Source organism: Pinus tabuliformis, chromosome 1_2 (assembly GCF_031772625.1).
Source record: "Pinus tabuliformis cultivar Carrire ecotype Pingquan chromosome 1_2, CPIR1, whole genome shotgun sequence".
NCBI classification, from domain to species: domain Eukaryota; kingdom Viridiplantae; phylum Streptophyta; class Pinopsida; order Pinales; family Pinaceae; genus Pinus; species Pinus tabuliformis.
In genome coordinates, this window is record NC_142298.1 from 651,468,605 (window position 1) to 651,612,783 (window position 144,179).

At 39.9% G+C, this 144,179-nt stretch overlaps 2 protein-coding genes across 2 annotated transcripts; both read left to right on the top strand.

The window, feature by feature from the left end:
* Nucleotides 1-764: 764 nt before the first annotated feature.
* LOC149207367 (uncharacterized) lies at nt 765-1,558 on the top strand. The gene is made up of 2 exons (XM_089393893.1): nt 765-1,018; nt 1,118-1,558. The coding sequence occupies exons 1-2, from the start codon at nt 970-972 to the stop codon at nt 1,324-1,326; spliced, it is 258 nt and encodes an 85-aa protein (XP_089250019.1). The 5' UTR covers nt 765-969; the 3' UTR covers nt 1,327-1,558.
* A 26,242-nt stretch (nt 1,559-27,800) lies between these two features.
* Nucleotides 27,801-107,497, top strand: LOC149207368 (heat shock protein 90-5, chloroplastic-like). Its single transcript, XM_089395700.1, has 18 exons — nt 27,801-28,312; nt 28,454-28,527; nt 76,859-76,984; nt 77,075-77,168; nt 77,280-77,360; nt 77,563-77,706; nt 77,793-77,909; nt 78,070-78,177; nt 78,590-78,694; nt 78,814-78,954; nt 79,080-79,172; nt 79,609-79,686; nt 80,088-80,342; nt 80,440-80,542; nt 105,832-106,006; nt 106,083-106,188; nt 106,736-106,825; nt 106,937-107,497. The coding sequence occupies exons 1-18, from the start codon at nt 28,022-28,024 to the stop codon at nt 107,162-107,164; spliced, it is 2,409 nt and encodes an 802-aa protein (XP_089251826.1). The 5' UTR covers nt 27,801-28,021; the 3' UTR covers nt 107,165-107,497.
* Nucleotides 107,498-144,179: the final 36,682 nt, after the last annotated feature.

Here is a 144,179-nt window from a genome sequence, read left to right on the forward strand (position 1 = left end):
AGGTGTTGTACCTCTAGATTCCCTGTGAGATATGGACTACATGAAGTAGTTGGTGGGTGGAGGTGGATGGTCCTCTAGAGTCCCTATTTCAGTTGGCAAAAATGGTTTAATCCCTTAAGAACTCATCCTCAAGCTCCGGAATTTGGCCCATGGGTGACTGCTACAAGAAATACTTGATTGTAGTGTGTTTAAGGTTGGGTGGAGAGTTGAAGTCCCAATCTCAGTTGCCTAGTCTAATTTATTGGAGATAAGTGTTTGCTTATGAATCTCATGTTCTGAACACTTTATGTTTTTTTAATGTATTGCCTTTTCATGGCTTGTAATGTTGAGAAATGAGGCATTCTTGTTTAAATGAACATAGTTGTGTGGTTTGGGTATTATCCTATTCTAAATGACTCATATCCAATGAATGTGTGAACCTTTTAAGTGCCCGACTATTAAAGAGATGGGTGGCTCTCTGCAATAATTAGGCCGATAAGCCTTCCTTTGGATGAGCTTTTTCGTCTACCTTTTGTTTCTGTGATTGACATCTGGCTTGCACCCGTAACTGGCATATGATTGACATATGTTGTGAACTCCAACTGGCATCTGGTTAGGTGGATACCGCTTTCTGCTCTTCTTGTTCTCTTCCACAACCTACTGCACAACCTGCTGCAATGTTTCCGGGCTGTTCCACGACGGAAATACGAGGTGACAAGCGTGTTACTGATTTTCTTGATGGTAACTAACCTCGCCGCTGCTCTGGCCGCGGCTCCGGCTGCAGCTCCATCTCTTGGTGGATCCTGTTCGAGTACTCTTATGAATTTATCGCCATGTCTCAATTTCATCATGGGAACCGACAAGCAACCGGCCAAAGATTGCTGCACCGCCCTCAAATCCGTCGTTACTAATGACGTTGTGTGTCTCTGTGAGCTTTTTACCAGTAACAATCCGTTAGGTCAACCGATCGACTAGAAGCGAGCCCTGGCCATGTCAAGCTCATGCAAAGTCACCACTCCGCCTCTCAGTGAATGCAACGGTAAGAGATTTCTACTAACTCTGTTTCTGCGGGTGTTTTTTCTGATATTCCGGATGGTAAGTTGCTTATTTCTGGTTTAATTTTTTGGTTTTCCGGCAGCTATTGGTATTCCCGTTGCTGCTCCTGTAACAGCACCAGGCTCTGCGTCTCCTCCGCCAAAGGGCGTTCCTCCAACAAACTCCAGTGGTACAAATAGTACGGCCACACCGGGAACGAGTTCCTCTCCCAACGAAGGATCTGTGGGCGCTATTTATAATTACGTTGGGTTCATTTTGGCGGCGATTTTAGCCGGACTTCTGTCCTCTTAATGCTTTTGTAGTGATATCTGGTTAGGTAGTTAGATGCAGAACTGCTTTGTTTCAGCCCTGCAGTCTATTCATTTGAATTCTTTCATCTTGTGGAGAGTGGATAATATGTTTGAAAATTAGCGACCGTGTCGATGTTGTTAGATGTGATTAGGGTTTTATTTCTTGATACAGATGCAACTGTTTCTCCAGTTATTCTTTTATTTCTTCAATATATGTTGTCAAATTATACTTAGTCATGATCTCCTTTTATCGTTCAAGTCATTATATTTTTATTATAATTTTTTTCCAGAATTTAAAATATAGATTAATTTATTGTTTATTATGTGCATGGCCTTGTTCCAAATTGCATGAAACATTTATACCTTCCAAATGTCCATGACTTTACAATCTTTGACTTCAAACATAATTTTATGTTGTTGTACATTTATATTGGGTTATTTTTATCATTTTTATCTGCAAATAGCTTGAACAAATTGGAAAAAAAAATTGAACGCTTTATAGGTCAGCTGTTATAAAGTAAACATTGCAATTTTTTGAATTTGGATAATGAATAAAGATCACAATTATAATAAAAAGCACTGAAACCACTGAAAATTTTAACTTCTAAATTTAATATTCACAGGTCCAAGAGGAAGATAGAAAAAGAGGCTTCTCGCATTGAGAGGTTAAATTTACAACTTTTTCAACGGAATCAGTCCATTGTGGAAGAAAATGCAAGGTTGAGGAAACAGGCTTTACTACAAACCGAGGAGAATCAACTTCTACAGCAAAAGCTGCAAGAGCAACTTAGGTGTCCAGACAAAGTCTTGGGAACTTAATCAATAGTTTATCATTGTTTCTTGGAATCTTGGGTTTCTGTACACTGTATATCATGAGAGCAACGTGGATAAATGATGATGTACAGTTGTGAAATCAATTTTTTTAGATTATGATGTTAGATGGGTAAATCTTGAAATCTTTTCTGGGATATTCATAATTATAAGCAATTAAATTTCCCTCATTAAGTGGTATTCTAATTTTTTTTGAATTGTGTCATAACTTATAAAATCAGATATATTCTCAAGTTTCTGTTTTTCTTGTGATTGCATGGTGCATTTACTGGGTTCTGTTTAGCCTATATCATTTATTGGTTTTTCTTTGTATGTGTATTAAAGTAATAATAAAATAAATATATTTTTCTTTTGTATTTGTTGAATACAATGTATTTTTATTCAAAAGAGCAAAGTATCTTTAATATAATAAGTTTTTAGTTCTTCAGTTTTTATCATTTAGAACTTAATTTTAACATATTTTCTATAATTATTTATAGATTAAATTAATTCCCATGCTTTTTTATGAATGACTAAATATTTCTTAGAATTTTGTGACTAACTAAATTTAACTTAAAGTTAATACACTAAAAAACTTAAATTGTGTATTAAAAACTTAAATTTAATATATTGATTAAAAAAAACCATACTTTCAATTTAACAATCCTAACAGCTCTCTTCACACACGTTATAGGCTCTCTTTACACATGACTTTTAAGATTACTTACTCACAACATGTATGTAGTTTATAAAGTTTACATTTAATTTAATTATGTACAATGGCAGTTGTTTATCAATGTTGGAGAAGAGTTACAATTATGGAAGCATATGTTTGTATAAAAGTTAACCAATACCCAAATTGACAATACAATTGAGATTTTAAATATGTGGTTTCCAATATTCATTATTTTCTATTTTTAATTTTTTTTTAGAAAAATACCTGTATTTTTTAATCTTTTATAGATATTCAACAATTCCAACTTCATAAGTCTATCGGCCTCTCTTTGTACCTTTTGGGACAATTTCTAGTAATACTCTGTTAAGATAATGGTCAGTGGGTTTAGTTTCTAACTTGTAGGTCCAAGGAGGCTGAAGGTTTCACACAGAGTAATGTGTTGGTTAAATGCTCATGTCACTAAAAGGGGATGTTAAATTCCTAAGTGAATAAATATTGCTAATTGTCGCGCAGATGACAATGGATGGTTGATCCCTAGAGACTGATATATTAACCCTGTTAATGTCCTATATATATATATATATATATATATATATATATATATATATATATATATATATATATATATATATATATATATATATATATATATATATATAAGCTTGATGAGTAATTGTAGGCTTGATAGCCATGCTATCTTAGTGCACGCACTCGTTTAGTTAACAAAGATTTCTCAATCTCCTTTCAACACATCCATTTAGACTAAATTGAAGACTCAAGAAGAATACAGGAGTAACTCACTCCTAATAATTATATAGCCAATAATTTCATGAGTTAATACTTAGGAGTGGGTTACTCCTGTATTCTTCTTGAGTCTTCAATTTAGTCTAGTTGGATGTGTCGAAAGGAGATTGAGAAATATTTGTTAACTGAACGAGTGTGTGCACTAAGATAGCATGGCTATCAAGCCTACAATTACTCATCAAGCTTAGGAGGGATAGCTTGTTACACACACACACACACACAAATCCCTCTAGAGGGATAAGAGGGATAAGGATGGATGACCCTATAGAAAGCTTAGGATAGATGGAAATAAAGCCCAGTAAGCACACAGTTAATCAAAATCTTAGGAGGGATAGTCTTGAAAGGGCTTCATATACTCCTACACATATTTATAGAATGTGCAACAAAGGTTGGGAAAAGGCACTCTGTATGAGCATTCACAGTTAAGCATTGAGGGTTGAAAAAACACACTATATTCATTGACGTTTATGTTGTGGGGACCAAAAGTTATGGCATGGAGAAGTGTGGAGACACTCTCATTGTAAGTGCCATATGGCCAAGTCCTAAGTCCATGCGCCAAGGTGAAGAGATCCAAGTTGTAGAGAAGAGTAAGCATGAGCACTGTCCACGTGCCTCTTAACTTCATCCCTGGAGAATTCAAAGGGAGATGGGGCAAATCCCGCAAGGTTAGAAGAATTAGGACGACGTGGCAGTAGGGATGGTGGTCATGCATTAATGCATCGTTAGGGTGGAGAACCCAAAAATATTATAACATGGAGATGTGGATGCACCATGCATTGGAGGACCAAGTGGGGACCTAGGGAAGTACATGTCACCCCGACATTATTTCCCTGGTGGTATTCTGCGGAGCTTGGTACCATAGTCCTAGGATTTTATCTTCGAGCGAACATGGCGTAATGGGCCATCATTATGCCATGTTGGAGTAGGTGGAAGGTGCCATGTTGTATTTCCATGCCACCCCGGAGTTTAAATAGAGGTCAGGTCATCCCGGTAGCATTGCATGTGCTGAAGACAATTGGTTGGGGTGAGGTGGAGTTGAGTGTGGGTCAAAGATATAGGTATTGGGCCACATTAGTAGTGGGGTCTACGGGGCCCGACGCAATCCCGAAAATTTGTAACCTAAAAGAACTATCGAGAGGTTGCCTAAGTGATTCTTGAGAATAGATCTCTAGGATGAGGTGGTAGGGAGAGGGGCCTACACCCTGTGTTATGCCCATAATACATGTGTATTATGTAAGAAGGCTTGCTAGAGAGGCTTAAATAGTATGAGTGGGTTGACAACTATGGTAATACTACCATGTGGCAGAGAGCCCGACTGGGATTGCCACGTGGGGACCACACATGCACCATGTGGCAGGTTGGTGAGGTGGCACTAAATAAATGGCTAATCTTTAGGTGGCAATATCTTTTGATTTGAGAGTCTAATCAGGAGAAAATTTATATAGTTGGAAAGGTCTCGATGAGATGATCGCAACGATGTCGTCCGTTCTAGGTTTTTAGGAAGTTGATAACAAAAGTGGAAAATTTAGACCCCATGTCTATAATAGGACATTAGAGGTCGAGTCATTTTAGTAATGGCCTCCTTTTGACCTTAGTTAGGACTGGTGTCTGTAGGGGGTATGTTACATTAGGGCATGGCCCTCTAATTTCAGTAGCGCAAATGAAATCTTATGTTCCTCCTCCATATAATGAACACTGAAATATTATTACTTATAGTTGTTGCAACAAACAATTTAACTTCAGAGCGTTGATCTCGCCTTGGTACGACTTGTTATCAACCTTCACGTCCATTTTGAACATGGGCGATGAATGATTCACGAAACTCAAACTGGGTTGATCTTTTTCGGGTACCTTCTTTGGTGGGTTCTTTATTTCTTCCCGATCTCTTGATCTACCCTCTGAATTGTTTTTGTATTAGAACCCCCATCTTCTCCAAATATCCCAAGCTTATAGCTCAGGCCTGACATGAGGAGATCCATAGTGCCGCTTATATCTATAGCTTGTGCTTCCAATATGAAAACCTCTCATCTGCAGGATCACGAGGGTCATTTATAGATTTGTCACCCATGATTAGAATTTTGTGACTTTTGGCCTGACTAATCTAGATCCCCTTGCAAATCTCCACAATAAACCCCAAGAAACATGCTCTGATAATAATATGATCTATAAATTGATGTGGATACGTTATGCTCATAACCTGCAAAAAGATACCCAAATACAGAATATGCGAAGAAAGATACCCAGAACATAGAATAGTGAGAGACAACAACAAATATTTTATTATTCAGAAAGCAATGTTCACTAGCCTCTTCGAGGGGGCAACCTCCAATAGAGCAGAGCTTGATTTAAAAAGAAGACACGATGCTCCTCGCAGGGAGTCTCTATCCTTTATATATGACTCATACATGCAATACCATGGGTTTTATTAATACCATCTATCTAATACCATGGCCCATTTGCAACTAATTGTGGTCCCATCATTAATTGTGGGTTAACCACTTACAATTATTAATATGGGATTTATTGGCTCTTTACTATGACTCGATCCCACTACATAAATAAGGGGGTTAGGGTGGGACCCTAACATGCCCTACCCCTTAAGAATAGCCTTGTCCTCAAGGTTGAAGCTGCGGAAACTGTTGAAGAATAGTGGTTGGTTCCCAAGTTGCATCTTCCGGAGAGGTGTCTTTCCACTTGACAAGAACTTCCCTAATCATGCGGCCACGCAGATGCCTTTCTCGTGTGTCTAGGACCTGTTCACGTTGGAGCCAGATTGACCCTTCCTCGTCCAATTGAGGTAGACTGGTTTGAATTATGCAATTGTTCCCTATCACTTTCTTGAGGCATAAGACATGGAAAACTGGATGGATTTTTGCAGTAGGCGGCAAAGCCAGCTTGTAGGCTACTTCTCCAATGCGTTGAAGTACTTGATATGGTCCGTAGAATTTTGGAGATAGTTTCTGACAACCCTTGTCTTTGCGTGATGTTTGCTTATATGGTTGCAGCCTCAAAAAGACCTGATCCCCTTCTTGAAATAGGCGCTCTGAGCGATGCTGATATACCTGTTGCTTCATGCGGTTTTGAGCTTGATGAAGATTTTCTCTAAGATGGGAGAGCATGGTTGCGCGGTTTTGTAGGAGTTGATCCACTGCTTGTACCTTTGAGCCCCCCTTGATATAAGAAGTAGGAGAAGGAGGGAGTTGACCATATACTTCTTTATAGGGAGTCATTTTGGTGGTGGCATGATAGTTGGTGTTATACCACCATTCAGCCAGAGGTAACCACTGTACCCAAAGATGTTGCTTTTCTTAAGTGAAACACCTAAGATAGGTTTCCAGACATTTGTTGACGGCTTTCGTTTGACCATCCGTTTGTGGATGATAAGAAGTACTGAGTTTTAGTTGGGTGCCTTGTAGCCTGAAGAGTTCCTGCCAAAAATTACTGGTGAAGATCGGGTCGCAATCGGACACAATAGAAGTGGGCATGCCATGCAATTTGAAGATCTGATCCATGAAAGATTGAGCGACCAAAGTCGGTGTAAACGGGTGGGGTAGGGCGCATAAATGAGCATACTTCGAAAGCCTGTCCACAACCACCATGATGACTGACTTGTTTCCTGACTTTGGAAGACCTGTAATGAAATCCATAGAAACCTCCGTCCATATTGCTGCCGGGATGGGCAACGGTTGTAATGTGCCTGGTGCTTTGACGGTCTCCCCTTTGTGGCGTTGACAGACATCGCATTTTGCTACAAAAGTGGGGATGTCCTTTTTCATGCCTGTCCAAAAAAATGATCTTCTGGTACGAGCATACGTCTTCTAAAAGCCTAAATGTCCTATAATGGGGTATGAGTGCAATTATGCCAAAATGCGACTTTTGAGGGTGGATGTTGGTGATATTACGACTTTGTCCCTGTAGCGAAGAATCTCATTCTGCCACGAGTAGCCCTTGGTGGAATTTGGATCTGCCTGCAATTGAGAAATGAGTTGGGAGAGCCCGGGATGTGAAAACCATTCCCCGCGAGCCTCTTCAATCCATTCTGGAATGGGAAGGGAAATTGCTAGCAAGGTACTTCCCTCCTCAAATTAGCGAGATAATGCATCTGCTACACTATTTTCTTGCCCTTCCTTGTAAATGATCTCATAATCATATCCCAGCATTTTGGCGAGCCATTTATTTTGTTGTGGGGAGGATAGGCGTTGCTCCAAAAAATATTTAAGACTGTGATGGTCTGTGCGGATTTGGAAACGTCGCCCCAATAAGTAAGGTTGCCAGGTCTCTACTGCATGTAAAATGGCCATCATTTCCTTCTCATAGGTAGATTGGCCCAGATTCTTCCCACTTAGTTGTTGGCTTGCGAAGGCCAAAGGTCGCCCTTCCTGCATTAAGACCGCCCCAATACCCGTACCCAAAGCATCACATTCAATGACAAAAGATTTGGTGAAGTCAGGTAGTGCTAAGACTGGAGTGGAACACATGCCATTTTTTAGAGCTGCAAATGCCTGTTGTGCGTCCTCATTCTAGAAGAATGAATTTTTCTTCAGGGGTTGAGTGAGGGGCTTGATTATGTGACCATAATTGCAGACAAATTTGCGATAATAGCCTGTGAGACCCAAAAATCCTCTCAGGCTCTTCAAGGTCTTAGGTTGAGGCCAATCCTGCATTGCCTGGATCTTTTTGGGGTCCACCTTGACACCTTCACGCCCCACAATGTGGCCCAAATACTCAACTTCTTCCATGCCAAACGAACACTTGGACATCTTGACAAATAATTTATGCTTGTAGAGCAGTTGCAAGAGTAGATATACATGCTGAAGATGTGCGACCCAAGTGCAACTATAGATGAGGATGTCATCGAAGAAGACAAGGACAAATTTCCTGAGATATGGTTTGAGAAGGTGGTTCATAAGGCTCTGAAAAGTAGATGGGGCATTACAAAGACCGAATGGCATGACCAGGAACTCATAATGGCCTTCATGAGTTCGGAAAGCAGTCTTTGGAATGTTGACTTCCTTCATGCGAATTTGGTGGTAGCCTGAGCGAAGATCTAGCTTAGTGAAGAATTGAGCCCCATTGAGTTCATCCAGCAAATCATCAACCACCGGGATGGGAAATTTATCTTTAACTGTCAACTTATTGAGGGCCCTAAAGTCTGGACACATTCCGCCACTCCCCATCTTTCTTGAGCACCATGACCACCGGTGATGAATAAGGACTAATGCTGGGACGAATGACACCTGCTTCCAAAAGTTCCTTGATTATTTTTTCTATTTCATTCTTTTGGGTGAACAGATATCTGTATGGGCGCACATTTGGGGGTTGGGCCCCTGGAACCAAAGTGATGCTATGATCATGTTCCCCTCTCAAGGGTGGAAGCTCATGAGGCTTGTCAAAGACCGGCAGATAGCTATTTAAAATCTGTTGCATCTCAGGATGAATCGGCAGAGACTTGGTTTCGACTGCCTCGATGGCATTAAATTGAGCTAGAACTCCATGATGGGCCTTTTTTAGCAATTTTTCCATCCTATGCGAGCTGATGATAGAGGGAGCTCCCGCCTGGAGTCCACGGAGGGTATGTGTGGAGTTGTTCTGCTTAAAACTCATATATAACTCCTGGAAATCCATTGTGATTGGCCCAAGAGTGCCAAGCCATTCAGCACCGAGGACAATGTCGCACCCTCCCATTTGTATGGCAAGCATGTGGGTCTTCAACTGATAATCCCCCATTTGAAGTTTGACGTTTTCACAGCGGCCTTCACATTTCATTGTGCCCCCATCCGCAATTTGGACTTGGAAGTTAGAAACTGCTTGTACAAAACAATTCACTGCTTCCACGACTTTTTGATGGATGAAATTATGTGTACTTCCACTATCAATCAAGACTACTACTGGGCGATGTTTAATAAAACCTCTGATTTTGAGAGTTTGAGGTGAAGAAATCCCTACCAAAGCATGCAGCGAAATAATTGGTTCGTCAGGGACATTGTCCTTTTGTTTGTCCTCTTCTACCACCTCATGTTCCTCCAGTGGTGGATCTTCCTCCGATGAGCTGTAATCAGTGGCAACAATTTGAAAAAATTTGGGCTCCTTGCATTTATGACCTAGGGAGTATTTTTCATCACAGTAGTAACATAATCCTTGCTTTCTTCTTTTGGCCATTTCTGCAGGTGACACCTTTTGAACCTTAAGTGTTTGAGTCGTGCTGTGAGCCTATGGGGGGCGACCCTTAGCGGTGAAATTTGGGTGACTGTACTGGGCTGATAATGCACGTTCCATGTTACGAGCTACCTTGCAAGCTTCCGTCCATGTGGGAGGGTGGTGCAGTAGGACATGGGCTTTTATGGCTTCTTTAAGACCACTGATAAAACATTCCGTGTAGAACACATCTGAGAGACCCCTAGTGTGGAAGGCTAAGACTTCAAAGGCTGTAACATATTCATCCACTGTGCCAGTCTGTTGGAGCTTAGTAAGACAACCCAAAAAAGAAGATTCCTGGTCAAAGCGTTTTGTAAGAGCTTTTTTGAAGGTGGTCCAAGTCACAAAAGTTCCATTGCAACGTTGATGCCATTCCCACCATTGCCACCTTTCATTGTCCAAGTACATGCTCACCACCATAAGCTGAGTCTCATTATCTAAGATGTTATTCAGATTGAAATACTCCTCCATTTGTGCTATCCATGCTGCCGGGTGAGAACCATCAAATTTATGCATATCCAACTTGGGAGGTCGCGGACGAGATTGTTGGTGGGGGCCCCAGAGGTGAAGAGAGTGGCTAGACTCACCCTCACTGTGTCTATTGCCAATATACGCCTCCTCATGGGCTTCCTCCTTACCCTTCGGGATTATGCTAGTTAGTTTGTCAAGCTGAACTTGGAGGGATTGCAAGGATTGTTCAAGTTTGTCCATCCTCTCATTGGCCATAGCTTGAGCTCTAGTTTCTACCATGCACTGACCTGATGTTCTTAAAATTTGGGACCGCCCAAATTTTTTTTTCTCCATTTTACTCCTTCCTTAGGAATACTGCAGTAGCCGAATCCTCAAAATGTCAATGCTGCCAAAAGTCCTGCGAAAATCATGCCTCGGTATAGGAACCCCACACAACTACTCAGATCAGGTGGATCTGAGAGATTTGAATGGCGGATCGGATAGCTCTAAGCGGCGGAACAAATTTCTGCTGCAGATCTGATGGATCTAATAGATCGGAATGGCTGGTCTGCTAACTCGGAACTGCGGGACTAATGTCTGCTGCTGTTGCACCCCTTTGCGTGAGCGGATCTGGCAGAGATGATGCGTGATTCCAAGATAGAAAAGGGAACTATGGTCTCAAGGAGTGTCAGGTGCTACAAATCGCAATATACATAAGGGTCTGATAGTAGTACTCGGCCCAATGTTTCAGGGCTCTAACTAAGGAGGATCAACCGTACCCTTAGCCGTACAACCCGACTACCCTATCGTACGGGCGAGTAATCTCTCCGAGTGTTGTTCTCGGTGTACTGTAGCAGTAAAACAACCAACGATTTATCTATGGCTAGGTTGCAGAGGAGCTAAGGGGCTTCCAATATACCCAGAAGGTACTTGGAAGACAGTCCGTACGCGGTTCTGTCTAATGCGCTACTACTCGAAGGGGTACCCACAGGGGTTACAAGGGAGTCCAACAAGCGTGACCACCTCTTGTATTTCCTGCGTGCATGCCTCCCCAAATCCGTAGGTTTATGCGCTCAACGACAGATCCCGTGGTTTAAAGACGCCGGAACACGTCTCTAGCCAAAAAAAAATTTGCTAAGAAATGGAGATCCCACCGGCCCTGGAAAGTGCTCTGATACCACTTGTTATGCTCATAACCTACAAAAAGATACCCAAATACAGAATATGCAAAGAAAGATACCCAGAACATAGAATAGTGAGAGACAACAACAAATATTTTATTATTCAGAAAGCAATGTTCACTGGCCTCTTCGAGGGGGCAACCTCCAATAGAGCAGAGCTCGATTCAAAAATAAGACACGGTGCTCCTCGCAGGGAGTCTCTATCCTTTATATATGCAATACCATGGATCAATACCATGGGTTTTATTAATACCATCTATCTAATACCATGGCCCAGTTGCAACTAACTGTGGTCCCGTCATTAATTGCGGGTTAACCACTTACTTTTATTAATATGGGCTTTATTGACTCTTTACTATGACTCGATCCCACTACATAAATAAGGGGGTTAGGGTGGGACCCTAACAAGATATTCCACTACGTAGTTCCTTATTAGGGTTTTATTTATCTTTAGATTTATGGATCTATAAAGTAGTGTTAATTGTGTATGCATGCAAAATAAAATGATGTAGATGTTAGAGAAAAATGAAATAAGAACTCATAAACCATGATTTGACACAAGATATGACCTAGGAAACCTTTTCGGGAGAAAACCCAACTAGAAGGTGAGGTCGCTATGCTCTCTTTCTCTAAATAGAAAATGGCTATGAGTACAAAGAAGTATGTTTTGTGGCCCATGAGCTACTGCAATGAAAGAATAGTCTTTATGTGCTCTATCTCCTCTCCCTCTTGACTATTTTTGCTCATCTATGAAATAAATGCATTCAAAAGAATGGAACCTCTTTTTCTCCTAGTGTCCCGATTATAACACAGCTCGATAGCCTATTAGTGGTTAGTTTTGACTACATCAACTCTTAGCCAGAGTTACAATATGGACTCTTCTAGATTCTTCTTCATAATAATCACATGGCTAGCCCCTTTTCCATGAATAATAGGGGTTGATGTGACATCCTCTTGAATTATGGTGGTGAAAATAGGAAGGTCAAATTTTGAGTGGTGTAACTTTTGCATACATGTTTCTATTGAGGTGATTATTGCGTCATTGGAAAGTTTTATGTGTGTGGAATATGAAAAAATGGTGCTACGCTGAAGCGACAAAGTTTTACCCCCCAAATTGTCATTTGATACCTCAAATTCCTCCCATAAGGTTTTAGACCCCGATTTGCTAAACTGGGTCTCGCCAATAAAAATGGTCGCGTGAGTTAATTCCTCCCCTTTTTCCACTATAAAATTGTCGATATGGATGATGAACAATATAATGATCTATGTCAGATCACTCAAAGAGGTAGGTCGGGAGGGGACACCAATTAGGATTGACAAGAGCTAGGGCTTACATTTCACGCATGAGATTATTGCAACCAACAACACAAAATACAAATCGAACCATGAGGGGAGGTAAATAATCCACATTAGAACTGGATTGAAAGTCGTATGAGTGGAGACCCTACGAATAGCCTAGTTGAGCAACATGCATTCAAAGTTGGAGTAGGAAATGAGCATGAGATTGAGTGTGTTGATAACAGCTTGCATGTGGCGAGACCTCAAGAACCATAACATCATAACCATTCTTTATGGGGCATGTTGTCATGTCCTTTAGTTGCTTGGCTAGGTGGATCGGTGACAACCCCCCTCTTTGCTCTGTAAACACCCCACCTGGGAAAATTTCAACCAAAATATTATTTTAAAAAGCACGCAAAAAATTAATAAAAGACACTAGAAAAAAAGTGATTTAATCAATGTTTCTATGCCATGTGATAATTTTTAGTCAATGTTACATGATTTATAATAACTAACATACCCTAAGTGAGGAAACTAATTGAAAAAAAATACTAAGAGGATATGTAAAAGATGGATTCTATTTATGTATATGTACATTTTTTTAAAACTATAACGGTTATATTAATTATTTAAAACCAGTTGGGCCAAAACCAAAACAACCATCATTGCAATATTTAGAATTCCTTTTAGTTGCAGCTCTCCTTTTCCTTACATAGGTGTAGATTTACTATAGATTACGGGATCGAGTTCCATGTAGGTTCTTCATCATTCTTACTTAAGGCTCCTTGTGGCAGGAGGCATGCCAGGTTTGCTTTTGCACCTGCTTCCTTATGTGAGCCACGTAGAATATGGAAAAGGAGATAGGAAGAGAAGTCTTGGAGCACGTATCTCAGCCTTTGAAGTGTCTTATTGAGCGCCGGATTGTTGAAGTGGTCCTCCGAATTTAATATCTTTATCAAACTTTCTGAGTGCCCGAAGACTTGTATTTCCTTAATGCCTTTTTCACATGCTATTTGACAGGCTTTTAACAACCCAAGGATTTATGCCTAGTTGTTGGTTCTCTGTCCAAGTCCCCAGCTGAAGCTATCTTCACGAATACCCTCCGGGGAGTAGATCATTATGCCTGCTCCTACTGAACCCGGATTGCCTTTAGAGGCACCATGAAAAAAGATTGTTGTTTTACCCTATTTCCTCCACCAAGCTTGAAAATCTGCGTCCACTTCTCGTAGTCTCCATACAAGAGATTTACTGGGGAAAGTGGTGTTCTTTATCCTGTCTCAAAATATATAAGTTCCCATCCATTTTTTTCTCTCGGGAGAAGCATGTTATCATTTTTTATGATTGGCCACAGTCTCGAGGAGTAATGATTTTTCTTTTGCTGCCACCTTCAAAGGGGAGTTTAGTATGTTGTTGAAGATCTGGTCGTTTCTGACAAGCCATATTTTGATCCAGGTGGATATTGGTGGCCACCTGCCAAGTCCACCTGGAACCCCACCATTGTTTCTCTCAGCATTTTCAGTTTCCTTAATTGTAGCACAACTTACTATTTTTAGCAGTTTTTCGGGTCCCGAACTTCTGGAGCCGTTTTGAGGCCCTAAACGACGTTTTTTGGGAAATCTGGGGGCAACATGGGTCCATGGACTAATGTTTCCCTTCCCAAAGTGGTAGTGCTCGGATAGATCTTTCTAACGAGCTATTGTACGCGTCAAACGGAGATCGTATGCCAAAGTTACGACCCCAGGAAGTTGATGTACCAATTTACCCAAACGGGGCCCACAGTTTGGTGTTTCATCTCCTAGGGTTAGGTTTTGGAATGATAAGGGTTTTCCATTGTTTCTCAACAATAAATAGGCCTTTGAGCCTCATTGTAACACAGTTCAGAGGCATGTAGCCACCACATCTCTTCTCAGAGATAAGCTACCATCGCCCTAGCTGGTTTATTTCCATTTCTGGTTGTAAGCATATTTCAGTATTTTCCATTAATGAAATGAAGTATTATTTCCGCTGCATCTTTGTGTATATGGTTATCTCTGTAATTTATTGCGTTCCTATTTAAATCCGGATCAGTGGTATCAGAGCGGTCTGCTTTTTCTCTGTTTTTCTTTGCATGTCCCCAACAAGGTCGGGATATAAGGAGTTAGGGCTTGAACTGGTTGAACCTTTGCAAGACCAGCCTCGCAAATCCCGACGGCCTCCCATGGCGGATGAGAAGAAAGACGAGGGGGCAGGAGATCCCATCAAAATCTTGCTCGAAGAAGCCCTCGAGCGACAACAGAACGCGATGATGGACAGCTTTGCCCAGATCCTTCAGCGGCTACCCAAAAGTGACGCATCGGCTTCCAGTAGCTACTCTGGAAACGCCACACCCTTTAAGGTACAAGTTAATTTTGAAATCCCCATATTCGAGGGTCAGATAGACGCAGATGCCGTAGATAAATGGTTAAATCTGCTAGAGGGTTATTTTTCTGTTCATGAATTTTCGAGTCGGGAAAAGATTGTTTTCGCTCTTCTCAAAGCAACCCCCCACGTCAAGGATTGGTGGGAAACCTACTGCGAGCAGAAGGATGAAAGTACTGGCTCACTATTTTCAGCCGCACCCACCTGGAATTCATTCCGGGATGCCATCAAGGAGCAGTACTACCCTGTCGGAAGCTATGAGGATGAATACATAAAGTGGACCACACTGCGGCAGGGAAGGGACCAAGACGTGCCGGAGTTCACCAATCTTTTCCATACCCTTCGCATAAAGTTGGGTATCAAGGATTCGGAGCAACATTTGATACTCAAATACCGTGGCTGCCTGCACAAGTACATCCAGGAAAAAATACAATTCCTAAACATCTCCTCGCTCGGCGCAACATACCGATATGCCGTCAAGGTCGAGCAGAAGTTTAAACAAAAGAAGCGAGACTTTGGATCTGCGAATCCAAAGCAGGGGAAAGGTGCCCCTAAACCACAGAACAAAGGACAAAGCCAAGGCGGGACAGCCCAAGACAACCCGCCGAAGCTGCAAGCAAAGAACAGTGCCGCGAAGCCGAAAAAGGACACTGGAAAATGGTGTGAGTTCCATAAGAGCTCCACTCACAACACAAGTGAGTGTCGGGCCAAGCAGTCACTGGTGGCTGAGCTAAAGGTTTCAGAATCAGATGCATGTTCCGACTCTGAGTCAGAACCCGATAAGGGGAATGAAAAAGGGAAGCAGATCATTGATGCGGATCCCAACGCCACTGTTGCTACCGCCAAGATCCAGAAAAATGAACCCGAAGATCCAGAGGAGGAGGAGCATCTCTTCCACTCCCAGATGTGGGTAAAGGGCTCCCCGATACAGTTCATTGTTGATAGCGGGAGTCAAAAGAACCTCATTTCGGCAGAGGTCGTGAAGCGGTTGGGCTTACCGACCACATCACATCCACAACCATACACCATTGGGTGGCTTCACCAAGGATGAGATCTTCGCGTGAGCCAGCAGTGTCGCCTTCCATACAACATCAAGCCCTTCACGGATGAGGTATTGTGTGAAATTGCTCCCCTTGAAGTTTGTGATGTATTATTAGGACAACCATACTTGTGGAAGCGACATGCTGTGTATGAATCAAGGCCCCGTGCTGTTATTATTACATTGGGAAATAAGTTGTACAGGATACCAGAGGTAGCACCACCTACCGCCATCTCTTTGATTACTGCAAAACAATGCAGTAAGATCATTTCCAAAACCAGGAAATTTGTTTTCCTGATGATACGCCCTCAAGGAAAGAAGAAGACGGTGGTCGCGGCCTCCAAACGGGGTCCCTCTGCACGACAACTACAGATGGACAAGGTTGTGGAGGAGTACGAGGACATCTTCACCTCCCCTGCAGGGGTTCCTCTGCACTGTCAGGTCAAGCACTCCATCGATCTAACCCCAGGTGCGCCGCTACCCAATGGACCAATTTATCGGCGCTCCGTTCTGGAGAACAATGAAATCAAGAGGCAGATTCAGGAGCTCCCGCAGAAAGGTCACATCCGTCCGAGTTCATCGCCTTGTGGGAGCCCGATCGTGTTGGTACAGAAGAAGGATGGGACGTGGAGACTCTGTATTGACTATCGGGCGCTGAACAAGATCACTGTTCGTAATAGGTACCCGATCCCGCGGATTGATGACCTCCTGGACCAACTAAAGGGGGCGAAATATTTCAGCAAGATCGATCTGAAGTCAGGATATCACCAGGTACCAATCGAACCCTCTGATGTGTGGAAGACTGCCTTCAAATCCAAGGAGGGCCTTTTCGAATGGTTGGTTATGCCTTTCGGATTGACGAATGCTCCTGCAACCTTCATGAGGCTAATGGATGACATCTTGCGGCCATTCACCAACTCCTTTGTAGTAGTATACTTGGATGACATTCTGATCTTCAGCCAGAGTTGGGAAGAGCACCTCCACCACATCCGACAGGTTCTCCAAACACTGCGGCAACACAAGCTATGTGCCAATTTGGAGAAATGCACTTTTGGCATGACCCAGGTTCAGTATCTGGGATACATCATTGATGAACAGGGGGTGCATGTCGATCCAGCCAAAATCCAAGTCATTCGGGATTGGCCATCTCCAACCACTCTAACAGAGCTCCGCAGCTTTCTAGGTCTTGCCAACTTCTACCGCAGGTTCGTGTTGGGGTTTTCTCATATTACTTGGCCCTTGAGTCAAGTCACCAAGGGAGGGGCGAAAGCAAAATTCTTTTGGTCTGAATCTCAACAGAAGGCATTCATGGAGTTGAAGGATCGCCTCTGCACGGCACCAGTGCTAGCATTACCAGATTTACAACAACCATTTGAGGTCGAGACAGATGCCTCTGACTATGCTATTGGGGCAGTCCTTACTCAACATGGACATCCAGTGGCATATCACAGTGAAACACTTTCAGACACAGTCCGGAAGTACCCCACTTATGATAAAGAGATGTATTCCATTGTACAGGCCTGCCGACAATGGAAGCATTACATTTTGGGGAAGGAAACGGTCATCCACACAGACCACCGACCCCTGCAGTTCATACAGACCCAAGGAAAATTGCAGAATGATCGCCATCAGAAGTGGTCTACATACCTGCAATAGTTCCACTTGAATATCAAGTATAAGAAGGGCAGCACCAATAATGTTGCAAATGCCTCAGTCGACCACCGATCATGGCGTTAACCACCGTGCTCAACTCTTGTGGGCACGAGACTTCTGATTGGCCACTTCTCTACAAAAGTGACCCAGAATTCGGCCACATATACCAGACACTCTTGGAGGGTCGGCATGTTCCAGATTTTCACCTCCAGGATGCCCTGTTATGTCACCTGGGTCACCTTTGTGTTCCTTCAAGCGAGCGTGCCAAGATGATTTGGGAAGCACACTACAGTCGGGCTGTTGGGCATTTCGGGGTCGAGAAAACAGTGGCAGTACTGCAAAATTATTTCTATTGGCCGAATCTTCGACAGGATGTTGGGAAGTACATCAGATCATGTACTGCCTGTGCCATTGCCAAACCGACCATTAAGAAGCACGACCTCTATACCCGTTGCCTACCCCTAGTCGACCTTGGGAATCCATCTCCATGGATTACATGTCAGGCCTTCCTTCCACTAAGCATGGAAATGACTGTGTTTTTGTGGTCGTCGACAGGTTCTCGAAGATGGCCATCATGGCGGCCTGCAAGAAGAATATCACAGCAGAAGCCACTGCTAAACTCTTCTTTGAACGAGTGTGGGTGCACTTTGGGATCCCACAGTCTATCATCTCAGATCGAGATAGTCGGTTTCTCAGCACATTTTAGTCCAGTCTCTGGTCAATGCTGGACACCAAACTTACGAAGTCCACAGCCTTCCATCCTCAAACTGATGGCCAGACAGAGGTTGTCAATAGGATGATTGTGCACATTCTGCGCATGTATAACTCAAAGCATCCACGCACATGGGACGAGAGCCTCCCCTATGTTCAGCACAGCTACAACCGAGCTCTTCACAGCTCCACTGGCCATAGCCCTTTTCAGGTGGGTTTGGGATTCCAGCCACTATGCCCCATTGATCTGGCCATGCCACTTACAGCTACTCACATAAATTCAGCTCTTGTCCAGTCCGAAATAGATAAGGCCACTAGCTTCATTGAGCGCATCCAACATATTCGCCAGCAGGTCCATGACATTCTTGAGAAATCAAATGCCAAGTACAAGCAGCGACATGATCAACATCGGGTGCCACACAAGTTTCAGGTGGGCGACAAAGTCTGGTTGCATTTGCAAAAGGAACGCCTTACTGGAGCCTATCAGAAATTGAGACCACTCCGATATGGTCCTTACACCATTACTAAGGCTATGGGAGACAATGCATTTGAGCTCAACATTCCCCCATTCCTTGGCCTGCACCCAGTGTTCAATGTGGACCGCCTTCGGCCATACTTTCCACCATTGCTAGACACATCTGACATTGCAGAACAGCTCAAACCCACAGAATTAAATCCAGATTGCATGGAACAAGCTGCAACTGATCGGATCATGGACACACAGATCAAGAACACTTGCCAACAGAATATCCAACTGTATCGAGTTGTCAAAGCAGGCCAACTCCTTCAGCAGGCCAAGTGGCTCACCAGGGAACAAGTTCAGCAAAAGTTTCCTCATCTCATGGAGGAACTCAACACAATGGGGACCATTGCTTCCTAAGGGGGGAGGAATGATCTAGGTGGATATTGGTGGCCACCTGCCAAGTCCACCTAGACCCCCACCATTGTTTCTCTCAGCATTTTCAGTTTCCTTAATTGTAGCACAGCTTACTATTTTTAGCAGTTTTTCGGGTCCCGAACTTCTGGAGCCGTTTTGAGGCCCTAAACGACGTTTTTTGGGAAATCTGGGGGCAACATGGGTCCATGGACTGATGTTGCCCTTCCCAAAGTGGTAGTGCTTGGATAGATCTTTCTAACGAGATATTGTACGCGTCAAACGAAGATCGTATGCCAAAGTTACGACCCCGGGAAGTTGATGTACCAATTTACCCAAACGGGGCCCACAGTTTGGCGTTTCATCTCCTAGGGTTAGGTTTTGGAATGCTAAGGGTTTTCCATTGTTTCTCAAAAATAAATAGGCCTTCGAACCTCATTGTAACACAGTTCAGAGGCATGTAGCCACCACATCTCTTCTCAGAGATAAGCTACCATCGCCCTAGCTGGTTTATTTCCATTTCTGGTTGTAAGCATATTTCAGTATTTTCCATTAATGAAATGAAGTATTATTTCCGCTGCATCTTTGTGTATATGGTTATCTCTGTAATTTGTTGCATTCCTGTTTAAATCCGGATCATATTTTCCAGCAGACATATTTAGGTATTGCTTTCCAGATTTTGTTCCATGCTGTCTTTCTTTGGGTCATGTGGGGATAACACATTCTCTAGGGGCTAAAAAGGTTAGCTACTTTGACTTGCGATGGGGCAGAGACATTGAGGCCTTAAAGGATGTAGTCCCAGACTTCTTAAGCAAAAGAGAAATCCACAAACACATGCTCCATGGTTTCCTGGGCTTTGCAGCAGAGAAAACATTGATGTGGCCCGTGAATACCTCTTTTAGTTCTCCAGGTGCTAAAAAGGTTAGATACTTTGACTTGTGATGGGGCAGAGACATTAAGGCCTTGAAGGATGCAGTCCCAGACTTCTTAAGCAAAATAGCAATCCACAAACACATGCTCCATGGTTTCCTAGGCTTTGCAACAGAGAGAACACCAATGTGGCCTGTGAATACCTCTTTTAGTCAGATTGTCGCCAGTTAGCACTTTCCCATGCATTAATACCCAAGTGAAGAAATTTATTTTGGGGAGATCGAGAGGGTCCCAGACTTGTTTCCACACAAATGCAGTATGGCTTGAAGCTTGCTGTGGTTGAAGAGAGGCAAATCCATGCCTTGCATTGTAGATTGCAGTCTTTCCCCATCCCCATTTGTCCATCAATCGCATGTGAACCGATGACAGTCCCGTTAACGCTTCTTTTAGGAGGGTATTTTGACTGCGCATTTGATCTGGAACTCGAGGGATTTCCCAAGTTCGCCATTTTCCGGAGTCGTCCCATGTCGAGATATCTGCCAGGGTGAGGACTCCTTGCTGAATGAGCAAGTTCCTGATTTCTTTGATTGCTTCATTTTTGCTCAGAGGCGACTGTCTCATTATACTGTCTTGTTAGATCATCGTGTTTTTTCCATTGTCAGGAATGCGATACAAGTGCTTTTGGAAGAGCTCTATCCCATGGCGACAGAGATTCCATATCGACGTCCCTTTGATGCTGGTATCTATTTGTATATTCCTTAGCGATGAGCCTTTTAGATATTTTTTCTTTATGACCTGACTGACAGGGTGTTTGCTATTTGAGAAGAGGGTCCAAAGTTTTTTACCTCCAAGAGCCAGATTGGCAAGGCCTGGGTCTCTTATTTGCAAGCCTCCTTCAGAGATGGGGTGTTTAACTGTATCCCAATTCACTAGATGGAATTTTCTTTGGTTTCCTCTTCCTCCTCTCCACAGAAAATCCCTGATAAGTCTGTAGATTTGTTTCGTGATCTTCTTTGGAGCCAGAAGAAAGGAAGCCTGATAAATAGATAGGGAGGACAATACAAATTTTATAAGGATGAGTTTGCCAACATTGGTGAGCCATTGACCTCCCCAAGCTGTAATCTTGGACTTAATTTTGCTTATTACCTCTTTCCACAACGATAATTTGTTAGGGCCCAGGGTTATTGGTAACCTGAGATATTTGATTTTATCCCAAGAAGCGAATCCCAAAAAGCCTAAGGAGAGGGCTATTCTTTGAATTTCTTGTTGATCCACATTCCACCCGTATATTTCACTTTTCCTTTTATTTATAAGAGCTCTTGATATGTTGCAGAATTTTTGAAGAATTCCACTGTAAACTTTGGCTATCTTGATGGAGGCTTCGCCCAAAAGAAGAGTATCATCTACAAATAGTGCATGATTGAGAGGCTCTCGCCCTTTCGTCAACTTGACTCCTGGAGCTGTCCCTGCTTTCTTTTCAACTGTCAGTTTTCTACTTAACGAGTCTGCCATCAGAATGAACAAGAAAGGGGAGAGGGAGCAACCTTGCCTTATTCCCCTCGAGGCTTAGGAATAGTTTACTGGCCTGCCATTAACTAAAGGAGCTATCCATGGCTTTTTAGTACAAGCTTTAATCAAATTGACAAAGTTAGAGTTGAAACCAAAGGAAAGGAGGACTTTGTACAGGAAAGAAAGATTTACTTGGTCGAATGCGTTTGCCATGTCTAACTTTATGAGCATACCTTGTTCCTGCCGAAGATAACTGGAATGTATGACTTCTTGAACCCGTATTACATTGTCCAATATATGTATCCCTTTGACAAAGCCGCCTTGGGTGGGAGAATCCCAAGCAGTGGCTTGATTCTATTTGCGAGCAGTTTTGTTAGGATTTTGTATGATGCATTGCAGAGCGAGATTAGCCTAAACCTGTCAAAAGTGCCTGGATTCACTTCTTTTGGTATTAATGCAAGGAAGGTAGAGTTAGTACTGCCTCCCACTTTGGCTTTGTGATGAAAAGATTTGATCATCCTCAGAAGATCAATTTTTATTATTTCCCAGTAGATTCTATAAAAATGAATTGAGAAGCCGTCAGGTCCTGGTGCCTTGTCTGGTTCCATGGACCATATTACTTTACAGATTTCTTCCTCGGAGAAAGGTTTCGTAAGACTAGTGTTGTCCTCCTTGCTTACCAAAGATGGAATGTGGGAGAGAAATTCAGAGGTGACTTCTTTACTCCCATTGCCTTCCTCTTTATATAGATTCCGGAAATGATCTTCTGCTGCCTTTTTTAGCTGTTCTTGACCTTTAAGCACAGTCCCATCTGAGCAAGTGATTTCAGAGATATGATTTCGAGATAGCCGGGCTCTATATTACCTATGGAAGAAAGAGGTATTTTGATCTCCAGCTTTAAGCCATAGGGTATGAGACTTAAGTCTCCAAGTCTCTTCTTCATGTCAGAAAGTGTGAAATGATTTGATTTGGGCAGCTTGTTCTTTTCCTAAATCTGAAGCAAAGATCTCCTTACTTTCCAAATCCATTTGCAGATCTGATAAAAACTGAACTGTCTCCTTTCTGTTGCTGGTGGGAGAATTTGAGGGTTCTTTAATCCATTTTTCAGAGCTCTCTTGGTTATTTTTAGTTTCTGCTCCCACACAAAGTTGAGAGATCCTGTCACAGGTATGGACCATGCTACCAGAACAGTTTCCATGAACCCTTCTTTGCCTGACCAAAGCGGGTTGAATCTAAAGAGGATAGGGCCCAAATTTTCTTCCTCTTCTAGCTGTAAGAGAATAGGTTTGTGATTTGAGGCCAACTTTGGGATAATTTTCAAGGAGATCAGTGTTTTTCCTAGCAACAAAGAGCTCTGTGCTAGGAAGCGATCTAGGCGAGTAGAGATGTGTTCTACCCTAGCTCTATTGTTAGTCCAGGTGTAAAGACCTTTCTTCGGTTTGAAGTCAAGAAGATCCCAATGAAGTATCAGCTCCTCTACTAATGGAAGCATTTGTTCCCTACCACTATTGCCACCTCTCTTTTCTTTTGGATCAATGACGAGGTTGAGATCTCCAGCCACTATTATATTCTGAGGGGAGTAAATTTCTAAGAAATCTGACAAGGTCTGCCAGCATTATTTCTTCTCTGCAAGGTGGACTAGAACATAAAGGTTGAAGAGAGAGATGGAGAGATTACTAGAGAGGTGCCGAAGTTTGGTGAATATCCAATGTTGGGTCTCAAAGGAGCTTTCTAGTTGATACTTGTCCTCCAACCACAATGTTGCTAGGCCACCAGAGGTACCTCTTGCACTAATGACCTTTCTTGCATTTTTTCACCATTTTAATTTGTTGATCTCAAGAAGGGTTTCCCCTTCAGTCTTAGTCTCTTGGAGCATGAGGACCTCAGGAGTTTCTTTTCAGAAGATCTTTGACTGCTTCAGCTTTCGAAGGGTTCCCCAAGCCTCTGCAATTCCAAGAGACTAGTCTCATTATTTAACGGAATTGGAGTGAGTTGATACCCCTTTAGAGGGCCTTGTTCCAGTGTTTCTCCTGATAGACATTTCAATGGTGGATTGGCTGCCTTGCATTTTTTGCCTCTCCGCCTCTTCTTCCCTGGCTTCCTTATGAGATTTCCTTCAAACTCTTTTAGAGGGTCTCTCGAATGTCTCATCTTTCGATGACCCAGAGGTTTCCGAGGTTTTTTTACTTGTCATTTCTACATATGTGGGTGAGGAGGAGCTTCCTGCTGGGGAGTCAAGTTGAGTTACTTTTATGTTCTTCTTTTTTGCTTCAAGTGAGGGAACTTATTGTTCAATCTCCTCTATCTTTGTTTCTGGAATTTCGATTGAAGTGACGAGGGTTTCGAATGGGTTTATTGAGGCCACTGTCTTTGTTGTTCTCCTCTTCCTTCCATTTGAACCATTCTTGTTAAGGGAGTTCCAGACTCCATCGATACCTCTTTCCCTTTATTCCTGATACTCACCTTGGCCTGGACTGCTTTCTGCACCTAGATCCATTTTTCTCCTTTCAAATTCTCTAGATCTTCCTCCTCCTTTTTTTTGCAGTATCTTGTGAAATGCCCATATTCATGGCAATTCCTGCATTTGAATGGTAGCTGCTCGTAGTCTAACTCTTGGACATAGGACCAGTTTGCTATTGTTAACTTTATGGCATCAGGTAACCCTATTTCTAAGTTCGACACATATTCTTGCACATGAATACTGATCCCTTCTCTCTGCTCTGTTTATGTATTTTCCCAGGGTGTTACCAATCGTTTCTAGTGACTTTGGGTTCCAGCAGTGCAGTGGAAGATGAGGGAGGCGCACCCACACTAGAACTGCTGACGACACATCTTGTGTCGGATCGAAATCTAGTGACCATGAGTTTAGATACAGACCCTGAGGTCCCATGAAATATGGTCCATTCCTAAAGATGAGATTTCTGTCTTCTACTGAATAAAAAACAAAGACAAAAAAGCCCTTACCAACCAGGAAGCTTCCAATGCCTTCCTTTACTAGTGGTCGCCAGTTCCTCTGTACCCATGCCTCGACAGCCTTGGGGGAAGGCCATAGCCCTGTAAATTGATCGATGAGCCCTCTTTCAGCTAAGTTCAAAGCAGATCTGCAAGAATCTTCAATGGGCAGGGCGACTGTGGGGATGTTGTTAAGTTTCTTTACAAACTTGCGCTAAGTTTCCCTTGTTGGGCATTTACTACTGTCGCCAATTAGCTTCCTGAACGCAAGGATCTCTGGTGGAGGAGGCGAAGGAGGAGGGGCCTCAGGGCCCCCTCCCGGGGCCATGGCGATGGAGGGAGTACTGCACCAGGGGTTGTTGTTGCGTGCGCGAATCGTCTCCCAAGTCACAAGCACTTATGATGTATTGGATACTTTGACACTATGTATATGTACATTTAAACACACACACATTTTAAAGATTAAATACTATATCAAAATTTTATAATGTGGAAATTTCGTAAATATTTAAATAAAATTATATATATGAAATAATCATGCTTATTTCCACTATAAGAAAAACTATGTATATGATTTAGGATATGTACATTATTATTGTTAGGTTTTAAAAAAGAGCTATTTTATTATATTGATTTTCTCAAAAGTTGATGTTTTATTGTCCAAGAAAACTTGTCATTTTTAATTTAAAGATTAAATAGAAATTACACTTCTCATTTGCATACTAAAATGATAGATTTGATATTACACAATAGGTACATTTCGTTTCCATCTCATTGAAAAGTAGTTCTCTATCTTACATTTTTTTCTTTGACATTACAATTAAATTTTTGATCAAATGGCACTTAATTTACTAATGTTTAGATTTGTTTTTCCACGAGTAAACCTAAAGCTTAAAGATGAGTTTTATTTTATTTTAATTTATTTTATTTCGGATTTTGAGCAAATTATTTTTATCCAATAAATTTACTCCATGCTAAGTTGAATAAAAACATCTTAACATGGGTAAAAGTGTCCAACCTATTAATGAATATTCTTTAAGTGCGACTTTTTTGAAAGTTTCCCAGTTTATTTTCCGATCTAATTTGTCTAAAATCTGGCAGGGATTCATCGAAATCACAAGTCTGAGGGGTGAACTCTTCACAATCGTAGTGCCTCAGGGGTTTTTGAGGGTGTTGGATCCATACATGCAATCAAAAAACTAGTTTAAACAACACAAATCAAGATTTGACCACAATTTTTTTCACCAGATTTCGACCAAAAATATGTCGAAAACACCAAAAAGTCGCACTTAAAGACTACATTATTTAGTAAACAAAATCAAAATATTCTACTGCTAAGAATATTCTATGGAGGTTAAATCCTTGCCATCCACTTGATAATTATATTAAAATTCTAAAAGCCCTATTCCAAAATAGACATGGCTATCATCATAATTATTGTTAAATAAATTAAAATTTTAGAAGCTTTATTCCCAAATAGACACGCCATAACGAAAATTTGTACAAAATTTTCCATTTGTGCCAATACATGTGGAGGCAACTTATAATATACATTTGGTAAACCATTATAAATGTTTGAGACTATTGGGGGATGAAACGATTATAAATGTCTGGGACTATTGGGGGACGAAATGATTATAAATGTCTGGGACTATTGAAGGATGAGTTGAAAGGCCCCATCTTGGAATTAGATAGGGTTAAGATTGTTATTTGGTGATCTCCCCTATGATGTCTCAATTTCAAATGACACTTGTATCCTTTGGTCATTTGTTACATATCACTTACCCCTAAGTTAACATTTTCAACAAAAGAAATCAAAACAACATTGTATTTGTCCTAAGTCGTATTTTCCTCTACAAAACTCAATATAAATTAAAATCATTCAAAATAAAAAGAAATTTAGACAAATATAACCAATTGAAAAAATAATGAGACTTGTGATGTTTCTCTATAATGTTTTAACAATTTAAGATTAAGATTATTGTTTGCTTTGTGGACATATTACAAGAAAATGTTGGAAATCCGTTTTGAAATCTACCGGACTATGGTTCTTTGAGGTCTATTGTTGTATATATACTATTCTCCTTTAGAGCTGACTTTGGTGGTGTGGCATTATTTTACATAAGCATTATGAAATTGCCATTGATAGTGCGATATTATGTTACATAAGCATATGAAATCTACACAAATGTTATTCTCTTTTACAATTGGCATTTTTGACATGATAATATGTTACTTGCGATGTGCTAGAATCGACCATTTTCATTTCACTAATTAAAACTCAATGCATCTTTCCTCCCCAAGTAATATTATAAATTGGCAATGTAATCCAGAGTGAAGAAAGTGGATGATCATAATCCCTATTATGACCACTTGAAACTCCACTAGCATGCATGCATGCATCCATATGTTTCTTCTCAAAACCCTTTGTTTTGAATAAAATTGGTTTTCATGCACTATTCTATCTTCATCTCCATATGACCATCTAAATAATTTTGACAAAATTTGCTCCACCCAAATATATAACCTTTTTGCTATTAAATAATGTGATCCATTGATATAATTAAAGTAAACGAAAAATAATAAATATTAGTGGATTAAATTTGGAAAAGATCCTTATTAGTTTCACTATTTTAACAACATACTAAAATTATATTTAAACCATATTTCTTATAATTTATATCACGTTATTAATTTCATATAAATATCCTTCTTATTATCCTTAACAAATTTTACCATTTCTTATTATTAAAAAAAAAAAAAAAAAACCAACGAACCGGGCTCTACTTTCCTTTTACAATCTAAATGTGTACACATAACATGCCAGTTTTATAATATGCATGCCAGTTTAATAAGTAACTGTTACTTCATTATGGCTCCACAATTCTCATTTCTTTAATCCCTAGATAAGCTCATTTTTTACCTCATAGTGGTAAACTTCCAGCCCCCTTATATCGGGACATCCAGAGGCTTCGATTTTTTAAAATACAAACGTGGCTCCAGAGAGGCCACACAAATGTGGACCGCTCTAATCAACCATTAGCGCTATAAAGATCACAAACCCTCAAAATCAAGAGATTCTAGAATCCTCTGTGGCTGCATATAAGTCAAAACCCCCTAGGCCCTAGTAAGGGTTTTAGATCAAAGCTGCCCCTCCTTATCCACTTCGCGAAGCAAATTTTCTTTTGTTTCTCATCTTCTTCGTCTCCGCGTTTCTACAGCTCATTGAGCTGATTTCTCTGAGCATTCTCCGGCTAATTTGCGGCGATTTTGGATAGGCAGGGTGCAATTTTAGCCATGTTGACTGCTGGTGTTGCCGCGTCCACTGCTATTCATTTTCCATCATCTCCACGCTATTCTGTCCATGGAGATGCCAAAACGTCCCACAGGAGGTTTTTTGCTTCTCCTGTGGTCTCTAAAAATGCGCTAAAGTGGAGCGCTTTAGTGGGCGGCCATGGGTTTAGCTTGGCCACTAGGAAAGGTTCGAAGTTAAGTAGCCGCAGAGTTGGTGGTGTTAGGTGCGAGGCCACTGTAGCAGAAAAGGAAACAGTAGAATCGCCAGCTGAGAAATTTGAATATCAGGCAGAGGTAAGCTCGAGATTTAGTGTCTACTTAAATGGGTTTCTTGATTTATTTGGATCTTTGTGTTTGTACAAAAGATAATCTTTCATTCGTTAACACTAATAAAATCGAAGTGATTTAAATGCCTGGCTTGGATATTGGGCGCAGGTCAGTAGGCTGCTGGATTTGATAGTTCACAGCTTATACAGCCACAAGGAAGTCTTCCTTCGGGAGCTTGTTAGGTTAGTATTGATACTGATAACCCCGGTCATCCCCCTTCCAAAAACACACACACATACCAAATACACACACACATACACATATGCTCAACTATGGAAAATGAAAATTAAAAATGGAAAGCTTTCGAAAATTTTGGAGATATAACTATAATCTATTGGAGGTTACAAGGATTGTTAGAGTTATAAACAGAAAACTTATTGTACACTAAGCCATTTAACCTTTTAAGTGTAACATACACACTAGGGAGAAAGCTTAGTGTGCCATGGTAAATGCAAGGCATATCGAATCGACACACACATAGAAGTTTAACTATGGAAAATGAAAAGTTAAAAATTAAAGTTTTGGAAAATATTGGAGATATAACTATAATCTATTCGAGGTAATGAGGATTGTTAAAGTTGCAAACAGAAAACTTATTGCACACTAAACCATGTAACCATACAAGTGTAACATACACACAAGTGAGTATGCTCAGTACGCCATGCTGAATGCAAAGCACATCGAATAAGTCATATCCAAATAATGCAGAGGAATGCATTTTCTTGACATTCGCTCAAGACGTGAAGGGTTACAATTTTACAGATTTATTCTAGCTTTAACTGCGATCTTTAAGTGTGCCAAAAAATATCGTCTTTGCCCAATATATACATACAAGTGCAACTTCTTTTTTCTCATATTTTCTTATCCCTACTGTTGAAGGGGCAAACTTTCCCTGAAGTTGGAGTCCTATGAATGTAACACACACTAGCGAAAAGACCAAATCTGTACGCTTTTTAATTAAGAAAAATGGTTAATTGGAATTATATTAAAACATTGTGGCCATACTTGTAGGGCAACACTTCAACAAAAATGGTGAGAGTGATTTTTAGAAAAAGAACATAACAAATTTGCAACATGATCAAAACATTGTGACATTTTATTTGTCTATTATGTCTTCAAACATGAAAGTTACACAAAATTTTAAACAAATGATCACATATAAACATACACATAATGTACAAATGTTCAAAAATAGGGATTGATTACATTATCTTGAGAAGCATGAGTAGATGATGGAGACATTGTCTTTGTTCTCATTCTTGTTGGGTTTAATGTTAGAAAGATGCACATATCAAGGTCTTGGGGTTAATTATTGGTCGGACAATCCTTGTAGAAATTGGATGATATTGTGTAGCTTGCTTTGTATTTTTGGTAGGGTGTTCTAATTTCTTTATCCTTTCTTGGAGAGTGTTCACATGTGTTGCCACTTCAGCATTCGAAGTATGTATAGGGAATTGGTGTGGTCCATTGCTTTTGCGAGGAGCATTCTTATGGACAAATGATCAATGTAGGTGCTTTCTTCCTTGTATTTTCCATGTATTATTTCAAAGTGACATTCTCTCTACAATTTTAGTCTCCAATCTAACTATCCTCCTAGGTGTTGCACATCAACCATGCAAAATTTTAAAAATTGGTTTGAGTTGACTCGAAGAGTGTTCGCATGTGTTGCCACTTCAACATTTGAACATTCTATGTATAGGGAATTGGTGTGGTCCATTGCTCTTGCGTGGAGCATTCTTGTGGACAGATGATCAAAGTAGGTGCTTTCTTCCTTGCATTTTCCATGTGTTGTTTCAAAGAGACATTCACTCTACAATTATAGACTCGAATTTAAATATCCTCTTAGGTATTGCACATCAACCATGCAAAATTTAAAAATTGGTTTGAGTTGACTTGGACTTAGTCAAGTCGATTTAGTTGATAATTGAGCAGACTAACTTGGTCAATAGATTGGTTTAAAGGGTTGATTTGGTACTAAACTAGCCAATTAAGGCTATTTCACTACCATTATAATCTCCAATGCAAGTAATTTTCTATATGTCATGCATCATCCACACAATTCAAAAAATTGGTTCTAATTGACTCATCAATCAACTCGATTAAGTGTATTGACTCAACTAGTAGCTTGCTTAGAAGTGTTGGTCTGGTACTAAGCTAACCCAACTCAGTAGAGTCCATTCCTGCTTGGTTGAGTTGGTCTTGGCCCCTTTTGTTGTAGGTTGTGTGTGTGTTTTTTTTAATTACGTAAAACCTAATTTTGTGCAACCTAGACCCTATGGAAAAAAGGGATAATTCCCTCTTCACCATTTGCATCACATCATCTATCATTGAGCACTTGTGAGTACTTGGAGTTTTGAAGTAGAGTAATGTCCTCTTCTAATTAAATTGCCCAAGGGAGGACGAAATAATTTGTCAAATCCCACAGGCTATAGTCATTTGCAAAAGGGGAAACCCATCATTTGATGTTATTGGGGTAACATTAAATAATTTGGGGTAAATAGAGGGAAACTTGTAATAAAAGCCAAATTTGGGCCAAAATGGAGGGAAACTTGTTAGCCCCTCAAACTAAAATTAGGAGGGAAGACCCCAAAGAGAATCTATATAAAAGGAGAGAGGAGAATCATTTTAATTATAATGGATTATGGATCTTTTTGATTTTTGATCCAAGGCTCTTGGAGGGTTTTAAACCCGTTTTCTTTGATTGGTTTCATTTGTGAAAGATTCCACCCTAGCCAATCCACTTTCTCTTCTCTCTTTAGCATAATTTCTAAGGCAATATTCATCCATTTGTGGAAACAGGGATTTTTGAAGTAGCAACTTTGTGGCATTAAGGGAACTAAGGAAGCAAATCATCATTGAGACAACATATGAGGCAATGACTAATCTTAAGGTATCCCTTGTGGCAGCATGTGACTTAAAGGGTAGGAGCATGTGACTTAAAGGGTGGGAGTCTCTAACATTGTGAACCTTGAGACATTGTTTCTAGGCAGTGATGGTTTCTTGACAGTGCATTAATGTCTAGGTATTCCTGAGGTTTCGTTTAAGTCAGTGAATCTGTTTGAGGAGGGAAATTGTCGCAGTGAATGCTTTTGAAGTCTAATTTGGCAGCGAAGGATTGTTGGCGCTGCATATGGGTTGGTTCAAGGTTTTGCTAAAGCAACATCACCTTTGTCACCTTCTCAAAGAAAGCCTATCGCAACACATTAAAATTAAGGTTTATTTTGGGCAGAATATCATCCTTGTGACATCATCCAAGGTGGGTTTGTGGCAGCAATTGGACTGTGGCACTAAAGAGGCAACAAAATTTGGCTGATTTTTGAGGTTGGTTGTAAGGTTAGATGAAGAATATTAGGAACTGGGATTGGTCGATGCAATAGCATTTATTGTGAATGTAAACTCTAGTTTGAAATTTGGAAGGGCAGTGGGTTTATAAACCATTATTTATTGTTGGATTGACATCTTTTGTATTTGTTGTTGATGGAATTAAATACTGGTTATGTTGTTAATTGTATTCAATATTCTTTCTGTTTACAAAAATTGAAGAAATACTGCGATACTAGCTAGAATACAAATTGTGTCATGTGCTCTTTCATCCCTAATGGCAATTTTCCCTCAAGGGATATTATAGTGGCATCAGAGATGGCTCCCATGCTGGCCTGGAGGATTTATTTGAAAAATGTTACAACAAGAATTAGTTTCCTCGTTGGGAAAGGAGTACGTAGAGTTTTGGCAAAAAATTGAAGATCGTAACAAGAACCTAATAAGAAGGATAGAACAAAGTGTTAGGATATTCCGACACATAGGATATAGTTAAGTTCAACTTGGTCTAGTGTAGAGTTAGGTATAGAGTTAGGTAAAGTGTGTTTCATTACCGTTGTACATTTTGTAACTTACAATCCGACGGTCACGATATGTAGTGATCCGACGGTTCATTCTCTCCTCGGTATTACCGACACTTGATCCGTGGCTTGACACCCGATTGGTCCATGAGTTCTATTTAAAGCGCATGGAGGGTCATTGTTCGGGTAATCTGTGCATGAGAGAAGCTTATGTAAATTTTCATTCTTTGATTAATAAATTGCCTGTAGTAGCCACGTTGGCGCAGGCCGTGGACTGTTTCCCTCTTTGAGGGTTTTAACCACGTCAAAAATACTGGTGTATTGATTTGTGATCTGGTTGTGAGCGGTGTCCTTTTGGTGTTCTTTCTGAGGAACTTACCCTGTAAATTCCTACATGGTATCAGAGCTATTTGAGGGCCGCGTCCGTTGGTGATCCAAATCTGAAGCCGGTAGAACTGCATGCGGCTGTCGTTTCCTAGATCTGCTGTTTCTGACTGCTTTCGGGCCGAGAGGACTGCTCTGTTGCGTTCGGAGCATCTGTTCCAGTGGAAACCCCTTTCGTTTCACGCGAAAAGGTTTCCGGTAGCCCTAGCTGCGTCATTTTTCAGATCGGGAGGTATACAGTGTTTTTGCAGTTTACTGTTATTTTCTCTCTGCTTATTTCGGTTTCGGTTTATTTACCCTTTTTTTTAACCGGATCTATACCTTTCATTTCTGCGTATGCTCTTTGCCCTGCGACTCTGTGCGATCTGGGCAAATCAGAAACAGAAAGGAAGGATTTTTCTCATGCGTATGCTCTTTTCCCTGCACCTTAGTGTGATCTCGGAAAATCAGAAACATTGAGAAAAATATTTAGTTTTTCGGCTAAAGCTAACTTTGAGATTTTTTTTAAAAAATATCTAGTTTTTTGGCTAAAGCTAACTTCGAGCCGCAAGGTTCGTTTTTCTTTGCATATTCGTGTTGGGTTTTGTGTTTTGTGTTTTGTAGGGAAAAAGAGCTTTCTCAAGGCAAGCACGCAAACCGAGGCCCCCCCCCCTCTCTCTCTCTCTCAAATTTTTTGTATAGATCAATTGGTTCAAAGCTATTTTAAGAGAGTAGAGGTCTTGGGTTCAAGTCTCCATTTTGTGGGGGCGTTTTTTTCATTCCCGCACATTCGCGCACTTTGCCGGCAACTTCAACAATTTTTTTTCAAAAAGCCATAACTTCTTCATCCGGAAGCCTTTTTCAGAGCCGTTTTTTTTAAAACAGCCTAATTTTTCGAGATCTATCCATTGGAACACTTACTTTCAGCATCTTCAGCTTCAGTTTTTAAAAAAAATGGAAAGTCCATGCCAAGTCATTCTTGACAGCACTAACTACTTCCAATGGATAGCCTACATGGAAGATTTACTTAGAAGTAAAGGTCTCTACAGAATAGCCACAGACCAAGAGAAGAAACCAAAAGATGAAGACAAGGCTGCAAAATGGGAAAATAGACAAGATCAAGCACGTGGTTTGATAGGGATGTCTATTTCTCCTGATCTTAGATTCCATATTGCAGAACTTGAGACTCCTCATGAAGCATTGGAAAAAATCGCTAAAGTTTTTGGGATTAAAAATGAAATTAGAGCCCATCAACTTGAAAATGAGTTGCTTACTTTGGATCCTAATAATTTTTCTTGCATTGAAGATTTCTTGTCCAAATTCAAGACCCTTAGATATCTCTTGGAAGGTGTTAAGGTTAAGAAAGAAGATGGTAACCTTATTTATTCCATCCTTACTAAGTTGGGACCAGCCTACTCTGTATTTGTTTCCACTTTCCATTCTACAAGGGAAGCTTTCATTTGTCAAGGAAAAGACTACAAGGCCCCTTCCTTTGACTCCTTTTGTGATTCCTTAATAAGAGAACAAGAAAAACTCTTACACCTTGGTCTTCTTAATCTTGGAAACTCTTCCACGAAAGCGTTAGCCGCCCAGCAGCAACCAAATTCAAAGAATCCTAAGAAGTCATATCCTCAAAAGAATGGTCCTAAACCAACTCAGCCTCAAAATGAAAGATCATTTCAGCAAAATGATAAGACCAATAAAAACAAATGGAAGAAGACTGATAGACATTGTAACTTTTGTAATCGAGATGGCCACTTAGAATCTAAATGCTTTAAGAAGATGGAAGCCTTGGAAGCCGCAATGAAGAAACATAACATCCATGTGGAGCCTACTTCAACTTCAACTTCCGGAATGGCACTTTCTGCATGTCGTTGTCAATCATCTCAGTCTGGTTATGCATTAAATGTATTTTCTTCTTCTCATTCTCATGAGTGGCTCATTGATTCTGGAGCCTCTTATCACATGGCCAAAAACCAAGCCATGTTTTCTTCTTTAAATGATTGTAACACCAAAAATATATATGTTGGTGATGATAGATCTCTTAATGTTGTAGGGACTGGAACTGTTCATCTAGACAATGGTCAGTTTAATGATGTATTATGTGTTCCAACCTTATCCTGCAACCTTCTATCTGTATATCAGATAACTCATTCAGGTGAAGGTAAAATTGTTGAATTTTCACCTCATGATGTTGTAATCAAGGATCTAAGAGATCCTAAACAGATTCTAGCTACTGGTCTTGCTGATGATTCCACAAGGTTGTATAAGTTTCACAACTTTGGGTCATCAAATCTTCCCTCAGTATTTGTTGCTCATAATGATGAAGTGAGCAAACTTTGGCATGAGCGATTTGGTCACTTAAACTATCGCTCCCTTCAGCATCTATGTAAAGAAAATATGGTGACAGGTCTTCCTATGGTATCTTGCAGAGATGGTGTTTGTTCCGGATGTGTACTCGGAAAACATCATCGGGACAGTTTTGACAAACGTGCCTCTTGGCACGCCTCAGCCCCTTTACAGCTTGTGCACAGTGATTTATGTGGTCCTCTTCCTGTTGCTTCATTCTCTGGCTGCAAGTATTTCTTAACTTTCATTGATGATTTCTCCAGACGCACTTGGGTATACTTCTTAAAACTCAAGAGCGAAGTATTTAACACATTTTTGGCCTTCAAAGCCTTTGTTGAAAAACAATCTGGACATCAAATTCTTAAGCTAAGAACTGATAATGGTGGAGAATATGTTAAAAACACATTCATCAACTTTTGCACCGAAAATGGAATTCAAATGCAACATACTGTTCCATACACTCCACAACAAAATGGTGTAGCTGAAAGGAAAAATCGCACCTTAAAGGAAATGGCTAATTGTATGCTGCAATCTAAAGGACTCAGTCTTAGTTTTTGGGCCGAAGCAATTAATTGTGCAAATTATATAATCAATCGCACTCCTACTAAGGTTCTAGAGAATATCACTCCAGAAGAAGCTTGGAGTTCCATTAAACCAGATGTAAGTCACTTTCGTGTTTTTGGAAGTGAAGCATGGGCCCATATTCCAGATGAAAAGCATAAAGCTTTAGAACCTAAGAGTGAGAAATGTACTTTTGTTGGATATTCTGAAGATGTAAAAGGTTATAGACTTATTCCATTTAAGTCCAAAAATGTTATCATTAGAAGAGATGTAAAATTTGATGAAAATAAATCGGCCTGCGAGCCTAGTCCGGCGGATGTGCCACCTCTTCCTATCTCTTCTACTTTTGAAAACATTTCTTCTTCAGATGATGAAAGTGAGGATGATAATCCTCCCCCACCTTCTCAGGATCCTCAACTTCCAAGATGGGTCCGTGCTACTCGGGATGCAGCAGGTGATCTTGCCGGTGATCCTACAGATCAGCGACGTACACGTTCTCAGTTTGAAAGAGCCTCTTCTTTACTGGCTCAAGCTCCAGTAAATCATGATCCTGACACTTTTGCAGAAGCTTCAGGCCATCCACATTGGGAAGCAGCTATGAATGAAGAATATCATTCATTGTTGGCAAATGATACATGGGATCTTGTTCCTCTACCAAAGGGACGCAAACTTGTTAGATGTAAATGGGTTTACAGAAACAAGTATGGACCAGATGGGAAAGTTGATAAACATAAAGCTCGTCTTGTTGCTAAGGGCTTTTCACAGGTTGAAGGCATTGACTACACTGAAACCTTCTCCCCTGTTGCCAAAATGAACTCTATCCGCCTTGTTCTTTCCCTTGCTGCCTCTTTAAAATGGGAAGTCCATCAGATGGATGTTAAATCTGCCTTCTTGCATGGGGACTTGCAGGAAGAAATCTATATGGAACAACCCATTGGCTTCATACAAACAGACTCCAGCCTTGTTTGTCGACTTAAGAAATCCCTTTATGGTCTCAAGCAAGCTCCTCGGGCTTGGTATGCCCATAGTTTTAAAAACCGTTCCGGTCTGACCGGTTACCGGCCTTCAAAGCCTTTGTTGAAAAACAATCTGGACATCAAATTCTTAAGCTAAGAACTGATAATGGTGGAGAATATGTTAAAAACACATTTATCAACTTTTGCACCGAAAATGGAATTCAAATGCAACATACTGTTCCATACACTCCACAACAAAATGGTGTAGTTGAAAGAAAAAAATCGCACCTTAAAGGAAATGGCTAATTGTATGCTGCAATCTAAAGGACTCAGTCTTAGTTTTTGGGCCGAAGCAATTAATTGTGCAAATTATATAATCAATCGCACTCCTACTAAGGTTCTAGAGAATATCACTCCAGAAGAAGCTTGGAGTTCCATTAAACCAGATGTAAGTCACTTTCGTGTTTTTGGAAGTGAAGCATGGGCCCATATTCCAGATGAAAAGCATAAAGCTTTAGAACCTAAGAGTGAGAAATGTACTTTTGTTGGATATTCTGAAGATGTAAAAGGTTATAGACTTATTCCATTTAAGTCCAAAAATGTTATCATTAGAAGAGATGTAAAATTTGATGAAAATAAATCGGCCTGCGAGCCTAGTCCGGCGGATGTGCCACCTCTTCCTATCTCTTCTACTTTTGAAAACATTTCTTCTTCAGATGATGAAAGTGAGGATGATAATCCTCCCCCACCTTCTCAGGATCCTCAACTTCCAAGATGGGTCCGTGCTACTCGGGATGCAGCAGGTGATCTTGCCAGTGATCCTACAGATCAGCGACGTACACGTTCTCAGTTTGAAAGAGCCTCTTCTTTACTGGCTCAAGCTCCAGTAAATCATGATCCTGACACTTTTGCAGAAGCTTCAGGCCATCCACATTGGGAAGCAGCTATGAATGAAGAATATCATTCATTGTTGGCAAATGATACATGGGATCTTGTTCCTCTACCAAAGGGACGCAAACTTGTTAGATGTAAATGGGTTTACAGAAACAAGTATGGACCAGATGGGAAAGTTGATAAACATAAAGCTCGTCTTGTTGCTAAGGGCTTTTCACAGGTTGAAGGCATTGACTACACTGAAACCTTCTCCCCTGTTGCCAAAATGAACTCTATCCGCCTTGTTCTTTCCCTTGCTGCCTCTTTAAAATGGGAAGTCCATCAGATGGATGTTAAATCTGCCTTCTTGCATGGGGACTTGCAGGAAGAAATCTATATGGAACAATCCATTGGCTTCATACAAACAGACTCCAGCCTTGTTTGTCGACTTAAGAAATCCCTTTATGGTCTCAAGCAAGCTCCTCGGGCTTGGTATGCCCATAGTTTTAAAAACCGTTCCGGTCTGACCGGTTACCGGCCTAACCGGCCGGTTGGGAGGCTCACCGGTCAGAACCGGTGAAAAAACCCGGTTAGAAGCCTCACTTGCCCAGAAATTAGACCTAACCGGTAAAAACCGGCCGGTTTAGGTCAAAACCGGCCGGTTTATTGCTAACCGGCCGGTTCCGTCCTAAACCGGCCGGTTTAGGGACAGGCCGCCGGTCAAGGTAAAAAGCGCACGGTTTTTTGCAGCTGAGGGCGGTTTAGGGTTTTTGGGGGTGAGGGAAAGGGATTTTCCCTCCAAAAACACCCTCACACTTGCTATAAGACACCCCTCTCACTCTCATTTGTCTCACACAACTGATTTGGAGTGTTTGTGAGTGTTTGTGAGTTTGTTTGTGAGCTTGGAGAGTGTGGAGTTTTTGCTGAAGTAGTCATCTTGGAGTTGGAGTTGGAGCTATTTTGGAGATAGTGTGTAGCTGTCAGTGGAGTTGCCATCATCAAGAGGAGGCTAAGGGAGCTACTTTGCATTTCCAGGTAAGGATTTGCACTTGATAATTCCTCATTTGGGTCTGCTGTCCATGAATTAATTTTTTTGTGCTATAAACTTCTCATTTCAATGATCTATCATCTATGCTAAGCCTATGAACTCTCTAGCTCTATGCTATCAAATTTTGTAGCTTGCATGTGCATTTTTTTTCCTACATTTATCATTGGTTTTCCATGTTCCTTAGCTGCAATTTTTTTTTTAAATGGCAGATTTATTTGCAAATTGTTATTATTTCAAGCAAACATGGCTCCAAAAGGAAAGGACAGTGCATGGGCTCATTGTGATGTAGTTGAGGGAAAAATGATATGCAAATTATGCCATAAATCTATTGGAGGTGGGGGTATTCTTAGGTTGAAACAACACTTGGCTGGGGTAAGAGGCCAAGTAAAGCCATGTGATGCACCAAATGCACTGTTAGGTCCTATTAGGGCAGAATACATTGCCAAGCTTGAAAAATTTTATGAGGATAAGGCTAGGGAGAAGGCCATCCAAGATGAAATTGCAAGGAAGAGGGAATTATTAGAAGCCATGAAAGAGAGTGGGTATGATGATTATGAGATTCAAGACTCCACTTCTATCCCTTCCACCAATGACCCCTTTCACTATGTTCATCCTTCTGTTGGAGTTGGCCAACCATCAAAAGGACCAAAGAGACAAAACATCCAAAGTTATTTCTCATCTTCTGCCACCATTGCTTCTTCTAAATCTAATCCCACTTCCTCCCAGCCAAGTTCTCAACCCACTTTGGATCAGCATTGGAAAAAACAATGCAAAGAAACTTCTCACCAATACATTGCTAGATGGTGGTATGATTCAGATATCCCATTTAATGCTGCTCGCTCACCTTATTACCAAGCTATGTGGGACTCTGTTATAGCTGCAGGAAAGGGCTTCAAAGGCCCTAGTATGCATGACTTGAGGGGAGCTCTTTTGCAAAAAGAGATATCTTCCATTGATGAGTATTTGACTGAGTTTAGAGAGTCATGGGTCAAAACAGGTTGTTCCATTATGTCAGATGGATGGACCGATGGAAAGAACCGCACTATCATTAATTTCCTTGTTTCTTGCCCTCAAGGAACCATGTTTTTGAAATCAGTTGATGCATCTGATAGGGTAAAGGATGCAAGCCTTCTATTTGAGCTTTTGGATAACATTATTCAGGAAGTTGGGGAGCAGCATGTTGTGCAGGTCATCACTGATAATGCCTCAAACTATGTTCTTGCTGGAAAGATGCTTGAGGCCAAATATAAGACCATATTTTGGACTCCATGTGCTGCACATTGCATAGACCTCATGCTTGAGGATATAGGCAAGGTGGAGTGGGTAAAAAACACTGTAGAGCATGCCAAGTGCATTACAAAATACATTTACAACCACTCATGGGTATTGAGCCTAATGAGGAAACACACTGGAGGCAAAGAGCTTGTTAGGCCTGCAATTACGAGATTTGCAACTCACTTCCTCACGTTGCAATGTCTCAATGGTCAACATAGAAACTTGCAGAAAATGTTTTCCTCTGATGAATGGTCTGAATCTCGGTGGGCTCGTAGACCAGATGGAAAAGACACCAAAAAGAAAGTGTTAGACACTTATTTTTGGAAAAGGTCTGTAGAGCTTGTGAAAATTACCGAGCCCCTTGTTAAGGTGCTAAGGTTGGTGGATGGGGAAAGATTGGCCCTGGGCTACATTTATGAAGCTATGGATCAGGCAAAGGAGCAGATACGGGCAGCTTACAATGACAGGTTAGCTAAATATGGCCGTATATGGGAGATCATTGATAACAGATGGAACAATCAACTCCATCGTCCTATACATGCAGCCGGGTATTTTTTGAACCCAAGGTATCACTATAAAAATCGGCTAGGAGATCAGCATGATGGGGAGGTCAGAGCTGGATTGATTGATTGCTTGGAGCGCATGGTCCCTAACCATGTAGACCAGTTGGATATACATAGACAGCTTACTATTTTCAATCAAGCAAGTGGTACTTTTGGCAAAAACTTGGCAAAGATGGCAAGAGATGTGGACCAACAAGGTAAGCAATTCCAATTTCCATTTTGTTTTTCATTTCAAGTTAAAATTGTTTACGTTCTTTACAATTCAAATTATAAACTAAGTTACTAATTATTGTCTTTTTCTTTGCAGCACATTGGTGGGAGTCATTTGGTGGCCAGTGTCCTCAATTGCAAAGGTTTGCAATTAGAGTCCTCAGTCAAACTTGCAGTGCTTCAGGTTGTGAGCGCAATTGGTCTGTTTTTGAGCGCATACACACGAAGAAGAGAAACCGTTTGGAACAAAAACGGTTAAATGATCTTGTTTTTGTGCAATACAACCTTCGACTGAGGAGGAACCAAATGATGAGCAAATCACCTGATCTAGATCCCATTGTGTTGGACGATATTGATCCAACATCAGAATGGGTGGAGGAGACTGAAGATCCTGTGTTTGAGGCTGATTTTGATATCGACATGGCTTTAGCGGAGGATGAGGCAGATTATGTGGCGGCATCAGAACCAGGATCAGTAGCAGCATCAAGGAAAGGCAAGGAACCAATGGAAGGCACTAGTCGTGCAGGTCGACGAACTCGTGCTTCCACTAGGTCCACTTCTATTGTCATTGGTGGCATTGATACTGATGTTGCAGATGAGGCAGAGGCATCCTCAGACTCTGAACCAGATGATGTCTATGTAGCTCCTGATGATGATCCTGTGTCTAGTAGTGGTGATGATCTTGATGATTGATCATGTGTACACTGTAGACTTGTAGTAGGCCAATGGCCTCATAGCTTGCAGCATTGTTTTTGGACTTTATAGGCCATTTAGAGCCTCATTTCTTATGTATTTTGCTATTTTGTCGATGATATGTATTGCACTCGGTGCCATTTTGATATATTCACCTTTGCATGGTATATAAATGAGCAAACTTTGCATATTTTGTCTCTATTGGCTTGGAATCATGGTTTTACATCTTAAAAATAGTTTTTTTTCATTAAAAATTAATTATTTAATGTATTTTTTAAAAACCGGTTCGTTTAGACCAAACCAGTCCCGGTTAGACCGGTTCCGGTCGGTAAACCGGTTAGCTAGGTGGACCGGTTCGGTCACCGGTTCCGGTTTTAAAAACACTGGGTATGCCAAAATGGATAGCTTTCTTTTAGAATCTGGCTTTTCTAGGTGTTATTCTGACAATACTGTCTACACCAAGAAAGTGGGCAACTCTCTTATCATCCTTGTTCTTTATGTTGATGATCTTATTCTTACTGGTAGTGATCCCAACCTTATAAACCATGTGAAGTCCAGCCTTAAAAAGAAATTTGAAATGACAGACTTAGGACACTCACACTATTTTCTCGGTCTTCAAGTCTTGCAATCCAAGGAGGGTATTTTCCTTTCCCAGTCCAAGTATGCTTGTGATATTCTTCGTCATTTTCACATGGAAGACTGTAAGCCAGCCCCTTCTCCCTTTCAGTCTGGAGTCAAACTTTCAGTCTCTTGTACTTCTCTTGAAGTTGATGCTACCTTATACCATCAACTTGTAGGAAAACTCTTGTATTTAACCCATACTCGTCCTGACCTTTCCTTTGCTGTTGGCCTTGTTGCTCGTTTTATGCAAAACCCCCGTGAAAGTCATTGGAAAGCAGCGAAAAGAATACTTCGTTATGTTCGAGGTACAGTACAGTCTGGGATTACAGTGCCAAAGCAGCTCCTCTATTAGTCGGTTTCACTGATTCTGATTGGGCTGGTGACCCTGATGATCGAAAGTCTACTGCCGGTTATGTCTTCACTCTTGGTTCAGGACCTATTACATGGGCTTGTAAGAAACAGGCTGCCATTTCTCTTTCGTCAGCAGAAGCAGAGTATCGTGGTGCCGTGGAAGCTAGTAAGGAAGCCTTGTGGCTTCGTCAGATCCTATCAGAGTTTGGCTTTGAGCAGCAGCATCCAACCACACTTTGGTGTGATAATCAAAGTGCCATTCAGCTATGCAAAGATCCAGTCCAGCATCAGCGCAGCAAACACATTGAACTACACATGCACTTCATCAGAAAGCTCATTCATGACCATGTTCTTGAAGTGCAATATTGTTCAACAGATGATCAGGTTGTAGACATCTTCACAAAGGCTCTCACAGAGGCGAAGTTCACTAAACTTCGATATATGCTTGGAGTTCAGGAAGTTGTCACTAAGGGGGGATAGGCTCTAGTACCTCCTTCCTTCTCCTATTGTGTCATATTTGTAAATCCTTCAATCCTATCCCAAGTTGTTCTTAAGGGGGGATGTTAGGATATTCCGACACATAGGATATAGTTAAGTTCAACTTGGTCTAGTGTAGAGTTAGGTATAGAGTTAGGTAAAGTGTGTTTCTTTACCGTTGTACATTTTGTAACTTACAATCCGACGGTCACAATATGTAGTGATCCGACGGTTCATTCTCTCCTCGGTATTACCGACACTTGATCCGTGGCTTGACACTCGATTGGTCCATGAGTTCTATTTAAAGCGCATGGAGGGTCATTGTTCGAGTAATCCGTGCATGAGAGAAGCTTATGTAAATTTTCATTCTTTGATTAATAAATTGCCTGTAGTAGCCACGTTGGCGCAGGCTGTGGACTGTTTCCCTCTTTGAGGGTTTTAACCACGTCAAAAATACTGGTGTATTGATCTGTGATCTGGTTGTGAGCGGTGTCCTTTTGGTGTTCTTTCTGAGGAACTTACCATGTAAATTCCTACACAAAGCTACAACATGGCCTTGTTATTTTACATTGCTAGACCCTTCCAACAAGGGTTGTACGCATGCCCACATAAATCAAGCAAGGGAGGCCAAAATTGAACAAAAAGGTGTGAAAACCTTTGAGCAACCAACAATCACATGCTTGTCTTCTAGCATGATCCCAATAGATACTAGTAGTAAGGAGTTGATGCTTATCATTGGCAATCAAATTGGTGTAGAAGATTGTAGCTCGATCCAATCTTAGCCAAAAAAGTTGCAAAACATTTTAGAGGGTGCTTTGGTAGAATGCTCAATTTGTTTTGATAATGGGCTATATCAAATGTTTGAAAGATCTTGCTTTCAAGACATGAGTGCTATTCAAACATTGCCAAATGATTTTCAACAAAGATTTGAGGAGTTTCATGTAGAAGATGTGAGCCTTGAAGACATCGCCAAAGGTTAATTCAGGAGCTGGAGATGAAAGCCAATGCCAAATTCAAGGAGAAGGAAAGGATTGCAAATGGGAAAAGGTTAACGCTGTCTAAAGAACAGACACAATGCCTATTGGAGGATATCATTGGTGGCTCTATAATGTTTGAGCAACAACCTCAACCTACAACATCGCCCAACAAGAAATCAATGATGGAAGATGAAATCAGAATCAAAGCCAATTTAAGCTCGAGGACAACTGATAATATAAATGATATTAGAGGTCTTGCTCCTTAAACTGAACATGAAGTATTTGATAGAAAGGGATATGGAAGGGGTTGAGAACACAATACTTCCTTCTTTTATACCTTCTCAAGAAAGCAACATAAATGAAGTAGATGTTGGGTTGCCATTAGTTCCTAATGTTTCTTCATCATGAGAAGGAAATAGTTTGGAAGTATCAGAAAGAAGCGCTATATTGCTATCAAATGCAAGAAAAGGGTTTGAAAATGTGTCTTTAGAGGATGTAATGATTAACAGATCTCAGAATATGAATATTGATCCTAGCTCTATCCTAATTCATCTGATGGAGTTGAAACTATCAACCATGATATTATAGATATGGGTGCCACTAGACAACTTAAAATTGAAGAGATGGTTACCGAGGTCCAAAATTCTCAAATGGACAGTGCTAAGCCATTCACATCCTTGAATGAAACAAAGAGTCGCAAAGTAGATAATGTTGAGCTGGTTATTGCTCAACTCATTGTTTCTCAAACAAAGTAATTGTGTAGTGTGAAAAAGAAGAAAATGGTCCTCTTTTACCATGATCATGTAGAAGAGATTGTGATCACAAACAGGGTTGAAATAAACACTGTAACACTGTTTGAACTTTGAATCAAGTCAAAGATGAAATTGCCATGTTTGGAGGAATAGTTGATTGGAAAGCACATAATTTTGAACATGGAGAAACATCAGTTTGTTGAGGTTGAGCTTCATAGGTTGCAAAAAGAGCGCCCTGAGTTAAAGAAACAACTTAGTGCAACAGAAGATGTGAAGGTGCAAGTTATGAAGGCGCTGGACAACACAAAGAATCTCATAAATGATTTAATCCTGAAGGCGCTGGACAACACAAAGAATCTCATAAATGATTTGATCCTGAAGGTGTTGGACAACACAAAGAATCTCATAAATGATTTAATCCTGAAGGCGCTGGACAACACAAGATTCTGAACTAGCAAGGTTGAGCGGTGAGGAGATGGAGAAAGGTGTGACTGATGAAGAAAGTGTTGCTTGGAAGTCACAACTAGAAGTTGCAAAAGGGAGGCACACAATAGTTGTTGCATAATTGCAAGCTCTGAAGAATGAATTAGAAAACATGAAAGAAGAATACTTGCATTTGATGAAGGCTAGGGACATTGTGATCAAGAAAGCAGAGGATGCCTTATATGAATCTGAAGAAATAGAGAAAATGGTTGATGAGCTCACCCTAGAGTTGATTGCAACAAAGCACTGCTTGGATATGGCTCATGCTACACGCCAAGAGGCAAAGGAACATTGATTGGATGCTTTAATGGCCAATGAGCGAGAGGTTGGGGAGAGAGTTAAGGAAATGAAGATTGCATAGGAGGAACTTGAGAGGCTGCAACAACACCTTGATTTTGCCAAAAGCTTGAAATCAAAGCTTTAAACTGTAGAGTCTTTGTTGTAGAGCTTAAAGGTGGAATTTGCTTCTCATGAGAAAGGAAAATCAAAATTAGCAACAGAATCGATTGAAGCCGAAGAAAGCCTCCCAAAAGCAATGAATGACTTAGAACAAGCCAAAACAGTAGAGAGAAAAGCAGATGTAGCTTTGGATCCAGTTGAGGCAAAACTGGAGGAGGTGAAGGCAAGTCTTAAAAAAGCCACAAAAGATGTATCTCAATTGACAATTTTCGTTGTATCTCTAAGAGAGGCAATGTAAGGAGAGAAGGCATCATTGGCAACAATGCAATAAAGGGAAGTGATGACACTTGTAACTGTTGTAGCTTTGGTAGTTGAATTAAAGAAAGCAAATGAAGAATTGGAATTAATAGAAGTTGGAGAAAGGTAGACCAAGAAACCATGGTAGAGCTTCCAAAGGCTTTACAACGTGTTGTTGCTAAGGCAGTGGAAGCCAAGATTGCAACTGAAGCAGCTAGAGAGAATATGCGCAAATGTAGGGAGGAAATAGAAGAAGCTTAAGGCTGTTGTGAGCATTGTTGACAATAGGTTGCCAACAACTATAAAGGAGACAAAAACTGCTCGGGATTTAGAAACAATAGTTCTTAAAGCAATCAAAGCTTTAAATGAAAGTGAGTCAGTAGGAGGATCTTCTAAGTTAAAAGAATCCATTCAGAGTGACACTTATTTAGAAGAGTGTTATGCCTTAAGCAAAAAGGCACGTGAAGTTGAGGAACCTGCTAATAGCCTAGTGACAGTTGCTATAACTCAAGTAGATGTTGCAAAGGAAAATTAAGTGAAGGTTATTAAGAACTTCGAGGAGGCAAATAAAGAGATAAATGTAAGGAAGGATGTATTGTTGGATGCCTTTAAAAAGGCAAGTAAAGCCAAGGTAGGAAAACTTGTTGTTAAGGATGAATTTGGAAAATGGAGAGTAGAACATGGGCAACGCAGGGAAATTGGTGTAGCAGTAACTTGTGAAGATTTCTTTGTCGCTATGTGTGTTGCCAATAATATAGATCCTTCAAATTTCTTATTAAGGTATTCACAAGTGGGAACACCTGTTCTAAAAGTGGAATCATCCTACAATCTCACTTTTACACTTAAGTTTAAGCAAGATATTTGTCCAACTCTCGGTTAATCAGTGAAAGAACCAATGTTTATACCTGTGTCTCTTGGGTTGCTGGATTCTACCGGAAGGAATTTGCCTCTTTCACTAGACTATAATGGACAATCTCTGCAATCCTTTATTAGTGAAGGTCATTTTGTTTCAACGGTAATCCTTCGTTTTGAAAAGGAGGAAGAAACTGTTGGAGGTAGAAGTGGAAGCATAATTGGTAGAAACAAAGAACATAATGAGAAGAGAACATTCAGTTGCAGGAACCTCGTAGTTGATAAGAGGTTTTGATCTTCTAGTGCTAGAGCATTCATTTTCCAGACTTGGAGTTAGATGACGATGATGTGTTTGACTTGGATGTAGATGATGGTGATTGTTGTTGTTGATTCTAATTGGAAAAAGGCAAGTGGTGGAAGCGTATTTGGAAGATATGGTAGAAATTATAACAGTGTTAGAGGAAAAGGGGCGAAACAAAATTTTTGACGAAAATGGGCGGTTTGGAAGTGATTAGAGGAAGGAATATGGGTCATTTGAGAAGGTTTTAAGACCTCTTTTCTCTGATTGGTTTTGGTGGTGAAAGATTCTACCCTATCCAATCCCCTCTCTCTACTCTTTAGCATAATTATGAAGAGAACAACCATCCATTTGTGGCAACTAGGATTTCTGAAGCAACAACTTTGTGGCAATAGGGGTTTTGAGGAAGCAAATCATCATTTAAACAACATTTGAGACGACGACCAATCTTAAGCAGCGTGTGAGTTAAGAGACGAGAATCTCTAACAATGTGGACCCTGAGAGATTGTTTCTAGGTAGGGAGGGTTTCTTGAGGCCACCTACACTTGGAAATCTCTTATCTCGAGTGAGTGAGGGTTTGACTTGCCCATCTTGTGGCTGTGGGCCACTCCTGAGTTTTTTCTTGTGGCAATATCTCACTTTAAAAGATATATTTAAGGTAGCGAGCTCACTTAGGAAGCTTATTTGTGACAAAGTATTAATTTTTGGGCATTCATGAGGTTTTGTTGAAGTCAATGAATTTTTATGAGGAGGTTAATTGTGGCATCAAAAGCTCTTGAAGTTTGATTTTGTAGCGAAGGATTGTTGCGGCTATGTATTAGTTGGTTCTGTTGAAGAATCTAGGGCAAAGTAGTGTTGTGATGATTCTTCGTTACTTGATAACAATTTGTGGAGTCTTTTTACTTTTCTTGTTAGCTTATGCTTCTTCTTCTTCTTATTAGTGCATATGTGTGTACTTCATCAAACTGCTACCAAAACAAAATAACAAGAACACAAAGTTTGGCTCTCTGCCAGGGACAAAACCTCTCCACTCTTGAGAGGAAAACCCTTTGTAAGTTTTCTCTTATTGAAGCTTCTTATTTGAACAACTGCCAAACCCTAGACCCTTGATTATAGGATCCTCCAAGCACAAGTCAAATCCTTCCTCTTTCTGCACTATAAATTTTGGCACATGGACCTTTGTCTTCCGACACTTTGCTCCTCAACACTTTGTCCTTCTTTTGCTGCTTAGGCTCATTTTCTTCTTAGGAGAACCCTAGAACATTAGAGCTTCTTGTCTTCATTATAGGGAGAGCCTCCTTCGCTTTCCTTGGATACCTTGTAGGCCTAGGTGTATATCGGAATGAGGACCTTTAAGTGCACTGTCTTCATTTGCTGTTAAATCTGCATAAGTTGACTTTTGGAATCTTTGCACGTGTGGATAGAAACCCTTGAAACAATCCTCTTTACCTCGCTGTCTTTTCTTTGCTTGAGAGAGAGGATCCTTCTTTTGCTGCTTAGGCTCATTTTCTTCTTAGGAGAACCCTAGAACATTAGAGCTTCTTGTCTTCATTATAGGGAGAGCCTCCTTCGCTTTCCTTGGATACCTTGTAGGCCTAGGTGTATATCGGAATGAGGACCTTTAAGTGCACTGTCTTCATTTGCTGTTAAATCTGCATAAGTTGACTTTTGGAATCTTTGCACGTGTGGATAGAAACCCTTGAAACAATCCTCTTTACCTCGCTTTCTTTTCTTTGCTTGAGAGAGAGGATTGTGTTCATGCATACCCCCTGTTGAATATCAATATATGAAAGAAGTGGTCTCAATTTGAGGAGGAAATAAGTCTTTAGGAGGGCAGAAAATACATAATTTTTTTTTGTTATTTAAAAAAAAAACAGTCTCCGTTTTTTTATTTTTCTCAAAAACTCTCTGTCTCCACCTCCATATTTGGTTTTTTTAAAAAAAAGCACAGGCAGTATGACAGGAGGGTTTATGAGAAGGGAGCCCACTAACTCCACTAAGCTCCATGCACATCCCCAAGTAGTGGAGATATTCACAAGGGCAAACTGGATGAATTTTTTTGAGAAATTTTGAGGGTTTGATGAGGAGATTGCCCAAGAATGTGCTCTCTCTCTGGTCCCTCACAGAGAACACATGCCACTGTAACCATTAGAGGCCTCTCCATTGAAATAACCCCATAATTCATAAGTAGGGTCACTACCCTTCCTCTTGGCTGCCTTGGAGTAAAGATGAAAAACCCATTGGCCAGGTTGCCAAGAAGAAATTCTTCCAAAATAATGAAACCCATGTGGAAGATAAAAATGGAATTAGAAGGGCTAGTATACCATATCTCTGGGATGAGGTTAGCTACCAAATAATCAAATACATTTCTTGTGAGGGGAGGCACAACATTGTCTATGGTTATCATTTAAGAATCCTCCATGACTTGAGGTGTGGCATGGATACCTCAGAAGCTCAGTATCCCTTATTTTCTCCTTCAGCCCCTCATTGACTCCAGCACCAAGGTACAAGCAGGAAATCCAGGGCAGTTAGCTCACCATGGCTTAATCAAAATCCTGGTAGAGGAAGCCCTCCATACCTTTACACTCCCTATAGCATGGGAAGTTTTCAAAAATATGACAGCTGAGGATGACATAAAGGCATTGACTCATGGTGTCAGTCCTACTGGAAGTGAAGAAGAAGAAGAACAAGGAGGAGAAGGTGAAGACAATGGTAACATAGCAGAGCAAGAAAGGAAGGAGGAAGGAAAAGAAATAGAGGAGGGAAAAGTTGAAGAGGCAAAAAAAGAGACAGAAGAAGGAGAAAAGGAGGCAGAGAAGACAGAGCAAGGGGAAGAGTTCCCTGAGACTTTGGAAAGAGAGGCAACAACTGCTCTCATTGCCCTCAGTACACCAGTCAAGCCAAAGCAAAAGAGGAAAAGACAGACCTCCATGTATTTTAGGGCAAGGAAGAGCACAAGAATTAAAACAGGCAAACCTCAACCCTCTTCAAAAGTTCCCATTACCATTGAAGATTCACCATTTGCCACGGTGAAAGAATCTCCTTCCAAGACACCTATCACATATGAAAGGGGGACTCTAAGATCTTCTACATGGAAGGGAAAGGCAGTACTATAGGACCCAAAGCCAGACCTATAGGAGGCTGAGACAATCCTACAGGAGACATTGTTTAAACTACATGAGACCTAAAAGCTTGAGGAAAGGATAGAAGGACAGCCAGAGGTGAAGGAGGAAGCAAAAGAGCTACAAGAACCTGACCCCCAACCTAGTCTTGCCTCCTATTACAATCTACTTGAGGGAGGCAGATTAATCCCACAGAAATTTGCAATTCCACTATTTTTCGAATTGGAGAAAGAAAGAGTGAGAACACACAGGTCGGATGCAGATAGCCAAATCTAAAGGGGTTGAGGATGTTGGCCACATGGAAAACAAACTTAGGGAAATGGGCAGAGAATTGAGTGCTCTTAGAGACCGAGAAGCCATCACAAGAAGTCACCTAGAAAATGAGAATGAAATCCTAAGGAGGCAGTAGCAAGAGAAAGAGACTTAGCTGGCATAAATGGCCAGCTTATCCATGGAGGCATTACAATGCAGAACGCTAGCCAAATCTTATGGCCTCTATCTGAAGGACTAATGGCTTCAATTCCAAATAAAGACTTTGGCACAAAAAGGCACAATGCCTTTCCAAGACTACAGGCAGTTCATGGACCTGTGTGACCAAAGCACCTCAGAGGATAAGGCAAAGATGGTAGAGTTCTACTTATACAACATGGCCCTCACAGACATGAATGTGTGGGACCCCAATGCCAAGCAAGGGGGCTTGCAATTAATGGCCATGGCTTCATGGATGAACCATGAAGAATTAAGCGCAACAGAAATGAAAAGATTGATGATAAAAGAGCAGAATGAATCATTAATGATAAGAGCTGAACCATCAAATCCTATGGCACTCATCAACACACACAACTTGTTTGCCAATGATCTAGCCAATCGGGCACACACAATTGCACAATTTGAAGATATGCAAAGGCTACTTGGGGATGATTGTGTGCATGCATGCATGAGAAGATGGAACACCTTACCTTATAGTTTGCAGATCAGGGAATACCATTCCCCCATGAGGTCGAGGGAGGCATTGAAGAGAGTGCCCATGTACAAACACTCCATGCAAAGGCTGAAGGTCAATTGGATTGGCCTCAAACTGAGTCCTCCACTCTTATTAGGCATGCTAGAAGGCAAAAGAGAAGAAGAAGAGAAGGATCAGTGGAAGGACATAGAAAGAAAGGCAGGGTTTTATGACCAACTTGAGCAGACCACATCAGAAGCCTGGGATGCTAGGGAAGCCACCAGGGCCATAAAGTATGAGGAGATTGACTAAGTTGCTCAGAGGATGAGCCTCATAAATGGGTAATTATATGGGCTCATTTTACCTCCTAACTTAGTCAAATCAACAATTCTCTTAGCTTATTGTATGATTTTCTGGTTATATTTTTGCTTATAGAGTGAGTTGCGTTAGTTATGATGCCTTGTGATCTAACATGTATTTAATGCAGATTATTGATGGATTTCGAAGTCAAAGTCAGGATCCAGTGGTCACATGGCAGCAATAACTCGAAGTAGACAGAGGAGAGGACTTATAGGAGGGAATCCCCCCCATTTATTACTCCTCACTTCGAATTCCCCGTCATTCAGTCGGAGTACAAGCAGCCGAATCATGCACTAGAAGGTACCCAAGCAAGTGGAGGATGACTGATAGTTATCTCGAGTTTTGGGAGCCAAGCCTCCCTAATTTTAAGGAAGCTGTTGGTAGCTTTAGATGTACAAGTAAGAGAGGCTTAGGGCCTCACTAGGGTCGGATTTTTGCTTATATAAACTCTGCTCAGATTTCGAGCTTATTTTTGTGTAACAATTTCATGTAATCTTGTTATTTTTTGATAATAAAGATGGAATCCTTTTTGAGCTAGCACTGAGTTACCTCAGAGGGCTGAAGCTCTTGGGTTAGGGCCCAATCCAAGCAACGAAGTTTCTCTTCAATTGTATTTGTATGCTTTACTTCAGTTGTAGATTAGTTTGCTGTTAGATATCTTTCTTTTATGGTTAAGAATAGGTTGCTTTCGATGATTTAGTAGTTTGCTTCCATTTGTGCTTTTTGTAGCAGGTTAAGCAACGATTAGAAAAATTCAAAAGGCTAGCAATAGTGCCTTGGCCTCTCTTCCTCCTTCCGGGACCATGATCTGAGGCAAAGACTCTCTTGCTGCCCCAAAAACACAGATTTTCCTCATTCATAGGACTTCTAGTGTTTGCAGCTTTTTAGTAGGTTAATAGTCCAATTTTTCTTTGCTTCAAATCTCCTTCGTCATGTTCATTTCTTGATTTGCAATAGTCCTCTTTCATGCTTTCCTTTTCTACAACATTTCTGAGCATTTCCTGCCATAGATCATAGTTTAGATCATTTTAATGCAAAACTTTGTTTTTCTAGATGCGCTTATTTCATTGCTTGCTTGATCTTCTTGGCTGACTGTTAGTTTCTATGCAGAAGATCTCTTCCAGCGGTAGGCTAGCTTGTCAGCTATCACACCCTCCCTCTGATCCATGTCACAACATCCCTTTGATCCATGCCCTATAGGTCTCCCAAACCTCTCCTCAATTCTGCCTTAGTTTCCTGCATTTTTCATAGAACTTCTTCCTCTCTCCTTGAGCAAACCTAATCATCTTTCTCTCTCCCGGTGGTTCATGGTAGACCATAGGCGCCCAACACCTCATTCAAACTTTCATCCACCTTTTCCACCCACTCTCACACCCTCAAAATAACGAAAATTGCTCTCGGCCTCCTCCTATAAAGCTCCTGTAATTTCCTTGTTTTCCTCCTGTAGTTTCCCTGTGTCTTCTTGTAGGCTTTCTTTTGAAGGCCAAGTGTGGGAAAAGCCTCCAGAAGGCCACCTAAGATCTCCTAGGACCCATCCACACCATCTTCCATCCTCCCAAGCTCCAAAACCACCCTTTAAAGCCATTTGCTCACTACCACACTCACACACAATAAATTAGATGCATGTCAAATTCACATAAAAACACATAAAAATCCCAAAATATGTTTTTTTTCTTATTTACTTTTAGAAATAGCATGGTTAGATGTTGTTTGCTTTCTTGAGTAGGTAATGGCATTGTTTTCATGGTTTTCATAGTGTTTTTGGCAAAAGTAGAATTAGCTTGTTAATTAGGGTTTACTAGGTCTTGCTTTACATTCCGGTGTTTTTCCTTTTTGCAATTAGAATAGCTTTTATAGAGTAATCTTTCTTTCTTTCATCACACATAGAGCTTCTTTTGAGATCTATAGAAGTTGGCTTGAGCTCCTAGTGATCTTGCGCCGGCTGATCAAGTAACAACTTGCAGTAAGAACTAGTACTTGTGCATACAGCATCAACGCTTCCAATTTTGTTACGAACTACTGGGTTGATAAAAGTAAAGTTGGCAGCCTAGGAGTTGCAACATTCTTGCTGCAATACTGACGCTCACCACTCACGTGTATAGGCCTGTCATTTCCTTTGTTCAATATGTAGTTTTTTTTGTGAAATTTTTTTTAGTATGATGTCATTAGTATAATCAACATTGCCTAACAATCATGTTTAGGTGAAGCTAGGATGAGGACACCATTCTTTCCATTGAGTGAGCACCAAAGTGTTGAAGAGGCAATAGGAGCATTGAATCATATTTTTGTCTTGTCCCTTTCGTTGTTGCATCAAGTAATTTTCTTAGGTCAATGAACTCCTCATCCAACCTTTAGGGTTATCGTGCCATTTTGTTGTACTTCTGTCAAGGGAAAGGTTTTCTTAGACCAGTTCTTATTGGCTCCTCACGATCCAAGGAATGGTTTAGAAGCTTGAGCACCTTGATGGTTGATATCCTGATTGATGGTTGTCTCACATTTAATAACATTGATTATGCATGAGAAAGGAAAAATATTTTATTGAACTAGGAGTTTAATTTGGAAATTTTATTGAAGGAAAAGCTCATTCAACTTGAGTTAGCTTAATAGCATGAATTATTTATAGACAATAACGAGAGTGTATGGATGAAATATTTTTATAGAAGGTTGCTATCTCTTGGATAACTATTAATATGGCCGTTGGATGGTTATTACCAACAAATTTCTTAATGCAAACAATCACCTTATAATAGTGAGGTTTTAGCATGGGTAGGTCGCCTATTTTGGACAATTTGGAGAGTAATATAAGTAAGGTGAGTGGCTTTATATAAAGAGAGTTTTCTTAGTGAGCATATAACAATCCTCTTCTTTTCCATCTGTCTCTCTCTTTTCTACCTACTCTTCTCATAGAGCATATCGTTGCAACCTAGCTTGTATTGTATCTCTATAATGTAGATGATATTTTGACAAATGCATTGATAGAGTTTAATTATGCAATTTCCATAGCTCCTTGAATTTGTTGGTTCAATAATTTGGTTGTGTGCAATGGTGTGGGTGGTTTGGTGTCTTTTAATTGATCACTCAAAGTGTACATTCTTTCTTTATTTCTTTCACATACAGTGGTTGCAAATTGAAATTCTCTCACATCATTTAAGCATCCTTATTATTATGTGAACACTAGGGATGCACCCTTGTGATTAGAAAACACCAATTCAGACGGAGGGATAAGCAAGAGTGGCATAGGGGCAATTACTCATAGTCATTGCTTATGTTTCCTTGGTGCACATTTGAGTGATAACATAGAGGAAGGGATTCATAGAGCTTTTCTTGTCGGTCTTATAGAGAACATAAACTTATGACTCTTGAATCTCCATCTTCTTGAGGTTTTCTATATTTAGAATTTAGTTATGGGCCAATAACCATTAAAAGAATTTTATCTTGGAGGCAATACCTATCTAATTTAGAGGCTCATAACATGGACTGGGTTGGTAGGGCCGCTTCTTTGTGGCTAAAGATATCAAATCCTTGTTTTATTATGTAGCTATAGGTCAGTGGAGCTAGGCCCCATATTCCTTGAGGGAATTACTACTTATTAAGTGTTAGATGAAGAGGTTGAAAGCCTTCCAAGAGTTTGAAGGGGGGCTTTCAAGAAATTGAATCCTTCGAGTACAATAAAGAGAGATCAGACAAGGACAAGGATTCCCTCCTAGTGAGCCATTGCTTGAAAGGGTAACATTTTGGCACATTTTTGGGAGGCTTATTCTTCGATATATTGTTCCCTTGATGTTTGTAACATATTTTGGGTATTTTGTGGGGCTTTATTTGTGAGGTCCCTTGAGTGCTTGATATTTTGTCAGATATGGGAGCTAGGTTTCCTTGCTTTGGCCTTATTTAAACATCTTTTCCTATCTTTGCCTTTTAGATATTTGTTATGGAGGCTTCTTTTGACGTGCATGCTTCCTTCATGTTAATCTACATGTAATCTTGTCTTTTAGGGCCTTATTCATTTTGTTTATATTCTTGACATGTAGCCCTCATTGATTCATGGGGGCCAAACTTCTTGCTAATGCAGTAGGCTGAATTTTTTTCTTGCCATCATTTTGGGTTCCTTGTATGAATGATTTGATAAACTTCCCAACTCATTTAAGATTCACATTGGGGACAAAATGTTAGGAACATAGATAGATAGGTAGAGAAGACAATAGTGATTTGATCAGAACTAGTATAAATCGTTGTGTTTGATTGTTTTGTTATTTTGATATATTCCATAATGTTGAGATTTCACAAGTTTCATATTTAGTAACCATGGAAAATTTATGTATTTATGTGGATTGTAAAAGTGGATTGTAGTAGTGGCGATTTGAGACACCATTACATTTTGCAAGTTAAGATATGTTATGACAAAATATCTAGAGGCATAGTTTCATTTTTTTATGAACCACTCAGTACTTCATTTGTTTGTAGGGGTGAAGCAAGGGTGTCTCCACTCGCCCATGTTATTTGGCATCTATGTAGATGTGTTAGAGGCTTTCTTGCATGAGTACATCTAGCAAGATGATGATTGTCTCCTTCACCATGTATGGATCTCCATACTTTTCATGGATGATGTGGTCTTGATGGGTTGTGCACCCAAAGGTATATGAAGATAGTAGGATGCTCACATGTGTTTTTGTGACTTTGGGGAGTTGATGGCCAACATGGGGAAAACTGAGTGATGATCTTCAATTGTTGGAAGAAATTCCTTTTATATTTCCAATTATTCTCTATGGGAGGAGTTGGAGACAACTCTGACATATTCAGAGTTCAGTTGCAAGAAGTCCCTTTTAGATAATCACTTAGGAGGTGGAGGCAACGATGTCATATTTGGGAGTTCAGTGAGATTTCCTTGAACCCAATGCCTGGTATTTAATTCCTAGCAAAAATATATTGAATAAACATACAACGAGGTTCTTAACAAAAAAAATTCAGCGGAAGCAAATAACGATTTGAATCACAGTAATGCACACAAAACAAATTTGTACCCAACAAATCAGTTCATCATTAATAAAAACTCAAAACCTACTTGGGCTCCTATCTCGAGATAATGGCCCAACTAAGAAAACACATACAAAAATCCTTTTAGATAATCACTTAGGAGGTGGAGGCAACGATGTCATATTTGGGAGTTCAGTGAGATTTCCTTGAACCCAACGCTTGGTATTTAATTCCTAGCAAAAATTTATTGAATAAACATACAACGAGGTTCTTAACAAAAAAAATTCAGCGGAAGCAAATAACGATTTGAATCACAGTGATGCACACAAAACAAATTTGTGCCCAACAAATCAGTTCATCATTAATAAAAACTCAAAACCTACTTGGGCTCCTATCTCGAGATAATGGCCCAACTAAGAAAACACATACAAAAACCTTGGATTTGATCCTTCATATCTAAATCTCCAACCCTTTAGTAGTCCCTTGGACCCAACACTTCGCTCACTGAGATGGAAATTTCAATCTTGTATCGCTGTTGTATGTCTATCTTGCTTTTATAACTTCATGTAGAGCCAAAACCCTAATCTTAACCCAAATCTCAAAGTGATTGAAGATCGAAATTAGATCTTGTCTCACTTGAGATCAATGGCTAAGATTAAAGCTTACTAAAGTTACTTACTTTTCCTATGTTTTATGAGCTCAATAAGCCAACATATTAATATGTGCTCTTAAGACTTGCTAAGTTACATCAACAACTTGCTCAACCTAGAGCAAGTGTTTTAAGGAGATGTGGGTGACTTATGCATGCCTAGACACAAATCCCGTGCAAAAGTACTTACCCGAGCTATAAGCTTCAACAAGTTCAGTGTTTAGGGCCTAGGGTTAAATCAAGGTGGGTTCTCCAACCTCGAGTGAATATGGGGTATAAGTACCTCACTCTTATAAAGAGGCAATGTTTCTAGCACCATTGTTAGTGTATCTTGTCCAAACTAGATCTAGGAAAAGTTTGTGGCACACCCCTTTGGAATCAACATTGTCATCAGGGTGTTTAAACTATTGCATTGCCTTCGAGGTTTTATTAACTGAATGGTAAGTAAAGCATGGTATCCATATTTGGCCTAGAAATCTTTGAGGGTCATTGCATATTTTATTCTCCTCTTCTTCTTGGGAGAGTGGTGTTGGTATTTAGAAGCTTCCTGCTTCCTTCAAATAATTGGTATATTGATGGATCACCAACCCCTATTAAGGTTACTTGTTGGATGCTTGTGGCCATCTCTTGCCTAAAAAGCAAGAGATGAATGGGATTATTAGGATGGATATTTAAAGATAATATATCCATGTCACTTTGTTCATCCCTCAAGGGTTTGAGACCTAAGATGGCCTTTTATGCAACACTTAATGGAGGTCAAAGATGACCTCATTATGAGGCCTCTTGGCATTGGATGCATGGGCTTAGGATCCCCCGCACCCTAAGTTGGTTTAGAGTGGACTTACATCATCTTCATGTGGAAGTTGAGCTCTAGGTACCATGGGAGGAGAGATTATTTTGGATCTACCATAGGTAAGAGATAGATATGGAGCACTTTATATTCAGATGCCATTGTTACTTTGAGACACGAAGCCAATTCCATTGTTTGTTTAGAGAGTCTCATACACACATTTACACCTCTTTATGATGTTTAGAGTCTAGACTTGTGGTGTCTAGTGTTATACTAGAGAGGGTCACTTAGGCTTAGAGCTCAAATTCTTCTCGCCCCACCCAATTGGACACTATCACCCCATTCGATTAGACACTCTTCAATGGGTCACATCTTTTTTCTTGGTGTTCCTAGTGGATAGGAGCACCAAGAGGTAGGTAGAGTGTGGCACCATTATAACACCCAAATGTGTGAGGCTCTAGGAGGTAGCACAACCCTTGATGGTGAGAAACATGTGGCATTGTCTTATGAGGCTATAGAATAGTTCACACCTCCATTGGATCTTGACAAAAGGTCACCTCTTCTAAACAAGGAGACATTCCTTATGTTGAATCAAGCTCCTCCAACAAGGTTTCTATCTATAGATTCTTTCATATGGCCTCAGATGTTAAGAGAGCTTCACATTTGACTTTAGAGGAGAAGCCCCTCTCCCCTTTGCTTGAGGATAGGCATTTGGAGTATTAATGATCTAGAACACTAGGCTCCATAGCATTTTATTTTTCTTTTTGTATTAATGACAAGAAGCCCTGGTAGCCCCTAGATGCTCCACACTACTTGTTGAGGAAAATGGATCTAGAGTATAGTGATTTTGATCACGAGGCCATTATTATTTGATGCTTCTCAACATGCTGATTCCAACAGTAGGTGGCATGTCACATAACTCCTCATGGTTGAGGAGATATGTCTCGTCGAAGGTTGTGCCCCAAAATTTGGTCAAAGCACCCAAAATAAGTGATGTGGCAGCTCAACATTGGCTCGATATTGTTCAGGAAGGATTTTTATTGAAAGACTTAAATAAATGTTTTTTGAGGTCAAATTTGGTTGCAAGAAATAATATTTATCAAGGGCATATTATCAAATATTTAAAAGCTAATTTAGGCTCTATTATTCGTTGGGGTTTTTGGCTCAAAAATAAAACAAATATGAAATTAAAATTTGAATTTTGGTTTCCCTCCTTTTTGGGATCAAGTCAGCCCCATGAAGCGCCCCCCTCCGGGTCCAAGCTCGGAAGCGCATCCCGTGCGGAAGTGTCTAGGAAGCTTCGGTGGAAGCGCGCTTCCGCCTGATTTTGCCGCTTCCTGGAATTTTCGAAGAGTGGCTCGGAAGCGCGCTTCCGCTTGATTTTGCCGCTTCCTGGAATTTTTCGAAGAGTGGCTCGGAAGCGCGCTTCGTACGACGCTTCGACAGTACGAAGCGTGGCGCTTCAGAGGGCGAAGTGTACGATTCTGGAAAAGCGTTTAGAAAATTGTTTTTTTTTTTATTTTTTTTATTTTTAATTTTAGGTGAGTTTGCTTGTTGGGGGTGGGTCCACCTTAGGTTAGGGTGAGGAATGAAGGCAAAAAAAAATATAAAAAAAATATAAATATAGCAGATGCTCCCTCATGGTAATGTTAAATTCTTAAAGTAAAAGGATAAAAATGAAAATAAAAGAATTTTTAACATTACCATGAAATGACTCGGATGTTTGAGAGTGGTTCCAGCCTCATTGGACTTCATATGGAGAAAATAGAATTTCATATCCTATTCAAAATTCAGCAGACTTAATAGTTTTAAGGAATTCAGGATCAATGGGATTGTGGCATTTCATTAGATTATATCAAGTATGAAGGTATGCGATTAGCATTTAATCAAGAGCACCAAGCCCTATATGTTTGATCAAAATTGGGCAATGCTGACTAATATCCCTAGACAATCGAGGTAGAGGGAAAGGCTAGACAAGAGGAGAAGAATCTAGATTCTAGATGGTTGATGCATCCAAATGGTTGATGCTCGAATAATTAATCATTAATGTACAATGGATGTTATATCTATCTTGATTTATGAAAAAATATGCATGTTTTCATGTCTTCTACAACTAATTTGGTATTTGGGATGTTTTTTTGAGTATAAATGCAAATATATATATATATATATATATATAGCAGACGCTTTGCTTCCTAGATTTTTGGAAAATGATGCTTTGGTGTCCCCGCTTCCAAAAAACGTCCCCGCTTCATGCAACATTGGTCAGCCTTAATTGTTTTGGCTCCAAAATTCGAAATTCAAATTGAAATCAAGTCGGCTCCCTCCTATTATCAAATCGGCCTGACCTTTCTAGATGTGTTCTCAACCACTATATAGTAATATATACACAACCTGTCTATCCTCCAAGAGCAACAAGTATGCACATCTTTAAAAAGGATCTACTTGCGGCCTGGAGCAGTCATGCCTATCTGAAGCGGGTCGAAGTCTGAAGATATTTTGGGCTTGATTTTCTTTGTTTTTATGAAGGGCTCTTCACTGGGTTATAGACCATTTGTTTAAGGCAGATCAAAAGTATTTTCTGAAGCTTATCTGTGCATCATCTCTTGGATAATTCTCAGTCTTTCTAGCAGATCTTCTAGGCCTGTTTTCGGCCTCTCTCAGGACTACTTTGTGCAACATATATCCTTGGCTTAGTACTACAACATTTTGTGATTAGATCTGAGGCACCTTTCCATCATGATTCTGATCCAAGTTTAACTTAGCTAATTCAACACCTGTGATTCATTTGTAGCATTCTTGTGACAAAATCTGGGACATGATGCGAATTGCAATAAGGGTATTCAAGTAGTATATTTGACCTTCTAGAGGCTCTTCTCGGTGATATAAGCTTGTGTAAATCTGACGCATATTAAAGCCTATTCAAAACCCTCTCATGACAAAATCTCTGACTTGCTGTGGCTAAGTATTGAGGATCACTGTGGTACATTCTAAAATCTGTGTTAAAGCGAATTCTGGGCATCTTCTTGATTATCTGTTGCAGAGATATATAACTCTCAATTCGGTCCTGAGGAAGTAACGTGTACATCTTTCTGTAGATACTTGGATCTGATGATATCGGGTCCTCTAAGGTTTGTTTCGGATCTCTGAGTTTAGGGTAGAGATGAGCCTGTTTTGGACTTATTGCAGACATACCTGAGGCATGCTTTTCAGAGGTTTAATTCACACGAGATTAAGGCATATTTGCACCTAATACTAGCTGGTCTAAGGCACCTTCCATCAAAGTTTCTGAGGCTAAATTTCGTTGGTCATACCTTCACACAAATATGGGCAGTGCTTTGTGGTTTTCTGAGGCCCATCTAGGGCTTGGGTCAAGGTATGTCCGTTGAGGATCTCTGCAGGCAAACTAAGGCAGTTTTCCTGAAGCATATTGAGACAAAACAAGCAGATCTGTGTAAGCCCTAAATCTGAGACTGTCAGAAGCCATTTTGTTGGGTAAGTTGCAAGTCTTGTGGCCTAGTTCGTGTTAAATCTGGAGTTTCATTTTGTACTGTTCCAAGGCCCCTTTTAAAAGGATAATTTCAACAAGCTTTGAGGTCAGTCTTGATACTCCTAAGGTCATCATCTTGGAGCCATTCTATAAAAGACAATCTTTGTGATTGAAGTATTCGTCTGGAAGCAGATCTTTGATGCACGTTGTTTTTTTATTGAAGACACTTACTGAAACTATACTATTGGTAATTGGCTGTGCATTGAACTTGTAATGATATGTATATCAAGTTGCGTTGTGAAATGGCAGTTTATGTATGGATCACTGTGTAGCAGATTTGCTGATTTAGAGGTAAGGCAGATTGATAATTTTATGCAGAAGTTTATGTTATCTTGAGTGACACCTTGTTGAGGGCATACGGAAATCAAAGTGATGGTATAGATGCATTGCCATGTTAATGCTAGCTGTTATGTACTGCCATCTTACTACTGTAGGGTTGATTGGTATGTTGAGATGTGTTTGATGACTTAGGACTTGTGTTTGATGACTTAGGGTTTGTGCTTGAGTCTACGCCAATGAGCACTTAATCTAATAAATAGAGTTGACCTTGTTTGTTGGATCTGGCATTGTTGATTAGTACTAGGAGATCAGATTGACTAGTGAGCAGAGGCTTTGCTGATACACATTTATGACAGGTCTGTATGTTTGGTTCACATTAACGATATTTGATGCCAGGGTTGAAAAATGAAAGTGTTGAGGTTGTTGAGCTAGGGTTTCAGCTGCAGAAGTTTTATGCCAGTTGAAGTGCAGTGTTGGTATTGACAATTAGTGTTTGGTATTAATGATGAGCAGATGCAGATTTGATTATGATAGTGGACTTGACAAACTTTATGCTACTAGGGTTATATCTTTTATTGTTGCTGATGACCTTGTGCCAGTATTGCAGATCGACAAAGTCAACAAAATGTATTGATTTTATTTATTTTATTATAAAACATGGGTGGATTCAGTTTGAAGATTGTGAAACATGGTCCGCTTGCTAAGTAGGGTGGCAGGGTGGTGCAAGGCAGGAGATTGGAGTTTCCTTGAGGTTGGAGCCTGAAAACACTCAAGGGATGCAGGGTGGTGCTAGGGTAGGTGGAAGCCTGTGCAGGGTGTTGGAGCACCCTTTCAGTCAAAGCTGATAAACTAGGGTGTTGGAGCTGGTAAACTAGGGCGTTGGAGCGTCCTTCTAGTGGGAGCTGGTAAATCAGGGTGTTAGAGCATCTTTCAGGTTGGAGCTTGTAAACCAAGGGCCGGAGCCTCCTTAAGTTGATGTTGAAAATCTTGTTAGTTGGAGCTTCCTATTGATGTAAATTTTGAAGACCTATATTAAGATGTGTTTGGTGGTCTTTCTCCTGGAAGGATTTCCACCTAAAAAATCTGTTGTCTACTGTCTTGGATGGTGTGCATTGTTGAATGGTGTTGTTATCTTTAAATGTGATGTGATGCGAACTTATGTTTTTAATCTAATGCTAATATTTCTAACAAAGATCTTAAAATTTCACACCAAACCCAAAGAGCCGACTTATACACACCCACTAAGAATCCCCATATCCAAAGAGCACACTTAGACACACCCACAAAGAAACCCCACTCCAATATCCAAATTCTCTAGATTGCTTGCAATTATTGACGGAAGCTCCAACCTTAAAACAAATTCATGACACATAAATCTTATGACTAAGCTGAAATAACTTAGGAATATGTCTAAAGATGTGGAGGTTGCTTACCAATTTAACAATCAAAGCCAAGGAAGATGCTTGTGAGAATAAACATTATTGGGTCAAAGGAACTTTCCCCAAACCAAAGTTTCGAAGAACATGAGCTATTGGTTCCATTGTCCTGGGTTATTCAACCTTATGAGTTTATCCCAATTGAAATTGTTGGAACTGAGTTAAGTGAGGAGTGTGTGAAGGTATCATAGGCTTTATGTCTATTGATGTAGGCCTTGGTCATTAAATTTTCCTACCATTTGAGGTGAGACGTGGAGGGTATGCAGATGCTTGTAATATTCATTATAATTAAATGAAGGAATGGGATCAAAGGTTAACCCATTTTTGTTCTTTGAACTCGTTCGAGATGAGATTCCACTGTGGCTGGGCTATCTCTGTCTATCATCCTCCTTTAATTCATGGGAAGTTCGGGATTCAGCAGAGAGAGAGATAGTACGTTTACAACAGAAGTCAACACTTTGACTTATCTAGATAAGAGCATAGATCATCTCTAAGAAGATGATACATGAGATCAGTTGAAGACATGTTGCTTCCACTGATTCTCCAAGGTGACTACTTCACCTATCATTGTGCTGCATTTCGTCATCATGCTGCACTTCACCGTGCTGCACCATGCTACAACCATCATCACTATGCTGCATCTCATCACACTTCATTAATCATGACTGTACCCATCACCGTATGCATTATGTTCCATTGCTGCACCATGTTGCCATACTGACCTATGTGTTGGTTGCATCTTGCTTGCCTGTTGTCCCTTGCTTGCTTGTTGTCCTTAGCATACTAGCTGTTGCATGCTAGCTGTAACATTGCATGCTGGGTGTATTTGCTGCTAAGTACCATACAACTGTCCCAATGTTAGTTAGTTGTCCCTTGCATGCTGCTCTCCTTTGGAGACAAATGCTTTAGCTATTCCGACAGTTCTTGGCAGTTTTGGCAGTTCCTGGTAGTTCTGATAGTTCCCGACAGCTCCGACAGTTTCGGCAATTCCAGTTGTTCTCAGCAGTTCTGACTTCTGTCCTCTACATTAGCTTTCTTGCCTGTTTCGACAGTTCTGTCAGTTCCGACAATTTCGTTGTTCTCGACAGTCCCGATAGTTCTGGCAATTTTGGCTATTCATGGCAGTTCTGACTTTTCTCGGTAGTTTCGGCTATTCCCGGCAGTTGTGGCAGTTCTGGCTTTTCCAGGCAATTCCAGCTTTTCTCGACAGCTCCGGCTTTTGCCCTCTGGATTAGGGCAACGTTATCCCTTAGGATCTCTCCTTCTACTAAAACCCAAAGACAAGTAGAGAGGAAGAGATCCCAAGTGTGTTGAAATGACTTGAAGGCCACCTCTATTTATGCTAAAACGTTGAGCACAAGTGGGGTTTATTTGGTTGCTGGTCGACCTTGACGAATTGTGCCATAACACAACTAAATTCATATCTCCATGAATACTTATTGGAATCGCATGCTATTTAGATCAATCCTACACCTCTTGATGAGAGGGATCCAAGAAAAATATCAGCTTCCATTAATAAGATGACCCACATGGAGTTTGGCCCTAGTTGCCAATTTTAAATCTCCCTCTCAACTAGGGAGAAGTCCATCCACTGATCCATATGTACGACTGTACTATCTCTGTCATCAGTGCCTTGCACTGCTCTACTCTGCTTTGCTCTTATCTGCTGAACCATGAAGAAGAAGAATTGATCGAGAATGTCTCATACCATTCTCTACTGACCTGAAGTCAGTTTCATCTGAAGAGAGTGTGTCACATCACTCTTACTGGCCCGAAGTAAGTTTTATTGATCCCAGATCAAGATCACACGAGTGTTTCAAACCTCTCATACTAATCCCAGATCAGTTTCATTGATCCCAGATTAGTTTCATTGATCCCAGATCAATGGAGGTCATCCTAACATAGGGAGTACGGTAGATACATCGATGCGTCCATCGATAGTACTACTATGTTCCCTAACCCCATTTCCCTGTTCATTGATCAGATAAGAGGTACTTCCCATGAGTCCCAGACTACATGGGTAGGATGCCTTGACAGGAGAACTAATCATCCTGTCCACAGGAGAACAAATCATCTTGCCCCATAGTCGCCACGGGAGAACTAATCATCCTGACCCATAGGAGAACTAATCATCTTGTTTGATAGTTGCCACGGGAGAACTAATCATCCCGGCCCATAGGAGAACTAATCATCTTGTTCCACAGTTGTCATGGGAGAACCAATCATCCCGACCCACAGGAGAACTGATCATCTTGTTACACAGTTGCCACAGGAGAACTAATCGTCCCGACCCACAGGAGAACTAATCATCCTGTTCCACAGTTGCCACGGGAGAACTAATCATCTTGGCTCACAGGAGAACTAATCATCCTATTCCACAGTTGCCATAGGAGAAATAATCATCCCGACCCACAGGAGAACTAATCATCTTGTTCCACAGTTGCCATGGGAGAACTAATCATCCCGGCCCACAGGAGAACTAATCATCTTGTTCCACAGTCGCCATGGGGTATCATAGGGGAAGGTTGAACCTGTCATCTTGTACATAGCGCACCACTAGGGGAGGGTGAGTCGCCCTATGGTCGTATGTTGCTCCAGTAAGTACCCCAAGCCCTCTAGAGCTCCCAGAGCTTAATGGATGCAACATGTAGGAACCTTATAAGAAGGTTTTTCAACGACTCCAAGTCATTCAGGAAAGTCACAGATTTGACCTTTCCCCGAGGCTTTGACAAAATGTCTACGACCTGTACATCAGTCTCAATGCGATGGAGCCTCCTCGCTCACCACTAGGGGAGGGTGAGTCGCCCTATGGTCGTATGTTGCTCCAGTAAGTACCCCAAGCCCTCTAGAGCTCCCAGAGCTTAATGGATGCAACATGTAGGAACCTTATAAGAAGGTTTTTCAACGACTCCAAGTCATTCAGGAAAGTCACAGATTTGACCTTTCCCCGAGGCTTTGACAAAATGTCTACGACCTGTACATCAGTCTCAATGCGATGGAGCCTCCTCGCTCATCGACTTACCATATCCCAGATAAGGCAGTATCTGATGTCTATCTATTGGAGAAATCATTGAGTACAAGATTCCTCAATAATCGAATCCCCCCACTGGTTGTCACAGAGAATCACAATGGTATTCATCATGTGTACAAACAACTCACTTAAGAGCTTCTGCAACCAGGCAGCTTCACACGAGATCATACTCGTAGCTATGTATTCGATTTCGGCGGTGCTTATAGCAATCGACTTCTGCTTCCTGCTCATCCATGATATCGAAGCAGAATCCAAAGAGAACCAGCACTGAGAAGTGATCTAGTGATCCTCCACACTATTTGCTTAGTCAACATTCGAATAATCATGCGGTTTCATATTTCTGGCAGTGTATCTCAATCCATGAGAGATTGTGCCCCGAAAGATATCTCAGAAGATTCTGGGCACCAATCTAGTCAGGCTCAACCAAATATCAGCTCACCATGCTAACTACAAAACATATGTCCGGACGAAAGTTCACCAAGAACATCAACGCGAATGAGTTTATGAAACTTAGAGGCATTTCCCAAATCTAGTCTGACATCACTACCATATAACTTCTGAAAGTTAAGATCCTCAAGGTAGTCACAGGCTTGCAGTTTATGATTCCGCTTCCGGAATCCAACTCCCTCTTACTTCTGCAAATGAGAGGATTTGCACCTATCAGAAATAGGTCATCCTCTTAAGGTGCCAGTATGAGAGGTCCATCATCCACAACCTTCGGGTAATGGTTTGGATCGGTTTCACTCCTAGTGAATCTCAGCTTCATCAAACAACTATCAATCCTCTCATACTACGCACGGGGTGTTTTGCTTCAAGCCCTAGAGGGCTTTCTTCCACCTGTATACATGAGATTCTCGATCATGAATCTCAAAATCCTCAGGTTGTTCCAAACTTGTGGACCTGCTGCATGAGGGGAATGGTCCCCTTGTAAGATTTTCCTTCGCTACATCTCAGACATGTTGCTTCATGCTCTTCTTGAATTCAGGCATCCCAATCACCATTTGACTCACATCGGGCAGGCCCCAATGGTAGACCTTCGGTGTTATAGATGCAATATGTCAATTGACATGATCCCTAATGGACCATCCTGCAACTTGATACAAATTGCCAACCTTGAACCCATGAGAAAAAGCATCTTTGAAAATTCTATTTTTTAACACGTACCTTTCCATCGATGAATGCCACCTTAAAACATTTGACTTCCCTTTTCGAGATGGACACCAGGTTCTTCTTGCGATTAGGTACATTAAAGAGATTCTTGTAAATGAATAGAGTTACCCTCATTCAATTGAGGGGTAACATTCCCTACACCCTTTCCTGGATAGGTGGCATCGACTCCAAGTATAATCCCATGGTTGTTTCCATCTCTACCAAATTCGAGAGAGCACTCTTTTATCTGATGAGGTGCCTTGAAGCACTATGATCAATAAGCCAGATTCCCAAAGAATCTGTAGGAGAGGGCCAATACAAGATAATGCTTCTTTATCCTATCAAAAACAACATTTGATTTTTCATACCTGGGGTTCCTTGTTTTCTTTGAAGAGCCAACCATTTTCTTGATGACCCATTACTTGTCATTCCTTTGATCGTTGAAGATGTCCCTGGAATGATTGTTATCTTCATCAAGAGATGTGTCTCTGCCATTCAAACACTCCTTCACATAATCGCTGAACTTATTGAAACCAAGGCATCTGCCTTTCCTTCCACCCTTAGATCCAGACTTCCCAATGAAGTGATCTTTAGGTAGGCCAACAGAAACTTCCGTTGTGCCATTCTGATAATATTCTGTGCTTTGACTTCACCCTCGCTAAATTTGAAGAGGGATGAGGAATCCATTGATCCTTTTTCCCAATTGTCTTCGGTGATTGCTCTTTCACTCTTGCTTGGGCATTGTCTTCACCTCAGCTCTGATACCATGTTAATTTTAGGTATGTTCTATGCTTAGAGCAATTTATTTCAATTTTCACAGTTAGCTCAATATCTTTTCTAGATTAGCAATCACATCAGTATTAAAGTAAACTGCAGATAGAACATAAACATAAATCACAGAAGACAAGCCAAGACAAGGGGACACAAGATGGGGCGCTAGTCAGGGACAAACCCTAATGTGGGGAAACCCTTAATCAATTCTTCTTATATGTTCTTCAATAGTTCAGCAGAGAGAGAGATAGTACGTTTAAAACAAAAGTCAACACTTTGACTTATCTAGATAAGAAGCATAGATCATCTTTAAGAAGATGATGCATGAGATCAGTTGAAGACATGCTGCTTCAACTGATTCTCCAAGGTGACTCCTTCACCTATCGTTGTGTTGCATTTTGTCATCATGTTGCACCTCATCGCGTTGCACCATGCTACACCCATCATCACTATGTTGCATCTCATCACGCTTCATTAATCATGACTGTACCCATCATTGTATTGCATTATGTGCCATTGCTGCACCATGTTGCCATACTGACCTATGTGTTGGTTGCATCTTGCTTGCTTGTTGTCCCTTGCTTGCTTGTTGTCCCTAGCATGCTTGTTGTTCTTAGCATGCTAGCTGTCCCTTGCATGCTAGTTGTAACATTGCATGCTTGGTGTATTTGTTGCTAAGTACCATACAACTATCCCAATGTTAGTTATTTGTCCCTTGCATGCTGCTCCCTTTTGGAGATAGATGCTCTAGCTATCTCGACAGTTTTGGCAGTTTCGACAATTCCAGCGGTTCCCGGCAGTTTTGGCTTCTGCCCTCTGCGTTAGCTTTCCCGCCTGTTTCATCAGTTACCGGCAGTTCCGGCAATTCCGGCTTTTCCCAGCAGTTTTGGCTTTTCCTGGCAGTTCCAACTTTTCTTGGCAGTTTCGACAGTTCCCTACAGTTTCGGCTTTTTCTGGCAGTTCCAATAGTTCCTGGCAGTTCCGTTTTCTGCCCTCTGGATTAGGGCAACGTTATCCCTTAGGTTCTCTCCTCGTACTAAAACCCAAAGACAAGTAGAGAGGAAGAGATCCCAAATGTGTTGAAATGACTTGAAGGCCACCTTTATTTATACTCAAACGTTGAGCACAAGTGGGGTTTATTTGGTTGCTGGCCGACCTCGACGAATTGTCTCGTAACACAAATAAATACATATCTCGATGAATACTTATTGGAATCGGATGATCTTTAGATCAATCCTACACCTCTCGATGAGAGGGATCCAAGAAAAATATCAGCTTCCATTAATAAGATGACCCATATGGAGTTTGGCTCTAGTTGCCAATTTTAACAATCACCAATAGACAAAATGTTTTAATGTGTTTTGAGTTCAAGAGTTTTAGCCATTGAAAGTGAGCGGGTGCCTCAGCTTGGTTATTTGTAGCTATTCCTAACCTCCATTCATAGTTTACTTTTTGATTTCCACTGGGGTTGAAGACCATCTCCCCGTGCTTGACACGCTTGAGTATGTGGACTTTATATTAATAATGTTAGTCAAACGTACCCTTTTGCGGGTTAATGGAGTTTTATGTAAAGGCTAGTTATCCTTCCAGCAAAATACAAAGAATCTCAAGTAGTAACATGAACTATAAATACTCTTCGGTGTAAGAGTAGGGGTCTTTTTGGAGAGTGTATAACAATATTATCCTATAAATTGAGTTTTGTGATGGTTACAAGGGGAGGAAGAGGTGGTTTTCAATGAGGCTAGAAGGTAAACTCTAAATTTCAAGGGACTAATCAGATAAGAATGGAATAAAAATATTTAAAAAATGGAGTATTAAAAAAAATTGAGATTCTAGAGCACATAGAATTTTGATACAATTCAATGAAAGTAGCAATTCTTAAATAACAATTATGTTCTTTAACATAGAATTATGATGCAACTCAGTAAATGTAGTAATTTATAAATAGTAGGATCGAAAGTTGGAATTCTTAAATAACAACTATGTTCTTTAACATAGAATTATGATGCAACTCAATAAATGTAGTAATTTGTAAATAGCAGGATCGAAAGGGCTTCCCTATATTAAAACCATAAAAGTAGATATGGGGTACAAGAATCTACCAAACATTAGTGTGAATCTGTTGGTTCTATCTCCCTCTCACTACAAAAACATACTAAACATACTACATAGTTTATCAACACAACATGGATAATATTTGCTACATGTTATTCCTGGAGAATTAGTTGTTGATTTTTGGGTAGCATTAGATGTGCTCTAGCTCCAAAATTTTGTGGATGGGCTAGAACACATGAGATTTCCAAGACCCAAAAATCGTTTGGTGAAATTCCACCCAGATTGTATTTTTATTAAAATAATTAATATTTTTAGTGGGGTCCCTAAGTCTAAACTTAGGAAAATTAAAATATTAATGGGTATTAATGAAAATATGGGTGAGAAGCTTTTAGGAGACAATGATCAAGTCTAATTTAATCTTTAACCGTTGATTAGAGACTTGATCTCGACAGGAAAATTATAAATGGAGGCTTGGAGTTAGCTGGAGAAGACACAGAGAGATTGAGAAAATCAATTTTCTGAGGTGAGAAGTTCTCAGGAGGGAAGTCGATTGGGGAGATCTTGTAGTTGAGGGGGAGTGATAGTTCGGAAATACAGACAGAGAGGTGGAGAGAAGCTTGTGGAGGCAGCACAGTAGCCAAGAGAGATGATGCTAGGCCAGTCTGGGCCCTTGTTTTACAACCCGGCCGAGTCAACTCCGAAACGGCCGTTTCGAACCGAGCCATTACCAAAATCTTTGACCCGGCCAGCAACCCGGCTCGGTTGACCGAGTCAACTATGACTCGGCCGAGTCATCCAATGACTCGGCCGAGTCATAGTTGACTCGGCCAACCCGGCCGGGTCCGTATTGACTCGGGCGAGTCAATGAAACTACGGCTGGGCAGCGTAAAACATGAAATTTATTCATTTTTTTGTGATTTTTGGTAAAGTTAAAGAACTACAAGTTCTTTTTGAGACAATATTTCAGGATTATGAGAGTTGAGACATAAGATCTTGATAAATTACACCTCAGATTTGAAAGAAGCTTAAAGTCTGTACATAAAATGTTTGGGGTCAAGGATAAATTTAATGAAACTTTATTATCAAGAATAGAAATGATAGTCAGATGTCCTTTTTTTCTTAACAGAAATACATTTATATTATATTAGGAAGGTTTCCCTGTCACACACACATATCTTTGTTTGTTTAAAATTCAAAAAATACGTCTTATATATATTATATACACACAAAAATATTTACAATCAGAGAACCAAAAGCTATAAGGTATATACAATGAGCTTGATAGCTTCCTCTGAAGAGCCACTAAAGCAGAACTAAAAGTAGAGTACTTTATCCTATCCAAAAATTGGGCATCTTTGATCAACAAAGCTCCTTTTTCCAACAACTAATGACAAACTGCATCATTCCTTACAAAACTGAAAGCAGACAAAGAGCTAGCCTAATGTTCAAAAACAAAATTACACCCAAGTTTCAATAAAACAAATAGCACCACAATAATCAAAGTTCTTTAACTTTACCAAAGGCTACTGAATTTAACTTGTCTTCCGTTTCGGCAATAGATGATCTTGGCTCCTCTGGCAGTAGCTACTAGCCAGTAGTATTAGTATTGGAGTCTGGTCACCATCACAGTTTAGTTTTGTTGTAGAGGCCATTTCTAGCCTCCTTGGTTATTTGTATTTTGTTTTGAGTCTTTGATCATGTATGACAGTTGACTATGTATTGCCATTGGGTACCATTTTGATATAATGGATTGGTTCATGAGCCTACTTTGATCATATGTTGTCTTCCATCTATATTATAATGCTGTGTGTTTGGAAACATGAATGAAAATCTTTAAAATTATGTTTAAAGTATTTAAAATTATGTTTTTTTATAAAAAAAATAAATATTTAATGTATTTTTTACAACGACCGAGTCATTGAAATCGAGCCGGCCGAGTCATTACCGAGTCGGAGTCGAAGTCGGAGTCGATCCTCGGCCGAGTCGGAGTCGGAGTCGGAGTTGTAAAACACTGGTCTGGGCCCACACAGCCTTGACGCAGAGCCAGAAGGGCTAGCTCAGAGGGAGGAAGCTGCCTTCCACGTAGAGTGTCGGCATTGCCCGAACAATCAAGGAAAGATGACTTAGTGGGCATAAGAGTTGATGCAAAGCTAATGCAGAGCTTCAGAGAGCTCCATGTAGTTACTGTGAAGGGGCAACACAATTATTGCTGGGGCCAGCGAGATTTACCGCTGGATCAGCCGGAATTTGCGGAGTGAAGTGATGTAAAACTCACTCAGGTTTTTTGCCATTGTATTTCTCTGTCACTGGTTTTCTGAGGGGGCAACCAACATTTGTATTGAAAACTTCTGCTTAATAATAGAAAACCCTCAGAGTGCCTGCATCAGTTTTCCCATATTGGGTTTTTCCGGGGACGTTTAGTCCAAAAATAAGTGTGTCCTTTGCATGATTGCCTCATTTATTTTTCAATACTTGATTTGTATATTGGTGTAGGTTGCAATGTATTTGCATTAATATTTTCTGAATATTTATGAAAATAACTTGTTAAATGAAGAACACAAGTAGGTAATGCAAGTCAGTTTATCACTGTAGGATTTCTGGTTTGTTAGATTCAGAAATTTTCACATGGTATCAGAGCGATTGCAGATCATGGAGGACTGAAGCCATCAGCGAAAGGACAGAGGAAAATATGTGCTGAAGACAACCGTCTCGAGAGATGGCGCAGTTTTTGGCTAAGAGATCACAGGAGGGGTGACATAGTCACCAAGGGAAGCTCATTCAATGCTTGCGTTAGCTTGGTTGGGTGACGTTGTTGCTGTAGAGGGAAGTGCAGTGATTACTGGGCCAACGCAAAGACTGTTGAGTCTCGTTTTTCTTGTTGCTGGGGCTAGAGGTGCAACACATAGTTCATCTGGAGTTGCTGGTGGGGTGCTTATTCTGTTGGTGGAGTACAATATCTAGTGGTGCAGAAGCAAAGTAGAGGGAATCATTTTCTCGGAAGATTTCTTGCCAAGAAATCTAGATCCAGTGCTGAGCAACAGCGAAAATAAATCAGACAAGGGTGGTTCGACAGTGGTTGGCAGAAGGATTTCTATGAAGGAAATCAAAATTCAGAGGGAGCTTGTTCCTTAGAGAATTTCTAGTGCCAAAGAAATATAGATCCGAGTTTTGCTGGTGCAGCAACGAAAGAGGGAGAAGAGAACCAGTTGGACATTCATTTGAGCAGAGATGGCCGTTAACAGATTGAGGGATTAGGACAAGTTGGATGGAGCATCCAACTTCGTCATATGGAAGGCCAGGATTCTGGCAGTTTTGGATAAAAATCGCATCAAGGATTATGCTTTCATGATAGCTGTTGTTTCGGTCGATGCTGATTCTCTCAAGAAGTATGAGGAGGCTCAGGCAAAAGCAAATTGCATGATCTTGGACGAGGTCAAGGATCATGTGATCCCACATATTGATGAGAAAGACACAACAAGGGAAATGTGGAAGGCCTTGACTACTTTGTACAAGGGAACTTCCATTCAATGGAAGATGTTGCTTGAGAGTCAGTTGAGACAGTTTTAGATGCAGAAGGGAGAAGAAATTGATCCCTTCCTTCTCAGGTTGCAAGGATCAGTGACCAGCTAACTTCCATAGGGGCTACACCAGATCCTGAATTTATGGTCAGTGACCAGCTAACTTCCATAGGGGCTACACCAGATCCTGAATTTATGGTCAGGACTGCCTTGAATGCAGTCACTGAAGACTGGGAAACCTTTGTTCAAAGCATCTTGTGCAGGGCTTCTCTTCCCAGTTGGGAGGAGATGTGGGTAGCTTCGACAAGGAGACATCAAATGGTTGACCAAGGCGGGAAGCAACATCAAAGGGATCAGAGTCAAGGAGGAGGAAGAGGGGGATGTAGCTCTCGCATTAGCAGGACAACAAGGGCAACAGAAGAGAAAGAAAAAGGACATATCCAAAGTCAGATGCTTTTGATGTGGAGAGATGGGTCATTTCGCCACACAGTGCCCTCAGATGAAGGGCAAGGAAGAGAAGTTTGATTCAAAGGCTACTTCAGCGAAAGCTGACAAAGAGGACGATGATGAGGATTGCTCCATGAGTGCTCATGCACCTCTAAAGAAGAGGTGGGGCGATATTGAGCTGGAGTTGGGAGGACTACACAAGAGCAGGATCCTTGAGGTGCCCAAACTCTTGGATCACATATGGCTACGAGAGCCCTTAATGACAGTAGCAAAATGACGAGAGTTAGTTGGTGCGAGGGATGATGGAGCAACAGTGGCAGAGCTAGAGTGCCAAAGTCTGAAGCAGTGCAGTGGAGTGTTGCAACAGTGTGGGAGGCACAGGGCAGATACAACAACAACGCAGTAGCATAAGAGGGGTCATCACATATTCGCTGCAGAGGTAGCTTCATCGTCCAGGGACATCTAGATTGACCAACATGTTAGCCTTTTGGGTCGCTTTTTTAGTTGCTTACTTCTCAGCAACTGAGTTGCAGTGCAACAGTTAGCAGTGGCAGTGCTATGGGCAGAATGATGCAACATATTGAGAAGGAGTTGTAGTACAGATGCAGCAGTGACAGTGGCAATGTCATGGGCAACAATACAGATAGCAATAGCGCAATAGATGAGGGGCGACAGGTTGAGCATTAGCAGCGCAGAGGATCAATGCTGTGGATCAATGTGATACTTCTGCGGGGAAGTATTGTTAGAGCACATTCCACACTAAGAGGGAGTGTTGATTTTTGGGTAGCATCAGATGTGCTCTAGCTGCGTTGATTTTTGGGTAGCATCAGATGTGCTCTAGCTGCGAAATTTTGTGGAGGGGCTAGAACACATGAGATCTCCGAGACCCAGAAATCGTTTGGTGAAATTCCACCCGGATTGTATTTTATTAAAATAATTAATATTTTTAATGGGGTTCCTAAGTCTAAACTTTGGAAAATTAAAATATTAATGGGTATTAATGAAAATATGGGTGAGAAGCTTCTAAGAGGCGAGGATCAAGTCTAATTTAATCTTAACTGTTGATTAGGGACTTAATCTTGACCATTGATTTCTCAACAGGAAAAGTATAAATGGAGGCTTGGCGTCAATTGGAGAAGACATACAGAGAGATTGAGGAAATCAATTTTTTGAGGTGAGAAGTTCTCAAGAGGGAAATCGATTGGGGAGATCTTGCAGTTGAGGGGTAGTGATAGTTTGGGAATACAGATAGAGAGGCAGAGAGAAGCTTGTGGAGGCAGCGCCATAGCCAGGAGAGCTGACGCTGGTCCAGTCTGGGCCCATGCAGCCTTGACGCAGAGCCAGAAGGGCCAATGCAGAGGGAGGAAGCTGCCTTCCACGCGTGAAACTGCCGGAACAGCCGGGGCAAGCTGACACAGTGGGCAGAAGAGCTGAAGCAGAGCCTTAATGATCTCCACGCAGGCCCATGCAGTTATTGCGAAGGGGCAGCGCAGTTGTAGCCGGCACCAGCCATATTTGCTGTCGTATCAGCCGGAATCTGCCAGGTGAAGTGAGGTAAAACTCTCTTAGGTTTCCACCATTGTATTTCTCTGTCTCTAGTTTGCCAGAAGAGCAACCAGCGTTTGTATTCATAACTTCTGCTTAACAATAGAAAACCCTCAGAACTACTGCACCGGTTTTCTCGCATTGGGTGGTTTTGGGGACGTTTAGTCCAAATATAAGTGTGCCCTTTGCATGATTGTCTCATTTATTTTTCAGTACTTGATTTGTATATTGGTGTAGGCTGCAGTGTATTTGCATTAATATTTTCTGAATGTTTCTGAAAATAACTTGTTAAATGAAGAACACAAGTAGGTAATGCAAGTCAGTTTACTGCAGTAGGATTTCTTGTTTGTTAGATAATTTTTTTTTCACATTAGTGTCACATAGCTGCTGGTTTGGATAGTGGTGAATCCTGACCAGTGTTACCAAACTCTTCTGTGTATGAGTTGACTCTTTGAAGCTGGGTTCCATCAACTCCTCCTAGGCTGATGTGGTCTCTGTGCCATCAATTTCTGCTTAGAAGTTTTGGCCAGTAGATGGAGTGATGATCTCCTATCTCTATCTTGGGTGGGATTTTTTTTTTTCTTGTTTTTGTTTGGTTTTACTTGGTTTGTTTAATTTGTTTCTTCCTTCTATGTTTCTCTTATTTTTTATTTTCTTTCTTTTAAATTTGTTCATCTAGTGAGGTTTTTCGTATGGCTATTATTTCTGCTACATCCCTTGATTTTACACCACTCAAAATTTCTCTTGGTTGGTGAGGGTGATTTGGTAATTTGGCTCCTTCTTTCCAGCCAATCACTCTTCCTCTTTATTCATCCATCAAGCAAAGGAGGGAAAGCAAAAGTTATATGGAAGAGTTTGCATGACATACTTATATGGAGTATTCAAGGCCCAAGAAGATCATAGCAAGAACCTCATTTCCAGAAATTTATTCTGGCATGTGTTCTGTAGGTTTGATGTTTTAACCATCTAACGCTCACAAAACTCTTCATGAGAACTTTTATCTCGAGTTTCTGGAGAAATTTTGATATAAACTTTGTTAATGGTATAGTGTTCTACAAGTGCAACCATTGTTTCTTGTGACATTCATTGTAACACACTTACAATCTTCTTGATCTCAATGATCTGCACACAACCATGAGACTCAGACTAAGATCTTAGTTGACCTTGATTTTGTGTCTGAAATCTAAGTGAAAAAATATGAACATAGGAGACATATAACTGAATGATTACTGGGCTGTAAAATACACAGCTGATCTTCTGAAACAGAGGAATTATTGATAGATATAACACTAATTGTCTAAAACCAAATTAAAAGCTCTTATCTTCTACATATACAACTGAAATTTAGGTTGCATAAATTCAGGAGTTACTTAAATTGGAAAAGTTAGTGTAGTAGTAAGCAAATTTCTCTTTTGTTTTCCAGATTTAAAGTTTGATATGTTCTAGCACATCTCATATAATTGTGTGCATTGCCTTTTTGGTCATTGTTGGATGTGAGGGTTTTTGGTTTGGTTTCTTGTTAAATGGACATATATTGACCTGTCAGAAATACTGGTTTAAATTTTTATTAAGAATGGAATTCTCCCATGTAGTTTCTACATAGATTATCAATAAAATATGTCTAATACAAAAGAATGATCATTTGATTGTTGTGCAACAGTAATGCAAGTGATGCTCTAGATAAACTGCGGTTTTTAAGTGTGACCGACCCGAGTGTACTTGGAGATGGTGGTGACTTGGAGATCCGCATAAAACCAGATAAGGAGAATGGGACCATCACCATATTGTAAGTTCTGTATGCTGCGCTTTTCAAATAAACTTCTCGTGTTCTTGTAACTGATGACTTACAAGAGTTGGCTCTTTGTGTGGTTTACAGGGATACTGGCATCGGTATGACCAAAGAAGAATTAATTGACTGTCTTGGGACTATAGCTCAGAGTGGAACTAAAAAGTTTTTAGAGGCTTTGAAGGTTGGACTGTTTTAACATTTTTGCTGCTAAATCATTTGGTCCAGTCCAGCTTTGAGACAGTAGTTTATGCTCTACATTCTTGTTTTACAAAAATGTACGTCTTGTTTGCAGGAAAATAAGACTGGCCCTGACAACAATTTGATTGGTCAATTTGGTGTAGGCTTCTATTCTGCTTTTCTTGTTGCTGATAAGGTATCCTTTTATATTTCTTGGATAAGTTTTCAGTGATTAATGGCTGATAAGTCTTTGCTATGCTTAATTGTTCCTTTTGGTTAAAGACGAGCTACAAAGACCTTCTGAAGAAGTGATGTCATCATTACCAAAAAATCTTGTTTGGAAATGCTGGAGTTTCTTTTGGTTGCTGTGAGTAATAATGATCCTCAATGTGTCGCAGGTCACTGTCTCAACAAAAAGCCCAAAGTCTGATAAGCAGTATGTGTGGGAAGGAAAAGCTGATACTAGCTCCTATATAATACGGGAGGAGACAGATCCAGAAAATCTCATTGTTAGAGGGACTAAAATAACCCTTTACCTAAAGGTAGAGGGCATTTCTTTTGCATGGCATTGTTAAATTTCTTTTATACTACCATATGTTGATATTCCATTTGTTGTCCTTCCATGCAGCCTGATGACAAGTTTGACTATGCTGATCCGGAAAGGGTTCGTAACCTGGTTAAGAATTATTCACAGTTTGTCTCTTTCCCAATATACACATGGCAGGAAAAGTCCCAAACGAAGGAGGTGAGCAGGATAGGTTTTGATGTACTCCTTTCTGTCTGTCTATAAAAGTGAAGAACTAATTCCCTTGCTCGTCAATCATATGTGAAACAAAGTTTAATAGTGTGTCAAAGCTAGCTGTAAGCCTGATTTATCTTCTGAAAGAAGCTGGGATCTTTTGAAGGTTGAGGATGACAGTGCTGAAGTAAAAGAAGGGGAGGAAAAGAAAACTAAGACTGTGACAGAAAAGTATTGGGACTGGGAATTGGCAAATGAAACAAAGCCTATCTGGGTAAGCCATCTGTATGTTATTGTGCCAATTTGCCAAAGGATGTTTTAGGCTGCATTGGGTTTTATCTTTTTTTTTTTGGAAGTTTAGCAATGGTGAGGCTACATCATGGTCATGTCCAAGAATAACACACGAATAAGGCAGGTAATTGAACCGGTGACTTAACATCTAGGAGTGCCTTAACAGCGCACCTGATCACCGTCTATCCAAGACCCTGTGGATGCATTGGGTGTTATCTTATTCTGAACAACCATTTCATATATTTTCTGGCTAATTGTGAACTCAAAATTCTGTTTTATTTCATTTTAATATTGCATGCCTGAATCCTTTATATATAGCAGAAGCATGGCCCATGTCAATCTCTAGTTGTTCCTCTGGGGCTTAGCCTTATGTCTTTCTAACTTTCATGTTCTAGATGCGTAATCCCAAAGAGGTTGCATCAGAAGAGTACAATGAGTTTTACAAGAAGGCATTCAATGAATTTCTGGATCCTTTGACATACACTCACTTCACAACCGAGGTATGGCCTTTTGGATAGATGTACAGAGATCTTTAATTAGGAAAATTTCTTCTTTTGGTTCACGTAATCGGTGTATGAAAGATTATTACAACAAATTGCCCCATACTGTCTGAATGCAGGGTGAAGTAGAGTTCAGAAGTGTCCTTTACATCCCTGGTATGGCTCCCCTCAGCACTGAGGATATAATGCATCCAAAGACTAAGAACATTCGTCTATATGTCAAGCGTGTTTTTATTTCTGATGACTTTGATGGTGAATTGGTAAGTTGTATTGATTGTCTTTTTTGCAACTACTTCACTCCTGGAATGTTTCCTCCAAAAATTATAGTCTCATTTGAGGGTATCTGGTGCTTATGTTGAACAAAATATGTTCTACCTGTATGTAGTTTCCACGCTATCTGAGCTTTGTTAAAGGTGTTGTCGATTCAAATGATCTTCCTCTTAATGTCTCCAGGGAGATCCTTCAAGAAAGCCGCATTGTAAGTTCCTCATTCACACCTTCCTTTTCAAATATGCCATTGTATGAGGTTAAATTATAAGATTTAATATGCAGATCAGTTGGTACTTTTTTGAATAATATTGATATGCAAGCATTAATATGAGCTTCTATGTTGGAAATATTTTGGTTTCCAAGTATTTCGTGGGTTTAAAGAAGAAAAATATGGATTGTGTCTTTATGTTTGATTTAGTTGTAGATGGTAAATGTTTTGTTCTGGAGCTAGGTAGGGATTTTATATTGCTGTTACATCAAGTCATATGCCATTTGAAGTTTCAACGAGTCTAACTACAAGATATTGTGATTATTTGCTTTCGTGTCTTTAGCAGTAGTAAATGTTTGATGCAATGGCGTTTTGGTTGAACATTTGTCTACTTATTGAGTTTAGTTGTGACTAAATCCTTGAATGTGCATGTCAGGTTCGTATAATGAAGAAGCGTCTTGTACGGAAGACATTTGATATGATTCAGGGTATTGTGCAAAGTGAGAATAAAGATGTAAGTCCACAACCTGTAAATTTAGAGGAAAGTTATTAACCGTGTCATGGTCCAAGAAATATTGTTATGCTATCCTACTTTCCACCTTAAATTCAATGTGAGGTGCTCATTAAACACTATCTATTTGAATGGAGTTATGTTTCATAGATTAGTAGAATCCAGTTAATATCTGTGCCATAATTTGAGTTGTTTATAGACTCCTTACATCTTTATGTTCCTGAACTTTCTTCTCAGAAATGGAAATCATGTTTTGTGACAGTAATGTTGATTGATTCTTGTCAGCTTAATGAAATTGAAGTATTATTGCATTGTCTTCTGTCATATTCTTTGATGTTGATTGAGTGAATGCGTTTTGAAGCTTCTGTAAAAGGAATTTACATTATTTTGGATTATTAATGCAGGATTACAAGAAATTCTGGGAGAACTTTGGAAAGTATATCAAATTGGGCTGTATCGAAGACTCAAATAATCATAAACGGATTGCTCCTCTTTTACGGTTCTTCTCATCCATGCATGATGAGGAGATGATTAGCTTGGATGATTATATTGAAAACATGACTGAAAAACAAAATGGTATTTTTTATATTGCTTCAGATAGCATTAAAAGTGCCAGGAGTGCACCATTTTTGGAAAAAAATTTGCAGAAGGATATTGAGGTATGATTTTACTTTTCCACATAAATGACTTATATATTTCATGTACCTTGATAGTACATACAAAGTGACAACTGCACTGTACTGTGTTGCTTTACAGGTCCTCTATCTCGTAGACCCAATTGATGAGGTCGCTATTCAAAATCTTCAGACATACAAAGACAAAAAATTTGTTGATATTAGTAAAGAAGACCTGGACCTAGGTAAGTAATTTGTATGTTGTATTGATATACTTGATGATGGAACACAATAACTATAGTCTGGGAAGTTCTATACAGTCTGTCTCATTCTGAAGAAGCATGCCAATGAATGTGGTAGAAAATTATCCATAAATAAGAGCAACTCTCTGACCATCAGTTGCAGAAGAAACATGACCCTAAATGAAGCAAAATTTGTCAATTTCATTTCTGACATCAGAGAAAACTATGTTTTGTACATCTTGAGCGGGCCTAATAGTTGATAACATGTGCTTCCTTGTAAGAGGTCACAGGTTCAAAGTCAAACCACAGGGGGTTAGAGTATGTACACCTCAGTAGACTTTAGCAGTCAAATCACTGCACGGAGGTGGGTCACTTGTCCCACAAACAAGGGGGTCTCATACACCTTAAAATTAGATTATTATTATAATTTTCATCCTCTGCTTTCAAGGGATCATTATTTTTGCTTGCAGGTAGATCTATTATTTTCAGAGGAGAACAGACATGCATGTCCAGATTGGATGTTTTGAGTACAGAATTGCTGTCTTTTTTATATTTTCAAAGAGAACAGGCATGCATGTCTGGATTGGATATTTTTAGAACAAAATTGCTGTCTTTTTTATTTTAAATCTTTTTTTTGTTCTTGTCCACATTTATTCATATGGTCTAAGTCCTATGTTTTGTCTGATTGAGTACGTGTTATGAAAAATATTGAACTTCAAAAGAAGTGAGCTTGGTTTTATCTTTTCTTCTGTGTGCTTGCATGCCCACATCACATGCTCACAGGTATCTTCATGTCCTCTTTGGGCACCAATGGCTCACTATTTCTTGCAGCAGAATTTATTCTTACCTGCAGACAAAGGTTGTGTAAGAGTCCTTGGTGTCCAGTGCAGCATTCTTCATTGCTGGGACCTTGTACCATGTCCTCAGCAACAGACCTGCAATGGTTGGTCAGTACATAACCAAGGCGTACACATACATGCAGAACCTCTATCATATGAACAGACATCATTTACACAACCTATCCCTAGCTGTTCTGACCAATGAAGAGGCTTGCTTTCACACAAATACAAACACAGTTTCACTCAGAAATATTTCTTTCTTTTCTCTAATACACATATCATATCCTCATGTACACATATTGATCACTGATATTCCCCCTCTTGGCCTCTCAATGCACATTCAAGCATCTGGTATTCAGTAGGAACATTCATAGGTATTAAAGGGAGAAATATGCCGATGTTATTGATATGCATATAATTACTAATACTATCGATTTGTTGTGTGCCTTAGCACTCTCTTCCTCCATGGAGTATACTGTTTAACACCTCTATTATACTTCATGCACTCAATCCCTCTTCAGAGGCATCACAACCTTTATGATTATCCTTATACAACTATTTCTAAATTTTTTGGAGACTGTGCCAGGCCAATGACAATGGCAGGCAGTGTTCTTTGCCTTTGCAGCCTCTTTTATCTTTTAACCTCTTTTGTTTGTGTTGCTGCAAAATCTATCAGGCCTTCGAGAGGGGTACCCTACAAGGAAGGCACTAGACTAAGTGACAACAATGGGGTGGTGGCCCATTGTCACCACAACTAAAACTCCTTGCTCATTATGGATTTTCACCAATGGGAGGAGTCCCTATATATAATAAGTCACCTAATAGGTGTTCTAAGCCTGAAGGTGTAAGGTGACAAAGATGCCTCCAAGGGAAAGGCACAATTTAGGCATAAGGCATCGAGAGGAAGAAGTTCTCTTTCCTTGAAAAGGCCAAATTAGGGCAACATAAGACCTAGGGTTTGATTTTTATAGGTTGAGAGTTGGGATGACTAAAGGTCAAGATGCCAAGAAAGGGCTTCCTACAACATATTCCAACAAGGTTAAGACACACGAAACCCTCAAGAGGCTCCCAAGTTGAAGCTATAACTAAACTAGGGTTTACACTTGGGAAAATAACTAGGGCAAGGGAGATTATTGCTAAAAATAGAATGAATGCCCACCAAAGGGAATGATTTTGTGGCAACCACTCAACCCTCGATGTTTAGACTTTCCATGACCCAAATTCCATATCCTTCTCAATTCACAGAGAGCCCTAGTTGGTCGCTTGGCCATTCAGAGGACCAAGATAGGTAAGAGAGAGAAAGTAACTTTATCACCAAATAAGGATGGGCGATGCCTAGTCCTAGTGTTGATGGAGTGTATGGATTCTTTAGGTTGGCTAAAACTTGCAAAGGAGTAAGGATATTTTGATGCCCTAACATCATAACCCTAAGTATTTTCTTTGTGCGGGACCAAAATTCACTTGGGAGAGCTAATGTAAGATCACCAAGGGGCTTTCCATTCACATATCATACAATGAGTAATGCATGCAATAATATGACTTAGCATCCACAAAGTTGATATTCAACAAAATTAAGGCACAATATTTAATCTAGATCACCGATTTATTCTATATATTAGACATGAAATCAATTTTTTTCAATAAAAGAGCACTTGCAAGACAATATGCATGTACAATCCAATCATTGATCCAAGTCAACTTCTCCAAAGACAAGAATATAGCTCCAATACAAAGTATTCTCCATAGATCACATCTCTCCAATAGGAAAAGAGGCTCAAATTCTCAAGTAGAGACGCTGAATTCACAAGTGATGATGATGACAAATGAAAAAATCCTCTCCTTTATTTATATCAGGAGGACAAGTATAATTTTTAGTCTAAAAGCCCCTAAAAGACAAGTAAAATCATAATGATGCATTGGGTTACAAGTCAACCCATCTAGCTTAGACAATAAATCAAATGAGAGCCCACATGTGTGAGCAGTGAGGCCTCAAAAGGCTGACGTCATCCAATAAATGAGCTCCATGTGGCATGCGTTGAGGCTTTTGGGTGGCAAGTGTGGTGTAAAAGCCTTTAAAAATCATTATTTGAGGGTTTGCCCTCAAATCTCCATCAATATCACTCCGCGGTTCCCAGAATTATCATTTGAGGGTTGGCATTTTGATATTCTTTTTATTTATTTTGTGGCAATGATATGCTTTTCTTTTTCTGTTAGCTGCATCAACCTCTTAAGGCAATTTTCGGACCCAACCTAGGTATGTAGATGTATGGGTGTCAAATCCTAGAAAACTAAGGGTCAATGGAACTTGAAGAATGAAGGTGGAACATGGGCTTGTAATGTAATATGAAAAGTGGAAAGTATGGAATAGGGATAAATGGAACAATGCTATCTCAATCAACCCCTCCTATACCCATTGGGCCATTAGGGGAGGCCCCATTGGACTAAGATCGAATATTAACCCCCCATTTAAGGTGAGGGAACAAGATCACAGTCAAATCCCCTCTTTCTTCCAGGTCATCCCATAATACATATAAAATGCCCAAATACAAACAAGAATAAGCACCAAATTGCAAAATGAATAAATTAGCCTTTGATTGGAAGCCAACCTTCGTTCATGTGCTTTTGTTGGATGGGTGAGAATGTATATGACTGATGCAGGTGGTGGGGATACAATGGCAGATTGTCAGCTAGTGGTGGCTGTTAGTGGCTGCATGGTTGGTCGGATGGATGTGAAGATTGGGAGAAATTTTTTCTCCTATAGGGCCACCCACTTTGGTGGGTAATGTTAGTTTTTGTAGCATCGGATGGTGTTCTAGTCTTTACAGTTGTCAGAGAGGCTAAGAAACACTAGGACTCTATAACCCAGAAAAAGTTTTAGGAAAATCCACCTAGAAGTGCCTTAATTAAGTTAATTAATCAATAATTAATTTTTTCCTAAGTCTTAGGGAAAATGATTAATTAACAATAATTAATTGAGGAAGGTGAGATTTCTCTAGAAACTCACATTGATCGTCTAGGAAATAATCTTAGTCGTTGATTAAGTTTTAATCTTGGCCGTTGGAGTCCCAACTGGAGATTATAGGAAGAAGTCGATGGGTAGATGGAGGAATACACTTGAGATTGATTTCCTTGGGCAGTTTGACTTTCTAGAGAGCAACAATTGTTTGTTGGAAGAGTTTGAGCCAAAGAAGGGAAGTAGAGACAGAGAGAGGTAAAGACAGTGAGTTTGGAGGAAACCTTCTAGATCTTGAGAGTAGCTTGCAGAGAGAGCCATAGAGAGGATGACACAGGTGCTGCGCATACATCTCTAGAGGGAAATTCGATTTAGTTAGAGGAAGGGTCGTTGCAAGTGCTAGTGGCCGGAAGAAATTCCAAAGGGCTAAGCCAGAGGCTTCCAGACCAATGATAGTCAGTCAGAAACTAATCAAAGGCAGTTCCAGGCCAGCGAGTTTCAGGCATGCGCAGAGTTGGTGCAGGGCCTGTGCAGAGGCAGTCGGAGAGCTAGTTCGATTGGCTTGATTGAGCCAGGATTGCTTGTGGGGATGAGGAAAATTTCCTCACAATATTTTTACCAACATTTTTCTTTGTAGGATTAGCAAATTTCAACATTGAGTTGTACTCAGAATTTCACACTGTTGCTTAATAATAAAAACCTTTCGTTGTTGCACTTTTTTTCCCAAGTTGGGTTTTCCTGGGGACTTTTGTCCAAAAATAACGATGTTATAATTGTGTATGCTAGTATTTTCTCAGTTTCCACAATGTTTAATTTTGCGAAGATTGCAGTGTGATTAATTCGTTGTTGCCGTGGCAATAAACTACTAAAGTAATTAACAGTTAGAAGAATTAATTTCTGTTGCTGCAATAGAATTTCAGTTGTGAAATTTTTGCATGTAATAGTTTGTAGAGTGCACTTTCTTTTATCTTTGTCTCCCTCATTGCATCTGGTTTTGTGTAACTATTGAAATGACTCATGGAAGTTTGCCTTATTACCTTTGACTCCTTCATGCTCAGTTACCCAACTACTCGACTATCTGGTATGTTTGTTCACAATCCCATTTTCTCCATGAGTAGTTCTTTCCTTTTGTTGGCAAGGTCTGCTATTGGTCCTCTTGAACTCTACGACTTAAGCAACACCTACATGGACCATCCATGTATTTTCATACACATCTCATGTCTTGGTTCACCCTTCTTACTTTGTTTATCTAAATACTTTATCAAATATGACTTCCAATACTCACTTTCTTGGCATCCATTCAATACCTCCTTTTACATAAACAAGCATTGATCTGGCATCCAATAATGTCTTGCAACCTTTATTATCTTTAATGTCCCTTTTTCTGGACATTGGGAAAGGAGAGTATCTCATTAGCCTGGCTTAAAAATTAAAATTAATTACGGGCTATGAGAGAATTTATTAATTAAAAAGTGACTAAACAAAAGATAAATATTACAAGTCACTTTAATAAAAGAAGAAAAAGACCCATAATATTCAAATGACCTGTGGTATCTACCCATGGTATTACAATAGTCTGTGACTATTAATGGATATGAGAGTTCACTCCTTAGGCGTGCATTTGGATTATTGTTTTGTTGTTGTTGAGTTGAGCTCTTGGAGCTTGTCTGGGTGAGAGCCTACATTATGAAGAGGGTTAGTTTCAGTGGTCAGTAGTCAGCCCTAGCTGATCTAGTGAGATATACCCTAGCTGATCAAGGGGTTTCGGTATTGAGAGATATGCCCTAGTGTTAAAATTGGCAACTATGGCCAAATTGCACCTTGGGAAAACTCATTTGATGGAGATGATGTTTGCATTAAATTCCTCTTTTCGAGAGGACCAAAATTGATATTGATATAAAGATCATCCAATTTGGACAAGCAAAAGTTTGTTTTGAATTTATGCCCACACATGTGCAAATTGTTCAGGTCAGCCACATCATCATGTAGGCTCATGAAGCCCAGTGGACGTGGCTCTTCACCCTCAACGACTTGTATAAATACAAGTGCCCTCTCACCTCATTTGGCATTATCATAACACATTTTTTCTCTCTCCTCTCATTGGTTCGTACAACTATTGGGCAGATCTTCTCTCTTTCACGTGTGGCAGAAGGACAATTTTTCTGGGCAAATTGCAGGGTTGAATTTCAAGATTGTTGCAGGAGTTTGACCAATGTTGAATGAGCACGTTGACTCATCCTTTCACTGTGATTTTTGTGGGAAAATTTTGTATTTGGCAGGTCGTATAGTTTGGCACAGGAACCGAGAATTTTAGGCACTTTGATCGCATGGTTGATTGCAAATCTCATCGCAGAGTTGACCAAGTTTGACCACAATTTTAGGATTGTTTTGGGTTGACTTTGACCACCTTATCAAGCTGAGTTTGACTGGGTATGACGGAGCTCCAAAGAGGAAGATTTGTTGCCACGTTGACCATCTTTGACTTTTTGGTTAGGGCTGAATTTGATTATAGATGTTACGGGGCTGTTTTGGACAGTGATTTGGCAAGTCAATTTTGACTTTGACTTTGTATTATTATACTCTCTGTCTCTGCTGAACATTTGATATAATAATAAGAAGAATTGATCAAATGGTTTTCACCACATTGGGGTATTTACCTTGTATTCACCAAATCTGGTGTCCTCTTGTCTTGGTTTGTCTTCTGCATTTTATTTTATGTTCTATCTACAATTATTGTCAATGTGATTTATGGTGAGTGTGATTCCTATTGGAAAACTAAATTGGAAATTGTCATTGGGTTGCTAAAGGAACATTGAAGTAATTGTGTTAAGCATGGAACATACCATTGTTAACTAAAATTAACATGGTATTAGAGCTAGGGGAAGACAAAGCCCAAGCAAGGGAGAGAAAAGCAATCACCAAGAAAGGTTTATTGGACAAGTTTCAATGGTTTCCTCATCTGACTTCAGCGCTAAGGACAAGCTCAATGACAAATCTGACTATCATGAATGGAAGATGACTTTGGATCTGACTTTGGGGGAGCATCAAGTATTGGACTTATGTGCAAGGAAAAGTAGTGGAGCCTCATTCAAATGCACCAACTGCTGCTAACTCGAAGTATAGAAAATGTGAGGTCCAAGGAGATATATACGATAAGGAGATATATATGATAAGTTGGTTGGGATGTTCAAAGTAAACAATGCAAATCAAATACTCTTTCTCAACAAGTTGAAGGACATCAAGATGGATAAAGGGGAGTCCATCCAATCCTACTTCATGAGGATCACACAAATCAAGAATGACCTTCTATCTATTGGAGAAGTTATTGCTGATAGGGATCTCACTCTCATTGCACTCGGGGGTCCTTTAAGAGCATGGGATGTGTTTAACACCACCATTCTCAATAATGACATGATTCCTAGTTTTGATGAATTATTGGCTAGATGCACTCAATAGGAGACAAGGGTGATTGAGAGAGACAAGCCCTCAAATGGAAATGAACCTACTGCTTTCTCCACTCATGCAAAGAAGAAAAATAATGTTGGTCCAAGGAGACAGGGACAAGGATTCAAGCAGGGATTCAAAGAAGGAAGAAAAAGAAGGTGCTTCAATTGTAATAGCTTCGACCATTATGCTAGAGAGTGTCCTCACAAGAAGAATTCTCCAAGGGATGATGATGACAACAACAACTTCAAAGGCACTGGCGATCAAAGGAACAACAAGTTCAACAATAAAGGAAAAAGGAATGCTCCCGTTGCTCGATATGGAAATGGTCGACCTCCCAAAAGATCAAGAAATTCCAGGTATGAGGAAAGGAACGTTGTAGAAAAACAAAAGGAATTTTATCTTATTTCCGCTTTATTTATTGGATCTCCTCTGGATATGTTGGATCATTGGTTGATTGATAGCGGAGCCTCAAGGCACTTCACTGGGTACAAAGAGCCCCTCTCAAATTTGATTGAGGAGAAGATTAATTTGGAGATCATACTTGGAGACAATGCCACCTACCCCGTGAAAGGGATAGGTACTGTCACTCTTCACTTGAATCAAGGTCAAACCATTAATCTACAAGAAGTATTGTATGTGCCTGATTTGAAGAAGACCCTGGTGTGTATTTCTGCGATGGGAGATAAAGGCTTCAAGGTAGCATTCATTGATGGAAAGGTACATATTTGGCAAAGAAACCCTAAAGATGCATTCACAATTGGATTTAGGGTTGATGGTCTCTGTCAAGTTGGAGGAAGTCCTTTGGGAGACTTGACTTGCGATCCTTCACTTCAATCTGAATTATGGCATCGAAGATTTGCAAACCTTCATTATAAAGCCTTACGTGGGGTAAAGAAGATGGTCACATGTATGCTCGAGTTCAACATGAATCATTAAGGAGTTTGTCAGGGTTGTGCAATTCGGAAACTTACAAGGGGACCATTTCCTTCAAGTGAAAGCCAAATTACCGATATTCTTCAATTGGTCCATTTTGACCTATCTGGTATGTTCACTGTAGCATCATTAGGGGGATACTTATACAATGCAATTTTTGTGGATGACTTCACTCGCAAAACATGGATCTATTTCTTGATGAAAAAGAATGAAGTGTTCAAACGGTTCCGTTCTTGAAAGCCTTGGTGGAGAATCAAACAGGGAAGAAGATCAAAATATTGATGACCAACAATGGAACTGAATATGAATCAAATGAATTCAATGACTTTTGAAGAGAAGCTGGCATTAAGAGGGAGACAACCGTTCCATACACTCCTGAGCAAAAATGGAGTTGCTGAAAGGAAGAATCAAACAATTATGGAAGCCACCTGCGCCATTCTCCATGATCAAGGTCTATTGAAGTTCTTATGGGGAGAAGTTGCCAACGCTGCGTGTATGTTCAAAATAGGAGCTCGCTTCAAGCACTGGATTTCAAGACACCCGAAGATGTTTCGTTGGTAAGAAACTTGTTGTTTCTCATTTTAGAATTTTTGGTTGTCTTGTGTATTTTCATGTGCGTAAAGAGAAAAGAAACAAGTTGGAAGCATTTGGGAAGAAAGGTACATTTGTGGGCTACAGTGAAAATTCAAAGACATATAGAATCTATGTGCGTGGTCAAAGAGACGTGGAAATAAGCCATGATGTCACCTTCGATGAAGACACTTCCCTTGGGAAAGCCAAAGATCTTCCCATTCCAAGGAAGGATAATGATGATGATGTAGAAAAGTAGGATGAACCTCTGACATATGAGCCTATGCCCGATGGATCCCATTGATCCACCTCCTGGTGATCCCTCTACCTCAAGGAAAAGACCTTTGTGGCTCAAAAATGCCCTCGAGATGCTGAAAGACATACTGCTCCAAGAGGGACATTTCATGAAAGTAAGACGCTGAACAGGTATCAAGGGTACTTAGATGTTATGAGTACTATTGTTCAATTTGAGCCATGTATGTTCGAAGAAGTCGTAAAGCACCAAGTCTGGAAGGGTGTGATGAATGAAGAGTATGAATCTATCATGAAAAATGATGTTTGGGATGTGGTGCCTAGACCGAAGGACAAGTCCGTAGATACCTCAAAATGAATATACAAAATCAAACATGGAGCAGATGGGAGTGCTGAGAAATACAAGGCCAAGTTCGTTGCTTGAGGCTTTTCTCAAAAGGAAGGAGTGGACTATGACGAGATATTTGCACTGGTTGTCTGATATACCACTATCCAATCTATTATTGCTCTCGCTTCCACTCAAGGATGGAGCTTGTTGTCTCTCGGATTGTACAGGGACCGCGACAACTGCTCAGGTCGGGGGATGTCACTCTGATATCCGCCCACTCCATTCTTGCTGTCTTCGGACAACAGACTATGGGGGTAGTCACTATGTAATGAGGTGAAGGAAAACAAGTTGGGAACCAACTTGTTTGGGAGACACGAATAAGTGGCCTAGTTACTTGGTTAAATTTAGCAAGATTAATGATTAGATTAGATTTTAAATATGAGATCAGTGCCTTAATAAAGTCACGATTCTTGCTTATGGTAAATTGAAACCAAGTGACCAGATGGACACTCGCTGCTTGAATGATTGACTAACCTCTATGATGTCCAAGTCTTAGGACCTATGTGAGGTGCAGTGATCTTGGTTAATTTTAATTATATGCCTAATCTAATTACGACCTTCCCTTAACTATTTTGAAGCTGGGCTCCAAGGTAGGTTGTTGGAAGAAGGCCAACAGGAAGCAGGCTGGGGCTTGATTAATAATACCTTCTGTTGTGCTCCTATACTTCGGTGCCTCCGGCATTGCAGAGATTGTGGCTCTGACAATTGCAAGGTCACCGTGTTAACCATTGAAGAGTTGCCAGGCCCCTCAAGTTAGGTGAGAAGGGTTGCCCTAGATCTATATCAACCTAGCTTATGCTAGGAGGTAAATTTTTAATGTAGGCTAGATCCTAGAATGCTTATGCAAGATGATGAGTGAAATTATCTTGAATTAAGATTGTTGTGTTACTTAAAGTACTTAGTGTGAATAATCTTAAAGCCAGAGTACTTAACAATATTGAGATAACAATCTTAACAAGATAAATGCTGAAAGATACAAGTGCAAACTTCACAAGATATTCTTCAAGATGTTAGACTACTTATCATTTAACCACAAGGCTATGATATGCCAATATTCAACAATATTCAATACTTAAGATGAGCCAAATATCGCTATTGGAGTTAACCAATGGAAACTTAGATGTCCAAAACAAGATTAAGAATGATCTTATCACTTCAATGGCAATTATTAAGAGGAACATTAAATCAACAAGATACCAAGGTGATCAAGAGACTTATTGCCAACACAATTTATGATTTGAGTGCTTTTAGGTGAGTGAGCTTATTGGATGTGAAATATAAGTACATAAACTCACAAGAACAACACAATGTTAGCCACTTTCACCACATAAATGCTAGGAACAAGTAACAACAAGATATAGAGCTATGAAAACAATTATGTACTTTATGTTCCTATGATCCTTTTATGAGCAACAATTGACTATTATGACAGTAGTAAGTAAATGGGAAATTTCAAGTCCATATGCTTGCCCGATGTTATAAGAAGCAACCCGCAACCCAATCGCCAAACAAACTTAGCTAACTGAAAAATTAGGTGAATTAGCCCCTTTGAAATGTATTTTTCAGAGATATTTCAGATTTGAGTTATAAATTACAACAATAAATAAACCACAGATCAACAAGCTAATGAGGTCTAGGAACAGTGTCAAAATTGCCTAAAAATAGAAAAATTCACCGAAAAGTGAAAATTTCTAGTTTTAAGCCCTCTTTAAGTGTGTGATTAAGAAATTGCAGCTCTGAAATCTTCAGTTATGCAGTAAATTCCAGCAAGCATAAAATTAGATCTAGGCTAGATCTAAGGTGCCCATGTGGCCAAAATTTAAGAAAATCAATATTTAGCAATTATTGAGCAATTTTGACTATTTAACATGTGATTTAGGGCTTAATTATTACTGATTTGATTGTTGTAATAAAACAGAGATAAAACTAGGGTTTCGAGGTCAAACCCTAGGCCAAAGGCCTTGTAGATTCTTTGGTCAAAACTTGCTGAAACTTTGGGATCATGTGGCCACTTGAAAAATAGAACTTTTGAGTCCTAAAACTTGCAAAACCACCAAGTGCTTTAGTCCAGAAAATCAGAGAAGGATCTAGGGTAGGTTAGGGCCAAGGAGGGCCAACACCAAGCCCAATAGGGCTAGCATTGGGCTGAAAAGTGCCAAGGAGAGTCAGCGCTAGAAGGGAGAGGCCTTAGAGGACCTAATGGCTAAGGGAGAGGCCCTAAAAAGGGCTCTTGTGGGCCCACAAGGGCCATGACCTAGGGTGAGAAGGAGGCTGAGGGCTTGGAGAGAGCCCTAATGCCCATGACCTAAGGCCTAGAGGCCTAGAAGGGTTGCGGTTAAGGGAAGAGAGGGGAGAAGAGGAGGGGCCTAGGAAGGAAGGAGGGTCGAGGAGGGCTAGTGGAGGAGGGTCGAGAGGAAGGGGGGCCGAGGAAAGGAAGGCTGAGGGGAGGAGAGGCCCGCGACAGGCCTAGGAAGTGAGGCCATAGCCCCCAAGGCTCATGGCTAGCCTTAGAGAGGCTAGAAACCCTAACATGGAGGGCCAAAGGAGAGACGCTGAGGGTTTGCATGGGAAAGCTGGGGTTGGAAGCCCTGAAAACTGTGAAACCCTGCTCAATTTTTTTTTTTGGTGCTTCAGCTCTTCGATTTTTTGAAAATTCCTTTGTGGGTAGCCTTGCAAATTTTTCAAGAGAATAGATCTTACCCTTAAGGGCTTGGATCTAGTTCTACTTCAGCTTGATCCCTTGATCCAACCTCCAAAAATGGAAAATACCTATGTTGCACACGTTCACGAACCCATTGGTGGGGTTCTTGAACCCATCTTGGGTTCTTCTTCCCCAAGTACTAGATTCAGGTATGGGTGCTTTTGAGAAGAACCCATAAAACCAGTTTCTTCTATGGAGAACTGGGTTCTTCAAAAAAATTTGGGTTCTTTTGTCTTGATAGGGACGACGAACCCTGATGATGGGTACTTGAAACACTAAAATTGGGCTCTTTGGGGTTCGTGCAGTCCAATTTTAGACCAAAAATTTAAATAATTTTTCTTATTGAAATTTAAAATTTAAAATTAATAAAAGTTAAAACTTAAAATTAAAAAAAATTATTGAATTGTAAAACCTAAAGGCTAAGTCTATTTGCATTTAGTTTCTCGTTCACCCTTCGACAACTTCGTTCACCCTTGTGGCAGTGGATGAGCATTTGACGAGAGGGGAGGCATTCGTATGTGTAGGGATTGTTCGACGACCCTATTCACCCTTTGACGTCTATAGAGGACGAGCATTCAACAGGAGGGGAGGCATTCATATGGCAGGGACTGGAGGTTTCCTCCATAGAGACGCTGACGCTATGCATTCGTTGGTGTATGTGCAGGGATTGGGACTTGACACCAACGCCGATGCCGACACCTTGAGAAGAGTTCACTGGTCTGCTAGTTAGTAATTTTTGTTCTTGGTTTTACACATTATCACATCCCCTCTCTTTGCGTCAGAATTATTTATCCCTTAGGAGTAAGATGGAGTAAGGCAATCTAATGCTGCATCTCCTTTATAGACCTATCTGCATCATCTACTTTTACAAAAAGTTTAGAAGGCCAAGTTATCATGCTTCAAATTTTGATGATAAAACCTTGTGAAACAAACTCTACAATTTTTATACGCTTCAGTTAATTCCTTCACTTAAAGGGACAATGCATTTATGCTTGTTTCTTTCATCTACCAATGGTGAATTTGGAGAGAATTTCAATGTTTAAAGTTTTAAACTAACCTCTTCTTATGAAAAAATATGGTTAATCTGCTAAGCAGATCCCCCACACTTAATCTTAAATGATATCTTATTTGACTTGCATTCACTTGCTTCAAGCTTGCATTTCCTTACATTTCAAAAATTGACTTTAAAGTTTATACTTTGCAGAATTTGTACAATTTCCTCGTTTTGTGGAGTTTCATCTTGTTAATTTTAGGTATGTTCTATGCTTAGAGCAATTTATTTCAATTTTCACAGTGAGCTCAATATCTTTTCCAGATTAGCAATCACATCAACATTAAAGTAAACTGCAGATAGAACATAAACACAAATCGCAGAAGACAAGCCAAGACAAGAGGACACAAAATGTGGCTCTAGCTAGGGACAAACCTCAATGTGGGGAAACCCTTGATCAATTCTTCTTTTATGTTCTTCAATAGTTTAGCAGAGAGAGAGAGAGATAGTACGTTTACAACAGAAGTCAACACTTTGACTTATCTAGATAAGAGCATAGGTCATCTCTAAGAAGATGATACATGAGATTAGTTGAAGACATGATGCTTCAACTGATTGTCCAAGGTGACTTCTTCACCTATCATTGTGCTGCATTTTGTCATCACGCTGCACCTCACCGTGCTGCACCCATCATCACTCTGCTGCATCTCATCATGCTTCATTAATCATGATTGTACTCATCACTGTATTGTATTATGTGCCATTGTTGCACCATGTTGCCATACTGACCTATGTGCTGGTTGCATCTTGCTTGCTTGTTGTCCTTTGCATGCTAGCTGTCCCTTGCATGCTCGTTGTAAGATTGCATGCTTGGTGTATTTGCTGCTAAGTACCATACCACTGTCCCAATGTTAGTTAGTTGTCCCTTGCATCTTTCTCTCCTTCGGAGATAGATGCTCTGGCTGTTTCGACAATTTCGGTTCTCGGCAGTTTTGCAGTTCCAACAATTCCAGCTATTCCCGGCAATTTCGACTTTTTCCGGCAGTTCCGGTAGTTCCTGGCAGTTCCGGCAGTTCTCGACAGTTCCGACAGTTCCGGAAATACCCGATAGTTCACGCAATTCCGGCACTTTCGGCTTTTCCCGACAGTTCTGGCTTTTCCTGGCTGTTCTCGACAGTTCTGGTAATTTTGACAGTTCAGGCTTCTGCCCTTTGGATTAGGGCAGGTTTATCCCTTAGGATCTCTCCTCCTATTAAAACCGAAAGACAAGTAGAGAGGAAGAGATTCCAAGTGTGTTGAAATGACTTGAAGGCCACCTCGATTTATACTAAAACGTTGAGCACAAGTGGGGTTTATTTGGTTGCTGGCCGATCTTGATGAATTGTCCCATAACACAAATAAATTCATATCTCCATGAATACTTATCGGAATCGGATGATCTTTAGATCAAACCTACATCTCTCGATGAGAGGGATGCAAGAAAAATATCAGCTTCCATTAATAAGATGACCCACATGGATTTTGGCCCTAGTTGCCAATTTTAACACTCCTCAACTAGGGAGAACTCCATTCGCTGATCCATATGTCCGACTGTACTATCTCTGCCATCAGTGCCCTGCACTGCTCTGCTTTGCTGAGCTCTGCTGAACCATGAAGAAGAAGAATTGATTGAGAATGTCTCATACCATTCTCTATTGACCCGAAGTCAGTTTCATCTAAAGAGAGTGTGGCACATCACTCTTACTGGCTCGAAGTCATTTTTATTGATCCCAGATCAATATCACAAGAGAGTGTCTCAAACCACTCATATTGATCCCAGATCAATGGAGGTCATCCTAGAATAGGGAGTACGGTAGATAGATCGATGCGTCCATTGATAGTACTACTATGGTCCCTAATCCCATTTCCCTGCTCATTGATCAGATGAGAGGTACTTCCCATGAGTCCCAGACTGCATGGGTAGGATGCCTCGACAGGAGAACTAATCATCCTGTCCATAGGAGAACGAATCATCCTGCCCCATAGTCGCCACGGGAGAAGTAATCATCTCGGCCCATAAGAGAACTAATCATCCCGTTTCACAGTTGCCACGGGAGAACTAATCATCCCGGCCCACCGGAGAACTAATCATCCTGTTTCACAGTTGCCATGGGAGAACTAATCATCTCGGCCCACAAGAGAACTAATCATCTTGTTCCACAGTTGCCACGGGAGAACTAATCATCCGGCCCACAGGAGAACTAATCATCCTGTTCCACAGTTGCCACGGGAGAACTAATCATCTCGACCCATAGGAGAACTAATCATCCTGTTCCACAGTTGCCACAGGAGAACTAATCATCCCGACCCACATGAGAACTAATCATCTTGTTCCACAGTTGCCACATGAGAACTAATCATCCTATCCCACACGAGAACTAATCATCTTGTTCATTAGTTGCCATGGGGTAACTAATCATTCTATTCCACAGGTTCCACGGGAGAACTAATCATCCTGGCCCACAGGAGAACTAATCATCTTGTTCGACAGTTGCCACAGGAGAACTAATCACCCTGGCCCATAGGAGAACTAATCATCCTGTTCCATAGTTTCCACGAGGTATCACAGGGGAAGGTTGAACCTGTCATCTTGTACATAGCGCACCACCAGGGGAGGGTAAGTCGCCCTGTGGTCATATGTTTCTCCAGTAAGTACGCCAAGCCCCCAGAGCTCCCAGAGCTCAATGCATGCAACATGCAGGATCCTTATAAGGTCTCTCAACGACTCCAAGTCATTCGAAAAAATCAAAGATTTCACCTTTTGCCCGGGGCTTTGACAAAATGTCTGCGACCTGTACATCAGTGTCAATGCGATGGAGCCTCCACTCTCATCGACTTACCATATCCCAGATAAGGTAGTATTTGATGTCTATCTGTTGGAGCAATCATCGAATACAAGATTCTTCAATTATCGAATCCCCCCTCTAGTTGTCACAGAGAATCACAATGGTATTCATCATATGTACAAACAACTCACTTAAGAGCTTCTGCAACCATGCAGCTTCACACGAGATCATACTCATAGCTATGTATTCGGTCTTGGCAGTGCTTATAGCAACTGACTTTTGCTTCCTGCTCATCCATGATATCGAAGCAGAATCCAAAGAGAACCAACATTGAGAAGTGCTCTAATGATCCTCCAAACTGCCTACCCAATTAGCATTCGAATAATCATGCAGCTTCATATTTCCTGTAGTGTATCTCAATCCATGAGAGATTGTGCCCCGAAGATATCTTAAAAGATTCTTGTCACCAATCCAGTAAGGCTCAACCAAATATGAGCTCACCATGCTAACTGCAAAACATGTGTCCGGATAGATGTTCACCATGAACATCAATGCAAATGAGTTTATGAAACTCAGAGGCATTTCCCAAATCTGGTCCGGCATCACCACCATATAACTTTTGAAAGTTGATCCTCGAGGTAGTCACGGGCTTGCAGTTTAGCATTCCATATCTAGAATCCAACTCCCTCTTACTTCTGCAAGTGAGAGGGTCTGCACCTGTTAGAAATAGGTTGTTTTTCGGAAGTTGCTAGTATGAGAGGTCTATCACCCACAACCTTCAAACAATGGATTGGATCGGCTTCACTTTTAGTGAATCTTTGCTTCATCAGACAGCTATCAATCTTCTCATATTAGGCCCGGGGTGTTTTGCTTCAAGTCATAGAGGGATTTTTTTCATCTGTATACATGAGATTCCCAATCATGAATCTCAAACCTCTCGGGTTGTTCCAAATCTGTGGACCTACTACATGAGGGGAATGATCCCCTTGTAAGATTTTCATTCGGTACATCTCAGACATGTACTTTAATGCTTTTCTTGAATTCAGGCATCCCTGTCATCATTTGACTCACATCGGGTAGGGTCCCATAATAAGTAGACCTCCGGTGCTATAGATGAGATATGTCAATTGACATGATCTCCAATGGACTATCTTGCAACTTGATACAAATTTCCAACCTTGAACCCATGAGAAAAAGCATCTTTGAAAATTCTATTTTTTAACATGTACTTTTCCATCGATGAATGCCACCCTGAAACCTTTGACTTCCATTTCCGAGATGGACACCAGGTTCTTCTTGCGATTAGGTACATAAAACAGATTCTTGTAAATGAATGGAGTTACCCTCATTCAATTAAGGCGTAACATTCCCTACACCCTTTTCGGGATATGTGGCATCGACTCTAAGTATAATCCCATGGCTGTTTTTGTCTCTACCAAATTCGATAGAGCACCCTTCTATCCGATGAGGTGCCTTGAAGCACTATGATCAATAAGCCAGATTTCCAAAGAATTTGAAGGAGAGGGCCAATACAAGATAATGCTTCTTTATCTTATCAGAAACAACATTTGATTCTTCAAACCCGAGGTTCCTTGCTTTCTCTGAAGAGTTGGTCGTTTCCTTGATGACTTGCATTACCTGTCATTCCTCTGATCATTGAAGATGTCCCTGGAATAATTGTTATCATCATCAAGTGATGTGTCCCTACCTCAGACACTCCTTTGCATAATGGTCGAACTTATTGCAGTCAGGGTATCTGCCTTTCCTTCCACCCTTAGGTCCGGACTTCCCAATGAAGTGATCTTTAGGTAGGCCATCAGAAACTTCCGTTGTGCCATTCTGATAATATTCTCTGCTTCAACTTCACCCTTGGTGAATTTGAAGAGGGATGAGGAATCCATTGATCCTTTTTTCCTTTCCCAATTATCTTCGGTGATTGCTCTTTCACTCTTGCTTGGGCATTGTCTTCACTTCAGCTCTGATACCATGTTAATTTTAGGTATGTTTTATGCTTAGAGCAATTTATTTCAATTTTCACAGCTAGCTTAATATCTTTTTCAGATTAGCAATCGCATCAGCATTAAAGTAAACTGTAGATAGAACATAAACATAGATCGCAGAAGACAAGCCAAGACAAGAGGACACAAGATGTGGTGCTAGCTAGGGACAAACCCCAATGTGGGGAAACCCTTGATCAATTTTCTTATATGTTCTTCAATAGTTCAACAGAGAGAGAGAGATAGTACGTTTACAACAAAAGTCAACACTTTGACTTATCTAGATAAGAGCATAGATGATATCTAAGAAGATGATACATGAGATCAGTTGAAGACATGTTGCTTTAAGTGATTCTCCAAGGTGACTCCTTCAGCGATTGTTGTGTTTCATTTTGTCATCATGCTGCACCATGTTGCACCCATCATCAATATGCTGCATCTCATCAAGCTTCATTAATCATGACTGTACCCATAACTGTACTGCATTATGTGCCATTGCTGCACCATGTTGCCATACTGACCTATGTGCTAGCTGCATCTTGCTTGCCTGTTGTCCCTAGCTTGCGTGTTGTCCCTAGCATGCTTGTTGTCCTTTGCATGCTTGTTGTCCTTTGCATGCTTGCTGTTGCATGCTAGTTGTAACATTGCATGCTTGGTGTATTTGTTGCTAAGTACCATACAATTGTCCCAATGTTAGTTAGTTGTCTTTTGCATGTTGCTCTCCTTCGGAGATAGATGCTCTGGCTGCTTTGACAATTTCGGCTGTTCCCGACGATTCTGGCAATTTTGGCTATTCCCGGCAGTTTCGGCAGTTCCCGACAATTCTTGGCAGTTCTTGGCAATTCCGGATTTTGCCCTTTTTGTCAGCTTTCCCAGCAGTTTCGGCTATTTCCGGCAGTTTCGGCTATTCCCGGCAGTTTCGGCTATTCCGGGGAATTTCGGCAGTTTTCGACAATTCCACCAATCCTGACAATTCCAGCGTTTCTTGGCAGTCCTGGCAATTTTGGCTTTTCTCGGCAGTTCCGACTTTTCCTGACAGTTCCGGGCAGTTTCGAGAGTTCCGGCAATTCCGACTTCTTCCCTCTGGATTAGGGTAGCGTTATCCCTTTGGATCTCTCCTCCTACTAAAACCCAAAGACAAGTAGAGAGGAAGAGATCCCAAGTGTGTTGAAATGACTTGAAGGCCACCTCTATTTATACTAAAACGCTGAGCACAAGTGGGGTTTATTTGGTTGGTCGCCGACCTTGATGAATTGTCCCATAGCACAAATAAATTCATATCTCCATGAATAGTTATCAGAATCGGTTGATATTTAAATAAATCGTACACCTCTCGATGAGAGGGATCCGAGAAAAATATCAGCGTCCATTAATAAGATGACCCACATGGAGTTTGGCCCTAGTTGCCAATTTTAACACATCTTTTATCCAAATTTTGTGAAATTTTAATTCTTACAACCTACCAAATCTGTACAATCTTCTCAAGACTGAATACGTTGATGCAATCCTATTTTGACCTGTATCAAAAAACAATTGGGTCCAAAAATGTGGGCTACTTTTCCTTGTTATATAACCTTTTAACATTTTTTTGTTTGCTTGTGGGGTTTTCACACAAATTCTAGCTTAGTCTCTCATTAACAATATTTTGCTTTCAAATTTTGCATTTTTTTTCTCATTTGTGGTAAGACTTTTCTCTATTCATATTATCCATTTCAGTTTTAATTTTTCATACCTCTCTCCAACTTTATTGCAAGTTTTTCCATATCCATCTCAACTATTTGTGGACTCTTTGCATGTTTTCTTGCAGATTTTTGTTTGGTTGTTTTTTTTAACTGTCTAGTAGCCTACTACTTGTACCATAAATGTGGCTTCTTGTTGTCCATTTGGCATTCACTGTTTAACCTCCTTTAACATAAATTTTACTTTGAAATTTGTTAGACACATTCAAATTGTCTTCAAAAATTTGCAAAATAAAACTGTCTTCATCAAATCCATAATATCCACTTTGGAAATATGTGGATAGGCAAAAACCTCCAAAGGGTGCTGGGGGACAACAACAACAAAATGCAGTTTCTGTCAGCTTGAATGGAAAGGGCGCTTTACTATAGTTAAAGCTCATTTTATGCAGATACCACGGAAGGTATCAATGCTGGCACTGGAGACCCAAATGATCCCACAAGACTCCCTAGTGCACAAAAAGAGCAACAAAACATTGATGGTAAGGCAGACAAGACAATCTCTAAGCCATGCCGCAATGTTGATGGAAATGATGAACTTCAATGAGGAAGAATTACTATCTGATGATGAAGTTCAAGTTGATGATGAGCATGTCTGTCATCTAGGGCATCAAAAAACACTACCATGAGGAGGGGCATCCTCATGGTTAGATTCCCTAAACTAGTGACAGTTTCCACAGTGATTGAGCAATAGGCTTGAGTGGAAGTTTAATGTGTGTTAGGTCAAAGAGTTTGACCAGAGCATGGATCAGTTGATGGGCAACTTGAGGAGGCCTTAGGAGTTGTTTGGAGAAGCCCACGTGGATTGTTGGGAAGCCTACCACGCAGCCAAGGTGACAACAAACACATGATATGAGAGGCAAGAGGACAACAAGAAGGAGAGTTGCAAATGTTACCTTGATGACAGTTGGATAGATGTCCTAAGTGAGGACATGATTGGCGCCCAAATTTGTGCAATAGCTCCTCTATTGCAGAAGCAAAGGGCAGTTGATGAGAAGTGTGTGGGTAGTCGTGTGTAAGGGTCTCCTAGGTGTGAGGATGCTCTAACTAGGTGCACATGCTACAACGTGGACTTGGTCACTCGTGGTCTGTTGGAGGGTAGCATGAGAGTGGACCAAGTGTGGATGAGATTCGGCACTTATGGTCCATTGGAGGACAACGTGATAGTATCCAAGTTGCGAGAGAGGTAGTTGTTGAGCTCAAAGGTTGACGAACCAGAGGAGCAGTTGTGGAGCCCGAGATTTGTGTGTGGAGAAAGACATCTAGCCCATGGGCAATCCTCCTAGCCCATGTTTATTGTTGATGGACATCTTGTAGTGATAGGTGGCAACCCTTTGTTCCTTATGTTGGTCGTCATCGGTGCAATGCAAGAAGACCATAGTGGGCTAAAGTCCCTGAGTAGCTGAGGAGCAGCAGTGGGTAGTTGAGATTTATTCACAAGTGGAGCTGTGAACAACTTGATAGGAGTCATGATGTGTTGTGGTCTTGATGGACGAAGGCACAACTAGAGAGCAATTTGAATAGCCGAGATTCAGTGGTTAGATGGATTTGGAGCATTGGCAGAGGCAGGGGTTGCAAATCGAGAGTCGAAGGACTGGGCAGGTACAGGGTATGACCGAGAGGAGTTGAGTGAGCATGCGACAACCAAATGGTGAGAGTATCTTGTTGATGGCGGATTGGTTGTCGATGGACTGACACCAAGCCATAGTTTGTATTTTGTACTCGTGGATGTATGAGGGCCATTATCCCTGGTACGCGAGCCCTAGACTGTTGTATTTTATGTTGTTTAATATAACGAAGTTGGGTTGAAAATTGTAAAAAGTTGCCTATATTCTGTGCATAGGAGATTTACTGCTATTTATATTCTATTGTGCAAAGTAGAATCGTTGAGATTCTTGGTTTGGTAGCGTAAGAGATTTTAAGACTCTAACCTAGACCTAAGGTCGTGGAAATTCAACACTCCAGAGATGTTCTGGTGGCAGTTGGTATCCTACTATGATAGAGGAGCCCAACAGTTAGACTGGAAGGAGATTATGAGTCAGTACTTTATCAAATTGGACATTTAGGAGATATTACTGTTGAAATATGTAATTAGGTTCGATCTTCATAATAACATATGTAATCATGATTTTATGTAATAAGAAAAATAAATTTGTTATTGTTTTCTTGAGGCATGGGTTTCATGCTCAATAGGAATTTATTTTATAGGTCAAGTTCCTATTGAGAGCATCTAGGGCTTATGAGTCATTGTTATGTATGAAAGACCCACTTGGGCATGTTACATATTGTAAGATGAATTTATTTAAGTCAAAGTCTAGTCAAAGAACTCTCCAAGACCAAGTCAAAATGCAAAGTACAAGTTGGCCTTCTCAACATCAAGTCGGCCTAAAATCATGGATGAGGAAGTCTATATATAGGAGGACTCGACCTCATTCTAGAATCATCAATCAAACTACAAAAGTTCGATCATCAAGGCAAGGAAGGGTCTCACATCAAGCGAAGAAGAAGAGGATTAGAGTAAGGATAAAATCGCTGTCTTTCAGATTTGTTTTAGGCTCATTTCCTCACATGTGTGGACTGCAACTAGGGCACAATCTCAGCTACAAAAGATTGAAATTACAGTTAGTCCAGGAAGGTGAATCAAGGGTGAAAGAAGTCTGAAATAACAAGCTGAATAGTCAAAGAAAGGAAGCCTACCTAAGCAAAGGAAAGAAGTCTCTAACATCCTCAAAATTGTCACACGTGAAAAGTACAGTCATTACAGTGAGCCGAGAATTGCGGTCAAGAAGGCTGAGAATTTCAGACAATTATTGCAGGGGTTGAAGGTTGAAGTTGAAGAAGAGATTGCAGAAGTTAACTTTGACTTGAGGCAAGTTTGACTTGGTCTTGGAGAGGTTCATTGTCAAGGGTCTAGGTCTTGGAATTCGTCAATTGAAGATTCTATAAGAAGAAGAATTCTATGGGTTTTCCTCTCAAGATTGGAGAGGTTTTGGCCCTGGCTGATTGCCTATATCTTGTGTCCTTTGTCTCATTGTTCTTTATGTTTTGGTAATTGTTTGATGAAGAGAACACAATATTAATCAAGCTAAAGAAGAACCTAATTAAGAAAAATAAAAAGTCTTCACAAGCAGTTATCATTATAGGATAAATCACCTTCACTTGTTGCCCCTAGATTTCTCAACAATTACTTCTAGCTAGGGGTACTACATAGTGGGACTGTTCGGACATTGGGGATGCTAGATTTCCTATTTGGCAGTGGGATCCCGGAATTGGTCTTGGCATCTAGATTTTGGATTCCATCTCAGTTATACAACATGGATTCTTTAGATTTTGTTGGGACCCTGGTATAGATGTATAAATTGCTTGAGGACAAACAATTTTGGGAAGGGAGGATTTCTAATGTCCCTTTTTTTTTGGACATTGGGAAAGGAGAGTATTTCATTACCTTGACTTGCAAACTAAATTTAATTACGGGCTATGAGAGAAATTATTAATTAAAAAGTGACCAAAGAAAAGAGAAATATTACAAGTCACTTTAATAGAAAAAGAAAAAGGCCCACGGTATTCAAATGACCCATGGTATTTTGATAGTCTATGACTATTAAAGGAGATGGGAGCTCACTCCTTAGGCATGCATTTGGATTATTGTTTTGTTGTTGTTGAGTTGAGTTCTTGAAGCTTGCTTGGGTGAGTGTGCACATTATGTAGAGGGTTAATTTCAGTGGTTAGTAGTCCACCCTAGTTGATCTAGTGAGGAGGGGTTTCGGTATTGAGAGATATACCCTAGCCACTCAAAGAGGAGGGATCAAATAAGATCCGCTCATTGGGCTTAATGTGGAGATCACAAGGATAGGTGAATTAGATCACTTGTGGGGGCATAATGTTGGAGGAGCTATTGTCATCCATTTAGATATTTTGTTGGTGTTTTAACAGGTTTTGATCCAGATTTGACATGTAATATCATATTCTAGTTAATAAAATAAGGACGAGTTTCTAATAAATATGGTCTATGTTTTTCTTGCTAAGTTTTTGCAAAAATGGCATGGTGTTATTTAAATTTGCGGTAAATTTTCTAAAGAATTATGTGTTGGGCATTGGATAATCCAAAATTATTTGTGTAATTTTTTTAAAGAATTATGTGTTGGGCATTGGATAATCCAATTCTCCTTGTGTTTCGTGACATGTGCATATCCGCCTCTTGGGGATCTGGTAATTCTAGCTATTCGTTTGTTTACTGACACCGTGGGTTTTGGTGTAACGACAATCATGATTCCAACAAGTGGTATCAAAGCCAAAGGTCTTGAGTTCAAAACACCCGCAGCTCATGCTAGGGGGAGATTGCTGGGTATTGGATAAGCCAATACTTACCTTGTGTTTCACGACATGTGCTTAACTGCATCTCGGGGATCCGTTAACATGCATTTGTTTACTAGCACCTTCAGGATTTGGTTTAACGGCCATTGTGATTCCAACATTCTGAAGAGACGATTTATCAAAATTTTAGAAAATAATTAATTACATTGTTCTTGCCAACGGGGTTGATTCCAACATTCTGAAGAGAAGATTTATCAAAATTTTAGAAAATAATTAATTACATTGTTCTTGCCAACGGGGCCTGTTTACCTTCGATACGTTGTGCGTAATACTGATAGTTGTTCCTCGATAGTACTGCAATGAGCCATGACAGTTTTCCTTTTGACCACTATAGCTGTTTTATTTTCAATTACCCACTTTTTCAACTACCGGGTTATGGTATTTCATATTCCTGGTCTTCTTTTCCACAATTGGAAAAAGTCTTCATTCTGTCTGTCCACGTGGTCCACTACCTATCTTCTTGAGATTGGCCACGTATACACGTACGCTGTCCAACTATGTAAGTTCAATCCCTTTCTTTTTCATTTATCAAAATGCTCTTATTGGATACAACTTTTCATAGTCACTTCATTGACACCCATTTAGTACCTCCTTTTACATAAGTGACTGGTGATTTACTATCCATTAACGTCTTGGTACCTTTATTGACCTCACAAGTTGGACTTGCTTACCTTTGATACTTCGTGCATTCTAACGATAGTTTTTCACTGATTTCACAAGTTGGACTTCGTTACCTTTGATACTTAGTGCTTTTTAACGATAGTTTTTCACTGATCTCTCAAATCCTTTATATCATCTTGAAATATGCGCCCTCCTAGTTTACAGATGCAACCTCACGACCCAATTCAGCCTTCTGTCATATGCTTGTCCACGATTTCTGATGCCTTTACCTCAGAGCTCAGTTCCTGGGGAGTTTCTTGGAACCTTAACCTTCTTTGTTCCATCTGACAATATCATTTTCCTCGTAATACTTCACATACCTGCAATCTGTCCCTACAGCTTGATGGTGATGTTGATGTGTCACATGGGCTTGAGATTCAGAATGTTCGTCATTGTGAGGTTGGTTGGCTTGTGTTAGGTTGCATGGCAAATGATAAGTTTTGAACCATTTAAAGATGTATTTTTTGGCAGACATTTCTCTTATATTAGCTTTTGTATAGTGCTAGATGGTCATCTTAGTTATTATTTAACTGCATGTTGCAAGTTTGACTTTACTGATGAATGGTTTGTATTGCTTGTGAAAATAAAGTAAATTCTTTGAGCAATTTTTTGAATTTGTGCCACAGGTGATTTGGACGAAGTGAAGGACAGAGAAGCCGAGAAGGAATATGCTGTACTTTGTGACTGGATGAAGCAACAATTGGGAGATAAAGTAGCAAAAGTTCAAATATCAAAGCGCTTAAGCTCATCCCCGTGTGTGCTTGTTGCAGGAAAGTTTGGGTGGTCAGCAAACATGGAAAGGTAATTTGATTACTTATAAAGTACAATGGAATATTAGTTACATTCATTTTTATTGACATATTAGTTGCTTTTGAAGGCTTATGAAGGCACAGACTCTGGGTGATACGTCTAGTCTGGAGTTTATGCGTGGAAGACGAATCTTAGAGATAAACCCAGATCACCCAATCATCCAAGATCTCAATGTAAGTTTGCCGTTTGTCTGTGTTCTTCTAAGATATATCAATGGAGTCTGCCCTTTGTCCATATAGTTACTTTTCTCATTACGTAGAATGCTAATTTACAAATGCGCAATGTTTAACTTTGGGTTTCAGTCTATTAATCTACATTGGATGCATTATTTGGTGTATTCCTCTTTATGAAATTCAAATGGGGTTACTGACCTGCTAAATTAAAATATGAATGTCAATTTGGCATATTTTAGGATAATATAGGATTGATTATATATACAAATTGTTAGTTAAATATCACTCTGTTAAGCTGGAACAAGCATGATGATGCCTGGGCATTTTCAAAACAACGTCAGGGATGCTGATATTATACATTAGTGATCCAGAATTGATGTGTAAATACTATTTTCTGTAAAACCAAACCAAATCAATCATAGTACCACACTTATAATTAGGCATTTGACATTTTGGACCCTTTGCCCATTCGTTTTATAGATTTTCGATGCAGAGAGTCAAGTTTAATTTTGGATTTAATTCTTCTGTTTGCTTTGTTTGTCTCTAGGGTGCATGCAAGGATGCTCCTAACAATCCTGAAGCTCAGAGGGCGGTTGAACTTTTATATGATACTGCACTGATATCTAGTGGATTTGTTGTAAGTGTTCAACTTCTTGATGAATTGGGTTAAAGTTTATTAGTCATGATATGTTTACAAAGATTTTGTAGAACCTAACCGTGGCTGCCTTTTGTCATTGTGACTTAATAGCCTGAGAATCCAGCTGAGTTAGGTGGAAAGATTTATGAGATGATGGCTATGGCACTTGGTGGAAGATGGAAAAGCGAGGAATCAGAAAGTGCGGAATTTAAACCATCAGAAAGTGTGGAGGCAGAGGAAAGTGAACCATCCTCTGAAGCAGTAGCTGGAGAAGCATCAGAAGCAGAGATAGTTGAGCCATCTGAAGTACGAACTGAGAGTGATCCTTGGAAGAATTAAGAAAATTCACATGCGAGCTTTGCAGGCTGAAGGATTAGATTCTTGCGATCATGTAAATAATGATTTCTTGTCTGATTGGTTTAGCTGCGGTACGGGAGTTACAAATAACTTCTTCTGTATTTTCAAGGATTTTCACAGTTTGACGAAAGATTAAAATACAAAAGCATGGAAACACTTGAAAAGGGAGATAGTTGAGGTAGGATGTTTCATAACAGGCATGGACATGTTAATGGACATGCTGCAGATTTCTAGTGCATGATCTATAGAATGTTGAACGTTAAAAATTTCATAATGCTGGTTGCTTCTGCAAAAAATGGTGGCAGAGTTATTTTTTTTGCGTGTGCATTGCACAAACATTTCTCTCTTTAATTTGCGTTGAGTTGTGTATCAATGACGTGGGTAACTTGCTGAATTGCCCTGGTCTGGCATTTTGGTTAAGGATCCATATCCACAGGTAGTTGGTCTTTTAACTTTTTGGGTTTACACACTGAGGTAAGGGTGATGATAAGTTCATTTTATATGGACACCAATCTAGATTTCCATCAAAACTTGGGTTTAGTATCCACTTTAAGTTGCTAAGTTCAAGAAGACATATTTTGACTAGGTACTCATGGCCCATGCCTAAGTGGGACGAGATCTGCAATCTCGAGCTTGCAACCTCCAGGCACATATGAAACTCGGTTAGAGATGGATCTGGGCTACTTGAATGACAACAAAAATCTCGAGTCTATGTCCCGCAAATTCAGAGTCTTGACTCTCAAATCCAGTGTGGTCATTTTTAACATTTGGAAAAACTTATTAATTTTAATTATTCATATACGACAATTGGGTAAACAGTCATTTACAATGAAGCGTCTTCATAAGCATGCCTAGGGTTGTCTCAGACTTTTATCTATTTGCCTATCTTGGGGATTAGTTCTAGATAATGGGTTGGTAGCTAGCATGAAATTATAGTGTTCATTGTAATGAGAACACCGACCAAGAGGAATTTAAACCCTCGAGGTACCATTTCAAATTATTTAGTTGCAGGTAGTGATGGTTTGGGATGGTATACATTGAAGGTTTAAAGGTGGTGGGATTGTTTGGGAGAGTGTACGTTAAAGGTATAGCTACATCTCGTCGTTACACTCGTCTGGGATTAAGATTTAGTTCCAGTAGAGTTCCTCATGAAGGTCACGATTGCATCCTGGGAAGCGAGAAACATACAGCGATCTCTGTTGTTGCACGTGGGTCAATTCCATTTTCGGTTTGTACGCTTGGTAAGCATCATGGAACAAAAAATTGCTAATTCTCAAAAACAAGCCGTTCAGTTAAAATTTGTCTATTTTAAGCAATATATATATATATATTTATATATATTTAAATGGATAATACTCACTAGATAATACTCACTAAAAATTGACCCATTTTAATATTAAATTACATGTTTTTTTATTGAATATTTGCAAACCATAATAGTGCCCTATAACTATAAATATGAATATCATTTAATACCAGCTTTGAATTTAATATTAAATTACATGTTTTTTTATTGAATATTTGCAAACCATAATAGTGCCCTATAACTATAAATATGAATATCATTTAATACCAGCTTTGAATATAATTTACACCTAGAGAATCGTGGAGTTTGACGTTGGTTGAATAGCAAAGGGATGGTCTCGGTAGAGCAATTTTTATTTATTTGTCAATTGGAATGGAGATCGATAAAGTAGTCAACCTAGACACTCATAGCCATTGGAATGCTGATCGATCAAACTTAATCTAGACATGAGTCATGGTGTCGCCACTGAACGATAGGACGTTCCCTTATCTTCAATGACATTGCGGGGATGCTGTTAGCGCGAATTCATAAGGCGAGTGTGAGAAGATCCAACCACAGCTGTCAATGTTGGCAATTTTTGATCGATTATCACTACGCAAATAGCATTGATGATTAAGGCGGTAATCTTCACGTAGTGTCCTTTTTGGGGGCATTTCCAGTGTATTTTTTTTTTGTCACTTCTGACAGTATACTGGAATGGCAAGGAAATTAGGATGTTGAGTTGCCCAAATGGAAATTTGTGAAATCATCACATGTTCAATTGCAGGAATTGGAATTTCTTAACGTCAAATCTTGTCGAATTGTTGGAAGTTCAGTCGATCAATCAAAGGACATTTGGTGACGATTCCAATTTAATAGAAAGCCACGAAATCACTACCTTATATTTTAAGAGGCTCTCGATGATAAGTTAAAATAAGTGAAAAGTGATTTTTGAAAGAATAGGTTCTTACCGATGATTTTAGAGAAGTACAACTGATGTTGAGATAGACGATCAAATTCTAAAAAACACGACAATTTGTGAGCATGTTAGACCTAGCAAAATTGCTACTATGGTATAGATTGCAAACGTTGCACCAAGAAAGGGTACAGCATCATGGTGAGATTACAGCATCATGACGCCCCATCAGAAAGGGTACCAGACATACATCCAATTGAGAATGATAGAGAGAGGGGATTTTTAGGGGTAAACTTGCCATCCGACACATTTGTTAATAGGTAAACTAGCCAGTATTTGAATCCCATCTCAGCTTTCCGTTCAGGTGACAGGTTACCAAGGCAAATTCAAGTGACAAGTTAAGGAAGCACAATATTAGGTGACACAACTATCCATCTCGCATACGTTCATCAAAACGAAACAAAATTGCTACTATGGTATAGATTGCAAACGTTGCACCAAGAATGCGACATTGCCCTTGTGGGATTGCAGCATCATGATGCCCCATCATAAAGGGTACCAAACATGCATCCAATTGAGAATGATAGAGAGAGAGGGGCTTTTTAGGCGTAAACTTGCCATCCGACACATTTGTTGATAGGTAAACTAGCCATCCAACCAATGTATGGTATTTGAACACCATCTCAGTTTTCCGTTCAGGTGACAGGTTACCAAGGCAAATTCAAGTGACAAGTTAAGGAAGCACAATATTAGGTGACACAACTATCCATCTCGCATACGTGCATCAAAACGAAACACACGGTTGCACGACAACCCGCTGTATGATAGTCAACATAAACAATTCATGTCACCAGTGATAGAGGTCTAACGACGGAAATCTAGGTATCTCAGCGGTCACTGACGACAGAGTCTCTACTCTCCAATGTCTAAAAAGGCTTAGAAATGTTGTTGCTTCACTGCCACTATTGAGTGTTGGGAGTGGCAGCATATACATTTACACTTCGTATGTTTATTCCCTTGTGTTGTTCAACCTGTTTCAAGTACAGTCAGAATTTTGAGTGTTGTGAGTTGCAACACATACATTCCGAACTCTAATGTTGGTTTTGTGAAGTTCTTTCGGTCTTTTTTCAGTTTATTTAGTATTAAATATGAGACTTCATCTCCTTTAAATGTGGTGAGACGTTATGTGATTGTAGGCAATTCATCGTGGTTGGTTAGAATGAATGAATGAATGATATTTTAACGTCCACAAGACTAAACATAGTCTATGGGACAACCAACCTCCCTGTTTTTTTCTTTTTGCAATTCAATTCTTTTCTTACTCAAACTGATGATGAGCTGACTCAACTTTCTAACAGGCCCTTTACTGAAAAGACAATGTCAAGGAATTGATGCTAATATACTGCCATAACTGTCCCTGATGTCTCTGAAAGCATCACATTCCAAAATGAAATGCTTTTCTGATTCCATTGCCCCAAAAGTGCAAAAATTTCACACCCGTTCTCCCCAAGCTTCTTTAGATCTCTTCCACCGACCCGTTTCACACTAAATTTGTTGTTAGTTATTAATTGAGCAATAAGAATCTTTGCTCTCCACGAAATGCTAGCTAGCTCCAATGTACTCTTTTTGTTGGAGATCACAAGTCGGGTTGAATTCTTGAACATAGTACTTCTTTCTACCCAACTCTTTCCCCCATATACGCTTACAGAACTTCTCCATAACAACATTCTTTAACTCCTTGTTATTTGTGGGACATGCATTGAGGTAAATATTTCATTTTTGCATCCATTTGTTGTTTTGTCTCATTCATGATTTCTTTCTTTCACTCATGCCTTCATTGAAGATAACTTTCGGCCATATACTTTCTTCCATTTGCTCAATTCTTTTTAGATATCTTATAAGCTAAGTTACCTGACACGGGGATTTGAGATTTGTAGAATATGGGGATTCAAGTGTCGGATTCAGACACGTTGACCCCTGGAACAGGACACGTAGGATTCGTTATACCTGACATGGGGATTTGAGATTTGTAGGATATGGGGATTCAAGTGTCGGATTCAGACACGTTGACCCCTGGAACAGGACACGTAGGATTCGTTATATATTATTTTATTAAATATATATATATATATATATATATTAAAAATTAGATATTTTTTACACAAATTCTAATTAATGATACAAATTCATTGATTTCAAACATAGATCTTTATCTATAGCATGCATAGTACATGCAAAATTCAAATACATGTCAGTGGTCACATAAATCATGATTCATAAATGAAAGACAACTTACAACTACAAGATAGTAAGATAAAGACACTGACAGCTGTAGTTTTCTTATTAAGTCATCATTAAGGCTGATCTCATCATTTAATTCACTGTTATATACTTGGCAATAAACTGCAACAGTCTGATCTCTTGTTGACAGTGGACTAACATTGGTATATCTTAAAGTCTGGTGCATTCATTAGTCTGTCATTGGTTTTCTCATGCATTATTGTGACATGTTGAAAATATATTGGACAGCAGATTGCATTGATTCTTGAAGATAGCCTTGTTGGATTACTATTTGTCCCTCTCTCATTTCTTCACTAGTTGAATTGCACATTTCTTCTCTCTTGCATTTCATTACATGATTAGCTTATCTTATTGATTGTGCTTAAGAAATCTTGAAGACTTCTCTTGTTCTACTTGATAATCTCGTAAGTAAAAGAGAAATCTTAATAAAGCACACATAGGCAACAAGGAAGTATTGCTATCACCGTTTTATTATTTGAATCCTGATTGACAAATGGTATTTGGTTAAATTAGATACAAGCACTTTTCACATTTGCAGTTTCATTAAAGCAGATCCTAATTGTGATCTCCTCTTGCATTTCTCTCTTGATAGCTTCTTGTATCTCATCCATCCTTGTCTTTTTTTTTGTGTAAGTCAAAAGTTTATATTATAGAACAGAGTATAGTACAAAAAATCTGCAGAAGCAGATCGAAAGCAGGGATGTACAATAATCCAAAGCTAATCACCTGCTCAAGAGTTCAAACAAAAAGAAACAAGCAAAAAGCACACCGCGCAGGGTGGCCCGAGCTGAGCAAATTCCTTAAAACTGATACTACCGACACATTACAGTGAAAGACAACAACACAGAAAGACTAAAGCCGAAACAGAAAGAAAGCAGAAGAGAGCTACAAAGGTGCCGCCCTAGATATATTTGCCCATTTGGCTGATGGTATCCAGCCCTATCTCCCGAACATGACGATCCACCTTCGCTTGCATGGCTGCAAGGGATTCGGGCTCGTGCGCTTCAGTGGTTGCCGGCTGTGGGGTCAGGGGAGCCGAGTTGACAGTGTCTCTCAGAAGCCTAATGAGCAGAGTCAGCATCCTATTGAGTGTCTTAACCGCCTCATGCACAGTGGAGATCCGGCCATCCAGCGAGCTGTTGTAGTCAATAATTTTAGCCATTTGAGCCTCCGTGAGGTTCACCTCAGTCACAATATGCTGCTTCTCCTTTTCAATCGACTCCAGAGCCTTGGCGATGAGAGTCTTGGTACGCCAGCTCTCCGCCTTTGTTCTGACAAACTGAGTTGCCCTTTTCGAGGGGGTTCCCGGGTCCTTCAGCCAATCCACCTCCTCTGCAACTTCCTCCTCCGTTCGCCCTTCCTCCTCCTGCTTGGCTTGTGCTTCCAGTTCAGCGATCTTCTGTTTGATTTTGGCTGCTGTCCGGGTTTCATAACCTCCCTTCGCCTCCTGAAGGTCCCGATTTGCAGCAGCACAACGGCTTCCTCCCGCATCCATAACTAACGCTTCGTGCTCCTCCCAGCTTAAGCAAATCCCGTTCACGGTCTCGTGCTCGACACTAACATGAAAAACTGTGAGGAAGACAGGGCGATTGCCCGCTGCTTTATAGCGATTTCTCTTGTGAATCCTCATGAGGATGGTATTAATGTCGTTGGAGGTGGGAGTACTATGACAATAAGTATGAATGAGGATCGCACAAGCGGAGCCGAGGCAGGTCGAATTGGAATGAAAATGGCTGCACCCAATCCGACTGACCTTGTGCCATGTGTTTTGTACGTTCCAACGGTGGGGATGGTGGAAAGTTGTGTTTAAATTGCCCCGTATGCCTGCATGCTCGACCTTCCTCCGCGGAGCCTCGATCCACCCCTCCTCATTCAGAATTGCCATAAATGTAATTGAAGCCTTGCTATACGGATCCCCTCCAAGTGTATTGATTGTGTTCTTGCTGATGCTGTGCATTCTGTTTCTCGATCTGTAATGATCGCTTTTCTGAACAGCCTGCCGCCGCCAGGATCTCCACCGTTTGAGACGTCCTGTCATCCCGTTGTCTGGTTTGGCCTTACACCTATAACCGGTTTCCTCAAAATTCTGGTACCAAAGCCGAATGCCGTCACCAATTAGGATTGGCTGGCCTGGAGTAAACCTTTTTCCGCCAACTGGGCGCATGTTACCTTGATGATTGGGCAAGCAACCTCCTGCCAACACCTGTCCATAATATTGTTCGGGTTGTCAGCTCCATAGTTTGCCAAAAAATCCGCCAATCCATTCGCCTTTCTCCTTACGGTCTGGAAGACAATGCCTCTCATCCCTGTAATTAGTTCCGCTATGCTCTCCATGGCTTTGGCTAGCCTCCAGTGTCTGGTGGCCTTGCTGACGCTTGTTCCTGCTTGTAGGCGTTTAGCCGCCATCTCATCCATCCTTGTCATCTCTCATTGATTTGTGAACTTTTCTAATTCACTTGTAGGTTGCATTTGTCTTATACTTATCACTTGTCCTTGTTTTATAATATTTGTTTAAAGTGATGAGATCAGCCTTAATGTCCTGCAGAATTGGGACACATTGTGTCCTAACGGGATCTGTACAAGATTCATACGAATCCCGTTAGGACACAACGTGTCCCCTTCTGGGATTTGAATCCCCAACGAATCGTGTTTGATTCGCAGGATTTGGACACGTGGTCCCTATATGACAAATTTGGTTACTTAGCTTATAAGACACCATAGCAATTGATTCGATGGGAGCTGCCCTTGTTTCACTCAACATTATTTCATAAGAAACTGAACTTTTTATTTTGAACTTGCTCATGATCATGCGTTTTTGGATTTTCTCAATTTGTTTCCATTTTGAAATAGGGACGTTGCCAGTCTACAGTTCACACTCATATAAAATCACTGGACAAACTAGAAGTCCAAAAATAAATTTAATCATTTTTCAATCCCATGACTTTGCTTCTCTACATCTTGTTTTGAAGTGCATATAATGCTTTCAACTTTCTTAAAATTCTTTTCTTTCTGCAATCCTCCCAATTAAGCTTCTTGTTCAAATCTATCTGAGGTACTTGTATTCATTTACTTCTTCAAGAATGTTGCCTCCAAAGAAGAATGTATGCTGACTTTGTTTTTTTATTAGAGAAAATCATTTTTTTGGTGTTATTGATATTGACTTGCATTCCTAATGCTTTACAAAAAAGCTCAAGGGCATATAGGTGGATTTGCGATCCATTGGCCGATTTAGCAATCAATGCAAGATCATCAGCATATAAAAGAATCTTCATCATAAACTCCCCAAACCGAACACCATCCCCACCTTGCAGATTTAGCCACTCTTCCAATTTGTTAATATATAAACCAAAAATGGTAGGGGATAATGGGCGGCCTTGCTCGACTCCGATGTCACTTCTAAAACTTTCTGAAATGTCTAATGAAGTTTTAATTTTGACTGTCACATTTTCATAAAGCCAACAATAACTCTATATTGCAAAGGAATTTCAAGTTCTTCCATTCTATGCCACAACTTATTTCTAAGGACCATGTCAAATATTTTTTTAAAGCCAATAAAGCAACAAAATACTTCTTCTTTATCCCCTAAATCTTTCTAATAATGTGTTGCAACCTGATACGATGATCTCATAATCTACATAATATTACTTATCTTAGAATTTAGTAATGGCATAATCTACCTAATATTACTTGATCTTAGAATTTAGTGATGGCTTGATTGTACATAATATTATTATCAATACCAGAGTAAATAAAAAATCTTCACAGCATTGTAAGATTATGAAAGCAGTGACTTCATATAAAAATAACGACAGCAAAAACAATAGAATGATATGCACATATATGCAAAACTGGAAGATTAAATACATTAATAGAGGTGGCTCTTTATGATTGACCTGGTGTAGAGTGGTAGAGGATGATTTCTCTCTACCCATGGAATCATCTCGTAGAGGGTGGTTACACCTCCCAAGAGTAACAAAACTATTTAAATGTTGTTGCGTAATTGCCACATTGGGCAACATACACATCTACCTCGTTGTTGTTATTATTATTATTATAGAATGATATGCACATATATGCAAAACTGGAAGATTGGAAGGTTAAATACATTAATAGAGGTGGCTCTTTATGATTGACCTGGTGTAGAGTGGTTGACGATGATTTCTCTCTAACCATGGAATCATCTCGTAGAGGGTGGTTACAGCTCCCAAGAGTTACAAAACTATTTAAATTTTGTTCCAGGGAATCATCTCGTAGAGGGTGGTTACAGCCCAAGAGTTACAAAACTATTTAAATTTTGTTCCGTAATTGCCACATTTGGCAACATACACATTCTACCTCGTTGTTGTTATTATTATTATATTCGATATTACATTGTTGTTGTTTATTTTTTATTCGTTGTAAGTATTAGATATGAGATTTCATTAACATTAATTGTGGTGAGATGTTACATGATTGTAGGGAACTTATCTAGTTTTTTAAAATTTAGGGATTGTACAATTGCACATGATATTTATTGCTACAATGTATTTTAGAAACAAAATTCAAAAAATCCATTTATTAGGGTTTTCCAAAATTGATTGTCTTTGTTGAGTTTTGTAGCTCGAAAAGTATTTCTACTCCGTCTATTAACTAGAAGGACCTTGATTTGATTTTTAGGAGCTTGTATACGACATATAAAGTGCAAGTGAGTTGCACATGTGTGAATGTGTTTCATGTGATATGCATGAGATGTGCATGTAAAACAAATTAAATTTATGACTTGTACTTGAGTTAAAATAGAGAAAACTAAAGATATGATAGTTAAAGATATGATACAAGTAAAGTCACTTTATCTTTAGTTGCCTTGACGAACTAATTTTGGCTATCAATCTTAGCTTAAGGATGTTATAAATTGACCCTGAGTGTTGAGGCTAAGGCAACAACACAACTTTTTTTCAGTGAGCGTGTGCAGAGTACGAGAGAGTGCAAAGAAGTTGGTGATTAGTTTTGTAATCTATATTTTCTCAGTTGGGCCATTATCCTAGGATGGGAGCTCAAGTAAGTTTCTTGGTTAATTTATTAATGAAGTATTGTTGATTGCGCAAAAATATGTGTATGTGATTTATATAAAGTGATTTTGCTTTTGCTAAATATTTTGGTTAGGAACTTAGTTGTGCATTATTTTCAATTAATAATGGTTGGGAATCGAATTTCGGGTACCAGAGTTAGGAAATGTAACATGGTATTAGAGCCCCAACTGTGAATTGATTTCAAAATTGCAGGTGTTATGGTTCCTGTTAGATCGCTTGAGCCAGGTTAGTTGGGATCATACAAACCAGAATTGTGTTTATGAAGGGTTGAGAATATTTTTTTGTTCTTTTATTTATTTATGGACAATTTTTGAGTCGAAAAAGAAAAGAAAAGAGTAGGATTTTTTTTTTTAGAAAAGAGGGAAAAGGAAAAAAGAAAAAAATATAATAAAAATTAGAAGGGCTTCGTGGTAGACCATCCAGTGGTTCCCTAAAGCCACTAGTCATTGACATTAGTCGCCGACAGGGCAGTGGACAACTAACGAACTTTCCGACACTTCTCAAAGGTTTGGGGCCGCTAAGTTTGAAACCACACAGAGGGTAAATACATGATTGTGACAAAATCGCTAGAGATTTTGGTTGAGCCGCAAATAGATTAACGGCTCAGGCAAACAACACAATAGGCTTCTAGTTGCGTGGTAAGGGGGACACATTCATGTGAAGGTAGAGACCTCGGGTTTAGAGGCCGTACAAGGCTGCGGTGTGAGGAGGCTTGAAACTGTGAATCTAGCAAGTTGTGGTGGTGAGAACAGGTTGACGAACTGAGTGGTTGACAAGTTAGCCGCACTTAGTTGGCTGATTGCTAGGAACAAGCCATAGTGGAGTTAGGCGAAATATACAAACTGTTAGAGGTGGTTGAGGATTAGTGTAAGGACCCACCAACGTATTTTGCATAAAAGCGATTGACTAAGGGCGTGCATAGGGAGCTAGCAATAGTCAACAAATCTTACCAGCGTGTCAGGATAACTGAAATCGACGTGCAAGGGTACAATACACGACGTGAGGAACTGAGGACTACACAAAGACAATTCAACAAGGGTGTTTGGCAGTAGATTGAGTCACATACAATGATTTTTTTTTACACAGTTGCGCTGCAAGGAGTGCAAGGGATTATGTTGTGTAAAAGGTTTAGAGGTTTGAGATGACTACTGGGTTGCATTACAAGGACAGATTGGATGGGACAATAATGTTAGTTCATGGAAGGAGTGGATTGTTCTGTTATTTGAGACACATCATGAAGAAGGTCATCCAAATTCCCACAGATCCTACTCAACTTATTGAGTTTAATAAGAAGAACATGAAGGCTAAGAGAATAATCTTGGACACAATTAAAAACTTTATTATTCCTTGTGTGATAGGGAAGAAGAATGCCTTTGAGATATGGGCATCTTTAACCAAGTTATACTAGAGTACAAACCAACAAAGAAAGATTGTGTTGAAGGAGAAACTAAGAAACGCCAAGATGTCTGAAACTAACATAGTTGCATCATACTTAACTAGGGTCACTCACATTAGAGATGACTTGGTAGCAATGGGGGAACCTGCTAGTGAAGAGTTGGCAAGATCAACTTTTAGTGGCTTACCCTCGAAATGGGACGTCTTTGTTGATGAGATCATTGCATGGAAGAATCTACCCAATTGGGATAGATTATGGGATGATTTCGTACATGACGAGACAAGGATACATTTCAAATTGCAAACCAACATGATTGTAAGGATGATGAGGACAATTTTGCTTTTGCTGTAAAAGAAAAGGGAAGTGTGAGATATGCTTCTGTGAAGGACATGAGCAAAGTGAAGTGCTTTGCATGTCACAAGATTGGTCACTATGCGAGCTAGTGTCCATACAAGAAGGAGGAGGGGGGTGCTCAGGTGGCTGCATCAACATCAATTGAGATTGATGATTTTACAAGAAAAAATGAAAAATGATTTTCTCTTGTTCCTTATACTTCTTCAGACAATAGTGTTGTTGTGGATGAGGACAATGGGTTATAGCTAGTGGACAATAGAGTGTCCAATCACATGATGGGGATGAGGTCAGTGTTCTATAGTGTTTCAGAGACAGACTCCATGTGAGTTGTGGAGCTAGCACCACACATGCAATGAAAGGGGTTGGATGTGTTAGATTCCAACTAGAGCTAGGAGGTTTTATGGAGGTTACAAGGATGTTATTTGTTCCAATATTGATCGTACACATGGTCTAAGTATCAACCTTGGAGGATGTTGGATATATAGTTTTGTTAGAGGATGGACAAGTGCTTCTATATTTAGAGGGAGCGACGTTGCATGCAGTTGTAGTGCTTGACATCAGATAGGGGCAATCATACATGTTGGGACAACCTATGGGTAAATGTTTGAGAGGATCTTGAATATAGGATCATTGTCAGTTACTAAGGAGTAGGTGGTGAGGAAGAGTGATTCTTTAGGTAATGTAAGGAGCCTCCGCTGGTATGATATGACATTGTTAGACACTCAAGAGCAGGATTCTAGGAGCATAGTTGAAAGGGATGTCTTCAATTCAAATTTCGAAGCAGGAAGCAAGGAGGTCTTCTAGTTAAGAGGGAGCCATCTACAACATCGACTAATGTGGTGGTGTTTGAGACAGATCTAGGTGGAGGTTCTTCTAGAAGTACCTCCCTCGCTAAGAGGGAATGTTGAGTTTTATAGCTTCGTAAGGTACTTCTACTTTTGTCTTTTGATTAGAAAGACCTTGATTTCCTTAGGAGCTTGCACACGACATGTAGAGTGTGCAGGTGAGTTGCACACATGCAAATGTGTTGCATGTGACATGCATGAGATGTGCATGTAAAACAAGCTAAATTTACGACTTGTACTTGGGGCAAAGTAGAGAAAGCTAAATATATGACAATTAACTAAAGTAAAGTCACTTATCTTCAGTTAACTCGATGAGCTAATTTTGGCCGTCAATCTTAGATTAAGAAAGTCATTATAAATTGAGCCTAAGTGTTGAGACTAAGACACAACAACACAATATTGAGAGAGACGCTTCTCAGTGAGCATGTGCTAGGTCCGAGAGAGTGTAAAGAGGATGGTGATCAATTTTGTAATCTATATTTCCTTAATTGGGCCATTATTCCAGGACGAGAGCCTATGTAAGTTCTATGATTAATTTATTAATGAAGAACTATTGATTGGGAAAAAATATGTTTTTTGTGTTTGTAATTCAAATCAAGTAATTTTGCTTCAGCTAAATATTTTGGTTAGGAACTTAGGCATGTATTTGTTCAGTTAATAATTGTTGGGAAGTGAACACTGGGCGTTGGGTTCATGAAATCTAACAGTGCCAATTTTGTCTCTAAATCTTATGTTCGACACCTTGTAGGTATTTTGACCACTTTTTTTTCTATTTGATATTCTAAATTTTAAGGGCTAACTTTTGTTGAAACATCTTTTGAAAATAATACTATATGACCCCTATTAGGTTGTGTTTTGCCATAAAATCCACGCATGATTAATAAAATGAAAGACTATTCCTAAAATCCACACATGCCTAATGGTTAAGAGCACGTGTTTCCTCTTAAGAGGTCACAAGTTCAAAACCAGAGGGGGGTAGAGTATGTATGCCTTTGTACACTTAGCAGTGAAATCGTTGCACGGAGGTGGGTCCCTTGTCCCACAAACAAGGGGGTCTCATACACCAATTTGGTGTTTGGCTTGGCCATTACCTTAAAATTGGATAATTAATAATAATAATAATAATTCATCATTATTATGCAAAATTTAGTTTTTACTAATTTATTTATTTCTCTCTACTGTTCTACTCAATCTGGCAAAATAATCCACTCTCAAGTGTAGGAGAACTTCTTATGCATCCATCAGCGTAATAGAATCATAAGTAGATAGATATCCAAGTTTGAGAAATATACCTGAATGAATGTTTGTACATGAAAAATCAATTGCTTATATAAGGTTTGATGCAAAGTGATCCAAATGGCTCTAGAAAGGCCCAAAAATCGAAGTTTTCGGATTTCGTCAAAACCAAAACTAGAACATAGAACTTGTCGTCGTGATTCTAGCTGTGCAAATGAAACTCAAATCTGAGTTTGTATGCTCAAGATACTCGCAATCAAAGTTTTGGTCAACTTGGCCCATTGGCTAAATTTAGTAGAATACCAACTAAATTTGGTGGAGTTGCTAAATTTGGTAGCAATTAACCAGACCAAAAAATGACATTTTATAGTAATGGTTTCCAATAGTCGGAAAGGGGGAAATTGTTGCCTCTTTAAAATTTCCAGTGACCCCCGAAATCCATCGATGGGTTTTTAAATATATTATTATTAAAAAATGATCTTTTTCTTAAATTATAAATGGGCGGCGGGCTGCCACCCCCATGGTCAACATATACATATTAAAATAATATGGCCAATGACCATACTAACTGTGGCCACTATGTAGAATTGGGGCTGGTGGGGATCTAACCCGCTCGACGAAAATTGCTGACCCGCCCAATGAGCGACCCCAAAATGTAAACAAAAGAAATAACACCCCATCCCTTTAATAAGTTGCGCACCAAATTGAATAAAGAGGAATACAACGAGTTTGATCCCAGGAACTCCTCTAACCAATCACCTAACTTATCGTTCCTAACCAATGAGCCAACGAATCTCTTTGTAAATTCCACCCATGAATATTATATAGAAGCACTTTGTCATTTGCATGAGTGGAGAACGAAGGTCAAGCGAAGAACAAAGAGGAGGAACCACGCCAAGCAACGAAACCAGGTTGGAGGGGCCCACCATGGGAGCAAATTTCAAGTCAAAATATTCGGTAGAATATTCTAAGTGAATTTTTGAGATTTTAGAAGAATATTCCTTTCATATAATCTTAAGGAATCTAAAAGATTCCCTAGGTGCCGAAGTTTGACAATGACAAAATTATATCAATTTTATATTCAAACTAACCAGAATCTTGCCCAAACTTCAGCCGTGCAATCCATTTCTTCATTTGAGCAACGAATTTTTCGCCCATTGCCAAAAGAAAATATTGTGAGGAATCTAAAGATTCCCAGGGAGCCCAAATTTGACCGTGGCAGAAAGGTGTCAAGTTTACAGTAAGATTTCATGAATTTTTGCCAGGAATTCAACCGTGCAGCTCGTTTTTTAAGCAGATGTATGCATTTTTAGGCCATCCCATAAAGTGGAGGTATAAGATGCATTGATGCCATGTCTTTTTCTTTGTTGAGATGATGATTTGATCTTGAGATCCTTATTTGTTACTTTGTTGGAGGATCTTTGTATGCCACTTCATGTGAGAGTTTGATATTTTGTCATGCCGAAGGAGAGATTTTATGAGTGAAAATTCTGATAGAAGAGTGTTTCGTGGAGAGACATGCAACTCTAGTTAAGGGAGTTTTTTCTTGTATTGACAAACAACACATCATGTATTCATCATCATCTTGCAACAATTAATGAAGCAACCTCTCCATTCTGGAAATCAGAGCCAAAGACATAACCCACACCGGGTGAACTTCGATATCAACTTGTGTGTGTTCTATGATTTAATGGTCACCTTGATGTTTTTTCTTCTTTAAAGTATGCACATGTTTTTTTTCATATTTTTTCACATGCAATTTTGCTAACATCACAAAAGTAAAAGATCTTGGTTAACTCTGGTAACTAAGAGATCCAGATCAAGTTTTGGTATCAGATCGATCTTCTTGTTGATACGAATTGTGAGTGTGAATGATAATCAGAGATTGAACGTGCAACAAGAAAGAAAATGGAGGATCACAAAGATCTCTACGAGGCCTTATACATGATGGAAAACATGGCAGATATAATGTATGCAAATTATGAGGAGAAAATGGAAAAAGAGAAACAAGAGAAAGAGAGAGCAGAGAATGATGCTCCATCTCCATTTTCAAGTGGATATTCTTCTTCTTCATCTTCTTCTCATCATTTAAATGAAGAGATCAATTAGAGATTTCAAGCGGAAAATGTTGAATTGAAGAGACTTCTACAAGAAGCAGAAAAAGAAACGCAGATATTGCAACTTCAGTTATGAGCCACAGAAGAGGCCTTGGAAAGGTTGAAGAGCAGCGAGGGCTTAACGAAGCCATCATCATCTGCTTCAGAGGTAAACAATGTTGATAGTTCTTCAATTTCATTTTCACATGATGATAATGATTTGGGTGCTTTTGAAAAACACATTACAAGCACTGGTTCAAGATTAATGAAGAAGATGGGATATGAAGACGAGGGCCTAGGAGCCAATGGGAAAAGCATTGTGAATCCCATCCAAGTGGTGGAATTACCACGACATGCAGGATTGGGCTAAGTAAAAAGGTAAGAGACAAGAGAATCTTCAAGTAATAAGTTCGAGACAATAAAGGATGCTGAGAGTACATCAAAATCCTCCAGTGACCGAGATTGTAGGTCATTTCTAAATGGAAGTGAGCATTCCAAAGATGGATAAAACAAGGTATAAAAAGTCCAGAATTCTAAAGTTCATTTTGATTACAAGCAAATTGGTAATAATGAACAAAACTTATGGCATAAAAAACCATGTAGTTTTTTGTGGCTTGTATAACCATGTGGTTGTCGAGTGTTGGAAGATAATGGAAGCAAGGAAAATGACAAGACATGTAAATGCTTCTCCACATCAGGTTAGGAAGAAGGTTAGACAAGTCTGGAGGAAGAAGAATTTTTGTAGCCATTGTAACAAACATGGGCATGTGAGAGCTACATGTTAGGAGCTCCATCTAGAGCAGCGACTGAAGGAATAGAAAGAACCTGTGAAGGAACCAATCAGTGAAGGAAATCAACGAGGAAGCCAACTATAGGAAGAGAGCCTATCAAGCTGGTTGGGTAAGATATGGGTAGCATTTTCAAGTAGTTGAACATGGCCACATTTTGTAAATCACATGTTGTAATATGCTTGTAAAGTGATGAAGTATTTTCCATCACTTATGGAAGCAACATATTGATACTTTTGGCATTTTTTTTGATATATGGAGTATTGGTTTCTGCTATGATTTTGATGTAAACTTGACCAAAGAGTGTTTGATAAACACTTGGCAAGTATGGGGACTGTTTGGGTCATGAAAGGTCTTTTTAATTTGAATATGTATTTTGCAAAGAATGTACTACAAGTTTGCATATAACGCAGGTGTTGGTTCATCACTTATGGTTTTGAAGTAGAAAGGTGAAGGAGAATAGAGTGTGGCTTGACAGGGCACTCGTTGTGTAGAAAATGGAGTATAACAAATTGTAGATAATGTTCATGCTTTTGGAAGATTAAAAGCTTCTGAGTGGGGAAGAATGATCCAGGTGGCTCTAGAAAGACTCAAAAATCAAAGTTTTCAAATTTCGTCGAAACCAGAACTAGAACGTAGAGCTTGTCGTCCCGATTCGAATGGTGCAAACGAATCTCAAATCTGGATTTGTATGCTCAAGGTACCCACAGTGAAAGTTTTGGTCAACTTGGCCCATTGGCTAAATTTAGCAGAGCGCTAACTAAAATTGGAAGACAAAAAATGGAACTTTACAGTGACAGTTTCTAACAGTTGGAAAGGGAGAAATTGTTGTCTCTTTAAAATTTCTGGTGACCCCCAAAATTTGTCAATTGGTTTTTGACTATATTATTGTTAAAAAACAAAAAACTTTTAAAAATGGGTGGTGGGCCACCACCCCCGCCATCCTGTCACCCCCGCGGTCAACATATACATATTAAAATAGTATGGCCAGTGACCATACTAACCATGACCACTATATAGAGGGCTGACGGGGATCGGCTCCGCTCGACCGAAAAGGTCGGCCCACCCAACGGGCGACCCCAAAATGTAAACAAAGAAATAACGCTCCATCCTTTTAATAAACGATGCACGGAATTAAATAATGGTGAGGAGGCTCGCGGGTTTGACCCCGGGATCTCCCCCAACTAATTGCCTAAGTTATCATTGCCAACCAATAAGCCAATGTCTGTCTTTGTAAATTCCACCCATGAATATTATATAAAAGCGTTGTCATTTGCATGAGCGGAGAACTAACGCTGAGCGAAGAACAAAGAGGAGGAACCACACCAAGCAACATAACTAGCCTGGAGGAGCCCACCATGGGCATGAATTTTGCGGCACAATATTTTAAATGAATATTCTAGATTATAGAGGAATATTCCTTCCATAAAATCTTGAGGAATCTAAAATATTCCCTATGTTCCGAATTTTGACAATGACAAAAATATATCATGTTTATACTCAAATTAACTAGAATCTTGCCAGGAGTTTAGCCGTGCGGTCCATTTCTTCATTTGAGCAACAGACTTTTCACCCATCGCTATAAGAAAATCTTGTGAGGAATCTAAAAGATTCCTAGGAGCCCAAGTTTGACTGTAGAAAAAAGGGGTCAAATTTACAGTGATATTTCATGATTTTTATCTAGGAATTCAACCGTGTAGCCCATTCCCTGAGTGGAGGTGCATTTTAATCCATCCCCAGAAGTGGAGGTATAAGGTGTATTGATGCCATCTCTTCTTTTGATTTTTGTTGAGATGATGATTTGATGTTGAGATCCTTGTTTGTCACTTTGTTGGAGGATCTTTGTATGCCACTTCATGTGAGAGTTTGATATTTTGTCAAGCTGAAGAAGAGATTTTATGAGTGAGAGTTCTTATAGAAGAGCGTATTGTAGAGAGACATGCCACTCTAGTAAAGGGATTTCTTCCTTGTATTAACAAAGAACACATCATGTATTTATCATCATCTTGCAACAATTAATGAAACAACCTCCCCACTCTTGACACCAGGCCCAGAGACATAACCCACACTGGGTGAATTCCGTTATCAATTTGTTTCCATTCTTTGATTTGATGGTTTCCTTGTTGTTTCCTCTTCTTTAAAGTACGCACACGTGGTTTTTTCATACTCTTTCACATGTAATTTTACTAACATCACAAAAGTAAAAGATCTTGGTTAAGTTTGGTAGCTAAGAGACTCAGATCACCAAGAAATGTCGAAAAGTGGAGTGGTACCATGGCTTGATGATTGTTTGGAACTTAATTTCGATGTAATTTTTGTTTTCTTGGCTCTCTTTGATTGTTTTCCATAAAGTTGTCCATTGCATTCCTTAAAGTAGAAGGGCTCTGGTGATAAACAAGAAAAAAATTCTTCAGTCTTTGGCTCTAGTCCCTAAATTCTTGATCACCTTTATATGCTAATAAGGACGATTAAAAAAAAATTCTAAATCCTCTTCATGGATCTCCTATTCCTCTTCTATCTTTTGAAATGAAAATTCATATCTAGTGAAAATTTTGAATTGTGGATAATGATTTGAGAAGATCCTTCTATTGGCATGACTTTTTATTGAATAAATTATTTAGCATCTTCCTTTGTTGGTTGATAATACCTATCTTGCAGATGGATTAGTAGTTGGGGGTTCTTACAACACCTTTAATTGAAATAATTGTTATAGTTAAACTACTCTTTCTATACTTCTAAGAAACCTACTCCTATTATCTAATTAATATATGTAGATAGTACAAACATGACAAAGACTAAATATTCACCAAATTGAATGCGCATAGTCTTACCTCTCATCTTACTTCTTGCAGTGCTTGTCTTAAATGTTTGTACTTTGAAAAATTGAATGCAAAATTTAAAGAAAAGTTTTTAGATGTAACTCTAACTCAACATGTGCTTCCTTGGCAATGGGCATGTTAATTTCATATATCCGGGTGTTCACAAACTTAGAAGCATGAATACATGTAGAGAATTAGACTTAGATTTGTTGCCACGTTAAGAAATGGAAAATATCTACTAGTTCTAAATGTTATAGCTAAGTGGTTTGGGTTAACTACTAGGCAGTTTAAAATCTAAAACTCCAAATTGACAAAATCAAGAAAACATGAAACAAAACTAATCTAATAACTCAATCAACTAAAAGAAACTACTCACACTTCTTGAAAATAAAAGAAAATTGTTTGAAAGTAAAATCATACTTTGTGAAAGCAAAGGAACACTTGAAAAATGGAAACTCTGTTTGAGTAAGTCTAATTTGATGGAATTGCATGCATTAGGCCTTTTCTCATGGATGGAGACTTTTTATCATTTAAACTCAACAATAAACTTGTTACTCGACATTTACTATTGTATGAAAACAAGATCTATAATGAAAGAATGCTCGAGTAAGTCTACTTTGGTGGATTGTTTACATAACAAAACAATAAGCTTGTTTCTTAAGACATTTGCTAATTTATGAAAACAAGATCTATAATAAAAAAATGGTTGAGCAAGTATACCTTGGTGGTCTTGCATGCATTAGGGCCTTTTCTTAGGGATGGAGACTTTTAATCATTTACACTCAACAATAAACTTGTTACTCTACATTTACTATTGTATGAAAACAAGATCTACAATGAAAGAATGCTCGAGTAAGTCTACTTTGGTGGATTTTCATGCATTAGGGCCCTTTTTCATATATGACACCCCTATTCTTTTACATAACCTAGCAATAAGCTTGTTTCTCAAGACATCTAATCTATGAAAACAATATCTACAATGAAATAATGCTGGAGTAAGCCTAGTTTGGTGGAGTTGCATGTATGAGGGCCCTTTCTCATGGATGGACACTCCTAGTCTTTTATATAACCCGACAATAAGCTTGTTTTTCAAGATGTCTATTAATGAAAAAATATCTATAATGCTTTGATGCAAAACTAGTTGCTAATCTATGCATGCACTGAGGCATTTTCTCATGGATGGACACTTATAGTCATTTACTTATCCCATCAATAAACCTGCCTTCAAGAACATTAACAAAATACAATCTATTCATGAACAACACTAAAACTAAAATAATCAGGCTGATAATGTAAACAACAAATTATAAATATATATGAACAACTAGATGCATGAGATTCGAGACTATGAACAAGATAGCATAAATGTCATGAAATGGAAAATATGAACAATATTACTCAAATCTCATGAAAATAATCATTTTCTTGCATACATGGACAAACATAAAAGGAAAACATGTGAAAATATATACCAACATATACAATTATGGATAGTAAGTGGAAACACGTGTACATGTTGGGATTGTGGGGGTTCTCCGTACTTTAACTTGCACACTTCTGAGACTACCAATTAAGAAAAATCAATAAGTTTAATGTATTAATGAAAGAAACATGTCCAAAGCTGCAATACAACTTTGGACAACTGACTAAAGCCAAAACTTTAAAAAACTGAAATATGGAAATTACGAACTTATGAAAGTCTTTACATGTTTGGATATTTATACCTAAAGTTTTGAAACTGAAATTCTATGAATGCTCTAACCATCAACTAAATATAAATTTAGAGACAAATATTTGATTTGATCTCCAAAAAATCAAAACAATTTTGTTTTCAAGCCTAAAACTATGTATTTCATTGAAAATAGGCCGTGTCGACCAAGCATTGACCAAGGATGTGTGAGTTGAGTTTTGGAGAACTAATATGTATTCATACATCCTTGGTTCCCAAGAAACAAAATCCACATTCTAGAATTTGTCCAATTGCCCTACACATATTCCGATGAATGAGTATCTACTTGAAATTCCAAATTTTGTTAAATTCCCTAGTTAGATTTATTTTCTCTAGCACAAATGTTTTAAAAAAATAATGGATTAAGAGAGAATGATTTAAATAAATTTTTGATGCATTAGGCCAAAATGAGGATAAAGTAGACAAAACAAAGTATAAAATAGGTTTATTAGGTTGGATGAGGGTTTAGGTCAAGGCAAAATGGGCATAAAAAACTGTACACAACAATGTCAATACCAAGGTTAATCATCATGTGGATTCTAGTTTCAAATACATTTGAATCCTTCAAATTGAACCCTAAGGTAACCAAGGTTGTCTAGTGCAAGCACATCACTAGAATCTTCATAAATTTATCATGATTGTTAGTCTTGGCTCTCTTCATGATGCATTTTCCCACTAAGCCTTTAGGGTTTTCCAAGACACAATTGTTCATCTTTGTCATATTAAGAACTCCCACCATTTGTAATTTTCATATCATCCTATAGTAACACAATGCATACATAGATTCTTAATAAGAAAAAAAGTAAATCAATGACAATCACATATTACACATAGGTTTACCTTGGAAACCAAAATCAGGAAAACTAAAAAAACTGTTAAAAGCTACACCTCTATTATTTTTGTCTACAATACAATATATATGATCCCTTGACATCCACCACCTTTAATATATTAACTCATATTATATTACAACCATAATCCCTTAATTGAAATTAGAAAACCATGGTCTAAACTCCCATGTGCCATAAAACCATAAAAAAAATTGTGTGCTAAAAACAACTAAAATGGATGTAAAAACTACCCAAATATATTTTGGAGGGGCTCTATCCCCCCTACAATCCCGTCGAACAAGGGGGTTTCCACCCCATGGCCCCCTTCTTGCGCCCAATTCATATGAATCACACATGGAGCTAAGTTGTGCGAGGAATACAACACATACCCAACAATGTTATAACCTCAAAATATCTTTATCAAACATATGGCATTACATAAAAATAATAAATAGAATGACATGTTAACGTAAACATTATAACATAACATCATGAATATGATAGTCATCTCCACATATATCATATGTAGAGAAATAAAGCATCAAGAACATTTTATATAATTCATTACCGAAATCAAATTCACAATCTTACATAAATCAATATTGGATATTAACTTTTGTATTCAAACAAAGAAATATATTTGAAACATCCATCTAGTACATGCATCATCTTGATTAAGTTTTTTAGCTTGGGCTAATTCTACAAATGATCATTAGTACTATGAGTGCGATGTGATCATCTATACACTGATCATTATTTTATTATCATTTCCTCTTCGTTCAACTTGAAATTTGATAATTTAGGTGATATGTATAGTCACCCTATAAATATGTCAAAATTTTCATATAGTTTCATTATTAGAATACATCTTTAACCTTTTATGAATCACCCATTATCTAGAGCCACATGTATTCTTTCCCACCTAGGAAAATTTGATGAAATTTATAATTTGAGTTATTATTGGCCTTACGAGCATGCCATAGTTCATTGATATCTAATTTCTTAGTTTGGTATATCTTTTGATTGTTACCCAAAGCTCTTACATCACTTTACATCTCTAGCTTACTCATTCAAGGACTATTATACCCAATACATGTAAAGACTAGATCATCATGATTTAAGTATTATGTCATGCTTAATTCACTTCCATAAAGAAATGGTTAAGCCCTAGAAATATATATTTTATATGCAATTATCATTGTTCACCCTAATAAATACTGGCTTGTTTAATCCAAATATGTAACTGGTCATAAGCATATAAGCTTTGTATTCTTCATGTTATGTGTTTCCTCATCGGTCTCTATGACATAATCTATCACAAAGTCTATTTTTTTTGCCAAAAATTAAATCATTTTAAACCATTAAATTTTTTCTCAATCCATTGCTTATCATATGTCACTAATTATGAGTGTTCTAGTTCATAACTTCATATTTTGACATTTTAAAATTATATAGGTCATCACTTTGACTCTTACCCATCATCCTTATTCATGATTCACATTGCTCAATTCACTCATCAATATCCTTAAGAGAGCTTGCAACTTAAGAGAGAGACACCCTTCACTACTATCACATAAATTACCCTAGGTTTTATTACATTTTCATAGTTTCCCTAGCACTTCAATCTATCCATTTGGTATAAACCCGGAGGGAGCCATCTGAGCATTCATTAACTACTCTAACCCTAATGTGATATCCCCTAACTTGGAGTTTATGTTGAAAAATTGTATATATGGTTAAGTGTGGTTGTGATTTAACTTTAAAGACTTATATGGAAATAGTTGATCAATGTGATAAAATTGATAAAAGTTAAATGTAAATTTGTATTTATGACATCTTTAATAAAATAAGATATTTGGAAACTGATTTTGAAGTTACATCTGGTTGAATGAATTATGATTGCAAGTTAATTATTGGATATTGATTACTACACATTAAGTCCTAGGCATCTAATATAAATGATTAGATTATTAATGATCATGGAAATAATTGATCATTAACTTCCGTAAAATACAGGGAACTATCTTTGAGAGTGGGGAAGTGGAGCTCATAAATGAGCTAGTAACTACCTATCATCTGCTTGGTGAGGTGGAGGTAGTTACCAATTATCAATTGGTTGATAAGAGGGTAATCCATTTTTGTTATCTTGCTGGAAAAAAAAAGAGTCATACAGAGTTAATTTGGTGAGAGGTTAAAAGGGATAGAAGTGAGAAAAAATAAGAACTTGCAGACAATGCTCAGTGTGACACTTTTGAGAATAATGTCAAAGGTTGGGTGGAGCTGGTGAGCTTTCGTATTAGTTTCCAGTCTCATAATATTAAGTCGATACCCTAATCCTCTATCATATGAATGTTTTTATGATGTGAAATAGTATGAAGCTTGATACTTAATGGATATATTCAATTATACATGCACTCATGTAGACTTTAAATACTTATTCCAAAAATATTAAGTAGTTAGCTTAAATAAAATTACCCTTTGGAATATATATTCAGTGAATGCATATACAATAACCTTTGCGTACATAGAAGAGAAAATGATATGTAATTGAATATATTTTACTTGGATTAGTAGTTTAATCAAGTATTCATATTATTAATACAAATTTGTGGAATCATGCTGGTTAAATTAATCATACAAAGTATAATTTAAGGACAATACGTATTTACTAGGACAATGTAGTGTAAATAATAATGTAGAATAACAATATTTAGACTTTAAAGATATTAGTTATGAAAAAAAGGAAAAAACAAAACGGAATATATATAATACGGTATTTATAGTAAATGGTCATATAAGACATATAGTATATAAGCTATATGGGTATATGTTGACGGTGCTGGACCCGCCAACATTTAGGGGATCACCTCGGTATGAAGTCCCAACTAGACCTCACACCGTTTGGTGTGGGAGTCCCATCCGGTATGATGACCTGATTTCCATTATTTTAAATATTTGCCTCGGCTCTTGCTTGTCAGCACAAGAGAGTGGTTTACTTTGTCTTCAAGTAGTGAGGTTCGCGTGCCTCGTGATTGCTAGTGTTACTTGTGTCAATGGTTCTTTCACTGTAGAGGGAGAGGGTGGGAGTGAGTCCCAAGTTAGATCAGAGGAAGCCCCAACTCTGTTAGGAACACACAACACAACAGGACGTGCATAGCTTCTAGAAGAGCATTCCACACGGATGTGGCAGTCACAACACACAAGGAAAGATAGCACATACAACACACAACTGAGGAGTCCGCACGAGTGCGAAGGTTGTTATAGCAAGTTTACGTGAAATGTCTGGTTGATGTCCAGGGAGGTAACCAACATGGGAAGGACAACATTAACAACTCATACAACACATTTTCATTAATATATATGTATTACAACAATTGAATGAGTTCAAGTGTTAAAAATAGGTTAAAACAACATGCATTACAAGTGTTCAAGATGAGTCTTACAACAGTTACATGTGTGAAAATGTGATGACCTGTTAGTAGGCTTCTGAATTAAGCGAAAGTTCGAAGACACATCGTTACACCATACATCACTAACCCTGTCGGCGGGATGTTGGAGCCACTACTTCTCAAAGAAAAGATTACAGACTCTCAAGTCTATGTGGGAGGAGCTGAGGTGAAAAGTCCTTTGCATGTACAAATGAGGGGGTATTTATAGCCAAGGGTGAAACTGACCTTTGTGGCTGTTCAACTGCCCTCATGACCATTTGACTTCCATGACCTTTCAACTTTACATGACTCTTTATATGACAAGTGGATCTCTTGGACTTCCATGTTACATTACATTGATTGATAGTATGGCCCACAGTAGAGATGTGGACGACATGAATCATGACAAGACTTGACATGACAGTGATGGTACATTCGTGCTACTGCTAGTGTGCATGTCGAGTTGCAATGTTGTTGGGTGATGCATGTCCTTATGGTGCATCACAACTTTACCTCCATATGGAAAAGTGTGTGGAGTCTTCGATGGTCATTTGGTTCCCTTGATGTTGCATTTGTATGTTGCTCCTTTATTGCATGTTGGCATGCTTGACAGGTTCGCCCGTTCGCGAAAAGTGCATGTTCCTCCATCCATCTGTCCGTGAACACATCTTGCATGTTCTCTCGCCCGTCTGTCAGTGTGCGGGCACATCCTTACATGTTCGTCCATTCACGAGCACACTTCTTTGCATGCATCGTTTGTTCGACCTATGGCGAATATGTCCTTCTGCATGTACTCCCTTTGTTCATCCCATCTGTCATTGTGCCATGTTTGTTTGTGTACCTATATCTGCAGTCACTCATGACGAGACGACATCAAATCCATAAACCTCGTAGTCTACCATGATGCATGATCGTTTTGGCTGCGGGTGACCAGGAGAGGAGACAAGGTTGTGAGTTGCGAGTTGCGAGTTGGGATGGAGGCTCCGTGCACTGCTAGTGAAAATTGCGCAGAAGTCACTCGGTGATGGAGATGGAAAATATAGATCAACAGTGAATGTCCACGGGGTCTAGATCATCTAGAGGAAAAAACTGCACAATTTTTTAGAGGAGTGGTCCGGGCTGTGGGAAGGCTAGGCAGACAAAATCTGTGCAATTTTTGAAAGGAGGGGGAAGTGGGAGCCAAGCAGCCAAAACTGTGCAATTCCTGGAGGGCACTGATAACTGGTTACTCAGACCTTGGCAACAAAAGCTGAGGAATTCCTGGAGGGAACCGACAATTAGCTGCTAGAGCTTCACAATAAAAACTGCACAATTCCTGGAGGGAACTGGTAGTCACCTGCTGGTGGGAAAAAATGCACTGATGCTGGGAGGTTGGCTTGCTGATCACCTCTGCACATTTTCTGAGCTGAGCGGAATGTTGGGCAATAGAGGGATTTTCCATGAAAACTGCGCAGTTTTCCGGGTGAGTAGCCGACTGACTGACTGGTGGGTTGGCTAGAAAAACTGTGCAATTTTGTGAGGGAGACAGGGATGGGAATTGGGTGTCTGTTCGACCTGTCTGTGCAATTTTCTCAGTTAGCGGAGAGGGAAAGGTCTGCAGCCTCTACGCACTTTTCGAGGGGAGTCAGTCCAGGGGCGACTATCCGGTCAAACTCTCAGGTTGATCAACATGAAGGTTGATTGATCAGCTTGCAGGTAGTGCATCTTGAAAGGGATTGCTTGGTGCTTCTGCGCTGTTCTGGGTGACAATCGATCGAGTCGATGGCGGGATGAAGGTCTAGCTGTCAGAGGGGGGATCCGATCATCAAAAGTTCAACGAAATGACTAAGTGTGTGAATGAGTGGGAAGGTGCATACATGATCTTGCAAACACACACTTACATGACTTGATGATGAGATGACTCAAACCATCCGGTCATCAGAACTTCAACAAAATGACTAAGTGTGTGAATGAGTGGGAAGGTGCATATATGATCTTGCAAACACACACTTACATGACTTGACGATGAGACGACTCAAACCATCCAGACACATATGCTCAACATGACTGACCGACGGTGTGAGCGATAAACGCGATGCTTGTAATTGATCGTTGGATGATCGTTGGACGACTGTGATTGATTGTTTGAGCGGAACTGCTTTTGTCCACCACGTGAAGTAATCAGTTGCCGTTAGAATGTAGCGGTGTTGTTTTGATGAATGTGGGAAAATCTCCCCAATGATGTCCAAGCCTCATTGTTGGAATGGTTCAGTCATTGCAACAGGGTGCAGTTGGGCTACCGACCTTCGTATTCTGCCGGCGCATTGCTGATAGATTGGGCACTTACAGGCATATCCTTGAAAAATGTGGGTCAGTAGAAATGGCTCGCATAACTTTGTGTGAAGTGGTGTTTCTCACAAAGTGACCCTCGACAGGTCCATCATGTAGATCTTGTAATACCTTCTCTGATTCATGTGCCTCTAGTCACTTGAGAAAAACTCTGTTGCTACGCTTCCTGTAAAGCATTTTGTGCACCGACTGATATGCTAAATCTTTAAGGCGCAATGACCTCTTCTTTCTAATGGAAAAGTGAGAGGGTACGGTGCCGTGCTGAAGGTATTGGCGCACATTTGTGTACCAATAGGTTCCGTCTTCAGTGGGTGTTTCTCACCTTATATCATACATCTCAACTTCCTGCTCCCAGCCAACAAGATCTTCTTCACTCTGTGATGCGTGTACTACTTCAACTGCAAGTCTGTAGAGCTCATGTCCTTTGACCGTGGAACTGGCTTGATTTCAAGATCATACTCTTGCAAGCCTATCATCCAGTTTGCACGTCATTCACCTAGTTCTTGTTGTACAAGAAGTGTGCAGACTGCTGGGTGAGGGACGTAGACTATGCAATGGTTCTTCAACAAGTAGGGCCTGAAGTGTTTCATTGCCTTGTAAACTACATATGATTGCTTTTCAAAGACGAGGTAGTTGTGTTCTGGTCCCCGCATTCTTGCGCTCATGAATGAGATGGGACATTCATCATTCATCTCGTCCCTCTAAGTGAGTACTGCAGCGAGCGAATTATCGGAGGGTGAAGGTGTATAGAAGGAAATCCTTCTTGATGTTTGCGCTATAGAGTGCAAGAACTTATGTAATAGCCTTCTTGATCCAGGTGAATGCATACTTTTCCCTCTTGCCCCAACTATAGATTGCATGTTTCTTGATCATGTCCTGCATGGGCTTGACTATTTGCGCATAATCCGAGATAAACTTCCAGAGGAAGTTTATCTTTCCCAAGAAGGACTGCATGGCTTTCTTAGTGGCTGGGTGAGGGATCTGTGTGATAGTTTGACCCCGGTCTAGCTCAACCTTGATCCTACTTTTGACAACAATGTGTCCGAGAAGGTTCCCCTCAGACACTGCAAATACACTCCTTTTTGGATTTAAGGAAATACTGTGTTTCTGGCATTGCTCAAATTTTTTCTTCAGATGGTGTATGTGGTCCTCACGTCTTCTTGAGAACACAGTCACATCATCGAGGTATAACACTGCACTCTATCTGATGAGTCCGCGAAAAACGATATCCATGGCGCACTGAAAGGTTGCACCTACACAATCCCAAATGGCATTCGTTTGTAAGCGAACGAACCCCACTTGGTAGGGAAGGTAGTCTTAAGTCTGTCAGGTTTTGCTACCAGAAATTGATTGTATCCTGAAAAACCATCGAGCAGGGAAAACTTCTGTGCCCCAGATACTGTTTGCAGAATGTGTTCCATAGACGGCATGGGGTAATTGTCTTTGTCCGAGGCGCGATTCACGTTCTAGAAATCAACACGCAAGTGGATTTCCCCGGACTTCTTGCGTACATGAACAAGGTTTGAAACCCGCGTGGAATGACGAACTTTGTATATGATCCATGCATCCAACAACTTGGTGAGCTCTTTCTGTATGAGGGGTTCGAGTGATAGGTGTGCTTTCCTCAACTTCTACTGATATGGCTTGATCCCTTCTTTGATTGGAATGATGTGCTGGATTATTCGCGTGTCATAAGTTTTCAAATCATCGTACATCCACATGAACACATCTCGATACTGTTTGAACAAGCGGACAAAGGCTTTTTGCTCTTGCTGTGTGTAACATGTGCCAAGATTGACGAACTTTAACTGTTGTTTTGTTCCCAGATTGATCAGTTCGTGCATCATGGTGGAGCTGTGGGTTTTGCTATTCCTTGGCCCCTGAAAACGTTCTTGCAAGTCATAAATATTTTCCAAAGATGCTAGACCCTTTGTGATAAGGTGGCCTTTACTGTTACCAACTTCCACTTGCAGAAAGCACTCGTGCTTGTCATCATCTATCACTGCATCTTTGAAGACATCAACATTGGCCATGAAATGTAGTATATGTTGATCATCATTAAACACACGTAAATTAGTTATGTTATCCATGATAGATGGTTTGTACAAAATTTCAATAGTAAATCTATCCCTAATCGGTGACATTCTTGAAGCTGTGTTTGCTAGAGCATTGGCAGCTGCATTACGCGTACGTGGTACAACAATGATGTTAAATGCTTGGAAGTTAGAGATTAATCGCCATACCTCTTGCTGGTAACTTTTGAGATGCGACAACAAACAATGAATGGTGTTACGTACCTGCCATACCACTATCTTTGAATCACGTACCACTTTGAGTGCGACCACGTTGAGGCTGGTGGCTTTCTGCAAGCCCAAGTGCTTCATACTCAACAATGTTGTTCGTGCACTCGAACTCCAAGCAACTTGAAACCAGATGCTTCCTATTGTATGGGTCGATCAAGACACACCCGACTCCTGAACCGTCTTGTGTCTTTGATCCGTCAAATTACATGGTCCACAAGTTGTTTGTACATGGACCGTTTGACGCATTTTTATTACTGCTACTGCTACTATTGGTACAATTTATTGTACATTTTTTATTACCATCAGTTGGGCAAGGAAGGAGTCCCAACTGCGTGTCAGGTGGGGTTGGAGCTGGCCGTGCAGGATAACACCCCAACATTGTCTCCAGGAGGCAATTGCCAAACATAAGTTTTATGAAGGCCAACGGTTCATTCTTTCCATTGATGGGAGTGACAATGTGCCTCATATACCTCTCAAATAACACCCAGATTTGGTTGTTTTTCCCCTTGTGCGGAAGCCACATGTGTGACCATTCTGTAGCAAAATATCTGTTCATCTTGCTAGACCAATCTCTGCTAAGTAGTAAACCATATGCTTCTGGTATGTCCACAACAACTATGTTGATGCATTGGTGGAATTGACTGTCATGAGATAGTCAGATGATTACGTCTCGAAGTTCACCAATCACTGGTACAAATGTTCGATTAAGTTGGATGATTTGTGTGGATGTCTCATTCCATTGTGCATTGATCTTTTTGGCAATGGAGAGTGGCATGACGTTGGTTGCTGCGTCATAATCAACCAAGCAATTGTGAAAATTATAGTTAAAAACTTCAAATGAGAGCAGGAATTGAGGGAAACCTGAGTTTTCTTCTTCCATCCAGAGTGTGTTTAGCATAGTGGAAAGTGATCCAAGAGGTGTGCTTGCTCCCTTATTGGTAGAGGCTGCGCTGTCCGTTGCTGTCTATCCCAATGCGTGCAGTAGGATGTCTCACTGACTTTGAATCTTGGCCAACTCGAATAAACTAATGTTCACGCAAGTTTTCTTCATGTAATCTACAATGTTGTAGTCCAAAGGTGGTAGACTCACTGAGGTATCCGGGGTAGGACTGATGTTCATCTTATCCGGATGAGTGTTTTGCAGTTTGTTGCTTATGGATGTACTCTTGTCTGCCGCTGTCTTCTCGGACTTGTTCTGTGTTTTCTGCTTTGGGGCGGCTGGTGGATCAACCTTCCTCAACAACAATCTCATATTTTCTTGTGCTTCCCCAAGTGTAAGGGGAGCCCCTTTACTCCTAAGATTGTAACGTTCATTTTTCTTTGGGGTCTATTTCTCGGTGTTCGTCATCAATGTTTCTTGCGAGCACTGATACACGTTCACCACATGCCCATAACTTGATGCTTCATCAGGTGCAATAACTTGGTCATTATCCGTGTCTTCCATTAATTCTTGCATATTGTTTTTTGCATGGAATGTATGACTGCATACAGAGCTTGCGACTCACTTCCAGTCCGAATAAGAGTTCTTGGGGTGACGTTCTTCGTGGAATGAACATAATTTAGAATTTGCACACTGATCTAAGTGGAACATAGAGCTCTACGTAGTTTTTGTAGGGTACTAGTTGCTGCCTAATGACACGCTTCCTTATCTCTATTTGAGCAGATGGTTGCTTGCAGATGTGTCTATTTTTCGTTGTTTAAGATCATACACTTCTCTTGTCAAGTTCTTGATGAGGCGAGTGAGGGTTTCAATATCATTTGTTTCCTTGTCTCTACCTTTGCTCACCATCGCCTGGGACTTTCTGCTTGCGTCTTTGGAGTCCTTTGCTGGTTCATCATCCTTGATGACTCCAATCATGCGCATGTATTTCTCAACAACAATAGCCTCTTTGCAGTTTTCCAGTAGTGTTGGTTTCGCAGCTTGCTTGATGAACTATGCAATGCTGGTCGGCAGTGCAGACGTGTAGTAATTAACAATGATGGAGTCATGAGGTTTGGTGTCCGCTGCAAACTTGTTCAATATGCATGTAAACCTCTGATTGAAATATTTTACCTTTTCTTTCCCCTCCATCTTTAGGCTTCCCAATTCTTTGAGTAACATGGCTGGGGTCTTTTCATCAACAAACATTTCAAGAAACATGCGTTTGAATGCATCCCAGTTCTGTATGGAGTTGGCTAGACGACTGTGATACCATGCAACGTTGCGACTGTCCAAGGTACATGGGAACAATCTACACGCTACGTCGTCATACCGTACGTCAAGGGTCTGCAGTTGTAGGTAGAAGTTGTCCAAATGGTCTTCTACCTTCACTGTGATGTTAGGGTTGAACTTGATGTTCATTCTCTCCACTGGCTTTGGGATCTTGTGCAAAGCACCTAGGAGAGCCAATGGTTCCTGAGTCATCCATTCCAGATTTTGGTCAGCCATCTCTTCTTCATCTTCGTCCTCCTCGTCTCCTTCAGAATTTGATAGTTTTGGCTCTGAATCTGTTGGTTCGTCTCCGCCTCCGCCTCCTCTGCTGCCTTCCCCTCCGCCTCTTGTACTAGACTCTAATCCCAAGATCACAAGGGTGTGTTTTTCCCCTTGTCGGAGGATCACAGGTTCCTCTCCATCTTCAATAGCTTCCGCCAGAACTTCAAGTGTGGCAAGGACTGTTTCTTCCACTGACGATACAACAATCCCTATGGGAGTGGCATTTGGCTTCCTTGATGCATATGGAAGATGATGTATTCTTGGGATCAATCTGAATGATTTTACAAACTAGAGTGTGATGGGGCGGATAGAGTGAAGGTGATGATATGGAATTTTGTGTTCAGTCTTGGGAGGTGAGAAGTAACCAACTGCAGACTCGTGTGTAGGTGAGATGGAATGCGAGTTACTACCTTGCCAAGACGGTTGATGAGTGAGTGTGAGAAGACGTTCAACCACAAACAACTGGCGACCCTCCTTATAGCACAAGAAATGTTGACGGTGTTGGACCCACCAACATTTAGGGGATCACCCCTGCATGAAGTCGCAACTAGACCTCACACTGTTTGGTGTGGGAGTCCGATCTGGTATGATGATCCGGTTGCCATTATATTAAAGATTTGCCTGAGCTCTTGCTTGTTAGCACAGGAGAGTGGTCTGCTTTGTCTTCGAGTAGTGAGGTTCACGTGCTTGGTGATTGCTAGTGTTACTTGTGTCAATGGTTTTTTCACTATAGAGGGAGAGGGCGGGAGTGAGTCGCAAGTCGGATGGGAGGAAGCCCCAACTCTGTTAGGAGCACACAACACAACAGGACGTGCACAACTTCTGAAAGAGCAGTCCACACGGATGTGACAACCACAACACCCAAGGAAACATAACACGTACAACACACAATGGTGGAGTCTGCGCGAGTGCAACGGTTGTTCTAGCAAGTTTATGTGAAAGGTTTGTCTGATGTTCGGGGAGGTAACCAACACAGGCAGAACAAAATTAAAAGCTCATACAACACATTTTCATTAATATATTTGTATTACAACAATTGAATGAGTTCAAGTGTTAAAAATAGGTTAAAGCAACATGCATTAAAAGTGTTCAAGATGAGTCTTACAACAATTACAACACGTGTGAAAATGTGCTTGCTGGCCTGTTAGCAGCTTATGAATTAAGTGAAAGTTCCAAGAAACATCATTACACCATACATCACTAACCCCGTGGGCGAGGTGTTGGAGCCACTAATTATTCCTCAAAGAAAAGATTACGGACTCTTAGGCTATGTGGGAGGAGCTGAGGTGAAAAGTCCTTTGCATGTACAAATGAGAGGGTATTTATAGCCAAGGGTGAAACTAACCCTTGTGGCTGTTCAACTGCCCTCATGACCGTTTGACTTCCATGACCTTTTGACTTTACATGACTCTTCATATAACAAGTGGATCTCTTAGACTTCCACATTACATTACATTGATTGACAATATGGCCCACAGTAGAGATGTGGATGACATGACTCATGACGAGACTTGACCTGACAATGTTGGTACATTCGTGCTGCTGCTAGTGTGCATGTCGAGATACAATGTTGCTGGGTGATGGATGTCCTCATGGTGTGTCACAGGTTCACCTCTGCATGGCAAAGTGCACGGAGTCTTCAATGGTCGTTGGGTTCGATTTATGTTTCATTTTCACGTTGCTCCTTCGAGAAAAGTGCATGTTCGTCTGTCCGTCCGTCCGTGAACACATCTTGCATGTTCGCTCGTCCGTCCGTGTGTGTGCGAACACATCCTTGCATGTTCGTCCGTCCGCGAGTGCATCTCTTTGCATGCATCGTTTGTCCTTCCATTGGTGAACATGTCATTCTGCATGTACTCCCTTTGTTAATCCCATTTGTCGTCGTGCCATGTTTGTTTGTGTACCTATATCTACAGTCACTCATGACGAGACGACATCAAATCCATAAACCTCCTAGTCTACCATGATGCATGATCATTTTGGCTATAGGTGTTGGGGAGAGGAGACCAGGTTGCGAGTTGTGAGCTGGGATGGAGGTTCCGAGCACTAATGGTGAAAACTACACATCACATCTGTGATGGAGATGGAAAATCTAGATCGACTGTGACTGTCTGTGGGGTCTAGCTCAGTTGGAGGACAAATTGTTGAGAGGAGCAGTCTGGGCTGTGAGAAGGCTGGGCAGAGAAAATATACGCAATTTTTGGAAGGAGCGGGCAGTGGGAGCCTGACATCCACAAATGCACAATTCATGGAGGGAACTGGGAGCTGGCTGCTGGGACCTTGGTAGCAAAAACTGTGCAATTCCTGGAGGGAACCAACAGTCAGCTGCTGGTGCTTGGTAGCATAAACTTCATAATTCCTTAAGGGAACTGGCAGTCAGCTGTTGGAGGGAAAAACTTTGTTGATGTTGGGAGGCTGGCCTGCTGATCTCCTCTGCGCAGTTTCTGAGCTGAGTGGACTGCTGGGCAGCAGAGAGCTTGCTCATGAAAACTGCGCAGTTTTTCGGGTGAGAAGCTGACAGATTGACTGGTGGGATGGTTGGAAAAACTACGCAATTTTCTGAGGGAGACAGGGACGGGCACTGGGTGTCTTTTTGACTTGTCTGCACAATTTCATCAGTCAGCGGAGCGGGTAAGGTCTATAGCCCCTGCACAATTTTCTAGGGTAGTTAGTTCCGGGGTGACTACCGGGTCAAACCCTTCGATTGACCAACATGAAGGTTGATTGATCAGCTTGTGGGCAACACAGCTTAAAAGGGCTTGCTTAGTGCTTCTGTGGTGTTCTGAGTGACAATCGATCGAGATGATGGCGGGGTGAAGGTCCGATTGTCAGAGGGGGGATCTGGTCGTCATAACTTTAACAAAATGACTAAGTGTGTGAACGAGTGGAAAGGTGCATATGTGTTCTTGCAAACACACACTTACATGACTTGACGATGAGACGAATCAAACCATCCAGACACATATGTTCAACATGACTGACTGACGGTGTGAGCGATAAGCGCGATGCTTGTGATTGATTGTTGGACGACCGCGACGATGCTTGCGCGATAGTGAATATGACTCTATGTGCGAGCACGACAAATGTTTACATAACGAACACAACATGTACACACGAGGCGAAGACCTTGTGTATGACCAGAACATGGTTGCAAGCATGACACTGGCATCAACATGAAAAAGTTGTCGGTGGAATGATTAAGCAAGGTGGGTGCGAAGACTCACACGAGCTCACGGAGCGAACCCGAGTGCGTGCAGTCATCAAGTAAAAAATATCAAAGGAGGCTTTGAAATTGATTGCAGGCCAAAATTTTGGAGGGTGTTGCAGCCGCTACAACAGTATACAAAACCTCCTAGAAGAGTATCCTTAGGATGCTACAATAACCTACAAATATTTCATTTATACACATAAAACTATTCATAGTAAAAATGAATGGAAAATACATTGGAAAAAAGTATTTGAGCATGAATAGAAAAATATCTCAAATATATATTCATAATATAAAAGAGACAAAAATGTCTGAAAAAAATAACATAAACATTTGTCAGTAACATGTCAAAGTTTATTGACTTGAAAATTCATTGTTAAGGAAATATAGGTATTGTTGGAGATGACCATAAGGACAATAAACAAAAATTATAAATGTATCAAATCTTGGAATAACATTTCCCATTAACCAAGTACATCATAGACTTAAATCCTTTAAACTACAAATTTCTTGACATGATGTAATTATGGAAAAATAATTGAACAAATGTATAACTATGACTGAAAACCCTGGTCTCTTGTCCTCAAACACATATGTCATACTTAGATATATAAGGAATCCAAGGTTTCAGATCATCTAACCTTGAAGATGGCGGCTGAAATTTCCATGAGCAATGAGAAGACTTTAAATTTCACCGGCTAATGAAAATATTTCGAAATTAACTCTGAAAATAATATTACCTATGACCAAGTAGTAAAATACAAGTGTCATTCATATATCAAATTATAATCAAAACTATTATATATCAAAGTGCAAGTAGTAACTAGAAGGGTAATAACCTAGAGTGAATTTCCTCTAATCATGCCTTTGACAAAACTTTGTAAACAAATAAACAATCTCATATTAAACGACGGGGAAAATATATAATTTTGGCTAAACCCAAAAAATAGAAAGAAAAGAAAAATATGATAATTTTTTTAATTGAAAGATGATTAGGGTTTAAAACCCTATATTATTTCTAAACCAGAACTGGAGGTGAGCTAATGTAACTTAAGTACATTCGTAGGGTTAAAACCCTAATTGTGGTGTAGTTGGGTCTCATCAAAACACACGATAAACAATGAATTAATGGTCATTTACATACTAGTATATGCATGGACAAGACCTATGTTTAGGCATGAAACAATTAAAATAAAAATAATACCAAGTTATACTCTAAAAATTAAGGTTTATATATTAAGAACCCTAAATCTTAGAATTAGCAGGGTAAGGAAAATATATAAATGTATGTTGTGGAAATATTAGGGTTACAACAAAATCCTAACCACGAAGAAAAAATAATACAAAAGAAAATAGATGAAAACATTCGTATCTTTTTTAATTACTTGAAAGCAGACAAGTCGTTCTAAAAAGAACCAAAATAACTGAGAACACAATTTCTTGAAGATTAAAAGGCCGAGTCAAAAAGGATGTTGGATAAATAAACTTGAATCTACCTACAGAGGAATCCTAGGGTTAAAACCCTGATAATTTTAATATGTTAAAACACTAACAATAGCATAATCAATTAACTATACTAATAGAAATTACCCA

Excerpts from the sequence above, each read along its gene's own strand:
- LOC149207367 (XM_089393893.1), top strand. The coding sequence starts at position 970 with ATGTCAAGCTCATGCAAAGTCACCACTCCGCCTCTCAGTGAATGCAAC. Across the intron at positions 1,019-1,117 it reads GCCTCTCAGTGAATGCAACG|CTATTGGTATTCCCGTTGCT; the intron begins GTAAGAGATTTC and ends GTTTTCCGGCAG.
- LOC149207368 (XM_089395700.1), top strand. The coding sequence starts at position 28,022 with ATGTTGACTGCTGGTGTTGCCGCGTCCACTGCTATTCATTTTCCATCA. Across the intron at positions 76,985-77,074 it reads AATGGGACCATCACCATATT|GGATACTGGCATCGGTATGA; the intron begins GTAAGTTCTGTA and ends TGTGGTTTACAG. Across the intron at positions 106,826-106,936 it reads TGATATCTAGTGGATTTGTT|CCTGAGAATCCAGCTGAGTT; the intron begins GTAAGTGTTCAA and ends GTGACTTAATAG.